Source organism: Mustela erminea, chromosome 19, assembly GCF_009829155.1.
Source record: "Mustela erminea isolate mMusErm1 chromosome 19, mMusErm1.Pri, whole genome shotgun sequence".
Taxonomy (NCBI): Eukaryota; Metazoa; Chordata; class Mammalia; order Carnivora; family Mustelidae; genus Mustela; species Mustela erminea.
The window spans coordinates 56,878,094-57,017,932 of record NC_045632.1 but is presented as its reverse complement, the minus strand read 5'-3'; the positions used below and the strand labels follow the sequence as shown (position 1 = coordinate 57,017,932).

The 139,839-nt window shown below is 57.2% G+C and overlaps 3 protein-coding genes across 7 annotated transcripts in view; 1 reads left to right on the top strand and 2 right to left on the bottom strand.

Annotated features, from left to right (window-relative positions):
- Positions 1-16,263, top strand: part of ZDHHC7 (zinc finger DHHC-type palmitoyltransferase 7) — a 26,320-nt gene extending 10,057 nt beyond the window's left edge. Inside the window, exons 2-8 of one of the 3 annotated variants that reach the window (XM_032323886.1) lie at positions 1,801-1,886; positions 4,705-5,035; positions 11,510-11,634; positions 11,810-11,906; positions 12,374-12,455; positions 13,181-13,311; positions 15,617-16,263. In XM_032323886.1, coding sequence (XP_032179777.1) covers positions 4,721-5,035; positions 11,510-11,634; positions 11,810-11,906; positions 12,374-12,455; positions 13,181-13,311; positions 15,617-15,634 — 768 coding nt within the window. In that variant the 5' untranslated portion in view covers positions 1,801-1,886; positions 4,705-4,720 and the 3' untranslated portion in view covers positions 15,635-16,263. Of the gene's footprint in view, positions 1-1,800; positions 1,887-4,704; positions 5,036-11,509; positions 11,635-11,809; positions 11,907-12,373; positions 12,456-13,180; positions 13,312-13,928 lie in introns of all 3 variants that reach the window. The other 2 variants (XM_032323885.1, XM_032323884.1) reach the window with 2 other exon arrangements.
- Positions 1-58,148, bottom strand: part of LOC116578870 — a 59,922-nt gene extending 1,774 nt beyond the window's left edge. Inside the window, 8 exon segments of the mRNA XM_032323451.1 lie at positions 1-1,077; positions 23,636-23,756; positions 35,839-35,966; positions 35,969-36,551; positions 36,826-36,949; positions 56,003-56,102; positions 57,131-57,427; positions 58,067-58,148. The exon segment at positions 1-1,077 is cut by the window's left edge and continues 1,774 nt beyond it. Coding sequence (XP_032179342.1) covers positions 23,655-23,756; positions 35,839-35,966; positions 35,969-36,551; positions 36,826-36,949; positions 56,003-56,102; positions 57,131-57,427; positions 58,067-58,148 — 1,416 coding nt within the window. The 3' untranslated portion in view covers positions 1-1,077; positions 23,636-23,654.
- Positions 58,149-72,536: 14,388 nt separating this feature from the next.
- On the bottom strand, positions 72,537-134,664 carry CRISPLD2 (cysteine rich secretory protein LCCL domain containing 2). 3 transcript variants are annotated; one of them, XM_032323872.1, is made up of 15 exons: positions 134,511-134,664; positions 119,748-120,061; positions 114,660-114,778; positions 112,057-112,189; positions 111,467-111,582; positions 108,373-108,473; positions 103,607-103,756; positions 101,965-102,025; positions 99,610-99,676; positions 98,799-98,929; positions 96,993-97,036; positions 95,138-95,210; positions 92,828-92,903; positions 86,204-86,337; positions 72,537-75,094 (listed from the first exon to the last, which is right to left on the bottom strand). In XM_032323872.1, exons 2-15 carry the CDS (start codon positions 119,985-119,987, stop codon positions 75,040-75,042), a joined length of 1,500 nt encoding a protein of 499 aa, XP_032179763.1. In that variant the 5' UTR covers positions 119,988-120,061; positions 134,511-134,664; the 3' UTR covers positions 72,537-75,039. The 3 variants fall into 3 exon arrangements, with proteins under 3 accessions (XP_032179763.1, XP_032179761.1, XP_032179760.1); XM_032323870.1 differs by lacking the exon at positions 134,511-134,664 and adding an exon at positions 128,085-128,105; XM_032323869.1 differs by lacking the exon at positions 134,511-134,664 and adding an exon at positions 120,480-120,500.
- Positions 134,665-139,839: the final 5,175 nt, after the last annotated feature.

Genomic DNA, 139,839 nt, shown 5'->3' with positions numbered 1-139,839 from the left:
TTGCTGTGTTGGTTACTTTTTAAAATGCATAAAAGTAATTGGGGATTTGATCTCATTGTAGAGATTCTTCTGGAAACCTGATGTCCGAGATGAGTAGTCTTGTGTCTTCCAAAGCCAGTTTTATTTTAAAACATGGTCAGCATAAGCTTATCTGCAAACAGTTCAGAATACCATTAGGTATTTAAAGTTGTTGGCTGTTGCGTACATAGCCCATGAACGTAGTTACTCTGCGTAAATACCGTATTTGGAAAGTCGCCTGCATTAGTGTCAGCCGCGTGGGGTCACGGCCACATGTGTCCCTCAGACATCCAGAAGGGGCTCCGAGCTGGAAGGGGTCTGAGCCGGCAGGCACTTGGGAACGCTGGCCGGTGGGTGGCGGTGGAAGGGCGGGCAGGCGGGCAGGGGCTGTCGGTAAGTGCTGGGGGAGAAGCGGCTCCCGAGGAGCCCTGCAGTGGCGGCCGGGCAGAAGGGCGGACAGAGAGTGGCCTCCGCTCTGCCCTGGGGAGTCTGGCTAGTGGCCGAGACTAGGGGGTTCCCTGCCACCGCTGACCCCCCAGCCCCTCTTCCAGGCCAGCTTCCTGCTGTCTTAGGGGTCTTGGTTTCAAAAGATAGACCCCGATGGAGCATTGGCTTAAGTAGAAAAATCATCTCTTGGAAGGAAACGGGGTGAGGACAGAGCAGGCAGCCAGGAGGGAAGCGAGACCGCGGCAGGAAGTCCTCCTGCTGCTGGGACGCCAGGCCAGCTAGTTGGATTTCACGCTGTCGCCTGAGGTCTCTGTCTTCATCACTTAATTCTCCTTTTGGGAGAGTTCCTCATCTCTCATCCGGTCCTGTTTTTTGTTTGTTTCTTTGTTTTTAAATTTAATTCTCTCATTTTTATTTTTCAGTAACTAGGAAGTCAGAATGTTCCTTTTGGTCTCACAGATACAGTGTTTTAATTTTTAAGGTTTCTCTCTACGTTTTACTTCTTCGGAATTCCTTTTCCCCTCTTCCTGGGCTCTGTCTCTCAGGAGACCTAATGCGGGCTGTCTTCAAAACCTCTGACCTGTAGGTCAGTCGAAGCATTCTGCTGTCCGCCTAGAACACACACAGGGACGCTCGTCAGTTATATGACATTAAGACTGGAAATAAATGGACAGCTTAAAAAAACTCATGAAAAGGTTTATGCTGGAAATAAAGACTAGTTTTGTTGGGGGCTCCCCCCACCCCCATCTTGGTATCTTTAGGCCTTTTCTCTCAGGCCATAGGCTTCTGGAGATGCCACGGCAAGTCACCGGCCTGCCGGTGATCCAGGAGCCAGGAGGGAGATGCCAGCTGGGACTTTCTTCCTTCAGGAGATGGACACGTCCGGTGCCCCGCCTGCCTTCCTGTGCCTCGCTCCCTCCTCAGCGGGTCTCACCTCTTGGTCTCACGCTACCATTTTCTCTGGAAGTCTTATGCTGTGGCTGCTAAAACGCTTGTTGACTTTTGAAATATAGGCTGATCTGGTTTGGTTTGGGGGATCCCTGGGGATCTTTCTCAGGAGATTTTGGCTTCTAGACTTGTATTTGATGCTGGGGCTCAGGTAGCAGGAGGGGGAAACGGGTAGATGTAAAGTAAATGACTTTGTTTTCAGGACTGTCCCATCATTTCGTAGTTTATTAGTAATGAAAACACAGAGGAGTAAAGATTTCGTGGTTACGTGGTTGTCAAATGTTACACTGGTTCTACAGCTCTCCAGATTAATCCTGTCCTACGAAGCGTCACACGCTTTGGTCATTGAATCAGTAACTTTTTTAATGAGAGTTTGTTGTCTTCCAGATCCTGTCACACGCGACACTATGCACCTTAAGATCCTGAAGAAAAGGCGCAAGATATTCAAGTAATGTTTCAAGATCGTCTGTGAGGTAAGCGAGTGACTATGCGGGTGTCTCGTCCCGGCGTCCTTTCTGCCGCGGACGCCAACTGCGATCATGGAGAGGGCAGCACGGGCGGTGCAGAAGGCCGGTCTGTCTACCCGCCGGCCGCCACCTACGGTCTGCTCACCACTGCGCAGGGGGATTCCGGGAAGTGACTGTGTAAGTTACCAGCAGGTGTTACAGGGCGAGGCATGTGCCGAGTGACATTAGTGGAACGTGTTGCTCGCATGGTCATCCTATCGAGTTGTGTGGCGATCTCCGGTGGCGCTGGCCGTGTTCTGGGAAACGGGGCTTTCTCTGACATGAGCATCAACTAAGCTTGGGTTTGGGAGTGTGGACAGAATCCCGTTAAATGGGCCACTAAAGTCAAAAATGCTGACGTGCCCTCTGATGGCCCATGGTGCGTTCTGGTGTCTCTCAGAAACGGTCTTCAGGAGCTCGAGGGCAGTGTGGCACTGAGTGTGGGAGGAGACGCGCCCCGACCCCAACGATGGGCTCACTTAGTGTCATTAAGCCGCTGCTGTCCTGTTTCCAGAAGACTCAGATGGTTCCGTGTGAAGGGGCTGCTGCCTCCTCTCCTCCGTGCCCTTCCTCCTGCATCCACGAAGGAGAAGCGCGGTGACGCGGCAGAACGCCCGTGCCGTGGGCTACGGAGAGTGGACTCTGCCCGCCGTACCCCGCTGTGTTCATTGACTGCTTTCGGGTGTTGGGATTTTCCTATTGCCTTCTGGTGGGCTGTACGGATGCGGCTTTGTAACATCTGCACGCAGACTTCATGTATCCACATTCTCATAAGCTTGTCTGGGAAGCTCCCACCACACCCGGTGCTGCCATGTTTGTGGCTTCTCTTCCTGTAGGAACAGACTTGCCATCTACAGTGGCGTAGGGACATGCCACGACAGAGCTGTACCATGCTCTTGGGGGGTGGGGGGTGGGGGAGCTTCTCACCAGCGTCTCCACTGGGAAGGTTCCGCCTCTACTGTGTGTGCCGCCAGAGGACGGGCGGGCTCGGGCTTTCTGGATGGAACTCCGACTGTACAGACACGCCGGGACAGGAAGCGAGCCTGTCGCTTCCCATCGTACTGCACAGCAGGTGGGCGCCCACTTGTCAAGGGCGCTGTCCTGCTGGAGGAGGAGCCATAAAGCAAAATGATTTCCGGTTGGAGGAGTTTTTCTGCTTCAGTGCTTGGTGATGTGTAGTTAGGACTCACTCGGACCCTCTTAAGGAAGTCACTGGGAGACTCCTGGAATCTGAGCAGGGGACCGGGTTCTCGCTGGTGCTTCTGCCTGACAACAAACAGGCCCTTGCTGGGGGCCACACACAGTGAAAGGGCCTCCGTGTGAGTCGGTCAGGAGCGGGACACACGAGGGCTCTGTGCGCTGCAGGCAGCACTGACGTGCGGGGCCTGGGCGTCCCAGGGAAGGGGGCAGCGTCCGCCCCAGTCTCGGCCCCTGATGGCCGGGTGTGGGCAGAGCCAGGGTCGGCTCTCCTCTTCAGGTCACCCCATCCCATGTGCGGCCCAGAACCCCCCCACTCTCAGAGCGTGCTCTTGAGAGGAAGGAGAGCCCTTTGGGGTGGCTTGCTTGGGAGGGAGGAAGGTCCGGCACGGAGGGTCCCGGTGAGTGACAGGGAGGCGGCGGATGGGCTGGGACGGTGGCAGGCTCGGCGGGTGCCAGCCACGAGGTCGGCCGGCCGTGACCCGTGCGCAGTCACTGTGTCTTTAGTTTCTTCTGTTTCTCCTACGAAAAACCCGAGAGCTGTTTTCGTCAGACCCAGGAGCAGGGTTAATTTACGGACAGTGGGAAACCACTTCGAGTGAGTATTTGCCCAGCGAGAGGGAGCTCTGCCGAGGTTGTGCCACATGACCTCCGGCGGCTTTGCGCGGTCCTTGTCACCGCCGTGCCTGTCACGGTGGTGCCATGGTTGCGGGAGGAAAGGAGGCCGCGCCTGGGCGGAAGGATGGTGCGTGGAGGGCGTGTGGCGGCCCGAGGGCATCCACAGCCCGCTGCAGCCCCTGCTCCACGTCGGGCTCTGGCCAAGGAAGTACTCCGGCCGCCCGGGCCTCTCTCCCTCGTGTGAGCGCCTCCGGGGCCGTTGAACGGACCCCTGATGTTTGCCACAAGTGTCCTGCTGCTGCTCGGTCACACGCTGGTGACAGAAGGGTGTGCATGAAGGCAGCCGTCAGCCAGTCCGGGAAAGGCTCGGGAGCTCCTGCACCCCCGCTGCGTGCCTGGTTCCGGGACGGCGGGAAACGGGAACGGTGCGGAAGGAGAGCTGGAGAAACGGATTAGCAAGTGAAGAAAGCTTGTAAGAGAGGACAGCAGAAAGGAAGGCCTTCCAGAAGGTGCAGAGCTGAGGGCGAGCGCACCGTCAGCCGCGGCCTGGGCACGGTGGGGGAGGGCGGGCAGGAGCTCAGAGCTGCCCGCAGAGGGTGGCTCGGGGGCCGGGTCTCCGCAGCCATGGGCCAGCGCGGGCTCGGTGCCACTCACTCTGTCTCCCCCTGGGCCGGGAGTCTGCATCTGGCCTGTCCTTTCGTCGTGGCTCCCCTGTGGCTGGCTGCAGGGGACAGTGCGCACGTCTCGGCATCGCCCCACACAGTGGGGCCAATAGTGTCACAGGCTGTCAGCTAGTCACGGAAGTGGAAGATTTTAAGGTTCAAATCTTGTTCAGTTGTCTTTTCTGTCACGTGTATTTAGACGGTCCCCGTGAGACAGCCCAGAGCAGGGAACCCGTCAGGTTTCAGAGGGCACGCGAGCAAGCATGCATGTGTCCCCCGGTCCTCACCAGCTCTCTGTCCCCCTCTAGGGTGCGCGGGGAAATCATGCCGTCATCAGGACACCGGCTCCGGGATGTCGAGCATCACCCTCTCCTGACCGAAAATGACAGTTACGACTCTTCGTCCTCCTCGTCCTCGGAGGCCGATGTGGCAGACAGGGTCTGGTTCATCCGCGATGGCTGCGGCATGATCTGTGCCGTCATGACGTGGCTCCTGGTCGTCTACGCGGACTTTGTGGTGACATTCGTCATGCTGCTGCCTTCCAAAGACTTCTGGTACTCTGTGGTCAATGGAGTCCTGTTTAACTGCCTAGCGGTGCTGGCCCTGTCGTCCCACCTGAGAACCATGCTCACCGACCCTGTGAGTACTCGCTGTCACCCCGCACTTCCTTCATGTCTGCTTGTGTGGCCCCACAGACCCTGTGGCCTCAGGCTTTTATTTCCTGGGTAAAGGCTTGGTGTTTTTCATGGTTTCTTTTTTTAAGTTTGTTTATTTATTTAAAGTGATCCTTACATCCAGCACGGGACTTGAACTCACAACCCCCAGACCAAGAGTCACTTTTCTACTGACTTAGCCAGCCAGGCGTCCCACATTTTTCGTGTCTTACTTTAAGATTTATTTGAGAGCGAGAGCGAAAGCGAGAGAGAGGGCCCGTGCACAAATGGGGGGAGGGGCAGAGGGAGAGAACCTCCACCTGACTCCCCACTGAGCATGGAACCCGATGCGGGACTCTGAGCACGACCCTGAGATCCTGACCTGAACCGAAACCAGGAGTCAGACACGCAACTGACGGAGCCATGCAGACGCCCCACGTTTTCCAGGTCTTAACTGGAGAATAAACATCACTCAGACACAAATGATGTCACAGTGCACAAATGGAAAATATCCCGCTGGGCAGTTTGTACGGATGGACAGATGGTGACTAGAAGATTCATAAATTCCTCCTGGTTCAGATACTCTGTTCCTCTAAAGAAAAGACTCACGGCCAGAGCTGTAGCTTCTGGATTTCACCATGTAACTAATCTTGAGTTCCCTGCATCTCTACAATTCCCTGATCGTTCTGTGTCACCTCAAGTCTGAGGCCAGGTGGGGTCCTTTGGGAGCAGTTTCCCTGAGAGTCGAGAGGGGCAGATCTACAACCGTGAACTGCCCTTGGTCCCTGAGGTCTTGAAGGTCACTAGATTCAGAACCTCTGTGTTGGTTCAGGCTCTCTCTCTGAGGTTTGAGACTTCCTCAGGGTAAGCAGAGGGGTACGGACCCTGGCAGCTCAGCCAGGAGTCACCCCCAGACGCTGAGTTCCAGGCTCGCTGCAGAGCCCGAGGAGGTGCCCACCGTCAGCGGGGCCGTGCGGCAGGCGGTACCACCCGGTGGTCCCTGCGGAGCAGTGTTAGAGAAAAGCTGCTTCCCACGGCAGTAAAACCACAGTTTTCCGCTACTGGCACAGGGGCTCCTGACGGGTGAATTAGCATCTACCCGGTTCATGTCTGTTGGTAGCTTTCTCTGCAGAATATACTGAGAAGTTAATATCTTATTGGTACAGATTATTTTATAAATCATATTAGGAATCCGTCTGAGGGTGAACTGATACCGGCCGGCCCACCCGGTGTGGTTACGTGCGCATTTATCTGACTTGTGCTGAGTTCACACCCCAGGGGCTCTTCCTACACTGTTCACTCAGTCCCTGCTGAGGGGGACTCTTGGGCAGAGGACAGTGTCATAGACCCGGCCGGGGAGCAGCGGGGAGCAGCGCCACGGGACGGACAGACTCGGATGCAAGGTCTGCTGATGACTCTGTAGACTCACCTCACGAAGACTGTGCCATCTCTGGCCACAGCCCCGTCTGATGTCCCCTCACAGACTTCTCTGGGCCCTCTCCTCCCTTCTTTCATGCAGCAAAGCCTCTCTCCAGGAGCGAAACCCTGCTCCTAACACCGCAGTGCTGCTCCTGTCCCAACCCTGCTCCTGTGGGAGAAGGTCTCACGCTTCGCGGAGGGCCCCAGAGCCGGGCATGCTGCGTGGTGGGGAGAAGGCGTGTGCGCGACGCTGCCCCTGTCCCTTGTGGGCACGCTGATTCTCCCTGCCGGGTCACTACAGAGAATGCTGGGCGAAGCGGCAGGAGGGAGATCCAAGGTCAAGGAGAAGTTTGGGGTCCTGGACATCAGCGTTGGAATTCAGACTGAATTCACACAGCACAAAACTTAGGCTTTTAAAATGCACGGTTAAGTGTGTGTTATATATTCCAACTTGTGCGTCCACCACCGCAGTCAGTTTTAGGACATTTTCATCACCCAGAGGAGAAGCCCTGTGCCCCTTAGCTGTCACCGCCCGGGCCCTTCTCCCCACAAGCCCTTGACACCTGCCAGCTTGTTTTGCGTCTGCGGACGGGCCTGTGCTGGACACATCACCCGCACGGAACCCTGTCAGATGGGGCTCTGCCTGCCTGGACCGTCCGCCTCGTAGCCGTGTCAGTACTGTGTTTTTTTACGGCAGAAGGACATCCGTGTCCGGATACACCATGTTTCATTTCCCGGCGTGATCCGCCAAGGGACGCTGGGGCGCTTGCACTGTCCAGCTTTACCGAGGACGCTGCTGCACATGCTCCCGCGCCGGTGTTCTGGAGGTGCGTCTCGTGTCCCTTGGGAGATGCCTCGCAGTGGAACTGCTGGGTCCCGGGCGAACTCTACGTTCAACGCTGGGAGAACTTCCAGACTGTTCCCCGCACTGGAGAGCACGTGCCCAGCCGCGGCGTGAGGGCTGCATCTCGTCCACAGCCTCAGGCCCTGGTCCATCTTGCGGACGACTGCAGCTTTGCGGGCGTGAAGCCGAGTCGTGCTGTGGTTTCCGTCCGCATCTCCCTAGTGACTGAGGATGCTGAGTGTCGTTCCGTGAGCTTATGGCCATTTGTGTCTTCTTTGGACAACTGTCCCTTCAAGTTCTTTGTCCCTTTGAAGTCGCTGTTTCGTGTCTGGACGCTGCTGAAGACTGCAGACACTGCTGGAGTCAGTGTACATAAAACCGGGGACGTCCAGGGCAGCCTGAGGAGCCCAAGGACAAGGACATGCCTGGCTCCCGACAGGCCTTGGAACTGGGTCTTGGAGGCTTTTGTCAGGGCGGACCAGCGGGAGAGCAGGACAGGCTCCTCCCGCGTCTCTGTCCTTTGGGCGTCTGTCTGTCTCTCCTTGCCGTCTGGTGAGGAAGAGGAGTCCCGCAGACCAGAGCACGTTGGAATCCTTGGGGGCCAAATCCCCACGGCTGACGGGAGAGGGCATGGCCCCGCAGAGTCACGCATCCGTCCTTTGTCCCCCAGCACGGGGAATCTGCTGTCTTTGCGGGTCACAGCTTTACCGTCCTGGGGTCCAGTCTCGGCTGCACTGGAACCGAACTGCCGCATGACGGCAGGGCACAGACCCCACTGGGACCTCACAGTTTACGGGGCAGCAGGACCAGTGAGTCTGTGCCGGCACTGGCTTCGGGTCACATGGTTCCTGAGAACAGGCCCTGGCTCTGAGGAACAGGAAGGAAGTGGCGTCCTTGAGAGGGGACGGTCTTCCTATCAGAAGGTGAGACTGTCACGGATCTTAACATTCCGGAACACGCTGAGGACTGAAAACTGAGAGAGACCACCCACGACCCAGAGCCCGCTGTCCCAGACCCTGGTCTGTGTACGAATGTCCACCTTCTCAGCAGGTGTTGGCTGAGCGCCTGGCGTTGACCAAGCCCTCGTGGCGCCTGCGGTCCTGTCCCAGGCACCCGACGGAGGGCGCCCCTCTGGCAGCCACCAGCTCACAGACGTGGTGGTCAGTCCACACCAGAAAACAAGACTGAACAGGGAACAAAGCAAGGCTTGAACAAGCTTCGCCTGTCACCAGAGTCCCTGTCTTTCTGTTCACTTCCTGCAGACCGTTCGCAGCACCCAGAAGTGGAGCGGGAGCTTTGTTAGCTTGTCCCGGTGAGGCTCGCGCCAGCGATACCCTTCCTGCTCCCTCTCGTCCCTCCCCAGAGCACCTGGAGGTAAATCACAGACACAGTAAAGCTTGGTTTGTAAATCTCGGCACGGACGTTGCGAGAGGAGGGGCTTTCTCCTGTACGGCGGCTCCCGCAGATGGCAGGGCGACCCCTTCATGTGTGTGTGCCCGTGTGCCAGAGACCTCGGGGTCTCGGTCCGCCCACTCCTTGGCGGGAGCGGGCCTCCAGTAAGGCCTGCACTTGGATGCTGGGTGACCTGTGTCTTACACCTCTCAGTCTCTGTGTCTCTTGGGATTTTTTAGTGGTAGAAACATGGGCCTTCTGTCCCAGGGCTTTTGTCGCCCTCTGGAGTTTGCAGCTTACACCCCATGCCCGTTTCCACACATGGCCTGTCCCCTGGGCAATCGTAAATGTGTCTTTAGGTCCTGGGGAAGCCCCGTTCTCAGCTGGACCTTTTGTAGGTCCTGGGGATCCAGAATGCATGACAGGGAGTCGGGGAAACGAGGTGGAAAGATACGAGGGAAAAGAAAAAGAAGTACATTGCGAAGCGTCACCTCCCTGGCCACAGGCTGTGGCTGGAAGCCGTGTCCCCAAGGGCAGGCATCTGGTTCCCTGCCCCGAAGTGGCAGAGAGCTATGTGTGGGTGGCGCAGGGACCGGACACTGGAAAAAGCGGCAGTAGAGCTGAAAGCTGTTCGGGGTCACAGGATGCCCGAAGGCCTGGCTGTGGCCCGGGGAGCCGAGGCGAGGCACACAGATGGGTCGCAGAAGAAGCACCCCTGACGGGTGATGGCCAGAGTAGGAATGCAAGACTGAGGACCGCATCTCCAGCCTTCAGCTTGTGGTCTGCTCTGTGAAGGCACAGCGAGAGACGCAGAATCCGAGGGTTTGGTCACCAGCTGCCGGGCGTCAGCCGGGTGGCCCGGAAGCCCTGATCAGCTGTGCTGCCTGCCCAGGGTTCTGAGCAGCGGCCCAAAAGCTCTCCAACAGGATCCCCAAGATGTCCAAGGCAGCGCATGGCGGCCCCCAGCCAGTGGCGCCCCCTGCCCTCGCCTCAGAAGACGGTCCTTGGAAAGACGGGCACTTACTGGGCCGTGCCGCTTTACGCAGGCGCGTTGCAGCAGATCACACTTTGCAGAAGAAGGCATCAAAATTAAGGTGTGTGGAGTTTGAAAACTGGTGCGTTTCCTATCACAGAAACATAGGGCACTGAGCTGTCACCAGGAGTGAGCACAATGTCGATGTCATGGGATTTACAGAATCACTGTGTCTTTAAGATTCCTGGACGAGTGGAGGAAACTTGATGAAAGTCTCCACATTGTGCTATGTAGGTTACGTCATAAAATATTGTGCCTGATGTTCTGGTTTAAGTTTTCAAAGTCAAAACATCCTAAACCCTTCACTTTTTAATCTCGTTTACGAAGACAATTAGAGTGTTAGGAAATGCTAGGACCAGAGTAGCTTCCCCGTGTTGGGACAGTGAAGGGACTGGCGGCTGCGCGGAGGGAAACGCACGGTGGTAGAAGGTGGGCAGGAAGCCGCCCCTCCTGTCCTCAGCAGGCGGGACGCCTCCTGGAGGCGTAGCCTCTCTTGCTGGCTCAGGGGCTCTAGGTCTGGCTTGCTGGGGGCCTGGAGCCGGCAGTCCGCAGTCTCCTGGCCCAGCACACTCACTGCTGTGCCCTGTCAAGCGTGGATGCTGGCCCCCCTCCCACGGGGGCTCAGATCTTTGGGCCTGGCATCCGCCTGGGCATCCGGCCTGGGAGGAGTCCCTCGCCGTCCCCACTGCTGCTCACACCCGCCTTGCATCTCCTGGGCTCGTGCTCCCACCACAGCCCTGGCCTGCTCTTCCTGAAGCGCATTTCTGCTCAAGTGCAGGCTCTGAGGCACTAACCAACGGGAAATGAGACCTTGTTCCCGCCTGCCGCGCGCAGAACCTCCTGCACTCTCGTGGGTCCCCGTCCTCAGTGCACCCCACATGGCTCCTGGGGTCCTGTCCCACACGTGTTGTTCACTGAGCATCTCCACTGCCCAAAGAACAAGGCCGTCCCTGCCCGCTCCCGGCTGCCCGTGCGCTGCCTCGGCCAGCGTGTGGGACACCGGCAAATGCTCTGCTGCCACCTGGGCGCTGTTCCGCCCAGGGCCCTCCCCACCCACAGCGGGTGCGGTCAGGAGCTCAGGGCCACACTTCCCAGGTGTGTGTGTGAGCCTTCCTGATGAGGCCTCCGGCGCAGGTGCACCGCGCAACTCTGCAAACATGAGATAAGTCCCTCTCCTTATCACGGGTCTGTTCAGCGCGGCCCTACGCAGTGGATAGGAAGGCTCTGCGGGGCAGTCTTATCATGAAGCCCCACCCGGAGAATGGGGTGACTCAGGAGTGCTGTCCACAGAACATTCCGCCCTTTGGGGACAATGAGCCGCCCTTGAGCTGGAATGACTCGACAAGCCTCACCTCTGGTGTGTCCCGCGTGAAGTGAGAAAGAACTCAGGTGACTTACCCACTTAAGAAGGATAAAGCATTTTGAGTTCGTTTTAATACATGTGCTACTTTTCTATGAAAGTAAAACTCCTGATCGTGTCTGAGTTACACAGTCACTTCTCATTTTTGTCTTTTGGTTTTTAAGTAGGCTCCATGCCCAGTGGGAGCCGTGGTTGGGCTTGAACTCACAACCCCAGGATCAAGACCTGAGCTGAGATCAGGAGTTGTCCCCTCACCCCTGGAGCCACCCATGTGCCCCCTTGTTTTCACACTAGCGTAGCTGGAGTGGCAGCCCCAGCACTACGGATTGCAGCGCAGCTGTCAGATCTGAGCTGCCGTGTTGACTGCTGATCTTTCCTTCTCTCCCACCAAAACATCCTCCCTAAACTGCAGGGGGCAGTACCCAAAGGAAACGCGACGAAAGAGTACATGGAGAGCTTGCAGCTGAAGCCGGGGGAGGTCATCTACAAGTGCCCCAAGTGCTGCTGCATCAAGCCCGAGCGCGCCCACCACTGCAGGTACGCGGCCCTCCCCGAGCAGCCCGGGTGCCCGCCGCCCTGGGGGCCGCAGCCCCTCCCAAGAGCAGGAGGCCCTTGGCCTGTCGACGGCACCGGATTGTGTGTATTGCATGTGGGACCCGGGTTGTGTGTTCTCAGAGTGCGGCATACTGAAAACCGGATTTCTCCTTTTCAGTATTTGCAAAAGATGTATTCGGAAGATGGACCATCACTGCCCGTGGGTGAACAACTGTGTAGGAGAAAAGAATCAGAGGTTTTTTGTGCTCTTCACGGTGAGTAAAGCGCGGTCACGTGGGGACTCACGGAGCGCTCCCCTCTTTAATGGGAGCCTGGCCCACAGCAGGGGAATCTGTTCTCACGGCAGACCAGCTTCTCTAGAAGCTCCTCTCCGGGACGAGACCGCGCGCGATGCCGCGCTGTCCTTGGCCGCAGGTGCCTGCTGCCGTGTGACTCGTAGGGGATTTAGGTCAGAGACGTGGTCTCCGTCTCTCCAGCACCGTCAGTGCCAGCTGCTCACAGGGTCTCCCGAGGCACGCTGGGAACCCCTTCCCTGCTGCGGTTCAGGGAGGTGGCACCTTGGTGTAGAGCGACCTTGGGCGGCAGCTGCCCGCTGCCCTAATGGGGTCCCCCCCTCGTTCATTTATGAAGGAACGAAGCAAGACAGTGGACAGCCGATGTGGCCTTTGCTCCTAGAAACCTGTGGCTGCTCCCCGGTCCTGACGGGCTTCTCTCATTGCAGATGTACATAGCTCTGTCCTCCGTCCACGCTCTCATCCTCTGTGGGCTCCAGTTCGTTTCCTGTGTCCGAGGGCAGTGGACTGGTGAGTCATGCCCTGTGTCCCCTGCCCGCAAGCGCGTGCCGTTGGGCAAAATGGGAAGAGCCAAGAGAACCAATGTGCCAGTCCGTTCCTAAATTCTTCTAGTGAGGAATATGGGTTTCAAGTCGGTTTCACTCGTGTATCGAAGCCACAGACACACAGTCCTTCCTTAGCCATGTAATAGTTCCTGCAAAGCAGTTGTGCCGAGTCTGAGACGACCTGGAAATGAGTGTCGTTCTGCCAGAGCTCGTGTTTGTTTTCTGGCTGGCTGGCTGGGAATTCAGTGTGGTCCTTGCCTTCCTGGCTGGGAGCGAGCTGCGGCAGGTGCGCTGAAGCGGGCAGTGATCACGCCTCCCTGGAGGGGACAGTGGGTCGGCCAGACGCGCCCCGCGGGGGCGAGTAGCCTCGCAGGGCGGGGACGCAGGGCTGTCCTCTCTCCTCCCTTCCCTGAAGGTCAGCGCACAGGTTCAGCTCTCACAGAAGCCTCGGGTGAGACGGAAGTGCTGCCCCACAGCGGGTGGGGTGGGTTTGGGCCCGGAAGGACTGACCACCTCCGCCCCGTGGTGTGCAGCGAAGGTGCCCGTCGACGGGCGAGCACGGCCGTTGCTGGGGCCGGCTCCGGGCCGGGCTCCACGAGGATCCTTCTGTGAGCCGAGCGCCACGCTCGCATGCGCTCTGGGTGTTGGTGTGCCCTGGGGCGCACTCACAGCCGCCCTCTCTGTCCGCAGAGTGCAGTGACTTCTCACCCCCCGTGACTGTAATCCTGTTGGTCTTCCTGTGCCTTGAGAGTCTTCTGTTTTTCACTTTCACTGCAGTCATGTTCGGCACCCAGATCCACTCCATATGCAACGACGAAACGGTACGCTTCCTTGGCCGCCATGCCTGCTTGAGTACGTGGGCAGTCCCAGGGTCAGGGTCACCAGCAGGTGTGGGCGTGCTAACTCGGGAGATTGCTAGGTCCACTCCTCTGTGTCTGTCCTTCCTGCCTTTATGCGTGCCGCAAACTCAGGGATCCGTTTGGTTAGAGAGTCAGCGGCCCCGGGCAGGTAGAGCCAGGCCGATTCCCAGATTCTAGGAGACCCAGCCTCCCGGAGCAGCTCCGTGAGGTGCGTCAACAAATTGCCTTCGTGCCTTTGAACCGTATATCTAGAGCAGGCACTTGATAAATACTTGTAACAAATGAAAAAAGGCCAGTGGCCTGACCCCGAGGACCGGCTCCTTCCTGCCACCACCGTGGCTGCCCGGGCTGTGTGTGGGGCAGGGGCTTGGTGGGGGGCACTGGCCGGCCATGGGGCTGGCACAGCAAGGAGGGTCTGCCCTGCTGACCACTGGGGCCCACACGTCGCCAGAGCTGTCGCGTGGAACCGGATTTCAGACTCTGGGTCTGGCTCCTCTGCGGAGAGCACGGGGCCTGGCCTGCGCGTGGTGGGCGTTCTGGGGGGCCTGCCACCCACCTGCGATCCTCTCTGCTTCCAGGAGATCGAGAGGCTGAAGAGCGAGAAGCCGACGTGGGAGCGAAGGCTGCGATGGGAGGGCATGCGGTCTGTCTTCGGGGGGCCCCCCTCACTCCTCTGGATGAACCCCTTTGTTGGCTTCCGGTTGGGGCGGCTGCAGACCAGACCCAGGAAGGGGGGCCCAGAGTTCTCGGTCTGAGGCCTCATCGTGCCGGGACTTGTCACCAGACTTAAGTTATTTCTCTGGGGTCTGAAAGGGTATGAGCAGCTCCCCTGTGACCATTAGGGCAGACGGAGCCTACAGAGACCGGTTGCTGGCAGCAAGCAGAGTTTTCTAGATTTAGAGTCACACACCAGATTTTTCCAGACCAGTGACGGGGTGACGCTCTGGCCAGTTTTTGCCTGTACGACTAACGGGAGGTACGTGGCCACGTGAAGAAGCCAAATGTCATTATCTTCCTCACGGTTAGGGTTTTTGTTAAGAACACTTGGCATTTTCTGAGAAGTCGCGTGGGCTGTTCCATGGTGATTAAAGTCCTGTGTACTAAGCTGCTTTTTTCAATCATGAAGAAAAAACAAAAGTCAATCCAGTGACAGACTTCTCCAGCTAAAGGTTTCAGGGCGTTCCTGTCGACCCGGGGCTTCGTCAGTGCCCTCGCTCGAGCAAGAAGGGGCGCTTGCACAGAGACACACTGTGATCTCAGTGAGCTCCGATACTTTGCACTGAATACGCAGAAGATCTGGGCACCGAACCGCGGCGGTGGCTTCAGGTTCGCTCGCACTGCCCCAGAAGCGCGTGCTTGGACCCTTTCGGCAAGTTTGTGTGTGTGTGCGCGTGCGCATGTCTGTGCGCGTGTGCGTGTGTGTGCGTGTGCGCTTCAGCACTGGCAGTGTTGTCTAGGGGACGTGACCGGTAATAGCCGCGTGCAGCCAACAAGCTGTTTTTTAGAAGCCGACGTTTCAGGGAAGAGGAGAGAGCTGCCACGGGACCCTCGTCCCGCGGGCGTTACTATGAATGTATTGCATTTTGGAGAATATCTTGATCCAAAGAACAATCACTCGTGTGTGGTCCTTCGCTGCCCACCTGCTTTAACTTTATTTTGAAGCTCTTGGGTGCGTGAGGACCTTGGAGCTGCCGTGGTTTTGTTCCAGCCACGTCAGCAGAGTACGGACGGCACCTCAGTGAAGGGAACAGTGAAGGCTCGGGCCGGCCTCACCCTTTGTGCCACCAGATGTCGGTCTGGGTGCGGAGGAGGGCGGGCCTGGCCACGGGGACTCACAGAGCGGGGTGGGGGGGCCCTCTGGCCCTCGCTGAGCACATGAGGGGACCCCAAGGCAGAGCCCCGGACTCTGAGCCTCACTCACCGTCCCAGAGTATTCAGGATGGCAACAGCTTTATTTTTTGTATCATTTATGTTTGTTTCTCTCCCACGTCACGAGCGATAAAACAGGCCCTTCAGTGCAGAGCTGAAAATGCTGTCAGAAAGCAAACAGCTCCCCTCCTTGGGGACTTGCCTTAAACTTGCCTGGTCTGCGGCTGTTCTGTGGGACCCATGAGGACGCGAGCCGGGACGCGGTCCAGGGCGCTCCTACAGCCCCGCCTGCAGGCCCAGAAGAGTTGGTGTTTCATTCCTGGCTCGGACGCCTTTCTGTTCATCTGTGAACTGTTCCGTTTCTGTTTGGAATTAATCCATATCCTATCCTAATCAGGGCTTCTGCCGCTGCTGATGCAGATCCACAGGGGGACCTACCTGAGACACAGCTGTCGCCAGGCGAGCAAAGCTGGGGGACGTCTCGGCAACGGACCGAGTCTGCACACACGTGTGAGCCATGGGGTAGGGCCGTGTCCCCACCAGAGGGACGGGCCCGAGGGGGCCAGACACGACGCGCGTCCAGAGGTCGTGTTGCGTGTTCATTTGCACATGTGTTGTCTGGGGTGGACGTGTATGTCCGGCTTCAGTGTGAGGCTTTTAACATGTATACCTGTTTATCAATAAAAACATGGTCGAAGTGGTTGAACCCGTGAGACTTGCAGGTGTGCAAATCCAGTGTCAACTTCCAGCTCTTCAGCGTCGCTTTTCTATGAAACAGAGTCGCTGGTGATGGCCCCACACAGCTGGGCAAGTGGCACGAGTCCACCGACCAGCAGCGCCAGCCGCCGCCATCGCTGCCCCAGAGCCCCAAATGCCCCGGTGCTGTGACGAGTGGCGTGGCCGGCGGGCACTGCCCTCCCAGACTGTGCCCGGCCCACATTTACTGTCTGCTCCAAGCTGGTGTGCGTCATCCGACTTGACTTGGTTCGGAGCATTTCTGTCATTTCTTTAGTGCACTTTGAAATAAAACCAATTAAAAAAAAATCTCTTTCTTGGATCCAGAATCTCAGGCACCTACAACTTTTGGCCCGAGGGAGCCAAAGGGCCATGAGGAGGGCAAGCCTGCAGGTGCTCTGACCGCCATGGTGGGAGGACGGGCAGCTACGTTTGTGACCGCGGTGCCCGCTGGCAGGGACGCTGCCCGCACGCTGTTCCGCGAGGCCCCTGCCAGTGTTTCGGATACACCGGAGCACGGAGACACAGCCCTGAGCCCGGCAGCCAGGCCGGCGGCGGCTCTCGGTGCAGGGTTTTGCTGCCACATCCCCTGTATTCACTGTTGGGGGTGCGGGTGGACTACTCATAAGTAGGACGTTGGCATTAAGACGGGTAACGGAAGTGGTACTCACATACGAAGGTGGCCGAATTCAGTTTTCATGTACGTGAACTTGGTTGGCTGCTGAAGCAGAGGCAACATCCTATAAGGTGGCCCGGAGAAAGCCCATGGAGAGCGGCGTGCCCGCCAAACCCACGGCGGCTCCGGATGGCGTTCCGCCGCGCTTGGGGAAAGGGTGAGCTCCCTACAGCCCGGACTGGGCACCAGACGTAAAAGCACAGGGCTTCCTATCAGCTGATAATGGAAGCAAAGACAGCCTGAAGACATGAAGGGACGATAAGCTCATGTCAGTTTGTGGCTGGTTTTGCTTTTGATCCAAGGGAAGCACAGCTCGGCTGCCAGGCCTGCTGGGGAAGACCGGGAAATCTGCAGGCCCAGGAACACAGGGTTTCCCGGGATTCCCGCCTGCCTCCCTCCCCCTGCCCACGCCCCCAGCGTATTCGCAGCCCCACATCTTGCTTGTATAGTTTATGATGGCTGCATGAAAAACTGCTCAGCCAAGTAGGGTCTTTGCTTTCCTTAGAGAGAGAAGTGCAGTGCGTGCCCTGGTCCCCATCACTAGGCCTTCCTCTCCCACCCTGTGAGCCTCTCTGGTCTCGGGGGGTTCTGCCTGCACACACACACACACACACACACACACACCCGACCCATTCCTGCTCTCAGAACCCAGCTTCTCGGGCTGTGTCATGTAGCTGTCGTCCTGAAGCACATGTGTTCGAGCCTCCCCTTTCCTGGGTTCCACATCTGGGTCCTGCAGCTGCTGCAGAATGTTCCGTGCTTCCTCGAGGAGGGGTGTTGTTGGTCAAGGTTTCCAACATGGTAGCCAGTTGGAAAACGCTTTTATTCTACCTTTACCTTGGCTGACGGACAGTATGACCAGATTGTGAGTTCTAGTTGTGGTCTCTTCCGTCGTCCGGCTAGAAACGCCATATCGTCATTTCCCCCAGCACAGCTACTGAGACGGTGTGTGCCCCCGGGTTCCCGTGTGTCCTCATGCGTCTGTGTGTGTGTTTCCGACCACAGGAAGCCTGTATGGTCCTTGGATGTCCCTGCGGCTGGCCTTGTGCACGTGCACCTTCCCGTCCCAGACATATCCTCTTGGTCCTGGCAGATGACCCATCCTCTCCGTTTTCTTGTTTTTTCTAACTCTTACAAATCGAATGTCGCCCTGCCTAGACCACTCCTCTGATTTTCTTACTGTGTATGCTGTGTTTCTGGAAAATACTCTTAATTTTGTCTTCTAGCAGAATTATTTTTTTTTTAGGTTATGATAGTTTCCGAGGGCTTTTTATAGTTCCTTTGTCCTTATTTTCTTTCTTAAAGAAACACACACACACCACTTTTTTAAAAAGTGGTTTCAGATTACCAGCAAAACGGGACGGTTCAGTGGGCTTCCGTATGCCCCATACACCTCCGCATCAGCATCCCCCACCGGAGCGCACCGCCACCCCAGCTGATGAGCCCGCAGTGACACCTGACCCAAAGCCCACAGTTTACATTAGGGTTCGCTCTTAGTGTTACTTCAGTGGGTTTGGAGCAATGTCTAGTGACGGGTGTCCACACACGGTATCTCCACTACCCGGAAAAAGCCGTGGCTCCACCTCATTCCTCCTTCCCTCTACCCTGCCTGGCATCTGCTTATCTTTTCACTGTCTTTGTAGTTTCGTCCCTCAGAAAGGTCATCTGGTCGGAATCTCACTGTACGTGGACTTCTCACGTGGGCTTTGGTCCCTCAGGTACAAGCATGTGAGTGTCCTGTCTCTTCCCGGGTTGACGGCTTCCTCTTTAGCGCTAATATCTGATTGCAGGTGCAGGTGATCCAGCTGCTCAAGAGCATCTCGATTGCCGCCCGGCGTTGGCGGCTGCGAGCGGAGCTGCTAGAAACGTCCACGTGCAGGTGTCTGTGTGGACCTACGTGGACCGAAGGCTTCAAGCCCTGTGTGTTCTGGGGGGAGTTTTACAGTTTCAGGTCTCCTGTTTGAGTTGACGTTTGTGTATGAGGGAAGGTCAGGGGTCCATTTTCATTCTCCCATTTTCCCAACTCCACCATTTGTCGAAGAGACTGTCCTCTCCCCTTCGTGTTTCTGGTACCCTCTGTCGAAGCTCAGTTGGCCACAGATGCCCGGGCTTATTTCTGGGCTCTCCGTTCTGTTTCATTGGTCTCTGTCTCTATGCTAGTACCGTATTGTTTGGATTCCTATGGCTTCAAAATCTATTTTGAGGGGCACCTGGGTGGCTCAGTGGGTTAAGCCTCTGCCTTCGGCTCAGGTCATGGTCCTGGGGTCTTGGGATCGAGCCCTGCGTTGGGCTCTCCACTCTGCAGGGAGCCTACTTCCTCCTCTCTCTCTCTCTGTCTGCCTCTCTGCCTACTTGTGATCTCTGTCAAATAAATAAATAAAATCTTTAAAAAAAAATCTATTTTGAAATTAGGAAGAGTGATCTTCAGCTTTATTCTTTGCTTTCATGATTGGTGGGCTAGTGTGGTTCTCTATGAGTTTTAGAATTGTTTTTGTGGCATTGGGACTCTGATGGGGGTCACATTGGCTCTACAGATGGGTTTGGGGGGTGTGGGCATATTAGTAATACATCTTCCCATCCATGAACATGGGATGCCTTTCCATGTGTGTCTTTGATTTCTTTTACCAGTGTTGTTGGAGTTTATACAAGTTCTCCACTCCCTTTGTTTATTCCTGAGTATTTTATCTTTTTGAAGTAAATGGCATCGTTTTCCTGATTTCCTTTTGAGGTAGTTTGTTGTTAGTGTATAGACACGTGACTGACTTCTGTATGTTGATTTTATATCCTGCAACTTTTATTATTAAATTTCTTAGTTTTAACAGTGTATTTATTTATTTAGGTTTGTTCTGGGGGGAATCTATAGAGTGTTTTATATATAAGATCATGTCATCTGCAGACAGGCATGGTTTTCTCTCTCCCTTTCCAGTTTGGGTGTGTTTTACTTTTTTGTGGATAAGTGCTCTGGTTAGGACTTCCAGTACCATGCTGAACGAAAGGAGTGAAAGTAAAAGGTGTCCTTGTCCTGTTCCGTATTGTTACTGCTGAGTATGATGTGTCCTTGTCCTGTTTCGCGTTGTTACTGCTGAGTATGATGTGTCCTTGTCCTGTTTCGCGTTGTTACTGCTGAGTATGATGTGTCCTTGTCCTGTTTCGCGTTGTTACTGCTGAGTATGATGTGTCCTTGTCCTGTTTCGTGTTGTTACTGCTGAGTATGATGTGTCCTTGTCCTGTTTCGTATTGTTACTGCTGAGTATGATGTTTCCTTGTCTTGTTTCGTATTGTTACTGCTGAGTATGATGTTAGCTGTAGGCTTTTCAGACATCTTTATTATGTTGAGGTACTTTCTATTTACAGTTGAGGGCTTCATTTGTTGTTGTTTTTAAGCATGAAAGAGTGTTGAATTTTGTCAGACATCTTTTGTCTGTTGACATGATCCTGTGAATTTTATGCTTTATTCTGCTAATGCAGGTGAATCACATGAGTTGACGTTTATTTGTTGAATCATCCTTGTATTCAGGGGGAAAATACCACTTGGTCACAGTGTATGTTTCTTTTAATGTGCTGTTGGATTTGGTTTGCTATTGTTTTGTTGAAGACTTTTACATCTGTTTTCATAAGGGACATTGGGCTGTAGTTTTCCTATAGTAGCTGTGTCTGGCTTTGGAGTCAGGGTAATGCTGTCCTCATAGATTGAGTTTAGAAGTGTCTCTTCTTAAATTTTCTGGAAGAGTTTGAGAAGGACTGGCACCAGTTCTTCCCTTAATGTTTGGTAGAGTTCACCAGTGAAGCTGTCTAGTCCTGGACTTCTATTTGTTGGGGGGGTTTGATTACTGATTCAATTTCAGTATTTGTTATAGGTCTGTGAAGACTTAATAAAATCAGAAATGAAGGAGGAGACATTATAACCAACACCATACGAAAAAAATGACTATAGGAGACTACTGCAAACAGTCCTGTGCCGACAAAGGGGAGAGCTTGGAGAGGGTGCACTCCTAGAAATGTACCCCTTCCAAGACTGAATCACGAAGAAAAAGCACACCACTTAACGATTGCACCTGCACGAGGGCCGTGGGACCCCCCCACCCCACTCCACCCCCTGGGCACAGCTAACGTCCTGCAGGAGTGCCCTGGGGGTCAGGCGTGTTAGTGGCAGGTCTTTATCTTGAGGAAGGATTTTACTGGGAGGAGGGATTGAGACCGCCAACAGATTGGGAAGCAAAATTCAAACTACATGAAATGTTTGGATTTCACTATCCTTCCTTTTATTGCATCCCCTCGTTTGGATTGTCATCCTTGAGAGTGTCATAACGAATGTGCTAGGAAGGAGGAAACAAAAGCTCCTACCAGCCAAGACCAAGGAGACCATTTGCTGACAATTTCTCCAAAATAGGCACGTTCACAAGCCTGTTGCAAGACGCATGAACCACCAAGAGCTTTAAATGAAAGGGGCCACAGGCGCATTGGCAAGCATGCAGGTCTGACGTGAACGTGGTCACTGCTTGTCTTCCAAGTAACACAAACACGGCAACCACGTAAGCCCAGACAACCGCAGAGACCCGCAGGGACCTCACTTCTTCCAAGTACAGAGACTGGGGAGCTCCATTGTCACCCCACCTCCCGTCTCGTGTATATCCACCCAGACCCTAAAAACACCTTGGCCATGTGCAGCCCCCTCTCCCCAGACCAGGTCTGGCGGTGAAGCTTTGCCCCATGGATGTGATTTTTTTCAGTGTTGGGACATCCTAAAGGAATGTGACTTTGCAGGCTCATGAGATGGGAGCAAGCAGGTCCAGTTACTTGGGGTCCCAAAGCCCCTCGGGTTCTTCTTAAGATTAGTCCCACACATGAAAACTGACGGCCTCGCAAGGCCTTATTTTTGTAAGGGCATCGCCACGCCATGCAAAGTAATTTCAGCATTTTACAAGTTCTGAACCAGAGCTGCTCATACCGTAATGTACATACACATTTCCTGGCATCCTGGTAGAGGTTAGATCCTGACTCAGCAGGCCTGGGGCTCAGCCTGAGATTTCGGCGTCTCTAACCAACTCCTGGTGACACTAACACTACTGGTCCACAGACCCACACTGAGTAGTAAAAGCTAAATGTCAGCCACCATGGGAAGAGTTAACGCCCCGTAGCTCCTCAATGAAAGTATTAACCATTTGACAACACTGAAATATGCTTGCACAAGTGAAGAAGCCCATCTTCTCCCGTGTCAAGATCATGTATGCATGTACACACACACACACACACACACACACACACACACACCCTTGTAAAGTCAGACCAGGAAGAACAGAGAGAAAAGTAAAGCAATTGGACTTGATGATGCAATGAGCCTTTTGGAGAATTTCAAAGTGGGCAGGTGTTTGCGGAATCAGCAATTAAAAGGAAGAAAGTGCTCGATCCCGAAAGCAGACCATTCCTTTGAGCTCTTTATCATCTACTCTACAAAGTCTAAAACTTAATCATTTTGGGAAGAGTTCCTGGCTCACTGAGAAAAGCCTAGAAGCTGACACAGGTCAGGTAGGAAGTGTGGCTGAGGGACGAAGCAGGAAACGATTCAGACAGTGGAGAACGGTGGCCCCCATGGTATCATCTGGGAGGTGGGAAGCGTTTCCCGCAGAGCCCTCACGCTGGCTGCTCTTGGACGTGGGTGGGGTCACTCTGGCGTTCTGTCTCAGCACGACCTTGACTGCTGGTCCCAGCCCAGCCATCCCGAGGACAGAAGTCACCCAGCTGTGACGGCACCCTCCTCATCTGAAGGACTGGTTTGGCCCCAGAGGCCTCATCGAATCAGCACGGAGGTTCCCAGGGCACCACTTGAAAGGAAATGGCCCTCTCGGGGCAGAAGCTCTACATGAAGTCACGGCATTATTCTGACTTAGCAGTCAGGCTTTGCCATGTCCCAGGCAAGACCTGCAGGATGGCACGCCAAATCTGAAACCCCCTCTTCTGACGACCGCCCGGCTCCACATGCCATCGGGCCGCAGGTGGGCATGCCCGTGTGCACAGACGGGGACGCTGTCCACCTGCAGACCGGCCATCTTCCCCTGGCCGGAAGAGCTGGCTTGAGCTCCGAGAAAAGCATCCAGGGCAAGGTTCAACAATGACAGTGACCACCAAGACACCATTTCAACCCTTCCGGTTCTAAAATGCCGTCGGGCCCATGACCCCATCCCATCTCACTGGAGCCCTGCTGCAGATAACAGAATGCCCGTTTCACAGACCAAAAGACAGGCTCCCTACGGTGACCAAAATGCCCCAGTCCTCACGGGGAGGGAAAGAAGAGGACCCCACAGGGGCATTCAGGCTAGAATAAAACACTTTTTCTAATCTAGCTCCTCCTCTGTTTTTATTTTTCTAATTACTGAGTTTAAAAAGTAATTTCAAAAAGCCCTTTTGAGTAAATAGGTCCAAAACGGTAACACAAATTGCAACCTTCACTGAGGTTATTTCAATGAAATATTTTTAGTTGCGTTTGAACTGCGAATATATCCCAAAAACTTCACTGCTGTTTCCAGGCTAAGTCATGTCCCCCGGGCGCGGGAGCAAGGCCTGTCCGTGTCCTCGTGACCCCTTTCCTCCAGGGAAGCCTTTGTGCTGGCCTTTACACCTGTGCCGGTGCAGGGCCCAACCTGGAATCTCGGCTCCACTCTGACATTCAGACCCTGATTTTTCAGTGTCTGGGATGTGTGTGTCCACAGCTTCACACTCCCTGGCTCAGACTCTAAAAGCCTGCAGATCTTTTCTGTGACCTTTAGTGCAAATCCTGGGGGAAGGAGGGGACAGCTGGGTCGGTGGCCAGGACCTGCCTACCACAGCCTCCATCGCAGCCTGGAGGAGCCAGCTGCTGAGAAAGGGAGGGAACTAGGGCCCTGGGGGTCCCAGAGGATGACCAGGAGAGGCTGCTTTGCAGCCCACAAGTGGCACAAAATGACCATTTTATGTTTAATGTTAACAGCAGCTTAATAAAAACATAAGTGGGCTGAGCTCCCAACTCACCTGCTCCTCCAGAAGCAGCTCACAAGACTCCAGGAGGACCAACTTCTGCTGCCCACGGGCTCACATACGTCACCTTGGTGGCCAGGGTCCTGCACGAGTGGACGACCCAAGGGTAGGGAAGCTGAAAGGGAAAGCCGCAGGCGTTGGCTCTCAGCCTGGCATCAGCGTAATGTCCACCAGAGGGCGCCACCAGACAGCAGATGTCCACACAGGCCTGCAGCCACAGACACTCCCCGCCAGGGCTCATCCCCCGAGGCCGTCCACAAATACCGAGGAATGCCTACCCTGTGCCAGTGAGGCCTCTGCCCTCAGCAGACATGGATACAAGAAATTAAATTATATACTGTGATTCATGCTACAAATGAACAGCAGCAGGAGAGGGAAGACCAGGGTGGACTTCATGGAGAATGAGGACTCAGGGAAGGGCCCTGAGGGAGAGAACAGCCATCCAGGTGGGGGCAACAGCACATGCAAAGGCCCTGGGGCAAGGAAGGGCTGGCTGGTGTTGAGTTTTATCTAACATCAAACTGGAAGTGGGCAGAGCTCGGTGGCCCAGCCTGCTAGGCTCGGAGAAGGCACCGAGCCTGCTAACACATGCACACCAAGGATCACCAGCCAGGTGGGGCGGAGGCTCATCCAAGTAAGTTTCCTAAAGAACAGGCCAGCTGTCCCCCAGAGCCCAGCAGCAAAGCAGATGGGCTTCTGAAGATCGGGGGCTTCAGACATTCCCCTCCGGGGTGGGGTGTGAGGGTTCCTCAGGTGGGCAGGGGGGTAGGGGAGAGGCATTTGCTGTGGGAAGTGCCCCAGAGGTGCAGGGGAGCGGTTTGAGTAGTTGGGAGCGGCCTGTGCATGACCTTTCTCTGGCCTCGGTCCAGGTGAGACCCAGTCCTCTGGTCACAGGGGCAGTGGCTTACTGGATGGCCTTGACAGCTACCTGGCAAGGGACTACATCCAGTCCCCCAGAAAGCTCGGCCATTAGGCGGCCTCCAGGAGCCTCACTCCAAGGTTTGGCTCTGGGTGGCCACGAGAGCGTGTGGGACGTGGCTGCGGTTCCCACTGCTGCCACCTTCCAGCGGCGGGACCTGGGGCGGGCACTTTCCCTCTGTGCCTCAGTGGCCTCAGCTGCGAAATGATGCCGTCGCGGTCCTCCCTGTGCAGCCTGCGGGAGGCCTGGGGCTGTGAGCGCGGCCGAGGTGCCCGTGCGCTGTGCTATCTGTCCCTGGGTCAGGGCCTCGCGGCCACCGCACGACCTCACGCCCCACCTGACAAGCAGCGGGTGCTTGGACTCCTCGCCCACGTCTTTTGCCCTTTTCTTAGTTTTTCTGGACTAACACAGTGTTCTTAGTTAAGAAGGTCTTGCAGGCTTTTTATTTTTTAAACACAAAAACTTAACCAGCTAAACAAAACCAAGTCCATTTATAACAAAGTCCCACCAGAGCAAACATTTGCAATCCCCCGCAAATTTAAACAGGCTGTGGCTCATGTCTTTAAAAGCCACCAGCGTCTTCATGTTTGTCTAGGCCCTTCTCTGCTGGGAGGTACTTTTCCATCTGCCCTCCTTTCTCCCGGAGAGCCTGAGGACATGGGGGCGGCCAGCCCGGCGCTGGACCGGGGGTGGGCACTCTGCCCCTGGCTTTGGGAGCGGCTGCGAGCCGGTGGTGTGACCTGGACGTGGTCCCATGGTGCTGGTAAAACACCCCATCAGTCACTCCCACGTACAGATGAGGACAGCTCACCTGCAAATGCAGATTCACAGGCTCCCAGGACGCATTCCTGCTGGCAACCCTGCCTGGAGCTGGCGGCCATTCCCCTAAACGCACACGTGCCCGTTTCAATCTCCCTCTCTCTTTTTTCCAGTGAGCGCTATGCCCATCATGGGGCTTAAACCCACAACCCCAAGATCAAGGCTCACACTCCCACTGAGCCAGCCAGGCGCGCCCTGTTTTCCTTTTTCAACAACCTATTGAAGAGAGATTCACATAACCTAAAATTCAGCACTTTCAAGCAAACAGCCAAGAGGGACCTTGGGCCCTGAGAGTGTCGAGCACCCACCCTGAGAACCCCCGTGCCCATGAGCTGTCCCTCCCGCTTCCCTTCCCCTGGCAACTACCTGTCTACTTCGCCTCTAGGATCGGCCTCTGCGGGTCTTTCTCACAGCCCGGATCACGCAAGCGGGCTGCCTTCCTCGCTGAGACTGTCTTCAGGGCTCCTCCGGGTCGCAGCCTGGCTCCGAGCTCTGTTCCTTTTCCCGGCCCGTGTGCACATGTTACACGCACACAGCGCAGTCACGCACAGCAGCCCCTGGGAGCCCAGCCTGTTGGCCCCTCTGGATCCCCCTCTGACCCCCCAGAGACTTGCTGGCTCACTGCAACCCCGGGCCCCTTGGGTCAGCAGCCAGGATTCTCTTGGGCGCACAGCCTCAGACCAGGATCCGCGAAGCAGTTTCTTGGCCGGTCCCTGCCCTGGGCATCGCTCACACCCGCGCACACACGCATGCACACACGTGTGCACACGCATTTGTCAGTGGCACTACGGCCACACAATATGTGCCAGGCACTGTGCTTGCTCTCCTGCGTGCACACAGAGCTCCACCCATTCCCTGCTGCACATGCAACCAGCTCACAGCTGCTGTCGGGCGAGGCCCCCGGGGCCTCTAGGCGCTGTGACCCTCAGGGGTGGGCCAGCCCCACCAGCACCCACACCCCCAGCCTGGAAAGGGAGGTCAGAGACGGCCTCCAGTTTCCTGGCCTCCAACTTCCCAGAGCCAACACCTGACAGGGCTGGCGGCCCCGGGGCCCCATGGACACAGGGGAGATGCCTGGTAATCAAAGGAACGAAAAAGTGAACAGCTACTTATCACTCATTGTATAAGGCCTAGATCAGATGCCGTCTCCTCCAGGAAGCCTTCCCAGGGTCTCGGCTCTTCCTTGAGGCCCAGGGGCCCGTATGCATAGCACAGCACATAAACTCATGGGTTGCAGCCGATAGCACTGTGTCGGCAGCCATCACCCGGGCCTCCATTCCTCCTGGTGCCTCCAGGAGTGGGCAGGACCACACAGGGAGGTGAACGGTGAGCCCACAACGCCTGGCATGTGGCCAGGGACGAACAGACAGCAGGAGCCACCTCTGCCATCATCAACACCGCATCTGAGCACACCTAACAATCTGTTTCCGCCCAGCTCTGCCGTCACACCCACTTTGCAGATGGGAAGCTGAGGCTCCGAACGGTCCACATCTTACCCGAGGCCACATGGCTACTAAACATGGGAGCTGGGCAGCTCTAGGCCGACCTGCCCTGGACCTTGCTTCCACCCTCCTGTTGGGGCCAGAGGGGACACGCAGGAGCAGAGTGCGCTGGGGAGCCCAGGAGGGGGGAGCTGAGGCTCAGGGAAATGGGAGACGTGGCCTGTGTCCTGCCACTCTCAGAGATGCCGGCAGGGAGGGTGGACGAGGCGGAGTCGTGATCCTGAGGCGCCGCCCCATCTGCACACACAGGCCCTTGGTCAGTGGGAGGGAAAAGACTCCCCAAAGCAGAGAGCTCGCCCCCACCCCCAGGCCCCCTGAGGCCGGGACTGCCATGTTGGCCACAAAGCCCAGGTTAGGATCGGCCCCTTCACCTCTCCCTTGGGGAGAGGGTGGGGAACCCACGTTGTCTCAGGGGAGACCCTGACGATGTCAAGGGCTTCAGTCAAAAAAGAAGAGACGCTGAGGGGAGCCCGGGGCTGGCGAGTTGGGGGCCCAGACACTCGCACGGCCCGCACCCATCACAGGCTGTCTGGTCTTCCCCCACCCGGCTTCCTCCTTGCCTTCCAAACAGGATTCTGTTGTTCCCAGGTTGTTCTAGGCAGGACTGGGGAGACATGGAGGGAGCCAGGACCTACCGGGGCAGGAGAACGCAGGTGAGGGCTCTCCCCCCTCTTGCGGAGAATCTAGACCTTAGAGAAAGGGACAAGGAAACAAGCAAAACTGGGGGCAGGAAGCTCGTCTTCATCAGAAAGCAGGGCTGAGGGTGGGAGGGGGCGAGAGGCAAACACAACAGCCAGATTTGGGGGGTGAGGTCTGGAGGGAGTGAATGAGGGAGGCATCCCGGGTCACGGCAAGATTTGGGAAATAAAGCCGTGGGTGAAGCAGATGCCTTCCATGTTTTAGGGAATCGCAAGCAAAAATCCAGAGTCCATCCTCTCCCCGGTGGGTGCCTGGATCGCCCTTCCCTGCAGCTCTCTCCGGACGGACCGTGCCGTCTGGAAACGTGGCTCATAGCAGGGTTACACCCCAAAGCCCATCTCGCAACAAGGAGATAATTTAATCCTCATCACGACTCGGAGAGACCGGGGCTGTCATTATCCCACATCAAAGATGACAGAACGGAGGCACGAAGAGGTCATGAGTTGCCCAAGGTCAGGGAGCCAGAAAGGGGCCACACCGGGACACATCCGGGGTTCTCCTGCCTCCCAATCCCGACCTCTTTTCTCTACCCAGCTCTGCCCCCAGGGAAGGGTCCAATGACACTGAATCGTCTCTTTTTCAGCGTTTAGTATTTTGGGCCAAATCTGAGTGAAGTTTGCTGTTTCCCCTGAAAAGCTTGGCCTGACCTCAGGGCACCGCGGCCGGGTCCCTGGCAAGAGTCATCTGCTGGCGGGGATAGGCTAGCGGGCAGGCTGCTGTGGACGCGAGTCAACAGAAACTCAGATAACCCAATAAAAGCTCTTATTTACCTCTGTGGCCAAAACACACAGGACAGTTTAAAGGTGTCCAGCAGGCGAATGCCCACTGCGGGCACTGAGGTGGGCTCCTCCGGTCTCTGCCGGTGGAAGGTCAAATCCGTACAACTTTTTGGAGGGCAACTCGACACTACGAATCCAAGGTCTTTAAAAATACACCGTCTTTGACTCAGCCGCTCCACTTCTAGGAACACAGCCCCAGGAATAATCCCGCACGGCGTGACTGTTCTCATTCCCACGGGGACGGAGCTCAGGTGGAGGGTCCGGGGCGTCAACGGCGCGCGTCTGATCACTTACTGGAACAGGTGCCCTTCCACAGGCTGATTTTGTTTCCCCCCAACACGGAAGAGCATTTTGGCTATTTTTAAAAAACCAACACCTAACTATGCATATAAATTTCTATTGATTTCACGGCCTGGCTTCCAATTCCAAAAGCTACAGGATTTTCAGGCTGGAGAAGACCTTCCCGCTTTTCAAATGCAACATTTCCCAAAGGGGATCCCATAAGAGGTTCGACGGTAGATGGCAATGAATGCTTCTGTGTCTAAATGCGTTCGGGAAAATGGAACGTGCTCTTCCCTGCAGGACTTCTCAGGGCCTTTGCTATATAGCAGGCCATTCCAGGTCTCACTGGGCAGATGGAGGGTGTGGTGGGTTTCTGCGCCATGTTTGGCCACTGCATTCCTTTTCTGGGGCTGCTGTAACAAAGAATCAAGACCTGGGTAGCAAAAAATAAAACATCCTTTCTTAGTTCCGGTGGCTGGAGGCCCAGGAGCAAGGTGTGAGCAGGGCCAAGCTCCCTCTGACAGCTCAGGGAGAGGATCCGTCCTTGCTCTTCCAATTCTTGGTGGCCCCAGATGTCCCCTGGCTGCCTTCGCACGCTTGTCTGCTCTCCGTGTCTGCGTCCAATTCCCCTCTTCTTACGAGGACTGCAGTCATCACGCCCACCCGCTCTAGTAAGACCTCATGTAAACTTGACCTCTGCCAAGATTCTATTTCCAAATAGGCTCACACACACACACACACACAGGTTCCAGATGGACGTGAATCGTAGGGGGACACCATTCACCCCAGCACAGATGGAAAGCCCTAGAAGGCTTCTAAGCAGGGCATACACGGGAGCATCCCTCCGCCTGCCACTCTGGGCCAGATCCCAGAGGAAGGGCGGGCACCGGGTCAGCAGCAAGGACCTCCCTGCAAGGTCCGGGCGAGAGGCGCATGGCTCGGGCCAGGTGGAGGAAGGCAGGTAGGGGCAAGTGCCTGGCCTCGGGCTGCTGCATTTTGAAAGTGGAGTAACAGGTAGTGACCCAGCATTTGAATGTGTGCCTCAGGGAAATCCAGGGATCTGAGCCTGAGAAACCAGAGTGACAGAGGTGCCATCCATGGGGAGAGCCAGCTGTGACCAGACGGAGTTCCAGGAAGCATGGTGTGCACCAGCAAGGAAGGTCAGGCCCCCCAGCGTAGCTGAGAGCTCCGTACGGAGCTGACCCATCAGCCCCAGTTACGGTCTGCTTGGCTTTCCAGAGAGTTCCGACTCCCTGATTGTCCATGACACCCTTTGTACACTGGCCTCAATGCCCTTCCCCCCCCAGCCACGAGTCGTCTCCAATGTCCTGGCCCAAGGGCCCGCGCTTCTCCCAACATTCTGTGACCGATCACACGCCGTGCAGGACACACTTGCCCCTGTCGCCATGGGAGGCTGAAAATACCAGAACCTTGAGGGAGCCGCTCCTCCTCTCGGGGCCCTGGTGTCCTCTTCTGAGATAAGGGATTCCAGGGCTCGAAGGGGCCCATTTGGAGGTGGCCTCCCAGCCCCCGGGGCTCTGCAGAAACAGTGCCCTGCCCACACGCACGATGCCCATGCACCTTCCCGGCAGCCGGTGTGTGTGCGGCGCATTCGAGGGAGGGAAGGCTGGACCCGGTCTGACCCTCCCTGGGGTGGGCGCCTGTGGGTGCTCGAGCAGACAACAGGGCCTGCACAGTGCAGGCGAGGTCACCTGGGTGGGGAGACTCCTGTGGCTTCTGGTGGCTTTCAGTGGCCATGCGGCTTGGGCTGGGCTGCCCAGCAGGGCTCGCGGGAGTCCGGCGGCCGCAACCTCAGGCCTGGAGCTTGCTTCTGTTTCAGCAGGGCTCTGGGTGGTTTGCACCCATGGAAACGGGTCGTGCTGCCCAGGCTGGAGTCCCCTCCCAAGCTCTCCATGAAGCCGGTCCCAGAGCCAGGCAACTGTCCTAATTTGAGCTCTGCAATTTCTTGTAGACCTCTCCCTTCTGCCGGGAATTCGGAGGACTTGGTCCAACATCTGGGCAGGCAGGAGGCTGACCTGGTTCCATGCACTGGACTGGCCAGGCGGCAAGAGACGTGGCAGGGAGGTGCGGAGGGACTGCGTGGGCAGCACTTGGAGCCTCAGTCTTTCCATCTGCTAGATGGGCGATCTCTGGCCGCCTTCCCTGCACCAAAGGACAGCTTAACCCCCAACAGCGAAGAAAGCACACAGGCTGTGAGGAGAGCCCAGCCCCTGAATCCTGACATGCTCCGCTGTGGGGACACCGGCCCATTCGCTGGGGTTCCCACCGAGCACTGAGCGTGGGAAACAGGTGACAGGGGCCGTGAATGTGTGTGCGTCCTGGGCCCCATGTGACAAAGTGGTACAGACTGGGAGCTCAGCACAGCAGACCTGTAGTTCTGGAGGCTGGAGGTCTAAGGTCAAGGTGTGGGCAGGCTATGGTCTCTCCCAAGAACCCTTGCCTGCCGTCCTGGCTTCTGGGGCCCCCAGCAATCTTGGTGTCCCTTGGCTCACACAGCTGACCAACCTCCGGCTCCTCACAACGCGGCTTCTCCTGGGTGGCCAAGTTCCTCCCTTCTCACAAGGACCCCCATCTCCGGCTTCAGGCCCACCGTCATCCGGTGTGACCCCATTTAACTTGACATTGGCAAAGACCCGATTTCCAAACAAGGTCAGTCACAGCTTTGGGGGTAATGGATCTTCTCACAGGGCTCGTCCCTCCCACACGGACAGTGAGGAGTCAGAATGGCTGGGGAGCGGGACAATTCCCTCCTGGCCAGGTCTGGGGGAGGGGGACAGCCAGCACAGCTGGGGACTCCCGGGCTGTCCCACCTGCCCCCACAGATGTAGGTTCCCCATGTCTCCCTTGCAAGGGGCAGCCGACCCGAGGTCAGCCAGGTGCCCATGGACAAAGCCACGCCAGAACGCAGAGCTCCAGTGTTGGGCCCAGGCTGGACTGGGACCTGGGGAAGGAAGCTCAGCGTCTCCGCCCCAGCCCCGCACACAGACCCCAGGAAGGATGGGCCACAAGAGCGAGAATTCATGGCGGAGAGAAATCAACACCTTTGCCTGTTGGATGGCAGAAGGACTTAACCTTGTCGTAAGGGCCCCGTGGCACTTCCCAGGCACATGCACAGAGCCCACAGCATCCGCCACCCCGACCAGTCCTCTGGACGGGGACTGGGGACCGAGCTGGCTCCCAGGCTCCCAGAGGCTGGCTCAGTGGAGAATGCTTCCCAACCCCGTCAGCACACTTCCCAGAGAGGCGTGGGGACCTGCCCGAGGTCACACAGCCATCAGTCAGGGCCTGTGGGGGAGGGGCGGGGGCACTGCCTCCCGTTCTGCCTGTGGGAGACTCGCAGCCTTCGTCCACCGAGACGGCGTCCATCGGGAGCTCTCCGCACAGGGGAAGCCGGGGTGGCCTTGATAAGGGCGCCCCAGTGGCCCTCGGGAAGCAAGGCTCACCCGCGCACGCCCGTCCTCCCTGTGAGCCGCCGGACGCTCCAGGCCACCGGACTCAGCCAAGGCCTCCCCAGCAGGCCTCTCGGGGGTCCCGTCACATCACGGAGCCTCAGCTTCCAGAGCCGCGACGGGATCGCAAGTTCAGTGTCATCGGGATTCCCTCCCGGCAGCACCGGCACACGGCAGGTGCCCGAGACGGGCGAAGTTTCTGATTTCTATCAGCTGGACTCAGTTTCCACAGACTCACCAGCTTAAATAGCAGGGATTTCCTGTCTTCAGCCTAGAGGTTAGAAGGGCAACACAGGTGTCCCTGGGCTCAGTCAAGGTGTCAGCGGGGCTGAGTTCCCTCTGGGGGTTCTGGGGGACAGTCTACTCCTTGCCCGTCCAGCTTCTAGAGGGGGTATTCCTGGGCTCCTGCCCCCCCCCCCCAGAGCTCAGAGCCAGCAACACTGTCTCTGTGAGCCTGGCCCTTCCTGTGATCACAGCTGGAGAAGTTGAGCCCCTCTGGGCAACCCGGGACACCCTCCATACCACAACGCCCCGAACTCAGTCCCAGCTGCAAAGTCCCTTTTGCCGCGCGAGGTCCCATAGGCACAGGTCCCGGGAATTAGGACAAGGACGTCGGGGCAGGGGTGGGGTGTTGGTTTGCTGACCACAGGTGAGTGGCGCTGAATTCCATCAAGCAGGGGAAACCTGGCCTGGTCTCTGGCAGTTCTTTTTGGACCAAGAGGATTCCATTCCAGAACCATTTCCCATCCTTCTGCTGTTTTTGACTCTCTTCAAAGAGGTACTGTCTAGCCAAGGAGACTGGGGCAGGGCTGCCAAAACTTCGCTTCAAAATAAACCCTACTAGGAAATTTCCATGAGATCGGGCCCTTTTCTTCCCCCAGAGCCCTGCCTGGAATCCCAGACCCAGCCGGGCTTCTTGTGGAGAAGCCTTCAGCCTTCAAGCTCTCCCAGATGGGGCTTGCGTGGTGGTGGTGGTGGTGGCGGTGGCGGCGGCGGTGGTGGTGGTGGCGGCGGTGGCGGCGGTGGTGTTTCTTTTCTTTTGCTTGTTAGTCCCCCCCGACCCCCGACCCTGAGCTAAATGGCCCCAGGTCTATGGCCATGCAGGCAAAGCAAACCTGACTCAGGACATCACCAACCTGGAAAGGGTTCACCAGCCCTCCTCTTCAGAAGGGCCTTGTCATCCCTGCTTAAATTCTTCAGGGGTCCATCCTCCGGTGGCGGGGGTGGGAGGGGGGCTCTGCCATCTCGCAAGCCCTGCACATTTGCAGGGAGACTATCTTATGTCAACATGGACGCAGGCAGACACGTCGCCCCGGCCTAACTCCCAGTAGCTTCTGACCTTGATTTACCCAGAAGCGCCTGCACACGGGCTCGGAGTCGGACACCTCCGCACGGAGGAAGGGCACATTTCTGGATTTCAAACAGCTTGTAAGGCCACACGTCATCTCCTGAAATCATCCCCACTTTCCTGATGAGGAAGCAGGCTGGCACAGGGGAGGGACTGGGCCACGGTCACTCAGCCGCTAAGTGGCAGGGCTGGGGTTCGCAGCTGAGTCTTCTGACTTTAAAAAATCTTTCTAGTTTACGGTGGCAACACGCCTCTCCGCTGTGATAGGAAATACCTATGTGGTCTTTGGCCCTCAGACCCGGGTAACTTCCTCAGGGGGTGGGACGGGCGTCTTAGTTTATCCTGAGCAAGACCCCTTCCACCACAGCTGAGCTGAGGCCAGTGAGGTGACCCTTGGTGGCCCCTAGGTAGCTTCAGCATGGGGTTGGTGGGCAGAGGAACCAGCTGTGTGATGAGAGGCTTGGAATTTGCAGCCCCATCCCTGACCTCCAGGAAAGGGAGAGGGGTTGGGGACGGAGTTAATCACTGGCGGCCCATGACTGAGCCCATCCTGTCTACGTAATGGAACCTCTAAGAACATTCTAAATGAGGGGGTTTGGAAAGTTTCCGTTTGAGGAAGGCACTCACGTGCTAGGAGGGTGACACACCTCAAGCCCCAAGAGGACAGATGTTCCTTCTGGACCTCCCCCGACGTACCTGGCTGTTGGTTTCTCTCCTTTATAATAAACCAGTTACGTAAGGCAGTGTTTCCCCGAGTGCCGTGAGCTGATAACGCAGATTATCAAACCTGACGGGGCCAGTGGGGGGGGAACCCTCCATGTGTGGCCACATTGGACAGAAGTGCGGGCAGTCTGGGGACCCACTGCTTGCACGGGCCTCTCAAGTGGGGGCAGTCTTGTGGGTCTGGGCTCACTCCAGGGAGCGTGAGAATTGAAGAAAGTCGTGGGACACACAGCTGGTGTCCGCAGGGAACCGGAGACTGCCTGGGTATGGAAAACCCCCAAATTTGAGTCAGAACTGTTAGGAGTGAGACACAGATCTTAGTCGAGTCTATATTCATTCATGCATTCTCTCGTACAGGGTCCCGTAAGTTCTACAGGTCAGCTGTGTGCATTCCCTGTGCCCCACGGTGCACCGAAGGAAAGGGAAGCCCCAGGACCCTACGCAGCAGGACCACTGCGGAACTTACAAACAAAGACAGCGCAGATTCTGGTTCAACTGGGGTGGGGTGGGCCTATCACCCTGGGAATTTGTAAAATTTCTTTTTAATTTAGGCGTGTGGCAGGCTTCATAACAGTCCCCAAAGATACCAGGTCCTAATCCCGGAAACCTGTAAATGTTTCCTTCTGTGGCGAAGACTTCGAAGATACGACAAAGGCTCCTGAGATGGGTAAGCAGGATCCTGGGTTATCTGGTCGGCCCTAGAGCACTTGTGTCCCCCACAGGGAGGCAGAGGGAGGTGCGCCACACAGAAGGGAAGATGGCGTGACCCCAGGAGCAGAGACGGGGGGATGTAGCCACCAGCAAGGACGTGCCAGCAGCCACCAGAAGCCAGAAGAGACGAGAGCTTCCAGGCCTTGACACCCGCGCCTCACAATTCTGGCCTCCAGAACTCAGACAGTCGGTTCTGCTCTTCTACACCCCAAGTTTGCGGTAACTGACAACAGCAGTCGCAGCAAACGCCCACGAGGAACAGCTCACACACGGCTCCCATCAGCCACAGCCCGGTGGACGGTTATATGCACGTGTCCCTATGTGACCCCCTGTAGATCACGACAGAATGTCCCCAGCACCCCAGAAGGCTCCCCAAAATAACTGCTCTCCTGGCTGCTCTCGCAAGGCTTCACTGTGCCCGCTGAAGGGCTTCGCGCACATGGGACAGGGCGACAAGCACAGTTTGCTCATCTAGTCACCACTGATGAGCACCAGACCGCCCTCAGGTGTCCGTTATTACGGACCAAGCAGATAGGAACAGTGGCCGTGGTCCTCTGCGGACCCGTCCACCCACCTCGGGCACATATCTAGGAGGGGACCTGCTGGGTCCGGACCAGTCCATTTCCGCAGCTTCACAGGGGACCCAGATGTGTAATCAGGTGCTGAGAACCACGGCTCTAAGTCAACGCTTCTCAGCTGGGGCCGCCTTTGCTCCCCAGAGGGCACTTGGACGCGTCTGGAGACGTTTCTGGTTGTTACAACTCAGACTGGGGGAGTGGATGGTCTCCAGCAGACGGAGGTCGGGAATGCTGGTCAACAAAGCTCCTACCGGACACAGCAGCCCACCCCCGCCCCGCGGCCGTGGATTATCTGGCCCATGGCCAAAAGGCCTCAGAAAGCCTGGGGCGCACGGAGGAGTCACGACCCCGAGCCCGCGTAACCCACCTGCACGAGGCGGCCGCTCCCAGGGCGCCGCTCCTGCTCGGAGAGGTGCGCCGGCGGCCGGTGCGAGGCTCCGCGGGGCGGGAGGACAGAGCAGGCTGCGTGCCCAGAACGTGGCGTCCTTCCTGGGCCTCCCTCCGCTGGGGGCCGTTGGCCGGAGCTCCGGGGACAGCCTCCCGCTGCACAGGCGCGCGCAGAGGGTCTGCGCCCTCGCTCCCGTGCGCCGCAGTTCCCTCCTGGGTCTGGTGGCTCTGGACACACGGAAAGCCCTCGGGGGCGGGGCTGGGGGACCAGCGCGAGCCACGCGGCAGATGCGCGCTCAGCGCGCGGAGGACGGTCCAGGGGCACGTCCGGGCGGCGTGGCGCAGGGAGAGCCCGAGCGAGAGAGGCGTGGCGCCCACGGGCCTCGGCAGCGAAGGTCTAACCGGTGGGCTTCCAACCAGCTCCATCTGCCGGGACGGGAGGAGACGCTTATGGCCTTGTCCGGTCACTCTCAGGGGGCCTCTGGGTGAGCGTGGGGCCACCGGCCTGCTGTTCCTGTCCTCTTCCCCCTGGGCCCGCTGGACTACATTTCCCAGCAGCCCTTGCAGCAGGCGTCGTCCTGGGTCCTGGGTCCGAAGGCAGCGGGTCTTTTTTTTTTTTTTTTTTTTCCGAAGGCAGCGGGTCTTAAACACCGGCCACACCTGCTCCTCCTGGCTCTGCGCAGCCCCAGGAGCCTGAAGCCGAGACTGCTGGTGGGTGGCCCAAGCCAAAGACAAGAAGAGCCTGGTCCCTAAGTCCCCCGGTGGAAACATCACCCACCTAACACCTGCTTTGCTCCGCTGAGCCGAAAACAAACTCCGGGTGTGTTAAGTCACCGAAACGCGGGGACTGGCTTACTTCCGCAGCTCGCGTGTTCTTGTGCCTTGTGCCCCGTGCTTCTCCGAGCGGGGACAGGGCTCCACCGTCACTCCTGGTACGAAGTGACGCCTCATGCCCAAAAGGACTTACAGTCCAGAATGAGGACGAGTTTGCAGAAAAACGCACAGGTGCGCAGGATAACATGTAAGTCAGGGCAGCAAAGGCGGTGGCATTGAGCATCCGTTTCTCAACCCCGGCAGTCCGGTGTCGAAACCTGTGGACGGGCGTTCAGATGTGCAAACCTGAGTCAGTTATTCCTTGCTCTTGTTTTTTTTTTTTTTTTTAAATTTTAGCATTTTAGCATTTTTTAAATTTTAGCATTTTAGCATCGGCACGTGATGAAAATCAGATCGGCTCTTCAGAAGTACTTTCTACTCTCACATTTCCTCAAACCTCTTCAAACGGCTCTCAGGCTCCCGAGGCAGGACTCCGGCGGCCTAAGGCCTACCCTGGTGTTCGGTCACTCGTGTTCCATGATTTGAGCCGCGGAAGCCTGAACTCAGATACTGTGTTGGTCGCTCCCCAGCTTGGCTGTTCTGGGTCCTCAATCGGGGTCACTTTGCTCCTTGCACTGGTGACCCCTCTAGCCCCCCTGCCCCAGGAGTGAACCAACCTGCCTGCTTGGCCATATCCCCCTTTCCCCTCTGGGGTCCACGGGACTCCTGAAGCCCAACACGCCATGCACAAGCCGTAGGAAGCCGGGCTCTTGGGGCAGCTCCTTCCCGGGACCCTACTCGCGCCCTTTCTCCTCTAGCACCCAGGCCCATGTGGAACCGGCCCTGGGCTGGGGCATCTGGGTCTTCCCCTCCTCTGGATCCCCAGCGGCTGTTTCCCAGATGCCTGGTCTGCCGATGGAGGCCAAGGGGGGCACTGGAGGAGAAGCCGGCTGCCCCCTCCTCCCCTGTGGGTCTGGTGGCCTCTTGTGCTCGCTGAACTCAGGTCGCGGCACAGCCCCATGGCTTCTCGGCGTTCTGTGGCCCGCACGGCCAGCTCCCTGCATTCCGTGACCTCCGTCAAAGTGCTGGGGGGAGCGTGTTTCCCGGGCTGGCCCCGATGGCTACACCGGCCTCCACTTCCCACGGCGCCACCGCACCCGGCCACTGGCTTCACCCGCTCTCCCCTCCAGGGGTTTTTTCCTTCCCTTGGATTGGGGCCGAGGCCGGTCCTCCGCGTGTGGCTCTTCATGGGAGAACACCCAGGTCTGGGAATTCCAGAAACACCATGTACACTGGGTGCCTGACTTCCAAGAACACCGAGGACGTAAGAAAACGTCAGAAAGTTACTTTGAAGCTCAAAGCTGCGTGTGTCTCCTTTTGTGTCTCTTCTTCTCCTCCCCCAGCGATAAGCTGCATTTTGTGGCAGGTTTGCGACAGCAGTAGGGGGGCTGATGAGGGACACCCCAAAAGAAAAGCTCTGAACTCTTCCATAATATCCTTCCTCTATAGACGTGAAACCAGCCGCCAGCGAGCGACAGAAAGTATCCGCAGGAGCAAATGTCCATAGAGACTAGTGACATGTGGCTGCCCCATAAGCCAGGTCTCTCCGGAAGGACAGAAGATGCTGCTACCTGAGGGCAGCGGGGTTGGGGCAGGAGGAAGCCAGGGTCCCTGACCGTCCCTTTGGCTCTGTTTTGCTGGGCGTGGGCGTTACCTTCTGAAAATGGAGGAGGAAAAGCATCTCATTGCGCTTTCCAAAAAGTCCAGTTGGCTCAAGCCATCCTGTCTGAAATACAGGGAAAAAATGAAGAAAAACAGCTGCTTAAAGTCTCCAGCTTGAGGCTGTGCCCTGCCAGCCCCCTCGCCCGCCACTTGTGATACGCGATTGTGGGTCAGACAGAAACAGGTCAGAAGTGTGCCAGGAACGGTGAGCGCAGCAGACGCCAGATGCCCCGTCTTCTGGCTGCCCAGGGCTTGTTGACCTTTGGTGATGGGGAGGCTTACAGTCGCCATCATTCTGTCTGCTCGCTGGTCTCTGAGCACTCACGGGCACACACTCTCTGAGGTCTGGGATCAAAGGTCGGAGATGACTAAGGGGACGGTTCCCCTCCCTGTCCGCAGTCAGACCCAGACCGTCCAGGCCAGCCCGAACTGCTCTGTGCATCTCTTTCATGCCCTAGTGGCAGGCAGGTCCAGCTGGTGTCCCCTGGAGAGCGTGGCTTGGTGGCATGTCTTGGGAGGCTGGCCTCTGGGAGTTGCGTCCACCAGCCATCACAGAACGGACATCTCAGAAGGACCACAAGGAACACTTAGAACCAAGTCAAACTGTAGAACAGTTTCTACAGCCCGGGCCTGCGGCAAGCATTGAAGAGGCCATCCCTCACAGAGCCAGCAGAGGGCGCCGTCCATGGCCACGTCACACTCTCTGACTCCTTCCATGGCTCCCCAGTGCTCTCCGAAGAAAGGCCAGATTCACAGAGCCGGCTTCCCAGGCCAGGGATGATGTTACTGCCAGCCTTCCTGGCTTCTCCTCACCCTCCATGCTCTGCTCAGGCAACAAGGGTCGTCTTGCCGTTCCCGGGAGAGACGATACCTCCTGTGGCCGCAGGGCTTCTGTGACCCCTTTCTCCCCAGCTAGACTGTCTGCGAGCCTCGTTCATGGCAGACGCCCCCGCCCACATGATGCCAGCTTGGCCTTGATCCCTGCTGGAAGGCTGCCTGTGGTGGACGTGGGTGCTGGCCACCAAATACTTCTGGATTCCCACCTTCCTGGGCCCCTGGGAGGACTCCTTGTCAGAGACGAGCTGCGAGCAGCAGAGATCCGCCGCTGCCCAGCATCTCGCGGCCAGGACGCTCCTCCCGCACGGCGTCACGACGGTCAGGCTCCTCTCCTGGCATCCCTGGTGTCGGTGAGGAGCCCACCTCTGCTCACCTGTCGTGGGCCCAGACAATAAGCAAGGAGCAACCCTCAGTGTGTTCAGCCGCCAGGAGTCAGGGTTTACTGGTTAGAAGCCGGTCTGGACGGGGACCCGTCTCGGGCCCCACTGCAGGACAGCCAGTCGGCGGGCTGCCCCGAGATGGCCCAGGGCCGGATCTAGGAATGCTGGATGGCAGTCAGGCAGCAGTTCGTTGAGTAGTAATTAATAAACCAATAGTAGATTTACATGAACATATAACTTTAATGTTAATTTCACAACATACTAACCGAACTTGTATTTACTCATTTAATAAAATACATGAATTTAAATTAATAAAGTAATTTAATGGCTCAGAGATGACCTTTGATTCCTTTTCCCATCTGGCCTGAAATTTCACAGTTAGAGGGTCATTTCTTTGGCATGAGAGCCATGGGGCCCAGCAGGGGCTGAGTGCTGAAGGACGACGGGAACAGCTTGGTGGCCCTGAGGTGGCGTCTGAATCTCTTTGCTGCCGGAGTCATGCTGGTTCTTTCCTGCCAGCCCGTGACTCTGCTTCGGCTCTGCCTACCGCATGGGGTTGGGACACTGGGAAGCCAGGCCAGGAAGGCCAGCGGCCTCCCCCCGACGTGGCTTCCAAGCACCTTCCCCAGGCAGTGGGGTCAGCCATGCTGCTGTCTGGATGGCGGGGGGTGGGAGTGACCCAGTGAGAAAAATTCCACATGAACAAATGCCTCCAAACACTCTCCAGCCACATGTGAACCCTGGGCTGGAGCCCATCATTCATTGTTCTGTTCCTGCCTGTGAACCTGCCCTTGAAAGCAAGGGCCGTCGACACCTCCTGCCCGGGTGCCCACTGGGACAAGCTGAGAAACAGAACCAGTGATGGTTGCTCACACACCATGCTCCCCGGACCCCTCCCGGGGCCACGGCAGACATGACAAATGGATCCCAGCTCTCCAAACAGGCATTACTAATCCGGCGAGGCCTGCAAGGGCGTCTCTGGCCATCGCGTGTGACCTGCTGTGCATGGCCTGGCGCTCGGCACGTGCGTTAGGAGCTTGGTTAGAGTTTGTTTAAGGAACACAGGTTCCGAACATCTGGTGACCAGGGCCCCCTCTCCCGCGCTGTAGCTGTGTAGTTTCTGCACTGAATGAAAGCACCCGGCAGGAGGGGCAGCGGGGACTTGAATCCGGCCATGAGCGAGCAGTGGCCTTGGCCGTGGGGGACATGCCTGCCCCACGTGTGGCAATCCCGTCAGATGTTCTTGATTTTACCCAGCGCTGCCTGCCCCTGACTTGGGAGATGGGGCCCAGAATCCCAAAACCGAAGGCTCCAGACAGGCAGTAGCCTCCGCTCCCCAAAACAGAAGCTGGGCACAGAGGAGAGAGTCCTCAGGCCCGAGCAGGCTCCGTCCGTGGGGCTCTGGAGCAACGCGGCGGCTCTGGAATGGCGAGGAGGGTGGTGTGGGCCACGTCCACATGTCCACACCAGAAATGTGGTCCCTGGACCACGAGAAACACGTGCCCTTGGCTTGGGCTTGGCTGGGCTGAGTTCCCCTCACCCTCTTCACTCATGGCCCAGCACATTTCATGGGGAGGGAACCCCCTTTCACGTCCCTTCATTTAAATGCCTCTTCCCTTTTTCAAAGTGCGAGAGAGCCTCGGTTCGCCCATTGAGACCAAACGTGGCAAATTCTGTTTCTTTCAAACCTGACCTTCATTCCCGCTGGCCCGGGCCGGCGCGGGGTCGCGTCTGCAGGGAGAGGCCTGGTCAGATCCGGCCCCGTGCGGGCGAGCAGCCCTCCAGGCTGAGCGCGCAGCCTTCCCATCCCCCGGGGCACGAGAGGCCACGCTTCCTGCCATCAGAGAGGTCTCGGAATGGGTTTGCACGTTTTACATCGCCGTCCCACAGGCGGTGGTCAGCTGGCGGGTGCCGCGGCCTGAGCCCTGTGCGTTTGTCCCCAGCTCTGGCCCGTTCCACGTCTCTGAAGGCAGGTCTTGCAAGCCATGATCCGGTGAAGATGGTTTAAGGCTTTGGTCCTGATGCTCGGACACCTGTATAGACGGCCACTGGCCCCATGCCCTTGGGGACGAAGAGAAAACAGGGACCTCCACCACTGGAGGGAAGATCCCTAAAGGAATAAGGAAGGAGAAAAGAAAGGGGATTACCTGGTGGCCTCCATTAGGGTCAGGCGGGAGCTGTGCGAGCCTCAGTTTCCCCCTTTATAAAATGTGTGATGACCTGGAGGCCTGGCCTGCGAGGCCGGCCAGGGGCCTCATGCGGCCGGGAGCAGGCTGGGGTCGTCTGTGAGCTCTTCGGATTAATCCACACCCGGACTCCAGGTGGAAGATGTGTGCCTTCTTTCTGGCTGGTTCCCGGGCCCGTCCACAGTGTCACACCAACCACATTCCTTTCTGACCAAGATGAGGGAGGATTAAGGTCTGATCAAGACGAAGTGCCAGCCTCTGGCTCGGCCCATCCACGGAGCCCAGCTCTGCCCGTCCCACTGAGGATCTGCCCAGCAGCCGGGACCCCCACTCTGCCTCTTGCTAGTGAGAGGCGGGCGGCCAAAACGGGACCAGAGCAGAGGGTCACTGAAAACGCTCAGAGAGTGTGCAAAGCCAGAGCTGGCCGGGCGCGGGCCCCAGCCGAGCAGGCAGTGTAGACAGGAAGTGTGCAATGGGCTTCTTCAGGCCGGACAATCTCTTTTTAAGTGGAAATGTCGATCAGTGTTCAGGAGAAGACTCCGTCCTTGGAGAGAGACCAGGTCTTTCCCCGGCCAACAGCCTCGCGCTGAGCGTGGGCTGACCCAAATTGGAGACCAGCTCGCCTACGTGGCAGTAGGAAGCTGGGGGGGCTTGGTGGCCCTCAAATGGGGCTGAAGAGGCTTTTTGGCCGGGGAGAAGGGGAGATGTGTGATCATGCCTCCTCCCCTCCCCCTCCCTCTCTTCCTGTTCTTTTGATTCTGCCAAATATTTACTAAATGCCTACTAGGTCCCAGATAGTCTGCTGGGCACTGGGGATTCAGCAGCCAATGGAAAGAACAAAAAATCCTGTCTCTGTGGAGTTTACATTTTAGTGGGAGAAAGACAAGAAAATAAATAAATAAAAATAAGTTCCAAGGGGCTCCTGGGTAGCTCCGTCGGTGAAGCGTCCGACCCTTGATTTTGGCTCAGGTCGTGATCTCGGGGTTGAGAGATCGAGCCCCGCCTCGGGCTCTGCACTGGGCTTGGAGACTGCTTGAAGATTCTCTATCTCCCTCTCCCTTTCTAAAAGAAAATAAATTTCAAAAGTAAATTTCGAAGTGCACTCTGGGAGGCAAAAGTAAGGAAGGGAGATGCACTTTGCCAGTGAGGGGTGAGGGGCTCTTGGCTGGGGTAGCCGGGGGAAGGAAGGTCTCACAGAGGGTGGTGAGGAAGTGAGGTCTCTGGGGAAAGGCATCCCACAGGAGAGGGCACAGCAGATGCAAAGGTCCTGGGGCGGCACTGTGTCTGGCATGTTTGAGGACCAGCAAGAAGGCTCCGTTCATCCAGCTCCTTCCCTGGACTGTCCCAGAACCTTCTCTCTGTCCCACTTGCTTCTGGGACTACCTCTCTGACCCAAAGACAAGTTCCGAGCTGGGACGTTGTTCTCTGTTCTGGGGACTTGGGTGAGGAAGCTGAGACGGGTCTGTCCTTGCCTTGGTTACAGGCCAGTCCCCATCTTGAAACCTGGCAGCCTGTGGGTTCGCCTGGCCCAAACAGCTTGCTTGCTTTGGCCCACACTGAATATTTTTTTCTTTTAATTGGGAACCTTTAAACTGGGTGTAATTTCAAACTCACAGAAAATTTGCAAGAACAGTACCATGGACCTCCCGGGAGCCCTTCACGCAGACTCACCCGCTGTTTAGGCTTTGTTCCATTTGCTTCACACCCATGTGTTGCTCTGGGCGTGTGTGGAGGCTTGTCCCCTCCCTGAGCCACGTGACCGTAAGTCACAGCCCCAGACGCGGCCACCTGTGCACACTGCGGTGTGACAGAAGCCACTGACGTGTCCCCCAAAAAGAAAGTGTGCAAACACATGTCACAGACGTGTCCCCAAAAAGAAAGTGTGCAAACACATGTCACAGACGTGTCCCCAAAAAGAAAGTGTGCAAACACGTGTCACAGACGTGTCCTCCAAAAAGAAAGTGTGCAAACACGTGTCACAGACGTGTCCTCCAAAAAGAAAGTGTGCAAACACGTGTCACAGACGATTTCAGAGCCCAAAGAAAGGAGGAGGCAGGGCCTGCCGTTCGCTGCCACGTGGCTGAACCCGGAGGACGTGATGCTCAGAAACAAGCCAAACAAAGAAGGACAAACGCCGCAGGTGACCACATCCGGGACGCCAACAGTCAGACCCGTAGGAGCAGAGGGGGTCGTCGAAGGGCACGTAGCATCAGGTCTGTAAGATGGGGCCCTCCCATGGGCCCACCGCACGGCACAGAGCTGTCGGCAAAAATGGGGAGCTGTGTGCTAGGAGTGTGGCTCCCGTGTCAAACGTGGTCATCACTGAAGGAAGGAAGGAAGGAAGCTTTGGAGGTGATGCGGATGTTCACGGCATAGACCACGGGCCTGGCTTCATGGGTGTAGCCTAATCTCCAAACACATCGAGTTGTGTGCGTTGAACGCGGAGAGCTTTCTGGGTGTCAACCGTGCGCTGACAAAATGGTGACAGAAAAACTTCGTGGGCAGCTCCCGAGAACGAGGACATTCTCTTCCTTAACCGGATCGAAGTCGGGAAATTCCCGCGGACACCCTCTCGTATCTAACCCATTTCACGTGGCTCGTATTCCGATCTCGCCCCGTCCTGTTCGTCTCCTGTGGCTGTGTCTGCTGTTTCTAGAATGCAGCCCAGGACCCCGTATTTACCTGCCGGATCTCCTGAGTGTCCTTTCCTCGTGCATGGACAACTTGGCCTTTTCTTCTTTTCTTGGTCTTCATGGCGAAAGTTCTGAAGCGCATGAGCCCGTTATTTTGTAGAGCATCACAGTTTGGGTTTGTCTCGCACTCAGACCCTGGTTCTGCGTTCGGGGCAGGAATCCCGAAGGAGGGATGTTCCCGTGCCCTGAGCACGTCTCCTCTGAAGACATGATGTTGGTTTGGTCTAATACAGGTGATGTTGTGTTTTTTTAAAAAAAGAAAATATTTAAAAGTTAATTTGTTTTAGGAAATAACAGATTCCTCAAAATCAATTCTTAAGTTCCCTGCAAAACTGTAAGCGAACAGAACATGTCCCCGTCACGAACAGAAAATCACAATCCTTTGGGCCCAAGATACGTTGCTTGTCTTTTCCTTCTGCGATGACAGACGGACGGAGCTCGATCTGTGAGCGAGCACGCTTGCCCCAAATGTCAACAGAGATACAGAAGCGACGAACAGACGACTCACATTCCATTCTGGAGCAGGGCCGGCTTCGAGCCCAGACGAACCTTCTATAAAGAACGGCCACATGCCCAGAGGCCTGTGTTCCCCGTTCCACAGCTGGTGTTTTCTCTCTGTCCGGGGCGGGGCGGGGGTGGCTGGGTCCCGCTGCAGAGCCGCGTGAGGGCCCCACCTGCCGGGGGTGGCGGGGGCTGGCGTGGAGTGGGGGCTGGGGAACTGCTGGTGTTAGTTCTGACCACTTGATTAGGCTTGTGTCTGCCGGTTTTGTCCACTGAAAAGTTACCATTTCCCCTTTGTAAATTATAAATAACTGGGGGGGTGGGGACGTCTTAGCCAGCCACTGCTGCGTAACGAACCACCCCAGCACCAGCGTGGGAACATTCTCGCAGTTTTGTGGACCAGGCATTTGGGAACGGCTTAGTGGGATAGTTCTGGCTTGGGGTTTCCTAGGGCCAAGGTGCAGGCCTGAAGGATGGCAGAGAGAGAAGCCACTCGTGGGCGCCATGGTGGTCTCCCTCCGCGGGGGCTCTCCACGGGCCGCCCGAGTGTCCTCGCAGCGTGGCAGCCGGCTCCCCCCAGAGCAAGTGACCCAAGGGATGGGGAGGCAGGCAGAGGGGGCTCCTTCCCAGGACCCAGCCTGGGAGGTGGGACAGCATCACCTCCACCACGTTCTACGGGTTAGAAGTGAGACTTAGTGAGCGGGTCCACATGGAAGGGAGAGGAATGAGCCTCCGCCTCTCAAGGACGGAGGTCAAAGAACGCGCAGACATACGGGGGCTTCTCAGAAAGTTACACACAGCGTCACCTTACGACCCTGCCACCCCCCTCCTAGGGATGTACCCAGAATTATGAAAGCAGGGACCGGAACAAGGGCTTGTACGTGGATTTCCCAAGAGCAAAAGTCGGAAACCGCCCCAGGGTCCCGCCAGCTGAGGACGGGTGAATGGCGCATGGTCTGGTCGATGGTGAACTTCATTTTGTCGTAAACAAGACGGAGGCGCTGACACAGGAGCAACAGGGGCCAACCTTGAACCTGACGCCCCGCGTAAAAGACGCCAGACGCAAGCGGTCACACGGCGTGATTCCATGGGCACGAGATGTCGGGAACAGAAAAACCCAGAGACGGGGCCTGGGGGAGAGCGGAGAAAAGCAATCGCGTCATCGTACGGGGCTGACTTGGGGGTGACGGACGCCTGTTGACAGAGGCGGAGCTCACAGCTGTACAACATCGGGAATGCACGATCGCCTCCAGAGGGCTCACGTCAAAGAGTTAATTACATGTTATGTGAGTTCCCTCGGTTAATTATTTAAAAAACAACAACAACAAAGTCCCACTCTGGGCAAGCCTGAACTCTGGAAGACGGGCTGGAGCTGGGCAGTCTTTCGGGAGCACGCGGGCAGAGGGGGGGCTAGGAAGGGACGGGGGTGTGCAGAGAGATATGGACAAGGAGAGGACAGAGGTGCCCTAGCTTCCAGAGGAGGGGGCAGCGGGGGAGGGCGGGGACGGTGAGGATCATCAGGGGCCTCTGGAAGCTTCTAGAAGAAGAGCAACGAGCTGTTTCTGCATTGGGTTTGTGGTGCTGGGAGTGACTCCCCCCAGGGCTGCTCTTGGGAGCATCTGCCACTAAGTGAGTCAGCAGGAGGGCACGCTCTACATCTATCTGGGGAAACAGGCGCTGTGTCTTGTCATCTGAAACCAGCCCTCCCCACCACATCCCGGGGGCTGAGCCCCGATGTCGGAGCGGCCGGCGCCTCTGCTGAGCCTGGCGGCAGACGGGTGAATGTGACTCTGTGGGGAGGCGCCACGTGGGGCCGGGGGGTCTTGTAGGCAGCAGGGGGCTGTGCTCATGTCACAGGCGTGTCCCGGAATCCTCTGCGCCTGGTCCAACGGCAGCACAACTTTCCTCAAGTTTGTGGGGTTTTCCTGGCTCGTTCTCGCTGGGGGCTGGGCTCCGGGCGCTTGGGTGCGGAACGGAACCCTTACGCCCTGAACAGGGAGCAGAAATGCTACGGAGGATACCCAAGTCTCGGAGAGACCTTTGGGGATCAGGGTGGGCAATATTTTAATCAACACCGACCCTGGGAGGGCACGAGCCTCCCTAAGGCAATAGTCATGATCAGGTGAACCCGAGTCTCTGTTTAAGCAGGTGACCGAATGGCCCCAGGGAATCCCTGTGGCAGGTTTTGGGGGATCACCACAGGGTTAAAAACTTGGGCTCAGGGTTGGGGGACCTGGAGTTAAGACTAGCTGTGCCACCCTCTAGCCGTTTAACTGGGGGTCCAGCCGCCCGATCTCTCCGTGCCTCGACTCGTCTTTCTGTGGAATGGGGTGACAGCGAGCCCTGGCGGGTAGCACAGTGGAAATGTGTGCGATGCGCTGGGCACTGAGCACACGGCCCTCACGATTATCAACCTTTGTCTTTACATCACTGCGATACGCCCGAGGTGCTGGCCAAGATTTATCAGACCCTCCTTCCCCGTCACCCGTCAGCATCACGATGTTTCCCCCCATTTTACGAGGGGGAGAGACGGTTCCATTCAGGGATGGGTTGGGGCAGGTAGCATCTGCACAATTTCAAATCACACACGCTTTGCTCAATTTCATGCTTAGTTTCTTACAACCTACAACCGTCCCTTCCAGAAATACGTTTTAGAAGGGTCCCCTCTTAACATGGCCACGGGGTTTGGGAACTTAGAGCCAAGCCTCGGCTGCAGGAACAGCTCCCGGCCCGAGAGCGGCGGGCTCTCTCTCTTGCCCGGGATCTGGGCTGGAGGCAGGGGGTCATGGAAAGGGGTTTCCCTGGGTCTGGTAGAGGGAAAGCCGCTTCCCGGTACAGCGGCTGGGCGGAGCGGCTCCCGCGGGCATGCCCACATCAGGATGACTGAGGGAGGGTCCAGGAGCTGTCCGTGCTCAGGTGGGCAGCGCGGGGCCGGAGAAAGGGGCTGGGAGGTCTGTGCGCCGTGCCCAGACCTGCAGTTGGCCAGCCCCGAAGACCCACAGGGAGGAAATTGGGGGAACAAATACCCGCTTATCTCCTCCAGCTCCTGCTTGTGTCTCCCACTGGCCAAATCCCACAGGACCCTAAAGGCAGCTGGTCCCTACAGGAGGGCCCCGGGAGGCAAAGAGTGCAGGACAGACACGCGTGAGCAGCAGCAGCCTTCGGAACAATCCCTGTGTCCTCAGAGGCCAGCATCGCCGGCCGGGAAGGGCCACCTTGTCCCCCCCACCCCCCCGCCCCAGGAGCCACGGGGATGGCAGGCCTCTGGCTTCCTCACGCGCAGATCTCATGAGGGAGAGGAAGGGAACCTTATCCCACTGTTTGTAAACCTCAGAGAGCCCAACAAAGTGTTTTTCTTAGAAGCCAGGCCTGGATTTGCCTTGGACATCTGGAATACCTTACCCGATTTCCCAATCTCCACGCGGGCGGCCCTCGGCTAACTCGGGACCGGGGCCAAGCGGATGGCCCAGGGCACCTGAGGGACTCACATCTGATGGCCAGAGGGACAGCTGAGAGGCAGATCCCACTTGGATCCTGTCCCAGATTTGACCGGAAAAAAGCAGGATGGACAGGGTGTTCTGGAACCTTCACATGGGGCACGAGGACTCACATCACGCCATCTCACCAGACTCTCTACCGCCTCCGGACCCTAATATGCCCCAAGTCCTGTCCCACTGCAGGGCCTTCCCTGGGCTGTTCCTTTGTCACAAACGCCAGCCCAGCCCCCTTCACCCCACTGCCCCCCCCCCGGCCAGCTCTCAGGGGACACAGTCCCCAGCTTCCTTAACTGGGTCACAGCCCACCGTGAGCCCTCAGAGCCCCTGCTTCCATATTTTGTCACACGGGGTGTCTCCCAGCTGTCAGCCCCGGGGAGGGCAGGGGCGCGGCTGGCTCCCGTCCAGCCGTCCCTCCGGGTCTGTGCCTCCTACGCTGTAGAAGCTCAGAGAAGGGTTTGCTACACGAGTGGATGACCCCCGGGAGCCCCAGAGAAAGGGCTTGTCTGGACTCCGAGGGTTCATTCTACTGTCTGTGCACTCGGAGACACAGGCATGGCAGTTCCCAACTTTTCTTCGACGTTATTTGTGATGTGTTGAGGGAAAACGAAATGGAAACGGGCAGAAGTGACTTGTCCATGCCGAGGCGACGGTGAAGGTGGTCGGGGGCTATTATCCCGTCTCTGAGCTGCTCCTTCAGCCCTCAGCCCAGCAGACGTTTGCCCTGGGGTGGGCACGGCCGGGCCAGGGTGCTGTGAACCCGACATCGTTCCCAAGAGCCGTCCCTCGGATGAGCGAACCTAGGTGGGGGCTGTGCTCCAGGAGCCGTAGCGGAACATCCTGTCCGCCCCGGCTTCCTTTGTGAGGATCGGCGGGTCCAACGCGGGGCACATGTCACAATGCAGATTCCTGGGAGGGCCAGGTCGGGACCCCCGACAGGAAGGGGTTTGGTGGAGCTCAGCGGGCGCAGCGACCTGCGACCCCTCTGGGAACCCTTCCCATGGGGACACCCCTCCCGGCTACCTCTGTCCTTGTGTCTGAACGAAGACACACAGGAACCAGGGTGCCCCTTAGTACCATTCAGATAAGCGGGATGGTTTGACTCACCGACAACACATCACGGACAGCCAGGCCTGGAAAATATGCGTAAGAAAAAAAATCAGCTGAAATCAACAAGAAAAAGAGGGGGAAAGTGTGCTTTTGTTTTGTTTCTTTTTTTCTTTTTTCTTTTTTTTTTTTAAGGCTGGAACCAATTTGGGGGTTAAACCAGCTGCCCACACAGATTTATTTCAGCTTTTCAAGCGTTATTCTATATGATTTATTTCCTGCTAACGCATTTGACAACTGTTGTGTAAACGGTTTCCATTTATTCTGGAAAGACATCTCCTCCTGCTTTGGGGAGGTCCTCCTAGGACCCAACTGAATCAGAAAAAACAGCAACTGGTTTTGATTTGGAAAAACAAAACCCACAAGAAGACGAAGAGTAAAATAAATGCTGATTCCAAAAGCCATCTTAAGACATTCCAGAATGAGTCACCGGGGCCTCTCTGGCCCTCTTTGATGGACCAGGTCTGAGTCCCGCTGTGCACCTCTGGGCAAATTACTTGGGCTTTCCGAACCTCTGTTTCCTGACCCATAAAATGGGGATGGCCGCTAGGGCACCTCGTGGGGACAGCATCACGGAGTCTAGGCAGGGCACTTTGCAAACACTTAAAAACGGTTGCAGTTATGACTCTTATAAAACGGAAACATTCTGAACCACAAAGGACTCCTCACAGCGCTTTAATACCTCAGCTCCGACCGCAAGGGCCCCAGAGGGACCCGGGCAACACCTGATTTCCAGTCTCGGACACAGAAGTGACATATTACAGAACAAGGGAGGCTCCAGGAAGGCGTAGGGGTCCGCCGGCTCTGGCACAAATGGTCCACTAAAGGCAAAGTTGTCTTTGAATCTGAAAAAACCTTTTTATTTGAAAGGAAGTGGGGCCTCCTTTCGAAGAAAGCAGTTTGCAGACCTCACAATCACTCTTGCTTCGCTATGACAGGGGGAAAAAGATCTCGATTTGGCCAAGTCTGTGAAGCCGGCTGGAGAACAAGAGAACTTTCCATGAGCTGGTATTAAGGCAGGATGTGATTCAGGTGTTGGGGATAAGGGGTTTCCAGAGCGGTCATTAGAGAGGAAAGGCCGGGTTTCCTTGTGGCCACCAGCACCGCGGACCCGGCATGCGGCGGTCGGAAGGCGTGGGTGTTGCCGTGAGCATGGGGAAGGGGCTGCCGGGGCGCGGGGCCCCTCGCCACCAGACACGTGTCCAGAGGATACATGCACGTTCCGTCTGGCGGAGCTGTGCTCCAGTGGCTGCCATCCCGTGGGAGGTGACGCGAGGGGCGTCCCCTGGTCTTCGTTCAGAGCAGCCACCCGGCTGGCTCGAGAGGGTCCCGCTGGCCCAAGTGTGTGGGCTCCGTCGAGGCCCTCGCAGGTCAGAGCACGAGGAAGGGGCAGGCCATCAGCCGTCTGGGCATCCCATGGCAAGAGGACTAGAGAGGCCGGGGCCGGAGGCCAGGAAAGGAATTCGAGGTCAGCACTAGCTGAGCCAAGTGAAGGAGAGAGGGCGCGGGGGCAGGCCGGGTCAGCGGGCCAGTGTCAGCTCCCGGGCTCCAAACCAAGCCACGGCTGAGCACACAGGCCAGAGTCAGCACGGAGATGCTGACTGGGCCTCACAGAGCCTGACGGTCGCAGGAGCTGCATCTCAGCCCGGGGGTTCCTGGCAGTGACCCTGCTGCTGCCTGAGGGCAAAGAACACTCACCCTTGGCCAAGACCTTGGCTGCCTCCTGTTGGGAAGGGGCTGATGAAGGGCTGTGGGGGAGGCCGAGATGGCAGGGCAGCTGGGATGACCTCGGTGTCTGGGGAGGCACCCAGGTTCTTAGTTGTAATGTGTGTCCTGACTCAAGGCCAGACTTAGCACAGGCAGAGAGAGGACTCAGGACGAGGACACCCCCCAATTCCCAGACCTTTCCCCATAAGACAGGGGCAACTCACACAGGTGGCTTAGCCTCTTCCTGTATGCTCCAGCCCCTCTGCTTCAGGCTTCAGGCTGCGTGGTTCATGGGTGTGTGTTCCCAGGAAGCCCAAGTGAGGGAAAGCGGAAAGGGGGCAGGGCAGAGGGATGAGGCATCCTGAGTGCGCATCCTGCTGGGGACCCCAGGGGACAACTCAAGGTATCCCACGAGGACAGGGATGCATACACCCAAACTTGTCCTTCCTTGCTGGAGAGCTGCTCCTGGGACAGTAACTCCTCCGAAGGGTGACCAACCCTCCCAGTCCGCCCGGGACCCAGACATTTCCTGGGCTCCGGGACTTTGAGTGTTAGAGACAGGAATGTCTGGGCCAATTGGAACAGATTGGTCACCCGACTCTCTGGCTCTTCCGGGCCCCCTGATGCACAGTGAACTTGCTCCTACAGCCACAGAATGCCTCAGAAGTCCCTATCATGCACCGCAGGTAAGAAGCTACCATGGGGAGTTCAGAGGGGCCACGGACGGAGGGTATCCAGCGGGTCTGCTCCAGCAGTCTAACCGCCCCATATACCCGTGTGCATCCTTCCTGCTGCCTCCCCTCATTCCCGAGCCACAGCACTCTGGCCAGCCACCTGCTCCACACACTCTCCTGGCTTCTCTGGCCTCAGGGCCTTTGCACTGGCTGTTCCCTTTGACTTGAAGTCTCTTTCCTGGACACACATGTGGGAAAACGTAACCTCCACGAGAGAAGTTTGTTGGGTATGAACAGTGCCTTATTCCCAATGCATGGTGTCTAATGCACAATAAACATTTATCGACTAAACAAATGAATGAAAATGATCTAAAACAACATTAATAGAAATAAGAATCTCAAATGCACCTGGAGATGAGATTCCAGGCCTTTCCACCCATAGAAATGGCCTCCTCCACAGGAAATGGAAGAACAGCCCAGTGAGGCCGGAGAGAGCCCCGGGATTCCGGACTCCGCTGCAGTGGTCTCTCCGCCCCCTTGGGCCCTGGAGCCTCCAGCAATCCCTGCCGTGGTCTCCGGAGGGGACCCAGCCCAGGACCAGGACTTCCCAATTCCTCCACTTGAGCAAATTAACCCATGCAGAACCTCGTCAAACAAAACAAAAAGTGTGCTGTCGACTTTTTTAAAGCAGGGGTGGGAAACCTAGACCCAGCTGCTTCCCATTTCCCTCAGAGGAGCCCCAAGGACAGCCCTAGAGGACTCAGAGGCAGCCTGTCTACACAGCCCTGAAGAGCTGAGATTAGACGTCCCAGGTGAGGGTCTCCTGGAGCGCGGCAGTGGATGCGGAAGGTGTGAGCATGTCTAACAGGCTCCCAGGTGATGCCAGTGGCCTGTGGCCAGGGCTTTGAACATGTGACGAACATTCGGCAACATCCCCACTCTGCCGGAGTCAGGAAGGTTTGATGATCTTGCCTGTAGTTTCCACAGGCTCAGCAGTGGTGAGGTGTAGACAGAGGAGGCAGAGGCCCTTGGGGTCACTGGTAATGTGAGGGTCAAGGCAGTTTCTCAGATACATAGGTCCATGGGTCTGAAGGTATTGCATACCCACGGTGTTGTCTGTTGTGACAAAGAGGCCCCCTAATTCCTTAAACAAGGTAGTAGTTCTCTCACTGTCCAGAGGTGGGGGGGGGGGTCCAGGGCTAGGAGGGCAGCTCTGCTAGCTTCAACACTTGTTTTTTGGGTTTTTGTTTTTTTTTTTAAGATTTTATTTATTTGACAGACAGAGATCACAAGTAGGCAGAGAGGCAGACAGAGAGAGAGGGGGAAGCAGGCTCCCTGCCAAGCAGAGAGACCAATGCAGGGCTTGATCCCAGGGCTCAGGGATCACGACCTGAGCCGAAGGCAGACACTTTCACCCATTGAGCCACCCAGGCACCCCAGCACTTGGTTTTTTGTCTCTGGATCCAAAGTGGTTGCTGCAGACCCTACCATCGTGTCTACATCCCTGAAAGTGGGAAGGAGGAAAAGGCAAATGGAGCCATGCTCATTCTTTTTAAAGGCACCACCCAGCAGTATCGCGAACCACCTTGCCCCACTCCAAGGGCCAGATACAGCCATGGGGTCATCCCTTGCAGCAGATGAGGCGGTCTTAGGCTCAGTGAAGCGGAGGCATTCTGCCATTTAAGGAAGGAAGGGATGGATATTGGTGGCAACTATAGGAAGAAAATTTATGTTCAAACCCCAAACTTGAAGTGATGTGAGTGATATTCCAACCACTTTCTTAGGTATAGACCACGTGGGTAGAGTACATGGAAAGTGAACTAATGACCCCCAAAGATGTCCACAGTCCAATGCCCAGCAACTGTGACCCAGAAACTGTGTGGGGGCCGAGCATAGACTTGGACCAGGCCCTTTCTGGATCCACCAAGCACAGACTTGGCTTTCCCCACCATCAGCTAGGGAGAGCAATATGTGGCCAGACACATCCTGAGGATGCTGGGGCTCCCCAAGCTGCTCCCCTGCTCGAAGAAACAGACCTTCCCTGCAGCCACCTGGGAGCTTTGAGAGCGACCCGTCTGCCACTGTACCAGTGCGTGACACACGCTTCCGTCCTCCCGTAGGATGGGCTCAGCCGTCCACAGTGGCTCACTCTCGGTGACTCCCCCAGACCTCCCAAAACCTCTCTCCCTACCCCATCCCCCCCAGGAGGCTAGGGAGGAGGAGGCAGGCCTTGAGCCCAGCCCCCTGAAGCTCACTTTCTCAGCTGTCCACATGGACCAATAGCCGTTTCTTGCCCCCAGGGACCAGTGAAGACGCAGAAAGATGATAGCAGATAGAGAATTCTGGAGACTGACTCCGTGGAATGCCTTCCCAGAGAGCCTGCCCCTCCAGGGGTGGTCACTGTGACTAAAGAGGAAACAGGCCACCAGACTATCCTACGGGAGCCCTAGTGCACCTGGACATTCTGGAAGGTTCCTCGGGTAAGGCAGGAGGGAAGCTGCAGCTGGAAGGGAGTGGGTGGTCAGCAGGCTGAGCCCGGAGAAGCTACCTTGTAGGTGGGAGTGGGTCAGAGTACTGGCTTAGCCCTGAGCCTCAGAGCCCACCTGGGCTGGCTTCACCTGATGGGTTTCTCACAAGCAGCCTACAGAGGCCCCTCAGCCTACAGTGGGGACCGAGGCCCTGGAGGGAGTAACTTGCCCAAGGGCATGCAGCCAGGACCTGGTGGAGTCTTCCCATACCAGCCCGTGCAAAGGCCCAGGGGTCTGTGGTGAGAGGAAAAGCATCAGGGCTGAGGAGAGTCTGCACAGGCAGATAGAGGGCAAGTTGCAGGACCTGAGGGCACCCCACCCCCCAGCCTGAAGGCCATGGGAGGGTGATGGGAAGCCAGAGGGTGCTCTGAGCAACAGACAAGGCAGGGGACAAAGCGCCCTTCAGCCCCTGTGCCAGGAGCCTCTCCTTTCCCTGGTGATGTTCCCTCTGGCCTGCAGCCCTCTCCTTCTGGACAAACATTTGGAGCAGGGTGGGGACATTTCCTTCTGGAGATAAGGTCTACGCAGGCCTTCCTGGAGGGATGCCTTCACGAACAGCTGTGGATCTGGACGTGCCTCCCTGGGCAGGGAATGCTGGAATTTTTCTGATAAGTTAACCCCGAGACTATAACGATCCTAGGGGCTTAACCCACCTTGGTCTGCAGAGTGTTTACAGACAGAATGCAAACAGAGAGCCTGCAGCCTTTCCAAACAACACACAATTCGAGGGGCTGCTTTGCAATGCTGTTACGGGGGGCCTGATCTTGAGGGAGGGGCCCATGACAGCGCCCTGCTCCCTTGGAGACAAAACGGAGCTAAAGTCCCTTTGCGAACCCTCTTTGCTTAGCAGTCAGTTGGGGGGAAATTACAATGGCCAAGCTTACCTCCCTCCCACCCCCACTTACGAACAAAAATAGTTTTGGACATCTCATGGGGAAAACGTGGTGGTTTTGTTTCTTGTTTTGTTTTGTTTTTACAGCTCTTGTGAGATTTAAATCGCACACGACACGTTCAGCTGTTTAAAGAGTACGACTCGATAGTCGGGGGCATATTCAGAGTGAAGCTATGGATACAGTCTTCTCTCGACCCTGTCGTCACCCTGTACCCTGAGCCGTCCCTTTCAATGTCCCGACCCCTCGCCTGGCCCCCCGCAGCCAGGAATCTGCTTTCGGGATCTGTGGATTTGCGCATTCCAGACTCTCCGTATAAAGGGAGGCCTGGGCTTTGTGACCCACGACCCCGGTAAGCTTCCAGCAGGAGGGTCTCCTTCTGGCTGCTGGGGGCATCTTGAGGCAGGTTTCTGTGGGGACTTAGGTGGATGTCTCCTTACACACAGAATGCCTGGGTTGTACGGGAAATCCATTTCACCTTGGGAACAGCCGGACTGGGAAAACATGGGTGTTTCCAACATACATGATGTGTTTATGAAGAAGATTCATGGACACCTGTTACGTGTCGGCTCAGAGCCGGGGGTCCCGGAAATTATCTTAGTTTATCCTCACAGCCGGCTTATCTGGCCGTGGGCACTGTTGTTGGCCTCACTGTTCAGGGGCAGGAACAGATGAATCAGAGAGGTTGAGTCACCCAGCAGCGCGGCCCAGCCTGCAAGCGCAGAGCAGGGATTTGAACCGTCGCTTTCTGATGCCTCCCGAAGGGTGGTCTCTGTTCGTTCTAGCCCCCGGAAAAGCCTCCGTGTCTCCTTTTTACTCCTTTTTGGCCGTGTTCATGGTGGAGAACCGGAACCCTGTGGCCGCAGTCTCCCTCCTTGTCCTGGAAATTGTTTGGGCTGAGTCCCAGTGCTTGTGTGACCGTCGCGGACTCACCGCAGGCCCGCCACGGGCTCCCCTGCTCAGACCAACCCCTGTAGCGCCCTGTGTCCCGCCGCATTCTTCCTTTTCTTCCCCAAGGCCACATCGATGTATGTCGGCAAAGAAAGCGCTTCCCACCTTGAGAAGGTCTTCGGTCCTGGGCTGGTCCGCAGGAAGCTTCCTTGAATCACAAGGGAGGTGCTTCAGACCTTTCTGGACCCCCGCCCGGCGTGCTATGGGGGGTACGCTGATGAGACGCACGGGCATCTGGGAGGTGGAAGGCGGGCTGCCTAGACGGGGGTCGGGCTCTGGGAGGAGGTTTGCCATTTCCGGAGTATTCCTTCGCACCCCTGGGTTTAGATCTATAAATTGATCCCTGGTGCTCTGCTGCCCCCTGGTGGTGGGCAATTCTGCACCCCGCCCCCCTTCGGGAGGTGCCCCCTGACTGCAGACTGACGCGGGGGCCTGCTCCAGGAGCCCCCAAGCCAACCTCCTCGTAACTGCTTTCTCTTGGTAACCAATCTGCTATCAGTCATTTGTACTCTAGTAAGAGTCAGTTCAAGTTCTAGTCTGTCCTCTCCAGGGAGATTTCTTCCTAACCCCAGAGCTCATCATGGAAGGGCAGGAAGGCTCCGCCTTGGCTTTGTTTCGTGGGCTGGAGAAGGAAGGGGCAGGGGTGTCTTTCCAGACACCTGGAGAGCAACTGTGTCCTCTGAGCCTGGCATGTGGGGGAACCTGGCCGAGGTCCTGCCTCCAGCTTCCCTGGGCTCCTGACCTGGACGTGTGGGGTGTGCCTTTGCAGCTGCCGGGTAAGACACTAACCTCTGATTCCGAGCACTTGCCCGTGCTCAGCTTCCCGCTGTATCTTCCCGGGCGGCCCTCCGAGGTCAGAGTTGCCGCTAATCCTTATCTCACGGACATGGCCGTGGGGGTGCAGACAGGCTAGGAGGCCTGCTCCCTTGCACCTGGCAAACTGAAGGGTCAGGAAGGTGTCCAAGGAGACGGGCCTGTGGCCTGCTGGCTCTAGAAAGCTACAGGCCTCGGAAGAGACAAAGCCGGAGATGGCGGAGGCAGGCCTCGTGTCAAGGATACCCGAAGTCGGGGATGCGATGGGCTCTCCTAGGGAGGGGGACCCAACGAGGAGGGTGGGGACCCAGGGTCAGCTGTCAGCAGGGACAGCAGAGGGGAAGGAAGAGAGGCCGGAGAGGCAGGGAGACCGTGCGGGCAGAGGCGAGATGTGGACAGGCAGCCAGCAGCGGGATGTCGGGGTCTTTAAGGAAAATCCACCGTTGGCTCAAGCATGTAGTCGGCTGTAGTCCTCGGCCCGGTCCGGCCCGGCCCGGCCCGGCCAAGGTGGGGCCTTGGGGAAGAGTGGAGGCTCTAACCCAGGGGTGGGACTGAGCTCAGGTGCCTTTCCTATTCTTCTGGCACCCGGGTGCCCCCCGAGACCATTCGAAACCAGGTTTCCAGAGATTCTGATGGACCTGGGAACCCGTGGTCCCTGCCCGTGGCTGTGAGAATGACTTGAGTGTGGGTGGAAGGAAGCTCGTCGTACCACAGGGGTCAGCAACGTGTCCAGGCAAAACAGGAGGGACACGGGTGGACTGTTCTGGCTGAGGGGAGGTCACCAGCATGCCTTCCTCGAGGCTGGTCTGTGCTGTGGACCCAGATGTCCAGGGTCATGGGGACCCAGTTCCGCCCCGGGCACAGCTGCTCTCGGGGAGGGCGGGGCACACACAGAGGCTTCAGGGGCCTGACGTGTGCGCTCAGCATGCCCGGCCCCCCCACTGTCAGGCCACTCCAGGGACTCCGGGGCCGGGAAAGTGGCCAGGGCCAACATCCCGGGAGCAGCTGGGACGGTGGGCCGCCGGGCCATCTGGAAGCTTCCAGGCCTCAGGGAACACTTACGTAACTGGTTCAGAGGGGAAGTTTGGACGATGGGTTAGCTTGGAGCCAAGGATGAACGGAGTGTTCCACACAGTGGGCCAGGGGGCACTGGGGTGGCATCTCCAGTCCAGGCCTGGCAATGAGGACCTTCCCTTAGCCCTCAACCCCTCGACCCCCACGACGGACAGAAGCAATTTAAGCTCCGTGAGGGTGGGCATCTGTTTTGCTTTGTCCCCCATGGTGCTCAGCACCGGGCATGGCACACAGCAGGCTCAGCACAGGGCATGGCACATGGCGGGAGCTCAGCACGGGGCGCAGCACATAGTAGGAGCTCAGCACAGGGCACTGCTCATAGCAGGTGCTCAGCACAAGGGCGGCACACAGTAGGAGCTCAGCACAGGGTGCGGCACACAGTAGGAGCTCAGCACAGGGCACGGCACACAGTAAAAGCTCAGCACAGGGCACTGCACACAGTAGGTACTCAGCACCGGGTGCAACACACAGCAGGCTCAGCACAGGGCATGGCACATAGTAGGTGCTCAGCACAGGGTGCCGCACACAGTAGGTACTCAGCACCAGGCGCAACACACAGCAGGCTCAGCACAGGACGTGGCACACAATAGGAGCTCAGCACGGGGCGCCGCACACAGTAGGAGCTCAGCACGGGGCGCCGCACACAGCAGGCGCTCCGTGATGTGTGGGAGGTACATGCTCGCACCACCCGTCTCTCAGTCACAGAGTCACCAGTGCGGTCACCACCCCCGCCGGTGCGGCTCCTCCTGCTCCCGTCGCGGCGACTCTCCACGGTGACACTCAGCCTGCCGGGGCTCCGTCCTCCTGTCACCGCGACCGCGGGTCCTGCGGCTGCCCTTCCCGCCGTCACCAGCATCCCTCTGCTTCCCACCGCCTCCCCGCGTGGCCACCTCCGTCCCACCGACGCCGTCCGCACTGCTCCGGTCACCACGGGCTCCTCCTGCGGTGTGTTCGGATTGGATCAGGATTCCTACTCCCCGCGTCACTGCCACAACCCTGCTTCCGTCACCACGGGGGCAAGGCAGGCCTCCGTCCGCTCAGCTTCTTCCAGGAGGGACTGTCGCCTCTTGCTCCTGCTGGCTGAGTTCGGGACTCCTGGGGGGGAACCCGGCTCACAGCCCTGCACCCTGAGAAGCAGGGGCCGCCAGGATAGAGGCAGAGGAGGCTCCTTCTCGCTGTCTGGGGGCGCAGCGTGGTCCCTCTTCCCAGAGCGCAGCAAGGGCTTCCCTAGAAGTTTCTCCAAGGTCATGGCGCAGGCACCAGGCCCTGTCTCAGGCCCCCTCTTTCCAAGCAGCCCGGCAACCTCGCGTCCCTGCCCAGGCTTCTCAGTGGAGGCTCCCTCCAGCAGCTCTTCTGGCCCAGACCCGCTCTCGGAGGAGGGAAACGAAACAGAGCTGTCGCCGGCTTAGGAAGCCAGGCCGGGAATGTCTGTCGCTTCACGAAAGGCCCACGAGCTGCCGGGAAGTATCCATGTCAAGCTGTGGTTGGCTCTGCGCGTTTCTTTGGGAGAAACGGAGGACACGTAAGGAGGAAGTTAAAATGCTACGTTTACACTGGACTTCGGGAATTCAGAACATAGTCCGCAGGCCCGGACTGGAGTTCTGGGGCAGAGAGCCCCTCCAGACAGGCTCTGCACCGTGGGGGCCGAGCCTGGGGGACGGGGGCAAGGTGCCACCAGCAGCCCCTGCGTCCCTGCTCCCAGACCCCCCTCCCGGCTCCCACCAGCCAGTTGCTCTCGGGGGGGGGACATGGACACGCGCCCTCCATCAGCAGCATGGATCTCATGGAAAACACGTGTATTTTCATGGGGCTCTTCCCTAAGTACGGTACGAGCCCACGATCGTCACAGACTGCTCGGGAGGCAGAGAAAGGTCCAAGAGGATGGTCGGCTGTTCACAGAGAATCCCTGTCGGCCGCTAGGGAAGTGGCTTTTGGCTTCCATGTTCTTTCTCCGCAGCATGGAGGAAAACAGTGCTGCACCTGAGCTCACGCCGTCTTTTTTAACTCACGAGGACAAAGGTTTTCTCTCTCTCCCAGCCTTGAGTTCCCGGGGCTGACGGACAAGGCCATCTGCCCAGCTCAGCTACTTCAGCCAGACACGCCGGAGGTGGCTTTGACCCTGCTTCCTCCTCCCCCCACCTCACGGGCCCGAGTCCTGTCACGCTGCCGCCCCGGTCTCTCGCAGGACACCCGCTTCTCCGCGCCTCCGCGCTGCCCGCCCGAGCCGCCCGCTGCCCGGCTCCGACCGGGCGGAATGAGCCTGGGGGACACTTGGCTGGCAGCCTCTCCCCTGGGCTGAGCGACGGCTGGTCGCCGGCTTCCATTCCAGATCCAACCGTGCACGTTCTACACTGTCTCGCTGGAACATGCTGTCAAGTGCAGATCTGATCACATCCCCCCCCGCCCCCCCCACCCCAAATTAAAGCTTCAGTGGCTGTAGCTCATTGCTCCCGGGATCTAGACCAGACTCCTCCTCCAGGAGGCCTTCCTGTCTGCAACGGGCAAACGCTTCCCCTCCCCCCCCGCCCTGTGGCATCACGTGCTGCCCCCCACTGTGCTCGTGGGTGTCTGTGGGCTCTGCCATCTGTCCTCCCTCCGGTCATGGAGCCTCTGGGAGCCACTGTCTGTCCAGAGAACACGCACCCTCGACACGCAGCCCGGATGGAGCAGATGTCAGTGCTCTCAGCGCCGTCCACTAACCGTGTGGGCATGGAGGAGGCGTGGCTGCGCCCGTCATCCCTGCCTCCCCGGGGGGATTCGGGATTGGTGATCACCCCGCGACAGGCGATCTACTCGTCCACAAAATTCAGGTGTTTGCTGCCCTAAATGCTGAGGATGGATGATGAGGATCGCCCCGGTTTTCTTATCAGGGAGCTCGACCTGGCATGATTGCAAGGCTGTCCGGGGACCCAGCTCAGCAGGCAGTGGAGACAAGACAGCGGTCCCCTGCCTCCCGGCTGGGTGGGAACGGGAGGGTACCCGGGTTCCAAAGGGAGCCCCAGACGGCTGTTCTCGCTCTGGGCTTGGTTTGGAGAGACGGTGGCCTATCCCATGACGACAACCGTGGCTGTTGCTGTCAATGAGTGAGCTGCCTGGGGGTACACACACACACACCACACACACACACAGCTGACTCTCCCTGGGGCCCTTCTGGAAGACAGCTGCTGGGGTAACCAAGGCCACAGGTCCCGCCTAACAAGGACACAGCTGGACGCTTCCAGTGGCCAACCTCTAAACCCCCGCTCCTCAGCTCTCCCGTGGGGCTCGGTCATGGAGCCCCCGGGGCCAGTGCAGAAACGACACAGGAAGAGGCCACCGTGAGGGGACACATGGAGAGTGTGAGGCTATCCCAACCAGGGACCCATCGCTGCCCACACCCCAGGGTTTCCTGCTACAATGTGTTTTAAAAAAAACAAAATTGGTTACAAAAGAAAATACTTCCTCTCTTACCAAGGGGCAGGTGGTGAGGCTCGTTACTCGGGCTTTTGGCAAAGCAATAAGAGGAAAAACAAACCCACACAGTCTGGAAGGAAAGGAGGGGGCCGGACAGTAAGGTCTGCAGCTAGTTCCGTCGCATCTGGGCCGCAAGCGGAGAGAATGACGAAGCGCATGAGCCTCGAAACGCTCGCGCTTCTGCTCAGCGCCGCCGCTGTCCTTACAATGGCTGTCGAGCACCCAGCCGAGGCTCTGCACACTCCCAGCGTCCACTCGAGAGACGAGACCGTGGAGCTTCAGCCTCAGGATCTCGGGCTTACACGCGGCAGAGCGGGGGCCCGGCCACACGCAGATGCCCCGCCGGCGGGTCGACACCTGCCGTGCTCCCCGCCGTGGACACTGGTGGGCTCCATCGCCCTGTAGACGTCACCCCTCCGTCTTACAGGAAGGGCATGGTGGTGATCAGGTGTGAATCCCAGGGCTGCCCCATCCTAGCCCCTGCCCATGGGCGAGCCAATTCCATGCTTGGAGCCTGTTTTCCCGCCTATTAACATGGTTAATAGCACCTATTGCACAGAGACGCTGGCAAACGCGGTGCCCCCTTCCCCTCCCCCAACTTCTCCTCTCCTCCTGCACCAACCACTCCCACCTCCCCAACTCCCACCCTGCCCCAGAGCGGCGGGTCCCCCTCAGCACTGCGCCCCTGCCTTGCAACCGCCTTCCCCTTGTCCTGTGTCTGGCGGTCCTCGGAGGGCAGGGGCCGGTCTGTCTGGTTGACCACAGGGCCACCGGGGGCAAGTCCGTTGCCCGGAACACAGGGGGCTCACCCTGGGGCTGGGGGGACGGGGCAAGGGTGTCTGGGGCACCTGTGGCCCCTCGGACGCTCTGAGCGACGAGCTGCCCACCTGGGCCCCGCGATGTCTGGCAGGCGGGCAGGGAAGGGACAGACGTGCCTCCCGGTTGGGGACGTCCCTACCCGAGCGAGAGGTCCACACCGCGCTTGGAACACAGGGACTCGGTGCCTTCCTTGTTGTTGGGTTCGGCTGTTCTATTCCGTAACTTCGTATTGTGGCATAATTTCAAACTTACAGAAAAGTTGCAAGAATAATGGGGGGATTCCTGCGTACCCTTCGCCCCGAGTCACCGGCTCTGAATTTCCCCCGTTGCTGCCGAACTTTCTGGGTGTGTCTGGGGGGCGGGGCTCGTTTACTCCCATCCTCCGAGAGTCAAGGGCAGACACCAGCCCTTCCTGTCCGTAAACCCGTTAACTACAGTAGCACCACCCACGTCGGGACCCCTCTTACAGGGACAGACGTCCGGCGGTCAGAGCACGACGGCGTCTTTAGTGTCCCGCGATGACTACGATCCCCCATCCCGCGGACCGGGTCGCCGTGCCCGGAGGCTCGGAGAAGCACCGCACTCCTGTCCCCGCCTCCGGGGTTTGGGGCCCTGTTGCTGGTGGTTACGCTGTCTCGCTTGTCCCCTTGACCGGGAACAGTCCCTCGGCCTGTCTTTGTCTTTCTCGACTTGACGATTCTGAAGAACGTGCTTCTTGTTTTGACCCACGGGCTGGGAAGTAGGACAGCCACTCTGGGCGGACTTGGGAGGATTCGGAGCGTGATGGGGCTGTTGCCCCCACGTCCAGGCAGCACGCGTGTCCTGTCACGTGGTTCCGATGGGTGGAGGCTGGCGTGGCCTTGCGGAGAGGGGCACGCTCCTCACCAGTCTGCTCCAGGCTGTGTGACCCGGGGTAAGTCGCCTACCCTCTCTGTGTCTATGTCTCCTGACGTGTGAAATGGAGATTAAGAAGACGGTACCCGTGTCTTGGGATCGCCACCAGGACGGACGCGTTCATCTGTGTGAAGAGCCAGGGGCAGCGCCCTGCACGGGCACGTGAGCCGGGAGCTTTCTGGAACACGCCGGCTGTCTGGTTTCAGCCCAACGATCTTCAAGCCGCAGCTGCCCCACACTTCTGCTGGGGACAGTCACCGGGGACGTGTTCCCGCGTCTCCCACTACCCCCCCCTCCCGTCCCCGGGGCTCTCCCTCTACCCACACACACCCACACGCACAGGCACGTGCCTGCACACCCTGGAGAGCAGACGGGGGCTGGGCCGGCAGCCCCGTGCCCCACCCCTCCTGCTCACTCGCACACTCGTCAGGGTCTCCGGTGCTCCTTGTCACTCCGCTGTCCCTAGGACAATTCGTGGATTCCCGTCATGTCAGCAACCACATCCGCTCGGCCTGGCTGTGATGAGTTGGCAGCAGGCATGTGCCCACGGGCTGTCCTAAGCGCTTTCCACACACTCCCTCCGCTGTGTGAGGGAGTCACGTCCCCCGACCACCGCCCCCCAGCGCAGATAAGGAAACAGGCACAGAGAGGTAAAGGTTAAGGAGCGGGTCCAGGGTCACACAGCTGGGAGGGGCCACGCTGGGGCTCTGACCCATGGGCTACCGACTCTTTAGTCATCCCTCCTCTGAGGATGCTGGGTGGAAAAGGTCCCCGGGAGGGAGTGTGCTGATGGCACAAGCCTGGGACAGGGGGATAGCGTCCTGAGAAAGCAGCAGCACCGAGATTTGAGACAGGGAGGGAAACTGAGTCTCAGAGTGGTCGTGCGACATGAGGTAAGGCCCAGTCCTAGCACTGAGCCCTTGTCGAGTCTCCAAGGCAGGGAGGTTCACCAGTGGGGCTCCAGTGCGGGTTGGGGGGCACCAAGGCTGAGCACACCCAACGAGGCAGGGGGGCATGGGGACACGGTGCAGGTGGTTTGGTCCTGGCAAACCCGGGTCTCGTGTGCCCGGCCCCGCCGCCACGTTCACAAAGGGCAACTGGGTCTCTGGGGAGCCTCGGCCATGATCTCAGTGCTGCACCTTGTCTGCATTTCCTCGGCCAAAGGATGAGACGCCGGTCTCAGCTTCCTCGGGGATGAGGCGGCGGGGGGGCAACTGTCACGAGACCGGAGCTGGTGGGTTGACAGGCTCGACTCCGCGGAGAGCACCACACAGGCCCTTTGTCCGGATGTGCGCCGCGTGAGCTCCCGTCCGCCTGCGAGCAGGGAGGCCCCGGGAAGGAGCCGACGGAGAGGGAAGGTGATCTGCTTCCAATTAAGCTGTTTATACGCGTCCTTGTCCAGCGACAAATGGCTGCAGTGACGGGGAATCGTGGTTTCAATTTTCCGTTTGGGATCAGACGGCTCGTGGCGCTGCCAGGCTGCTCCGGAAGTGGGCAGGTCATCCCAGCGGCTCGGGAGCCGGGGAAGGTGGCTCTTAACTGCTGAGCCCGCTACAGGCCCGGTCTGGGTCGGCCAGGGGAGGAGGTCGGTCCCTGCAGATCTCGGCCTGGGGCCGCCCCGGGACCTCCTGGCTGTCCACGCAATCCCGGACACAAGACCTCTGCCGCACGACAAGACCACCTTATTTTCCGGGCAAACCCGGCTAACACTCGTCCGCGCCCGTCAGCAAACGCTTCCTTCTCAGTTGACCCATTTGGCCAGCACGGGCCGTTTCCAGGCCGTCCCGAACAGGGAGGGGTGCAGTGGTGCGGGCGGACGGAAGGGCGGCTGGGCTCCCGGTAATTTCCATCTTGATTTTCGAAGTCCCACAGAAGGCGAAGATGCGCCTGGAAGGAAGCTGGACGAGGGAGGCGCTCCGCGGGGAAGGTGGCCTGGGGTGCAGCCGGGGCCGGGGAAGGGGGGCCGCGAGACGCTCAGCCTCCTGGCCTGGCAGAGGGGACACCCGCACCTCCCCGGCGGGCCCGTGATGAAGAACGCATTTGAGGAGGCACGTGAGCCACTGTGAGTCGTCGAGGCCCCGGCCCGGGTTGCAAGAGAAGGTGCACTTTTAATTTTCTCTAATGAACCTTGACCTCTAGCTCTTGAGGCGCCCCCCCCACTGCCCCACCCCCCACAGCGGACAAACTCAGTAGAAGAAAACTGGCCATTCTGCAAAAAGCACCCCGGGTTGACTTGTTTCCAGTTTAAATAGGTTCGTTCCGAGCTCCCTCCGCCCCTCCTTGAGCTCACACTCAGGGCCCCTCTCTCCTCAGCCCAGAGCTCTCCCATGGCTCCCCAGCTTCCTGGACTGGAGGCCCAAGGTCTGATGGCCGCCTTCGCCTGCCCCTCTGTCCCCTCTCCCTCCGTGCCACCCTCCAGGGGTTCCTGGGGCCCCACGCACTAACCCTCTCCTGAGCCGCCTGGAACTCTTGCCTCTGATGCCCTGTGGCTCCTCCCACACCTCAGGGACCTGACCTGCCTTCCCTGAGCGCCCCATTTAACACCCCCACAACCTTGGCCTCTGGCACGCCCAGCCTCCTTTTTCTCATAGCCCCTCGTACACCAGACCCAGAAAATGGCTAACTCGCTCTGTGCCCTGCCTGCCGAACCCCCACTCCACGCCCCTGCAAATGTAACAATGTAACACCAGGCATCTGCGTCTGTTTCGTCATTTGTGGTACCTCGAGGATCTAGAACAATGCCCAGTACACAGTAGGTGCTCAATAATCACTGGATGGATAAGGAAGGAGGGAGGGTTGGTTCAGCCTATAGGCGGGGGAATTCTGCGAGTTCTGGAAAGAAGCCAGGAAGCCAACTTGCCTCTACTCTCTGGTTTCCCGGACTGATGAGGGGCTTCCTCCCCTCTGCCCTACCTGGCTTCAGCACAACAACAGGTGGGCACAGGGGGCCTTTCCCACTGTTCTGCACTCATTTAAGCAGGAAAGGGATTTGTTACAAGAACAGCCAGGATCCCACAGGATCTCAGGACGGCTGGAGGACCAGGTGGGAAGGTTCTGCAGCCAAAAACAATCTCCAAGGTCACAGCACAAAAATGGTCGGGTGGGACACTCCCCCCACCCCGCCCCCCTCCCAGTGGGTGGCTGAGCGTGGCCATGCAGCCCCAGGTGGGATCTGGGCCCTCCTGTCAGCCCCACTCCCAAGGGAACCAGATAAAATACAGGGGACCCAGTTTAGTTGGAATTGCAGATAAACAATGAATAACATTTATTAAAAGAAGATTTCACACAATACTTTATTGTTATTATTATTATATTTTATTGTCTTTAAATCCATCGTCCTTATTAACTGTTCCCAAAGCCCCCACTGTGGCTCCAAGAGAAGTCTCTGGACACCAGCTTCCTTGTATCAGGGTCTCCCAGTTCCAAGAATGGGGGGGGCATGTCCCTTGCGCGCACCCTAGCTGCAAGGGAGTCTGGGAAAGTGGGGGTCGGACGCTCTAAGCCCCTCCAGGAGGACAGGGTTCCACTTCACAGGTGGGGAGCCCCACAGACGATGGCCGGCACCCAGTTTTAGGCTTCTGCTCTCTATCACCTGGAGAGCCCAGGACGGCAAAGAATGAGGCTTCCCAGTTCCGCTGTGTGTTCCATGAGATGTGGCTTTTGAGATACAAGCAGCCTTTCCTTCCGTCTGTTTTCTCCACCAGAGTTTAATGTCTATTTAGGTACCATCTCTGCTAAAAGGAACCAGGGCTCCTTGGAGAAATGGCTGATTCCAGGGTTGGGGAGAGGAAAGAACAGGGTGAGTCGGGAAGCCTCTTGTTGAGCCAGGAGGGATGGGGCCCAGGTCAAGGGAGCCGAGCCGCCGGGTGGCCGCAGCTCCCTCTGCCCCAGCCTGGGAGGGGCGAGCACCGGAACAGAAAACGTGGAAGACACTGTCATTCTCTGCGTGACACGTCGACCACACCAACGTGTGTGTGTGCACGAATGACGTGCGGACGTCATATACAAAGTAAATACAAACATAGAACCTAGACAAAATAAAGCGTGTGTGTGTGTGAGAGAGAGAGAGAGAGAGTAAATGAAGAGGGGCCACACCGTTAGTGCCACCTAATAAAGGTGGAGGGCAGAGGGTGGCCAGAAAAGCGACCATCTGAAAACGGCCCCCGAATGCTTGTTCTAGGCAAGCATTATCAGAGGAGGCGAAAACTAGCGAGTGAAGGTTTCGCGGGGCCGGGGTATTTACACAGTCTCCATGTATGTCTCCCCGAGATAACCACTTACAACAACAAAAAAAGGCGGCCGACACCACCTTTACCAGGGGATCAAAGTGGACCCCCACAGCCAGAGCGCGAACAGATGGGTACCACTTGCGTGACGTCCCCAGCGTCACCTGTGGGCGACCCTTGCCCAGAACGTCTAACCTGACGAACTCCACGCGAGGGACGCCCTGCGAAGTATTTGGCCAATCATTTTGAAAACATCGTGAACGGAGAAGATACGGGGACGTCTTTGTCCAGAGTGAAGAATCAAAGACCCAGAGACTGAAGGAGACTCGTGATCTGAGAGATTCCGCGAGCGCAGGGACATTCCTGGGACGCTGGGCAGAACCGGAGCAAGGTCTCTCTCTGCGGATTCGGTCACAGCACGCACCCGCTTGAACTTCCCGATGGAGAGAACTAGGCTGGGATTCACGTCTGGAGATTGCTCCGTCTGAGTAAGAGAACGTCCTTATTCTTAGGAAACACACACAAACGTGTTCGGAGACGAGGAGGGTCTCGCGTCTGCGAGGTCCTCTGAGATCATTTCGAAAAGAAAATGGAGCCGGCAAATGTGGTAAATGTTAATTAATGCCTGGGGAATCCCAACGGAGGATATTTGGGGATTCTGCTAACATTCTTGAAATTTCTCTGCAAGTCTGAAATTATGTAAAAAGGAGAAGTTACAAAACAAACAGAAAAGTCTGTCTGGAAACTTAAAAGCTGAAACGGGCCCTCTTGTTCCTGCTGTCCCTCTGGGGCCTCCCTTCCCTGAGGGAGAAGCCAGAATGGTGGGGGCTCCTGCCAGAAGGTCCAGGGGAGGGTTTTAGAGGGAAAAAAAATATCCTGGAGAAAGCCCAACACATTTGTTAAAATAATGGCATTAGTTATAGTAATAAGTAATGTGCATAAAGCTTTAATTATGTGCCAGGCCTCCAAGTGATTTTATTTTAAATGATGGTAGGGGAGCCTGGGTGGCTCAATGGGTTAAGCAACCGTCTTAGGGTCAGGTCGTGATCTGGGGGTCCTGGAATCAAGCCCCGTGCGGGGCTCGGGGGCCTGCTTTTCTCTCTCCCTCTGCTTCTCCCCCTGCTTGTGGTGTCTCTTTGTGTCAAATAAATAAATAAAATCCGCCTCCCCCCAAAATGTTGTTAATGTGTTTGAGCCTCAGAACAACCCTATTATCATCCCCAGTTCACCTTTGAGGATGCTGAGGTAGAGTGACTCAGTAACCTGTTCGAGGTCTCCCAGATCGTGCGCGGTAGAGCCGGGATTTGAATCCAGACCTGCTGGCTCCAGGTTCCTCTCCTGCCCCTCAGAAGTGTCTTATCAAAGGTTTAAGCCAAGACAAGCCAAAGGAGAAGAAAAAGAGGGCAGAGCACAGACTAGATGCCAAAGCCAAACCACTCAGCCATCCCAGGAGTGTTGCTGCTGGAGAAGAGCTGAAAAGGAGCTTAAGCAAAATCCCAGAGAGGAACAGCAGCGCCTCCACCAGCAAGGTGTCCAGAGAGATGAGAAGTCCAAGAGGTACCCTCACACAGCCTGCAGGATAGTTTCTAGGTTGGGTTGGGCTGACGTGTCCCCCTAAATTCATGACCTCCTGAAACCCCACAATGGGATATTTAGAAATAGGGTCTTTGCAGATATAATTGGCTAAGGATCTTGAGATGGAAGCATCCTGGATTTAGGGTGCTACACCCAGTGACTGGGAGAGGGCCGTGCGAAGATGGGACAGAAAACAGAGGGATGTACTCACAAGCCAAGGAATGTCTGCAGCCACTAGAACCAGAAGAGGCAAGGACGGATTCTCCCCTAGAGCCTTTAGAGGGGGTGCGGCCCTGCCCACACCTACAGTGCAGATTTATGACCCCTAGAATTGTGAAAGAATAAACTTCCGTTGTTTAAACTGCCAGATTTTTGGTCATTGGTTACAGTGGCCCCAAGAAATTAATGCCCCTATGATATGTTCCCAGGAGGGCTGCACTTTGCCCACCCAAGCCCCTTCCCTCCTTCTCCCTCAGTAGGTTCCCATTTCCAGGTCGAGCTGCAATGTGCTTGGTTAAAAATATATGCATCTCCAAACTCCTTTATGGCCAGGAGAGGCTGTGGAACCCAATTCAGATCAATGGGTTATAAGTAGACACTTGGCCAAGACATCCAGGAAAGCTATTTCTACATCACAGACTTGGGTTTCTGCTTCCAGAAATGGCAGGGAGTTATAACCCAACCAACCATCCTATACGTGGAGATCATAATCTGCAGAGAGAATAGAAAATGCACCTTGCTGATGTTCGTCAAGAAAAGCAGACCGGTGGAAATGTGGGAGTCAACGTTGGGAGGAAAGGGGATAGCACAGCATGAGTCTCACACAGTTTTCAACTCTTTGCATGAAGACAGGCCCACTCGCACCAGGCAGGGGTGGCTGAATGTCTGATAAGAGCCTGAAGTTGTAAAGAACCAGAGGACATGGCAGCTAGAGAGTAGAGGGGAAACCCCAGAAAGGAGAGAGCCATGGGAAGGGACTGTGCAAGTCTCTTGCTGACCCTTGAACCGTGCATGCACACAGCAGACTCCCAGCAGGCAGCGACAGCCAACAAAACATGAATGATTTCAGCTACAGTAGGCCGGTGTTCGGAATTTGAGTCCAGACCAGTGAATTTCCTGCTCAGAGCAGAACCATCTAGTCTCCATGATGCATTAACACAATGCCCAAGATAGAATCTGAAATTACAGGACATTCAAGGAAATGTTTTTACAATGTGCACCCTCAAGAGAAGGGGTCAGCAAACAATGCCTGCAGGCTGGCCATCTGCTTTTAAAAATGAAGTTTTGGGACACCTGGGTGGCTCAGTCGGCTGGGCTTTCAGCGAGGGTCATGGTCCTGGAGTCCTAGAATTGAGTCCCACATCGGGCTCCCAGCTCTGGGGGAGTCTACTTCTCCCTCTGACCTTCTCCCCTCTCATGCTCTCTCTACTCTCTCTCTCTCAAAGGAATAAATAAAATCTTTAAAAAATAAATTAAAATGAAGTTTTATGGGTTCCCTGGCTGGCTCTGTTGGTTGACCATCCGATTCTTGGTTTCAGCTCAGGTCATGAACTCAGGGTCGTGAGATTGAGCCCTGTGTCGCTCTTCATGCCAGGGGTGTGGAGCCTACGTAAGATTCTCCTGCTCCCTCGCCCTCTGCCCCCTACCACTTGCACTCTCTCTCTCTGAGAGAAGAGAAAAGTGAAGTTTTACTGGAACACAGCTGGGCTCATTCGTTTATGCCTGTCTGTGGCTGCCTTCACAATACAACCACACGGTTGAGGCTTCGTGACAGAGATGCCAGAGCTCACGATCCTAAAACATTTACTGGCCGGGTCCTTTAAGACGATGTGTGCTGACTCTTGTTCAAGAGAAAAGGCAGTCGATGGTGAGTGACTCACAATGACCCAGACTTAGGAACTGGCTGACATATATATGCTAAAGTCATAAAGGAAAGTATCTTCACAATAAATGAGAAGAAAAAAGGAAAAAATTCATGGTGAATTAGAAAATGAGGAAAAGAACCAGATGGACGTTCTAGGATGGACAAATGCGCTGTCCGAAATCAGAGGGACGGAATTAGCCGCAGGAGGAAGAGGCTGCAGATCTTCGGGGGGTGGGGTGGCAGGAGAGGCTCCCCAGTGCCCCATGGGATGGTGACAACGGGGTCATTTCCATGGACTTGACCATGCACTTGTCAGAAACCAGTGAGTGCCGACGTCAGTCATTACCCAAGCAAGTGCTCATGTGATATTTTATTTTATTTTATTTTAAAGATTTTATTTATTTATTTGAAAGACAGAGATCACAAGTAGGCAGAGAGGCAGGCAGAGAGAGAGGAGGAAGCAGGCTCCCTGCTGAGCAGAGAGCCCAATGTGGGGCTCGATCCCAGGACCCTGGGATCATGACCTGAGCTGAAGGCAGAGGCTTTAACCCACTGAGCCACCCAGGCACCCCTCATGTGATATTTTAAATCAGCATTTTCAAAGCCTGAATCTACACATTTCAGAGGAAAGCTATCCCCACCGCCAATGGAAAGCGCATAAGCAGGGGCTGAGAACACAAAGGCAGAGGTGTTGATAGACATTAAGATGAGCCAAGCCCCCGAGACCCATCCCCCCCACCACGGCTATAGCAGCTTGGGACACACAGGGACACACGACGGCAGTCACCGAAAGGGGCTGATGTCCCCTCCCTCCCCCAGTTCAGATGGGGAAGCCCTGGCTCCCAGCAGGACTATTTGGAGACGGGGCCTCCCAGGAGTTAATTAAGGTTAAATGAGGGTCACAAGGGCGAGGCCTTGACCCAGAAGGACGAGGGGTGCACGCCCAGAGCCCAGGACTCAGGGAGGAGGTGGCCATCGGCAAGCAAGGAGCGAGGCCTCAGGAGACAGCGACCCTGTTGTCACCTTGATCTCGGCCTTCTGGCCGCCAGAACGAGGAAAGAATAATCTCTGTGGTTTGAGCTGGTGTGCTGCGGGTGCCCGGGCAGGGTCCTCGCGGACATGCGCCGTGTGCTCTCGGGGCCAGCAGTGCACACGTAGGTCCTGAGACACGCAGGCTCTAGGCTCCCAGCCAAGAGCCGCAGGGCCAGAATCTGCATTTTGACAAGCCCCCGCGCCCACCGCACCCGCACACAGTCCGCACACGGCCGGCGGCCTCTTCATCTCCTCTGACCTACCACGCGGAGGTTCCCCCGAGGCTCCCGAAAATAGGGCCGCGGTCGGCATCTCCCTGCCTCGGGACGCCGCTCCTGGTAGAAGCGCCGGGAACAAGACAGCCAAGAGCCATCGAGGGAGGTTTTAAATGTTTTATTTCACAAACTGTTCAGGTTTGTCCAAAAAAGATACGTCACGGAAACACTTTAGAAATCGAACGGGTTTTATTGAAACGACAGTAACGCGGTCCCTGTTTGTGCGAAGCGTGCACACACACACACACACACACATACACACACACTTACAGTAAATTTTTGTACACAGGAAGTAGTAAAATACATCATTTTTCATAGAAAAAAGCACACATGTAAGCTGCGGGCTGCGTGAGCCTACAGACCACATACACGACCAGAACGGGATGGGGCAGAAATCTGAAAGAAACGAGGACATTTCATTTTGGGGCCAAGAGACCCAGAGACAGTGTTGGCCTGATTTACCAGCTTCCCGTGTGGGTGACGTGCCGAGGGCACGACGGGGCCTGTTGACGGTTGACGGACAGAATGAGAGCCGGTCTCCGGTTACAGGGGCTTGGGCTTGGTGGGCTTGTTTCCACTTTCGGGAGAAAAGCAGTTCCCGCTGCACGATGATGCAGAGTACGGACAGGAGCACGCGTTCCGGCTCCGGCCTTGCTCTGCTGATCCTGTGAGACCGGCGGCTGCAGGGGCGACCGGCGACCGGGCCCTCGAGTTGACCAGGATGGGGACCTCTCACCCCAGACATTTCAGATTCCCCCTCGGGAAGGACGCTTCTGGAAAGAGCCCCTGGACAGTCACAAATTCCAAAAGCCCCAACCCTGCAGTCTCGACAGAGCCACGGGCCGTGACAGCCTGGTGGCCGAGAAGAGGTTGAGGAAACAAGCGTCCAGCAGCACACCACCTAGAGTCCAGAAGTTTCCAAGGACTCAGATCTTTGGGCTGTAACTAGATATGCAAGCAACAGGCTGACCGAATTCTTGTGCTCTAGCATTTGGTACTGAACCGTCAAAACCTACGGATTACTACGAGCCCACCGTGCACAAAAGAGGAACGGGTCTGCTCATTCCAGCTCCGGGGAGCAAAGGTTTGCATGGCCTTTCCCCAGTTCCTAAAGGTGGCGGAGGGAAGCTGTTTACCTGGAGTGCGTGCTGGAGGGAGGGATGTTCCGGACAGCACACCGGGCTTACTTCCCCAGGTAGACTTCCTTGTCCGGACCATCTTAGTCTGGCTCTGTCTGTGGTTTGGTTTGGTTTGGTTTTGGGTTTTTTTTTTTTGTTTTTTTTTTAACTGTTAGTTCCTTTGCCTTTGAAATATTTCGAGGGAGGGTGAAATCAGACGTAAACTCGGTGTTCACGAAAGTGAGAGATTTTAGCCTCTGCAAAGCAATGCTATTTACAAAAAGATATTTTGTTTCACTGTGGGTTGCGGGTCTGGGCTCCTCAAGTACTTTTATAAAGCGGGACCCAGAGAGCACCGAGTTCCTCGGAGCCGTTTGGCAAGACGTGTTCCACAAAAACAGGAAGAGAAACCCTTTCAGAGTGTTTCTGTCTCTTGCTATTACACCGCAGGAGGGTTTCATAACCACAAACAGTTCCTCTTCCCAGAGCTGCTAACCTGGGCGAGGAATGTACTCAGGAATCCCCCCCTCCCAGGCTAGAAACTAGGTCAGCCGATGCAGGGGGACCGCATAGTCCACCGCTGCTTTTGGAAAGCAGCAAGAAGACAGCCCTCCTTTGGCTGTTCTTAGATGCCTCAGTGGAACCGACAGAAACCGTGAGTTGGAGCAAAAAAAAAAAAACAAGTTGGGAGGGGGTGGTTTGCCAACAGAACCGCTCGCAGAGCAAAGACCCTGGCGGGGAAGGTGATGCATAACCCAGGCTGGGCTGGGCCAGGAGCCACAGGGGGAGGGACAGGGCCCAAAAGGATCCTGGTTCATTTGTCCTCAAGAAGACCAAAGGTCACGGCAGCAGACAGACGGGCCATGTGGACAACAGGAAGGACGAAGACAAGAGGTACATCTCGGGAGTTACTAAGGAGCTCTACGTAAGCCAGCACTGCTGCGTACAGAACCAGCCCGCGGGAGGCGGGGTGCCGGCGCGGCCGGGGGGCCAGGGCGGGGCCCAGGCCTCGCTCCCCCAGCCCTCCTGGTTCCAGCCCATGTGTCTGACCAGCAAACGTCACACCCATGTTTCTCCATAGGTAGGGACGGACTGTGTTTTCAAAGTTTTTAAATAACCACCCTCTACTCCATTCCTGAAACTCGCCTTTCCGGCGCTCACCCTGCCTCTTCCCGCCCTCGCGCGCCTCCCCCGGGGCGTGAGCTCCGAGTCCTGCCATCTCTGTGGGCCTGGAACCTTCTCCCTGCCCACCGAGGAGCACCGGGGAGGAACGCCTCGCGGACCGCCCGTGAGGAGAGGGCACACAGATGGAGACCCCCGGCCCCAGCAGGACCAGTCACCAGCTGTGTGGCCGGGACCCCAGGAGGCTGCTTCTCCAAGCGGTTCGAGACAAAGGCACAAGAGTATGACACTGAACACCATTCAAAGGACATTTCCTGCCTCTCTATATCCCCAGCCCAACCCCCCACCCCCCAAAATGACAAAATAAAAATAAGAAGCAAAACTCGGAAGCCCTCTTGAAGACGCACGCCCCCTTCTCCCCGGCACTGGAAATTCACTGCCTGACAGCAAAGATCCGGAAGGCCTTTCCGTCTCGAGGGGTCCTCAGGCTGCAAGAGAAGGCAGAGGGCACGTTACCGAAAGATCAGGAGATCTCACTCGGAGAAGGGAGAGCAGGGTGCCCCCATCCCCACCAGGGATTCCAGCAGCTGCTGGAAACACAGCTCCTGCCCCGGGCCAGGCACACCTGGCGAGTTCCATTCTCTGCGCAACAGGGCCTGGGTCTGAATCTAGGTCAGGCAGGGTTACGAAGTTCTTTTCTTTGAACTCCGCGATCCGCCGGCCCCAGTCTCTCTGAACTGGGTGTACCCTCCGAGACCTCTGCCTGGGGTCAGCATCACCTGCCGACCTCTGCTGGGACGGCCATCCATCTGGCTGACCGGCCGGTAGGACGGCATCGTAACCGTGACGCCTAAGTGGTGGTTACTGAAACAGAGCACGCCGACGGGGCCCAGACGCCCAGCACTGTGAAAAGCATTGTGTCCACGCCTTCTCACTTCTCCGAGAGGTGGGTGCTTTAGCGACCTTGTTTCGCGGGCGAGAAAACAAGCGATAGATGGCAAGGTCTCAGCCAAGGTCACACAGCTAGTAACAGCCCCTCTCAAGGCAGGAGTTAAATCCTTCAGCTAACTGAAGCCTTTAGAAGAAAAAAACAAAACAAGCAAAAAAACCCAGCTCTACTGGTGGGGCGCCTGGGTGTTTCTCTCAGTCCAGTGACCGACGCTTCATTGCGGCTCGGGTCAGGATCTCAGGGTCGTGGGATCGAGCCCCGTGTCGGGCTCCAGGCTGAGCCCAGAGTCTGCAGGAGACTCTCTCCCTCTGCCCCTCCCCGCAGCGTGGGCGCACTCTCTAATACACACATACGTACCTACACATTGAGAAACCCCAGCGGCCCTGACGTATAACATGCCATGAAGCACACCCTTGTGTACGTGGACACTCCGGCGATTCTGAGAAATTTTATAGGCTTATGCAATCACCGCCACAAAGCAGTTCCTGACGATTATAATCACCCCGAAAGATCGCTCATGCCCAGGTTTAATCCGTTCCCCTCCCACTGGCTCCGGCGACTTCTGTCTGTGCAGATCTGCCTGTCTTGGACGTGTCACGTGCTTGGGACCCCACACTACGTGGCCTGAGCACCTGGCTGCTTTGGCTCGGAAGGAGGGTTCTGAGGCTCGCCCCTCACAGCAGCGCGACCCGGACTTGCCTCCTTTTTGATGGCTGAATAATAGTCCATCCTAGGGACAGGCCACGTTTTCTGTGCCGGTTCCCCCGCTGATGGATATGGAGATTCTCTCCACCCTGGGCATCGACGAGAAATACTGCTGGGAACGTTCGTGGACGTGCGCCCGTGTGGACACGATTTTCTATTGGATATACAGCGGTGCAGCTGGGTCCGGAGGTGAAATGTATGCTTGCCTTTTGTAAAAGCTGCCAAAATGTTTCCAAAGCAGCTGCCCCATCTCACCTCCTCCCCGCCGGCTGCATGTGGGGGCCCCGTGGGGGGCTCCGCGTCCTCGCCAGCCCCCGTTGCGAGTCCTGTAGCTTGTGGGACACAAAGAGCTTCCCCGTGCTCTGGATTCAGTGGCATGATGTCCTATTAAAGTATTCCAACAGACCTAACTGGGTCCCTATTCACGGAGCTCTAAGAGCCCCTAAGATTTTGTTCTTGCACACAATGCCACAGAGCCCAGCCTCGTCCTGTCCACACGCAAACGAGAGCTCCTACAGATCGGCTCCAGGGGACAGGATGCCCCATAGCAGGACACACATCCGCATCTGCGATCTGGACAGCCCGCCAGGCTGCTCTCTGTGGAGACCCCCCCTCCCCCAAAGACAAGTCCCATCCACAGCAGGTGAGGCGGCCAGTCCAGCCCACGCGCGCACCAGCCCGGCATGCTCTCCGGCTTTTGGTGCTTGGCCATTCAAAAGTAGGGCATGGCACCCACATGGGGTTTTAACTTGCCTTCTGCTCATTATGAATGAGTTGGAGCATAAGATTCACAGCCGAGCCGTGATTTAAGCACGATTTCCTGTAGAGTCTCCCCTCCAGCTGAAGCTGCCGGACCAGACAGATGGCCTTTGCCCTCTCAGACTGCTTGGGAAGGGCAGCAGTCCTTGGGAAGCAGGCTGCTTGGAATTCCTGGTTGTTTTCCCCCTCTCCCCACGGCAGCGTTATGTTCTTGGCTACCCTAGGACTGAACTTTTGAAACGGGTATCCGATGGGAGCCCTTGGCAAGACAGGGCCGTGAGCAAAAGCCAGGCATCCAAACAGACCAGAACGCTGGGCCGCCAGCCTCCAGGCCAGCAGCTCCCACCAGACGGAGAGCATGGCCATGCAGGGGCTGGGGTTACCCGGCTACGCTGCTGCTTTCTGGAAAGCTCAGGTTCCAGGGCCCTCCTCAGGCCTCTGGGCTGCACGACTTCCCCAGATCCTCTGCCTGAATGAAGAGCCTGGGAGAACCTGCCAGAGCCACCAGGTTCTCAGTCAGTCCTCCTGGTGGGTCAGCCACGCTGGGAAGAACAGCAGGGTCTGTGTCTCTCACTACTATGTCCTATTGATGACGTGTCTTCCCACCACAGGACCCCAAACACCCCGGGACAAGAGGGCCATGCAGGCTGTCGTCCGGACAAAGGCCCGGTACCTGCGGAGCACCCCCAATGAGGAGCCGATCCACCTCGGAGGCAAAGCAGACCCTGCTGAAAGGGGTGTCTATTTCTTAACACATCAACCAGCGAGCGACGCCGCTGAGGGTGTCCGTGTGACACATGTCGGGCTCCTCCCCTGGGTCAGGCAGAGAATCCCGCTGGTCAGGCTACTGAAAAAGCCTTCGGGTGGGTTCCGACTTGTCTCTGCCTCAACCGCCGACTGAGCCCCAGTCCGGCTGGCTGAGTCGGAGGCCCTGCGTGTTTGACAGGGAGGGGGTGTGACTGATCGGCTGGAAGCCAGCCGTCGCACCCTCCGTTCCGAAGCCTCGCCCTCTGGTCCCAATGCCCTCCTTGGGCTCGTTGTAACTCCCACACAGAGCAGAAGGGAGCGTCAGTTGGCACAGCACGTCCAGGCAATTTTCTTAAAAGGCATTGACCATCTTAATAAAGGGTTTCAAGAACTTTCGTAAAAAGTATTGGGAAAAATCCCTCAGTGTGCTCTGAACACATCTCTGAACTCAGCAACGTGTCCGTCATTCAGCCGGCGTGCAGCTGAGCACCTACTACGTGAGGGGCACTGGGCTGCGTGCAGGGGACGCGGGGCTAACAGAACTGCTGAGGTTCTTGCTTTCACGGGCAAGAACTGGGGTGGCAAGTGACAGCTGAACACAGCAAAGAGCTCATCTCAGAGAGTGACAGGTCCTGGGAGCAAAACCGCACCAGGAAATGGGACCAGAGCGGCGCAAGGGTGAGGCTCAGACTAACAGGACCGGAGCAGCGCAGGGGTGAGGCTCAGACTAACGGGACCGGAGCAGTGCAGGGGTGAGGCTCAGACTAACGGGACCGGAGCAGCGCAGGGGTGAGGCTCAGACTAACGGGACCGGAGCAGCGCAGGGGTGGGGCTCAGAATAACAGGACCAGAGCAGCGCAGGGGTCAGGCTCAGAATAACGGGACCGGAGCCAGGCAGGGAAGAGGGACATAGGGTGGTGAGATCAGAGCAGAGCAGGGGTGAGGGACGCGTGGTGATGGGAATGGAGCAGGCCAGGGGAGGCAGCAGCTGTGTGACAGGCCGAGTGACAAGGGGACCCCCCATCACAGGAATACATGGCAGATGGGGGGGTGGGGGATTCAGGGTCAGGTGACAGTGGGTGCAAAGGCGCTAGTCTCAACACGTCCCCAGAACAGAGAGGCCAGCGAGCGAAGGGTCATGCAGAGGGACAGCGCGTCGAGGGGGTAGAGCGATGGGCAAGGATCGCATCAGCTGGGACCTTGCGTGGGGTGGGGAGGGGCTTTCATTCTTGCTGTGGAAGAAGCCTAACCCCTCAGAGAGACGTGGTCTGGCCCTGCGACCGTCTACCGGAAGGAAGTTCTCTTAAGAAACTGTCGGAAAGCACATGGGCTGGTGCAAAGATGTTCTCTGCTGTGTTGTTTATCGCAGCAAAGCGAAAGGAAACAGCCCGGATGTCCGTCCGGGGCGGTCTGTCCACACAAGGGAAGAGGGTGCAGCCACGGAAATGATGGCGTGGCTACGTGGGACGTGGCTTGGGAGCACATTCAAACGGTTACTGACTGAAAAAATCAGTTACCCTCGCAATACAGGGAGTCTGATCCGTTTCGGGTAAAACGAAAACGAGAAAGAAGGGGTTTGTGAACAGAAAAAAATCCGGAAGGGAACGCACGGGAACGCTGACACTGGCTTGGGATTTTCAGTGACAGTAATTGAAATCTGAAATTATTTTGAAATTATTTTCTTAAATAACTGGAAATTACATTTAGAAATTATTTTCTTAAAATGTCTTAAAATTAAGATTTTAATTGCTTGAAATGAATTCCTTAAAATTATTTTAAAATTAAAATGATTTCTGGAGGTTTCTCTAATTTTAAAAAGAATAGAAAAGAACAGAGGAAGAGAGAGCCCACAGACCTCCAGAAGGGCTGGGGAGAAGCAGAACACACCCCTGGGAACCGGCGGCTCTGCCTGCCCCTGCTTGCCTACAGGATGCCTCCTGGGTCCTTACATAAGCTCACCCCGTGCACCCCTCAAGGGCATCCCACGAGATCTCTAAGGTTTTCGTCACTTACAGAAAGGGAACCAAGACTCTGAGTAATGACGCAATTTGCCCCAAACAGAACACCTTGTTCCAGGTGCAGCTGGGATGCGGACCCAGGTGTGTCGAGGCCCCTAACCATTATCTGGAGCAGTCGGGCTGTGGCCGGACATCTCTGAGGGAGACATCGGCCCACCCCAGGTCTCCAGGGGGTGGGGGAGGTTGTAGGCCCTCAGGAGCCGCAAACATCGGACTGCATCCTGGAGCCGCGGGTGCGGGTCATTCAGGCAGGGACCGATGGCCCTTTGGCACCAGGCCACCCAGACTGCAAGGACAGCATGGCACACCATTCCCGGCGCGGGGTGGGCTGTCCCAGGAGGGACCGCGGGCTTGCCCACGAGCCGGCGGCTGGCCCCACGGAGTCACAGAACCCAGCGTCAGACGGATTACAGGAAAGGAACTCGCGACGGCCCGCCTGTGACTTATTCAGGGTTCAATTTCTTTTTAATTATGAAGAAATATCATTTCTTTGTATAGGTGTCTATATGCGTATTGATATGTATAGACGTACATGCGTGTAGGTGTTTGTATACAGTGTAGATATTTTGTTGGTTTATTTCAAAGATCCGAACCCCGTTCTCCCGGAGTCTCATCTGTTTAGAGATCGTCCAGGAAAACTCAAGAGTCAGACAGACGCAGCTTCAGACCTCACCCCTAGGACCTTGGTTAGTCCTGCTCTCTGAGCCCGTTCTCCCATCAGCAGAACAGGGCCTGTGGAAGCATCCGGTCCTTAGGGACAGCGGGAGGCGTACGCAAGCCTGTGCCAGCAACCCCGGGCCGGGCGCTCAGTCAGTGGAAGCCGCAAACAGTCCTTCCTATGCTGTTTGAACCCCAATCGCCCGTCCGGGAAAGGACCGTGTGCCTGGCGTGCGGCGGGTCCGTGCACGGTGACAAAGGTACTACCCCCACGGAAGCCCAAACCCTGTCACAAGTCCTCCTCTTACTGTGTGAAATATAAAAATATTCTTTCAGGAAAAGACTTTCAGGACAGTGTGTGGTATATGATCTCCGTCTTGATTTTGTACGGGCTGTATGTGCCCTGGGGGAGGAGGCCTGAAAAGCTATACGTGAGCAATTAACAGAGGTTAGCCGGGTTAGCCAGGACTCTGCTTTTCTACCGGCAAGACTTATTACTTAAATGGTTAAGTATGAATTTCTTTTTTTTTTTTTTAAAGATTTTATTTATTTATTTGACAGAGAAAGATCACAAGTAGGCAGAGAGGCAGGCAGAGAGAGAGAAGAGGAAGCAGGCTCCCAGCTGAGCAGAGAGCCCGATGCGGGGCTCGATCCCAGGACCCTGGGATCATGACCTGAGCCGAAGGCAGCAGCTTAACCCACTGAGCCACCCAGGCGCCCCTATGTATTTCTTTTCTAATATAAACTTTTAAAGATGGGGCGCCTGGGTGGCTCAGTGGGTTAAACCTCTCTCTTCGGCTCAGGTCGTGATCTCAGGGTCCTGGGATGGAGCCCGCATCGGGCTCTCTGCTCAGCGGGGAGCCTGCTTCCTCCTCTCTCTCTCTCTGCCTGCCTCTCTGCCTACTTGTGATCTCTGCCTGTCAAATAAATAGATAAAATCTTTAAAAAAAAAAAAAAAAAACCTTCAAAGATAAAAACAAGTGTGCCCTTGCCCTGAAGGCTCACCTGACCCCTCCTGGGCAGGGCCCGTGCCCCAGGCTCAGGGATCACATGTGCTGGTGAAGAGAACAGGTGGGGGGGAGGGTAGGTGGCCTGGATTCAGTCATGGCTCTGGGGCTTGCTGGCCGGTGACCTTGAACAAGTCCCTCGACCTCTCTGGGCCTCCCTTTCCTTCCTGATAAAGTGGGGATAACTGGAGTCCCCACTTCATGGGGCTGCTGGGGGGATCTGCTGAGCTACTGTGCGTACAGATCCTGGAGGGTGGGGCGGGGGAAACACACCCATCTGCCCAGCAGTGGGAACCCGACACCCAGCCTTGGTCCAGCCAGCCTCGGGGAGAGGGAGGAGCTCGTGACGTCTAGAAACAACAGCTTAATGGTGTCTGCTTCTCCGAGTCTCTGGATACACTGAGGGATGTTCAGACACCCAGCCCTTCCGAGTCCCAGGGCTGGGCTGCCCAGCAGAGCAGCCCACCAGTCACAGTGGCTACTGGGCACGCGAGATGGGAGTCGCCCAGACAGAGATGCTGGCTGTGTGTCATACAGGGTAGAGCTCCAAGATCTTATTTTTAAAAGTGCCTATTTCTTCTCAATGATTTTCTATTAATTGACATTAAAATGATACTTTTGATACAATGCATTCAATCAAATATATTCTAAATTGTCCTTCTTTTTACTTGTTACTGTGTCTACCAGAAACTTTAGAACCCCGTGTGGCTCTTGGTTAAGCGTGTGCTGGACGTGCCCCAGGAGGTCAGGGCCTAGCACAAAGACGCTGCCCACAAATGCGACACTCACTTTTAGATGAAAGTCCTTCCGCATACGTATAGACCATCCACCTCTGTGTACGGGTTATGTTTGTTAAAACCAAGTGGCCAAGAATGCTATCTGCCAGCACCGGTGTGGTTCCCAATCTCCTTGTGAAATCGGTCTTTAAAAAAAACAGTCCTGGTCTAGGAAAAATTCCTGAACCGATATTCACCCAGATGTCCAGCTTCTTTACGAGAACATTCCAGCACAGCCCGGTCCCAAGGTCGAGAGCCTTCCTCACACCTCTCCTCTCCTCTGCGAATGCTTGGTGGACATGTGTGTGAGACAGAAGACTCCTGACCTCCCACACGGCCTCAGTTCTGCATACGTGTCTTTCAAAACTCTCAGGAAATCCTCTTCTAGAAAAAGACCACCGCTACACCAAAGCTACTTTGCAGCCAGACTGACTTCTGGACCCTGTGCTGAGAATTCTGCTCAGGAGGCTTCTGTTTGCTTGCTCGACCGGAGGAGTCCCTGAAGGGGCATGAAGTGCGCAGTGCCCTGTCCCAGAGTGTCCGGCATCCGCGACTCCTTGGGGACTCACGGGGACCTCTCCCGGGAACCAGCAGCCGTTGGGGACAGAGCCACCCTCCAGCCCCAGGCTTGGTTCCCGCAGCCCCAAATGGGAACAGGCTCTGGGGAGGTTTCCCAGTTCTGGTCTCTGTGCGGAGGGCTGCGGAGGTCCCATGTCAAAGAGGGGCCGTGGGGCGTGGCCGGAGCTACGTCACCGAGGAGGGCTCTCCAGACAGTGAGACGGGGCCCTGCTTCATGGGCTCAGCTGCCTGCCCTCCCTGCAGAACAGTGACGCCCGGGCCCCCGCGACTGCACTGGTCCTTTCTCCTGCCATCTCTGCCCCACCGGATGTCACGGCCCTCACGGGCAGAGATCAGGCCGCGTGTTCCCTGCTGGATCCCAGTGCCTGGGCCATCACGCCGGCTCGCCAAGCGTTCGACCCCTGATGGGTGAGGGCGCATCGGAAGGACGGACGCACGGATGGAAGAGTGACTGCCCGCAAGGTGCTCTCCTTGTCCCGAAAGACCATCCACACAGCCGATTTCTTACGCACAAGTCACTTGGCCCTACGTGCAGGAACCACGGCACTGAGGTGAGCAACAGATTTCTAAGTGATACTATAGGTACGAGGGCCCTGGGTTCACGGGGCGTGTATGGTGAGCCGCCGGCCGGCGCTTGGCCAGACCCTCTCCATGATCCTCGCAGCGACCAAGTGACAGAGGATGGGCCGAAGCTCAGGGAGACCGCCTGCCCAAGGACACCAGCTGGGGAGCAGGGTCCCAAATGTCATCAGACCCCACCCCACAAGAGCACCCTCCCGGCATGGCCTCCCCGTTCTGTGTGTGCAGGGTGGACTCCGCTGTCTCGCCGCCCACCGGCACCAGCATCCCGGGGCCCCAGGAGAACAAGTCTGAATCGCAAAGTATCAGAATCCCAAGTGGTGCCTGTGTGTGCCGGGGATGCGACCAGCCTCACGGCATCGTCCGACGTGCACCAGGAACCCCGGGAGTCGTGTTCATGGAAATCACAGAGCCCAGTCCCAGAACTTCAGACTCTGCAGGTCTGGGGAGGGCCTGAGAGCCCACTTTTCTAGCAAGCTCCTGGCTGACCTGGGTTCTGCTCGTCTGTGGGGGCCGGTCTGAGACCCACCACCTTACCACGACCCCAGGGCAGGTGTTAGCACCTTCCCCTTTATGGGTGGGAAAACTGAGTCCCAAGTGAGCGAGTCCAAGAAGGAAAGGAAGCAGGATCTCAACGCTGGAGATGCAGCGGGCATCGGCCACTCTGGGCCTGGGAAGGGCTGCCTGGAAGATATTTATAATGATGACAGCAATTCCGGGCAGGTCCCTCGGGGGGAGATAAAGAGTGACGGGTCTTAGGGGGGCAGGGAGGGTGACAGTGGGAAAGAAACCACCTTGGGGACCCATCCCAGACACCCACGTGGAGGGGCCACACATTAAGCCCAGTGGCTGCCCTCGGGGAGCCGCTGACATGGCTCCAGGGACGAGCCGGGCAGTGAGCGCCGAGGCCGGCCTGCCACGTTTCTCAGCAGGACCGTTTCCTCTTCGAGGGGTACAGAGAGCTCCGCGGAGTGGTGTCCAGGACCTCTTTCCAGCCTGGCCAGGAAATTCCACTCATCAGCTGCCTGATCCCCTCCCGTTCAATCAACGGGACTTCCCTTCATTAAGCTCTTCCCGAACAAAGGTTGCCCACGCTGAAGGGGAAGACACAGACACCATCCACTCCAGCATCGGGGCTCGGGGCAGAGTGTCTGTGTGGGCCCCTGGCGGGGTCTGTGTGCCATCCTAATGCTCCCGGGGACCTGGGGCTATGGGGGGGGTACCATGAAGGCCTGAGCTTCCAGGGCCCAGCATGTTTTGTGTTCTTGATTTTATACTCCTTTTTGAAAGAAGCCCTTCAAATAAAAATTTCAGGGCTCCCCTCCATTATGGGCTCCCTCGTGTCCCCCAACCCTATTCCTGCACTTAACCCCCACCCCCAACACCTCAGAACGGACCGTATTTGGAGAGGGTCTTGGAAAGGAGAATGAAGTTAGAAACGACGGGTGTCCCTACAGGAGGAAAGAGGACAAAGATGCGCACAGAGGGAGAACCGGTCAGGACACAGGGAGAAGGCGGCCGTCTACACCCCCAGGAGAGAGGCCTCCGGAGGAAGTGTCCCCAGCCCACGCCTTGATCGGGGACTTCCCGCCTCCAGCACTGCGAGGAAATCACCGTCTGGGCTGTAAGCCCCTGCCGTCTGTGTGCCTTTCCCCACCAGCCCCGGGAACAAATACACCCCCAACAGGGGACTGCCCGGGGGAAGGCGAGTCATCAGACCCATTTCACAGACCCAGGAGCCGAGGTTTGGGAAAGGCCGGATGCCTTGTGTGAGGTCACAGGGCTCTCAGAGGAAACCCCGGGACTGGGGCCTGGGTCCCTGGGCTGCAGGGCCCGTGAGGCACATCCATGGCAATAGGACACAGGTGAGGCTGAGAAGCATCTGCCAGGAGATAACTGGCAGCCTGAAGCCACCCTGGGACCCCTTAAGAACATTCTGGAAAGGCCTACCCGAAGCCTCAGACATTTGCTCAGTCTTTGATCTAGGGATGTCATTTCCAGAGATTTCTGGAAATAAGCACTGGCATGTGCAGACATTCCCCCACGAGGATGGCCATCACGGGACAATCACCACCCGCCCCTCCTGGGATGGGAAAGTGCTGGGCAGACTGCCCAAACAGAAGAGAGGTGCAGTGTGCCCACCAGACGCAACTGTGTGGGGTCACCAGCAGGGATGGGGCGGGGGAGCTTAGGAGCTGCTTGATGACCTAATCAGTGAAAATACAGAGTACTCGACTGTCCACTCTCAGCCACAGACAGCCACTGGCTTAATCCTCCAGCCACTCTGTGAGGCCGGGGCCGGTGCTGTCCCCGTATCACAGGGAGAACACTAAGGTACAAGGAATCAGGCAGCTGGCTGGCGGGCAGAAAGCCAATGAGAAGCAGAGCTCCAAGCCCTCGGCTCTTACTTCTGTGACGGACGTAACCACACTATCGTTAGCCGCAGAGAACCACTGAGTCACCGTAATTGGATCCCGTGTGTTTTCCTCGCGCCCGTGCCAAGTAAAAGGACCAGAAGGAGGCGCAGCACAAGCCTCACGGTAACCCCCCAGGTGAGAGCTTATGGACGATTGTTTTTGGGGGGGGCTCATGGGAGGCTTCTCAATCTTCTACAAAAACATATAATGTCATAGAAAAAAGTTCTCACTTTTAAAACAGAAAGGAAGAGAAAAGAACAGCCTTGTCCTGTGCGTTCTGGTGAGAATGAACACAAGCCTGACCGGCTTCCCTCCCAGGGTCCAGGACACCAGCTTCCCTCCCAGGTGCCCCAGGGGCACGGTAGGTGGCCTCGGGTGACGAGAGCCGGAGGACGCAGCCCTACCTTTCAGACTGGACTCCGTTACTGAGCGAGCCCACGTAGGCCTTCTTTTTATCCACGGGCATTAGGTCCACGTAACCCCCGCTCTCGTTCCGGATGACTCCCGCGTGCACGGCCGTCTTGCAGATGCTTGAACTCTGAAAGGGCGAGAAGAGCCGGGATCAACGTCAAGGGCGCTGTGCTCCCAGGCGAGGCCCTGCTCCCGCCAACCAGGACTTGGTGGCCACGCTGGCGGGGGAGGGGGTGTCATTGACCAAGTTACCCCTAGGAAACACCCATCGCCCCCTTGATTCCTTTGGGGTCTCTCCTGAGAGAACCAGCATCCTTCACCCATACACGCATTCATTCCTTCAGCGAGGGTTTTCTGAGCACCTACTGGGTGCCAGACCCTGTGCTAATTGTAGGACAACTCAGCAGGGAACAAAATAAAGACTTGGCCTTCAGGCAGTTGAGGGAGCCTGACCAGGAAGCAAATACACACAGAACCAACTCTGGCTGTGAAGAAAATAAAGCCGGCTCATGAGGTTACGTGAATGGGTGGAGACACTCAGGATGGTTAATCTGCAAGGACTGCTCTTGGTATGACATTTGAGGTTTAATTTGGGTGAGAAAAAGGAACGGGCCACCGCCTATGAATACATCTGGGAAGAGCATCCCAGGCAGAGGGGACAGCCTGTGCAAAGGCCCTGGGGTAAGAGTGAACCTGTCATGTCCCAGGAACAGAAAGAGGGCCACGGTGGCTAGAACACAGCGTCAGGGGAGTGTGGCAGGGCAGGTGGGAGAGCTGAAAGGGGCCCATCCCGCGGGGCTGTGAGGATGACAGGGTTCTAGGCTTATTCTAGGTGCCAAGGAAGCTGCTGGTTTTTAAATAGGGGCAGGGTGAGCTGTTTTCCAAAGTTATCAAGCAGTCCAATTCCTGGGTTACAAACCCTGGAGTTAAATTTTCACCAGGGCCTTTAGGGAGCCAGCAGAAGAAGGATCCGCAGGACGGAATGTCTGAGACTAACCAATCCCATGTGGGGTGGCTGGTCCTCGGTCACCCTGACCAGCTGATTCAGTCGCCCCCGACAGGGGCCGGGGGACTGAGGCACACTCGAGGTGAAGCACCATGTGGGTGACCCACGCCGGCCACGTCTGTGATCCTGTCCTCCGGCTTGGGGTAAAGACCCAACCCTGGCCTTGGCCGTGGGTGTCAGTCTTCACCGCAACCCAGAGCCCCGTGCAGCACCTTCACCCGCCCCCTCCCCCAGAAGCAGCAGCGGTGGGGGAAGCCTGGATTTGGCATTTTCAACACCGGCCGGGGGTTCTTGTGAGCGGCCAGGGCCGCGCGGATCCATATGTGGGCTCAGCAGCCTCCTTCCCCCTTAGCAGACAGAATGCAGACTCCCGGCTTCTCCGGTCCCGGCCCCAGGCAGACCGCCTTGGGCCTGGGATCTCACTTCAGCTTCCAGCGGGACAGGTTGTCCCGCCGTTCCCACTCCACAGGCCAGAACGCGTGGGTTTGGTGAGAACCAAGAACTTGGCTGAGGCACCACAGACAGTGGCTTAGCCGAGATTCCCACTGAGGTCCAGCTGAGGGAAAGTCTGTGCATCCGAGGCCCCCAGAGGCACGGCCTCCGGAGAGTCCGCATCGCTGTCTCTGAGCCTGTGACCACGTGAGCGCCCGTGGCCAAAGGACGCCGCACTTGGGACAGAGGTAAGGACTTTGAGCAGGAGAGGAGCCCAGAGTCATCCCCAGGGTCCTTCTAAGAGGGAGGCCAGCGGGGCAGAGAGGGGAGACAGAGCTGAAGATGCCGCAGGGCTGGCTTTGCGGATGGGGGGGCAGGGGCTGTGGGCGGCTTTTGGAAAGTGAGAAAGGCACGAAAACAGGTGCCCCTGGGAGGGGGGCTCCAGAAGGAATGGAGCTCTGCCAACAGCCTGACCTGTACCTGGGGAGGCCTGTGCTGGGCTTCGGACCTCCAGACTGTGAGAGGAAGGCCACCAAGTTACTAAGTCTGTGCTCATGTATCACGGCAGCCCTAAGAAACACATACCACTTCTGATGGGACATCCATTAGGTCCCTTAAGTGAGGACTTCCAGATACTCAGGAAACAGAGGGGGAGTGGCCCCCGAGACTCCGGTAACGGGGTGAGTCAAGCTGACCAAGGCAGCAGCTTATTCTAGCTCAGCAAGCTGCCAACTTAGAGATGGAGTCAGAATGGCGTCGACAGGCCAGACCTAGTGACCTGGTGACCCGTGGCCGCGGCCCTCACTGGCTTAGCCTGCAGACTCCGTGTGTGTCGAGCAGGGAGAGGGGGGCGGTGCTTTGTGCAGGGAGTGGAGGTGAGGCCACGGTGGACCGGGACCCAAGTTTGTGAACACCACCGGCAGGGGTCACTCAGTGGGGGAGGGGGGCATGTGTGCGTCTGGACTTGGCTGTCCTCAAGGCCACCTGTTTGCACAGTACATGGGGGGTCCCAACCATTGGTTAACCCATCCAGAACCTCCTTTGTGACGAGAGTGGGCTGGGAAAGAGGAATCCTGTAGGATCCTGCTTACACGGGGCTTCAGGCGCGGTCCGGTCCGCAGACCCAGAACGCAGAACAGGGTAGGTACCCCGAGCTGCCCTTTGAATGGGGCAAGGAACCCATCAAGCAGGTTCTTAACACCAAGACGGGAGTGAACAGGTTCAGTTGGGTTCCTTGAAAATCCCTATTTGAAATCTCACACAGATCTGGAATCTCACACGTTGGGAGTCTGGGGCAGTCCCTCTTAGGGACGCCCCGCCAGGCCGTGGGCTCCTGCCCCCTTCCTTCAAAACTCAGTCCTGCCAGAGAAGCCGCTGGTTTTGCATCAGAAGAAAAATCGCTTTTCGGCACCCGAAGCTGCCCTGAGGGGTCCCTGGGAAGTGCACTGTGCCGCGGGCCGGGCAGAGCGAGAGCCCCGGGGAGCTCCACACCAAGGGCTTGAGAGCCTGAGTGCCCGCTCTCTGGGACTGAGCTGTCAGAGTCACCAAAGGCCACGTGTGACTCTGGGCCGACACATCCTTTCTTCTCTGATACACAGACAAGGGCAGGGCTCCTTAGCCGAGCGGGCTCTGGGGGACCTGGGAGACCCGAGTGGCACATCAGCAAGCACTTCCTTGGCGCCAGCACTGGACGTGGGAGACCCTGGAGAAGCAGGGACAGCGGGTTACCTCGTCCACATGAGGAAGCCTTTTTAATCACCCCCTGGAAAAAGGATCTGCAAGTTTCCAGCCCTTCAAAGGGTTTGTGTCCCCCAAAGATTCGGAAGCAGTGCACGGACGACCATCTCAGAGACGGAGACTTCAGGATTCCTCTAAACGCCGGGTTGGCGGGGGGTGAGCTGTGCCTGCACGAACGCGCTCTTCTCGCCGGCAGGCATTTCCTCCATCTCTCTGGCCACCGCTCACTCCGCTGACCCAGTCCCCGGGCGTGAGGTCCGGGGCTGCTTCGGCCGCAGCAGCCGGTGGGTAAGGGGGGACCCGAGCCCACCGCCCGCAGAAACGCTGCCCGGAGGAGCCGCGGTCTGGTTTTGCATCCTGTGACAGTCCTTTGCCTCCTGTCCCCGGAGGATTTCTGGACGCCCGCGGTATCCAAGTCTTCCGTGATAACATCAAGCTGCAGCCTTGAGTGTGAGACTCTCGCGTGGGCGGTAGAAGTTTCTCACGAGAGAGGCGCGGCTCTCGGCCGTGATCAACACACACCTCTCCAAGCACCCGCAGCGTTGGGCAACCCGTCTTCCCCTTTCTCGCCCTTCCTTCATCATGTCCCCTCTCACGAAGCTTCCTAAACGTGCAGGCGTCCGCTTTCTCTTCCTAGGCCCCGAGTGACGCAAATAAACAGCTGCCACCCGCAGAAATCGGGTCTCAGAGAGGCCGGAGCTCGTCCTGCCTCTGCCTCCACCACTTGTCCGCCGGGTGGCCTTGAATGACATGTTTTGGCCCCAAGAGCCCTTATTTTCTTAGTACAAATGGCGGGTCATCATCACAGGTAACACTTTCAAGCATTCGCCAAGGCAGGCCCTGCTGTCGGAGCTTCCTGTGCAGTGACAGAGAAATCTCTCAACAGCCCTGCGAGCTGGGTGTTATTATCCTCTCTTAGCAGATGAGTGGAACAAGGTTCGGGGGGTTCAGGGATTTGCCCCAAATCACTCAGCTGGCAAACAGCAGACTCAGGACTGCCCCCCCCCCCGCCTTCCAGAGCCAGCACGCTGTCCACCATTCCTCATGGGACTGTGAGGGCCGGAGAGAACTCTCTGGAAGACGCAACAAGCTCAGGGCTTGAACGCAGGCTTGCTGCCGGCAGCCGTCAGGAGATGTTAGTTGATAAGGCAAGTGGCACCACCGTGATCATCACTGTCACCGTCACCAAGAATGCTCCAGGGACTGTCGTCCCGGAACAGCGGCATCAGCGTCATCCGGGAACTCGTCACCAAAGGAGATTCTCTGGCTCTTCTCCAGACTCACGGAGTCAGACAGGCTGGGGTGGGGCCCAGAAATCTGTCAGAACGAGCCCTCTGGGGGATTCTGGTGTGGGCCCAAGGGTGAGAACTTCTCTAGCCGCCGAGGGAGTCAGGAAAGACAGATGAGAAAACCCGAGGCTCCGAGCAGGAGAAAGGCTCACCCGCGATCTCACAATCGGGTCTGAACTCGCATCTTGTGACCCAGACCTTGCTCTCTGGGCTACGTCCTGCTGCTTCTCCTGCCTGCGGCGCACCACGAAGGGAGGGGACAGGCGGATAACGTGAGCAGGCAGGAACGGCGGCACCACTGGGCCCTTCGAAGATTTGGAGACAACTCTCCCAAAATAAATCTCTTAGCTAAACAGACATTTTCCAAAAGGCATCATCATTTCCCAGAATACAGAGTGACCTAGAAACCGAGCCCAGAGAAGAACCCTGGAGACGGACGGAGCGGCCTTCCCTCTCTCCCTGCCCCTCCCCCTCCCCGCCCGGTCTCCCCTCTCTTCTCTTTCTTTCTCCCTTCCTTATTTTTGGAAGAGCTTAATATTTAAACATCAACTAATTTAGTCTCTTCATTGATTTACTCCTTCAACAGACATTAACTGAACAGTCATTATGTGCCAAGCCCTGGGCTGAGCACTGTGGTTCCAAGAGCTCGAAACCCTGGAGAACAAGTTCAAGACCACATACAGGTCTCTATTCCCATGCCTGTTCCCATCAGTGTAATTATGAGCGCAGGTACATTCCAGCAAGGCAGAACGGGGGGGGGACAACAAAACCTAGAAATGGTGTTCTTAAAGAACCCCAAAATAGTAAAATTTTTACATTATTATTAATTTTCATCAAGTCCTCTTTGCATTTCTAAGTTTAAAAAAAACTTTATATGTTTAGCTGCCATGTTGTTCGGTGCATACAGATTTGATCTCAGACCTTCACAAACTGCACCTTTCGTGTCATTCCACAAGAATTGTGTTGTCCCATTCAGTACGTTTAACCTTAAATTCCACTTTATCAGACAGGAATATTGCCAATGCTGGTTAATTGTTTCTCTGTATTTGGCTAGAATCACTTGGCCTATCTCTTTATTCTTAAGGCATTTTAAAATCAAAGTTTGGCTCAAACATTTCATTTCACAATTGATACACAATATTTTACTCCATTAAGCTTTTAAAACTCAATTTTGGCTGAATGGCTCCTGAGAAGAAAAAGACTCAAAGAGGAAAGGAAAAAGATGGGTAAGAAAAAGGTTAGCCATGAAGACTGCTTTGACTTAGTGACCTCAGATTTACAGGAATCTGGAACCCATGAAGCAGATGGAGGCAAAGATGGTGGTAGTGTGTGGGAGAGAACAATTAAGATGAAGACGGAAAAAAGCTGAGTAAAAATGTTAGGGGGGGGGGGTGGGTGATGCTGATCTAATCAGGAAATGTTAGGTCTCAAAGATTCCTTGGACTAGAAAATCCCAGCTGGCTCATTCTACAGAGAGGTACGCAACTTGGCGAGAGGATCACACAGCCTGGTGGACAGGGCTGGGACCACATTCCCATCCTTCGGGACACCGTGTGTCTTAACCCCGGGCAACTGGAGGGAACAGACTACATTCTGGACGATTCACTCAGAAAAATCAGGCTAAAACGTCCTTACTAAAGTTAGCAAGGAAATGTGGAAGAACAGACTGCAGTGTGCTAAGAGTGGTTATGAACAAGCTGTCGATTAGTGTGATTTATATTTCCTTCTGTGTGCTTTTAGCTAAGTGGGGACACGCAGCGACTAGAGTGGACCAGTTCTAGAAATGCATCAGGAGAGCTGGAAGGATGATTGAGTTAGCTGGAGAAATGAAGGGTTTAAATACGTGATACCTGAGAGCCTTCACATTAAAAACGCACGTGAATGGGAAGGCACGATTCAATTTACCGAACCATGAAAGCATTCGGACACGATGAGGTCCCCAGGCATCTGCGACCACACACACACACCAGTGGAGGTACCAAGACGTCCCCATGCGGGGCAGCCAGAGCCGGGGTTGCAGAAAGAAGTGATCTCCATTTCGCTCAAAGCACGGGAATGAGATCTCAGGTTTCTGGTATCCAGACCTTAGAACATCATTTCTGAGGTCTGAGCATGCGTGGAGAGGAGGCCACTGAAAATGTCGGCGTACTCACGTCTGCATAGATGTTAGTTCCAAACACAGGAGCCCAGTAGGACGGCTCGTCTTTGCAGTGTGCTGGACACCGCACCCTGGAAAACCAGAAACATGCGTGTGATGGTTCTGATCGGCACAAGACAAAGGTTCTTGAGAAGCAGCTGGCCTTCCCCATTTGGATTTCAAGATCGAGCGGCTTACCCGGGAAAGGAAACTATCACACGGTTAACTCTCTAAGAAAAATAACATCTCTCCCCCGCTCCCAGCAGTGGTAAAGATACTTTCCCTCTTCGTAAACATCGCATATAGAATTTTCCAACTCTGCACAAGAGAGACACGCAGAAATAACACGGCAAAAGAGGATAAATGCATCAGAGAGTCGAATGCGGGATTGCGAGAGATGGTACCTCCCGTTCTCGGGCGCCAGCCGGTTCATATCATGGGCGCACTAGGGAGATTATAATCAATCGACTTTATCAAAGGCCACTTTCCTGTGTGAGGGAGGAAAGGGTGGAGGGCCCTCACCTCAGTGAGTCAGACTATCCCAGGGAGGGGCACTGATAACCTGCGGCCGAAGGGGTCAGATCACCACTGGGTCAGTCCCCACTTCCTGCTGTAGGCAGTGAGGATGAGGAGAGCGCCTCACTCTGGAAATGGGTGGGTCCTCGGTGGCGGGAGATACCCAAACCCGGGGGAAAAAGCACGAGCTTTATTTAAGAAAAGGTTTTTTTGCCTTTATCTGGAACAGTACACCATGTGGCTGGAGCCAAGATGGCGGCCGGAAACCATCTGGCCCCAAGAGAGACAGGATTCTGGCAGGAAAGGGAGCCCAGGCAAAGGCAGTGAGAAGCCAAAACAGTCTGGAGGCGTGGGGGAGGGGACAAGGGCCGGCGGAGAGGAGGAGGTTGTGCGTGCGAGATGCTCAAGAAGAAAAAAGAATTTGGGCAAGAAAATTCTTGCCTACGGTTTCTAGAACGGCAGGTCAGAAACTGTCTCTTCTGTACTTGCACTGTGTCAAGCTCTTGGTTGTTGTTCATTTGTGTTTTCTGAAGTAACTTCCTTCTGCTTCTGCTTCAGATTTAGGTTAATGATTTAATATTCAGTAAAAGGTTGTCCTCCTTAATGGAACATTCAAAGGGGGTCAGCGTGGTGATGGCCGTGGCCCTGGGAGCCCGTGAGAAAGCCCCACGGGGAACGTGGGCCACAGAGGGGGGGACCTGGGGTCCCCGTTCAGTGTCTCCTCCCTCACCAGACCCTCCTGGGGCTCTTCCCTGCTCGCACCTTGGGGGTGTCCACAGGTTAGTTTAAGTTCAGTCTGTAAGAAAATCCATAGGCCTCAAGGCCCCCAGAGAAGGGGTCACAGCTCCGAGAGGACCCATGAGGTACGTCAGAAGCAGATGTTACCAAATGTTACTTTATTTCCGGTTGCATCACCCTCCAAAAATCAGCCAGTACAGTTTGGTGGTGGTGGGGGGGGGTGGATGTGTTTAAAATCTACTCTTTAGACAAACTGTGGTCCAGGCACAGACTAGAACCCCGCACGGCGACAGGAGAGACCACCGATGTGCTCGTGGCACAGAAGAAACTCAGAAGCATTATGCAGAGGGAAAGAAGCCAGACACGAAAGGCTCCGGACCAGGACGGCTCTGTTTAGGCGAAATGCCGGGAAAGGCAAAATTAGAGTGACTGAACGTAGACCAGTGGTTGGCAGGGACACGGGGGCAGAGGTGGAAGGGAGAGGGTGACCCGAGGCAACTTTCTCGCAGGCTGGGCACTCGACCGCGGCGGTGGCAGCGTGACCCGGACGTCTGTCGAGACGCGTCGGATTGGACAGTCACAGTGGGTGGGTTTTGTCGTGTGCAAGTTGCACCTCAGAAAAGTTGGGCTCTAATGAGCCGATTCTCAAGTGACCCAGAGAAAATGTCAGAGGTGAAGCCCAAGAACCAAGGGGGCGGATGAAGGGGACAAGAGACCCCACGAAGCTTTTAGTACGGTGATTCCCCGCCGGGCCGCTCCCTGAGACTCAGATCTCAGTGGTCTGGGCGGGGCCTGGGAAATCTGTTCTGCGGACAACTCCGCCCCCACCTGCGCCCCCCCCCCCCCCCCCCCCCCCCCCCCCGCAGCCAGGGTGGAGAACCAGAGGTCTCTGGGAGAGGTCCGGCGGGTCTGGAACCCTGAGCAGAAAGCGGTCGGTTTCCCGGGCGTCCGCACCAACGGGCCACGCCTAGAACTCGGTTATGCTTCGCTGCAGGGATGATACCCCAACCTAGCCCTGGGCCTCTTTCCCTCAGCCCTTGTGTTTGCAAACCCAGAGGCCAGTGAGCCTTACCTGGGGCAGTGGGTCCCCACCTTCTCGAACGGGCAGAGCTGAGCGACGGTGCTGTAACAGTCCACGTCCTGCACTGGGGAGAGGAACACCGAGGGAATCGGTCAGGTCATTGGCAAGCCTGGGTCTCAGGCCTCTAGCCTGTGAGATGGCCTGCTGGCCCCCAGGTGCTAGGGGCTCATGGGACCCTCACATGGAGGCAGGATGAGAAGCCTAGCACCGCAGGCACCTCACCTCGGGCCCCTCAACGGGTGAGACACCCCACGGCCCGAGTGTGTGCACAGCTCCCCGGGACCGACGATACCTCTCATTGCCCCCTTCCTTGGTCCTCATTCTAACTATCCAGAGGAGGAAGCAGAGGCCCAAAGGCCAGAGGCTACCCTGGGTCTGCACGGGACATGGTAGGAAGCTGGATTTCTGATTCCAGGCCTAGAGCTCCTCTTCAAGGTCACTTGTTGTTTTTAACAACGGAGGTAAGAAAGTGGCTCTAACACAGGCTGCCTGTGGTCTCTGAGCACATGTCCTCAGCTAGCCCAGGTGTGGCAAACCTTTCTCAAAGGGCCAGAGGCTAAATACTCCTGGCTTGGCCGCCATATGGACTACATGGCCACCACTCGACTCTGCTACCGTAGTAGAAACCAGCCACAGCACACGTGTAAATGAATGGGAACGACTATGTGCCAATAAAACTTTATTTGCAAAGACAGACAGCAGGAAGGATTTGGCCCTGAGGGTGGTCGTTTCCGCCAACCCCTGGTCCAGCCTATCATTTGGACGGGCCGGAGGTCTAGGTAGCCAGTGGGGACTTGTTCTGTACCCCACGGGACGCTGTACAACGGAAGGCAGGAGAGGTCATTAAAATTAGGTTGGGACACCACTGAAAGGCACAGAATAATACATCATTATTTAATTCTCTTTCAATTCTTGAAAGCGTATCAATGCATTATCAGTGCAAATACTGTTAATCATCGGGAAAATAAACCATAGAGGTATCCACCAAAATGTTCACAATGTTATCTCTGAGTGGCGGAAACGGGGCCAAATCCCTCCCCCCTTTTTTTCAATGCTTCTTTGTATTTTTAAGTTATCTGGAATAAATAGGCATTACTTTTGTAAAATGGAAAAAAAGCTGCTACATGTTTTTATAAAAACACCTAACCAGATATTCGGGCATCCAGGGCCTATGACGGCAAGAACCGCTTTCCCAAAGGAAAGGAAGGGTCGGCGGGCCAGTTTCCTGAGGAAGCATCTCCGCTTGCCTGGGACCATTCCCGCCAAGTGCCCAGGCTGGGAAGTTCGAGTTCACGGCTCCCCTGCCTATGGTATGCCCTCCCACGGATGCGTCCCACCCTGCCGCGGGAACGTGCCCTGGGCAATAGGAAATACAGGCAATAGAAAAGGGAGGCCAGAGAGGGCAAGTGCGTGCCACGAGCTTCGTCTTGTTTGCCTTCGGCGTTCATGCAGACGTTACTGTCTCTCAACCCCCGTTTTCTGATGAGCCCAGAGTGGGGCCTCGGCACCCTCCTCACCGGCTCCCGCTGCTACTGTCCACCAGTAGAAACGGACGCTTCCTTCAGGCGCTCTGGACCCAGGCATTAGAATTTCTGTGACGCTCAGCTGAGAGCCCCAGTCCTGTTTCTGGTTTAGCAACTGAAGGCCAATGCCACGTTCAGATATGTTTAGAAAGTGGTTAAAGAACTGATCTCATCAGGAAAAAGCCTTTACATGCTGAGAACAGCAGTGTTAGCAGGCATCAAATGCATTTAATCAAAAGCTAAGGAGAATGAAAACCTCCAGGGAAACTCAAGATGACCTGTGGATTGTGGTCAGTCACACAGAAAAAGACTGGCCAGCTTACCTTTTACTTTTGACACCACGAAGGAGCTGGAAGGCTTGTATTTGCTGGAAAAGAATACATGAGCTCAATGCAAACAGACTCATTCCTAAAAGAGCAAGATGGCTCCTACGTTTCTTTTCAGCCTCGACTTTTTAATCTTCCTATCTTTTTAGATTCCTACCAGCCCGAAAGCCCTTAGAACATCCTAGAATAGGACTTGTTAACCTTCTCTGTGCCGAGAAACCCCTCTGACAGGCTGGTGAAGCCTATGGACCTCTTCTCAGGATAATGACTTTAAAAGGCATATGATACATTTAAAAGATTAACAGGGAGTCAGTTATTAGTGATGTTTTTTGTTATCCAAGGATTAAGGCGGCTTTGCGTCTGAGTGATAGCCGAACTTCCTTGTGAACAGTCTTCTAACCACTATCCTTTTAGGGTAATCATGGCAGAGACTGGCTTTTCAGATTCCCCCCTGCCCCCCGCAACAGGATTTCTCCCAGTGAGAGGGTCGCTGGCCCCGCTAACGCTGCTCTGGTTTGGGGCTGCCATTCATACCGGCAGGAAATACACTTCAATCAGAAGTTAAAGAAAACGAAGCTCTGATCTTTGTGTCAATGTTTGCAGACTCCCTAAAACACAAAGAACCCTGCTCCAGATGCAAAGTTGGCCCCCAGGAGGGCCCAGAAGCGGCTCTGGGACAAGCATGCCAGGCCACGCGGGGCCCAGACCCTGGTGGTGCCCGCGCTGAGCCTGACGTGGCTGGCGTTAGGTCACTCAGCCTCCGAGAACATGTTCTTTGCTTCCGGTTAAACTTCCGCGCTCGTGTTTACACAACCCCGGAGTCCCTAGCTAAAATGAAGAGAGAATTTTGCAAGACCTCTTGAAGAAGCAGGCCTTTCAAAGGGGAATGACTCATGTGCTTTCTGAAATGTCCTGAGCAGAGCTCCCTGGAACACACACACAGGGGCTCTGGTCCCCATGGTCCTAGCTACAGACCTTGGGATAGGCACTGACACAGGAAAGCTCTCTTGAGGTGATGCGCCGTGGCCGGGCGCTGGCGGGGGGCTGAGGCAGGGTCCCAATGTCCCCACTAGGCTGGGCTGGGCTCTAGGTCTTGGATAGGGAAGGGGCCCCGGGCATGGGGTGGCGGAACATTCTCAGGGTTCTGGGCAATAGATCTTTCCTCGCAACGGTGGCAGAGGAGTCACATCATGTTAAAAATTGACTGGCTGTAGCTCTGGGCACAAGATGGAGGTCAGCTCTGGGTCCCACTAGGGCCCTCTTTCACAAGCAAGGTGCTGCCACCCAGAAGGGATGAAGAAACTGGACCAAGATGGGGAGAGGGGGCAGAGCCCACTGCCGGGCTCTGTGCTCCCCAGTTCCTTTATGGCTCTGACTGTACAGACAGAACACGATGTGGCCTGCCCCATCGCAAGAGTCAGGATGGGGAGGGCCACCTGCCCAGCGTCCATCTGCAGACCTAGCTGTAAAACAGTATCTTCCACCAAGAAAAAAATAAGTCAATCTATTTTAAAAATGGAAAGCCTCATTCTCCAGAAAGAAAAAAATGCTATTCAAGAATAAACCTGTAAACTCAAGGATGGGAAGCAAAGAGAGGGTCAAAACTCAGCCCAGAGGAAACACAGGAAAACCCACGCAGGGGAAAGATGGCAAATCGCCTGTGGGGGGAATTTTGAGCTACGGAGTTAAGTCTTCATAGGTTTTTTTGTTTTTTTTTTTCCTGCTTCTTTAGATTGTCGGGTGCTTCTTGAGATTTCAACGATATCTTCATGACCAAGAAGAAGGAATCCTTATCATAGTTACCTCAGAGACTCCACGCCATTCCTCGCAGACCGCACGAAGAAGGGGACCTTCCCGTTCCTGGTGACGTCCACCAGGCCACCGCTGGCGTCCAGGATTCCGTAGTGAATGGCGGCCCGGCATATGCTGGACGACTGGGGGCAGGGACAGGGGCACCGTAAGTACGTCTGAATTCACCTTTGTCCGGGCTTCTTTAGAAATGTCCAGGGTGGGGGCGCCTGGGTGGCTCAGTGGGTTAAAGCCTCTGCCTTTGGTTCAGGTCACGATCTCGGGGTCCTGGGATGGAACCCCGCGTCCGGCTCTCTGCTCAGCAGGGAGCCAGCTTCCCCCCACCCCCACCACTCTCTGCCTGCCTACTTGTGATCTCTGTGTCAAATAAATAGATAAAATCTAAAAAAAAAAAAAAAGAAAAGAAGAAGAAGAAGAAATGTCCAGGGTGTTTGTCCTCAACCCACAGAAAAGCCGAAACGTCTGGCCAAAGCTCACCCCACTTCTGACTCACCTTTCTCTAGAACACGGCTTTGTTCCTGGGGCTGCTTATCTCAGAAAACTCATCCGAGGGGCTTTACGAACGGAGAGCGGCAACAAACAGCCCTTTCTCCCCATCCAGTGGAGCATGTTAACGCCCGGTCTAGGATGGAGACTCCCCTTCCGAGGGGGAGCCCCCATTCCCCAAAAGTGGCTTTACGAGTCTGCGCGCCCAGAGACAGGCGCGGGTCGGCTCTTGGACAGAGGGAGGGGAAGGAAATCCTGTCGTGTGAGAACCACCCGCCTCCCTTCCAAACGCACGACGGCCGCCCGCACGGGCACTTACGCTTTCGAAGAAGAGAGTTCCGAAGACCTTGGCCTGGTTGCTCAGACAGCCCGCGGGGCACTGGTACCTGATGCAGAAGAAAGCAGATTTTCAGAGGTGAACGTGTTGCGGGGCTCTCACCAGGAATCTACCCGGGTGCATCTCCTTCAAAAGCTCGACTCTGACCTCAGAGAGGAGCTCCAGGGACGCGAAACCCGCTGCGTCCAGGCGAGTCACGATTTCCCCAGGCTGGAGTTCACGCCAGCACCATTCCGGGCTCTACCAGGCCTTCCTCTCCTGTGTTTAGGACTCGCGGTGAAGGCAGAGGTGCAAATTCAAGGACAATTCACAGAAGACAAGTGGTTTTGAAGGCGCACACGTACATTCTCGAACACCATCATCGAAGAAGGTACAGCTGAAGAGGACATGCCTCCTTCCAGGGGTCGAACCACAAGGGTGGGTTTTTTTTATAGAATAAAATCCAGTGAGGATTCTCCTGAAATGCCTATATCAATCTTTCCAGAAAGACTTAAAAATTCACTTTCTCCCATTCTCGAACTTTCCTCGTAGGCATATAAACCCGAGCCAGAGGTCGGAAAGTCGGACCCCATGTTGTTCCAAGTGTCTGGCATCATGAAAAACTAGAAATGAAACCAGCACCGCCCAAGGGACGGCCAAGCCTGTGTTTGCACGGCCGTATGTTGGAGTCTGATGCGTTCCCCGAGCAATGAAGTCTTTGAAACGTACGTGACTTGGGAAAACCTTAAGTGAAAACGGTAGCTCACAAGCTTCAGCGTCAGCGGCAGGAACCTCCCCAGGGCCCAGAGAACACACAGGAAGGGATTACACCTAACTGCTATAGATCAAGGAGATGCTGTGACACTGTTTTTTTTTTTTTTTTCTTTAAATGCTGGCGGTGCTGCTATTTTCCTGAATTACTTCCTCTAAACAAGAACACCTTTTAAAGTCCGGGGGGGAAAGGGCCCAACAGATGTGATTTTTGTCAAAGCACCGGGTGATGGGATGCCGTCGAGGAGACAGATGGTGGACGTACTTGAATTATATGGTTCTCCGTCGGTGGCCTCGGACAGTCCCTCTCCCTGCTTGCGGTGGGTCCCAGCAAGCCCCGACTCTGGAACTTTCTCAAGGCTCTCTATGCGTGTTCTCCGAGCTTCTCATTCTTCCCACTGACTACTCAGGCGTGATGCTCTCGTAAGAGCTTGTGGCCCAGAAAGTCAGCGCAAAGGGACCACTGAGTGTTCCCGACACCCAGAGCTGTGCAGACATGCCCAGACCCCATGCATGGGGACGGTGGTGGCACCGGCCTTCGGTGCCACAGGCTGCCCATCTCACCAGCAGACTGGCCGATTTCCTCTGCAGCACATGCCGGCCAGCTGCTCGGGGGACGCACGAGTCCTGGAGCGACCTCATCCCGGGTTGCTCAAAGTCTACTTCCTGACGCTCGTGCCCAAGTCCAGTGGCAGGGGCAGTGCGGGGGGGGGGGGGCGTCCTCGGGCCAAACCAAATTCCAAAGCCCCACAGCATGAAGTAGGAGCCATCACCTTCTCTTTTAAGTAACATGGTTTGCCTTAAAGGAACGGCTGCCAAAAGCCAGAGCAAGAGGGGTAAAGCCCACTCGTGACCACGGACGTGGTTTTCCAACCATGAACCTGAGGTTCCTTGCAAGGCTGCTGCACCTGCCGGCCATTTGCTGCCAGAAAGAGCAGCCTAGCAGCCCCATTGCCAAAACCAAACCCGTCCTTCTTGGCCACCAATCTCCAACATCTGGACGGACAAGGCTGAGTGAGTCCATCGGCGAGATGACCTCATTTGAGGACCGGGGAACACACTGGCCCGCGGCCTCTGTCAGTGGCCGACACCACCAGCTCACATGTGCCCTCCCATGGCCCCTGCCCTGACATCCCCTGCACGGCACTCCGGGCCACCGTGTGACCCCCTTCACGCACACAGCTGGAGTGGAGCCCCGACCTCGCAAGGTCTCCTGGAGGTGATCGGACCCCTCCGGGAACGGTGCGCAATTTCTGGCACCATCTGTAGTCCCCACGGCTGGAGGTGGGGGTGTTCCTGGCATCCTTGAGGCCAGAAGGCTGCTCGTTCCCTACAGGCCACAGGACAGCCTCACCACAGAGAATCATCAGCCCTAAGTGTCACGCGTGCCAAGGTCAGGAGCCCTGCTCTGGGCCGAGGGACGCAGGTCATCTTCGTGGGCCAAGCTTTTCTTAAACGGTGGCTGCCGGAGGGACCTCAGAGACATCACGGTCCGTCTAACCTATGATGCGTCCCACCCCCCACGGCTGGCCCTCTGAAGGAAGGGCTGCGGGCGTCAGCGCCAGAGGGGCCCGGCCCGGACCGTACCTGTTGCACGTGGACCCTTTGCACTTGTCCTTCATCTTCGTGTCACACCGGACAACCTGGGCTGGGAGAGAAGGACCAGAACGCACGTCACACCAACAGGACATTGGTCTGAGGTAAAAGACACCACCCCGTACTCCAGAGAACTTTCTGGAACATCCTGGAACCCATGTCACAACCCGAGCAGGAGCACTCCTGGCTGCAGACTTCAGCTGTGAGGCTCGAGTCCCAGGCCCGGCCTTTCAGAGCAGCTGGGTGACCTTGGACAGGGGCCTTCTTCCCCAGTCTGAGGTTCAGTTTCCACAGAGACCAGCCGCGACAAGTGTCACGGGTGCTGCTTCTGCGAGCATTCGCTGTGAAAGTCAGTGTGACCTTGGAAGGGGGCCTGGCCCACACCCAGTGCCCTGAAGCCTCAGACGGTTCTGGAAGGGTGGGCCTCACAGCCTCCTCCAGCCAAGACAAGCTCTGTCAAGCTCTCCTTGTTTATTTTCTAGGGACACATGAGGATCTGGGCACAGTGTTACAGTTTGATAGCACAACACTGGCACACCCTTGAGGACAGAGACTGCTCGGGCAGAGCAGGGACAGAGCAGCCAAAAAAGCCCGGGATGGGGGGTGTTCAGAGAAGCATGAACTCGCCCCTGCTCAGGGTGGGGGGGCCCCCATTTTATGCTGTTGGCAGCTCAGGGGGACACGGAGAACCCCAGGTAGACAGCCCAGGCCTGTGTCATGCCTGGGGGGGAAATGTCCCTAGGGAGCCCCAAACCTTCCATTAAGGGGCTGGAGCAGGGACATGGAACGTTGGGCTCCAGCCAGGGCTGGGGAGGGCAGAAAGAAGGAAGCCATGAGGTGAGTGTGCGGGCAGGTCAGGGGAAAGCCCGACGAGGGCTGAGTGTGACAATCTCTCTCAGCGGAGGGCCTCCGGGAGCCTTGAGGGGAGCCGTGGGAGGCGCTGTGCTGATGGGCTCAGAGCCGACACTGGGTGGCCCCCGTTACTGCAAATGATCCGCAGAGCAACCCCACGTGGGCCTTATCGCGCCCCTTGTAGGGCTGAGCAAACCAAGTCTCACGGAGGCCAGTGGGGGTCCAGTCACCAGCGAGCCGGCCTGGGGAGGCCCGTCCCGCTGGAGCCTCCGTAGGAACCCAGCTTGAGCCCAAGCCCCCTTTCAAAGGAGAAGGTCTAACTTTGAAATGCCGGCCGGGGGGGGAAATGCCACCCAAGCCCCACTCCCACGATGCTTGCTTTGGAAAGGACTTAAAAATACCATTTTTTAAAATGCTGCTGCAGGGGCGCCTGGGTGGCTCAGTGGGTTAAAGCCTCTGCCCTCAGCTCAGGTCATGATCTCAGGGTCCTGGGATCGAGCCCCGCATCGGGCTCTCTGCTCAGTGGGGAGCCTGCTTCCCCCTTTCTCTCTGCCTGCCTCTCTGCCTACTTGTGATCTCTCTCTCTCTGTGTCAAATAAATAAATAAAATATTTTTAAAAGTAAGTAAGCAATTAAATAAATAAATAAAATGCTGCTACACTTCCCCGCTGTGCCCCACTGTTTGCTGACCCGGAGACCTCTCTGGCCGCCCCCCGCCCCCACCACCGCCCCAGCACAGGCAGCCCGGGGGGCCGAGGACAGAGGACAGAGCCGCACTCACTCATGTAGCTCACGGCGGGCGCCTTCTTGGGCTTCGTGGGTCTGACCACCCTCGGCTGGTCCCAGGCGTGCTTGTCCTCGGGAACGGGGGCCGCCTCCACTTCGTTCATCTCGTCGGTTTCCGGCTTGGGGCTGGACGTCAACGTCTCTTCTTAAGAATGAAGAGGACGAGAAAGAGAACACGAAGCGGGGGATTCAGCAAAAATGCACTTTGCAGGGAAAACGGCAACGGGGCAACTGGACTGGCTGGAGGTTCTCGGTCGCAAAGGGTCGGGCCCGCGGCGGAGAGACAGTGACGCTGCAGAGCAGGGCCGGCCTGGGCGGGGTCCTAACGCCGAGGCAAGGCAGCCGGGTCTCCGCGGGCCGCGTGTGCCGCGGAGCCGGGAGCAGCCGGGCCAACCCGAGGCGCCAAGCCAGGCGCCTGCACCTGGGTGATCGCGGCGGCTTCCTGCCCCTCCTCCCACACGCCACCACCTGCCCGAGGAGGCGGCTTCAGGAGGCCGACCCCAAACCGGCACGGCGTCCCCTGAGGACCCTCTGGCCCCCGGGTGTGCCGGGGGAGGGGTCTCCGCAGTCTTGCGCCCACCGTGGTGCAGGGCGACCCGCGTCGGTGTCTTCGGACCACGATGCACCCCGGCCACAGGGCCGCCCTGCTTCCTTCCGCACCCCCGAGTCCTCGCTCACCAAGCCGACGCCTTTCTCTGCGCCGAAGCTTCGCGGCCCGACATGTAGGACCGGGCCAAAGTCCCTGCTCCGGTTCAAAACGGCAACGGAGTCTCTGCACTGGCTCCCGGACGTCTCCCAGCCCCGTGTTCTCTCTCCCGCAACCATGCCCCACAGCTTTAGCACGCTAATTAGCCAAATCCCATTTCTCGGGAGATCCGTGTGTCTTCCCGGGTTCCTCCTGAGAGACACCTGGAAGCGCTCGTCAGAGCCCACCTGCAGGCCATCAGGGACCGAGCCATGAAGCCCCGCCAGTGCACGGAACAGTCCGGCTGCTTTTATCTGCCCGTGTGGCCTTGTCAAGGACTCCGTGGTGTGCACCCTCGTGGGGGGTGCGGGTCTCCCACTTTAGTGTGCACCCCCAGCCCCCAAGGGTGTCTGAAGACCAGAACTGGAAAGCCCCGTCTTGGGAGCCCCTCCCAGGCTTCTCTGTGGCACTGGATTAAAATTCAAGCGGGGACAAGGGCTCATGAACACCTGCAGCTCGTTCCCAGTTGTCCTTAGCAGTGACCGCTCTGCTCCAAAGGGGGACCAGGTGTTTTGTGGCTACGCAAAGCAAGCATTCAGAGCCAGGGCCAATTCTCCAGGGCTTCTCAAGGCCGGAATGTGCTGCGTCTGTTCCAGGGGCCGGTCCCCACCCCCCACCCCCCACGCCATGCGCAGCCGCCATGCCACCTGGGTGAGGAGAGGGGGTGGGGGTCAAGCGGTGGCAGTCCGGAGCCCGATGCCATCCTTATCAGAGCTCTGTTGACAGCTACGAGGCCACCACCACCTGCCCCTCCCACCAGCTGCCAACTCCCCGGGGCCAGGAGCCAGCCGGCTTCACCCCTGTCCCCCCCCAACCCCAGACACCCGGCTCCCAGCCAGCTTTGCTGAATAAAATCTGCTGAATGAAGGATGAACTAAGCCGTAAGGAATTCTCTCTTTGGGTTCTTTCAGGAAAAAAATAGAGAGAGAGAGAGAGAAGAAAAGAGTCCCAGCTGAGTTTGAAGACCTTCACCAAGAGAATTCTGAAATCACCACTTGGAGGCCAAAGCTATAGGCGAAATCTTTAGGAAGACGCTGGGTTTGCAAACGCCGCTGGGCCCACATGTTCCGTCTCGGGTCTGCTCTCGCCATCAATGCGGCTATTCAGCTCTGCCTTCTCTGCCGGCCGGAGCGATCTCCGGAATGAGCCGGGTTTTCTTCCACTGGCCTTTAGGATTTTTATACCTCATAATCGCAGCTTTATTCGGCCGAATATAGTTTGGCAGAGCCATCTAAAGCGTTTGAGGGTCACTATTTAAGAAAACGGGCAGACAGTCCTCACCCTCAGACGCACACATGAAAAGGGAAGTGCTTACCCAGACGATAGCCTGTGTTTGAGCACATCCCAATTAAGATCCCCTGTGCAGAGCAGAGCGGGCCTGGGGAAATTCCATGCCCGAGTTCACCACAAGGTTACTGTGTGCACGGTCCATCCTGGACCAGAGGTCTCGGGCCCCACAACATTGCTTACAGCCCCCTGCAGACGCCTACCTGGCTCTGTAGGTAGTGACAGAACTCAGGGCTCATGGGTACGGGGCACACACTGACTCCCTACCGGCTCGGTGCTTCCTTGGCCTGCGCGCCGCACTCCCTGGGAGGCCCAATCAGACCCATTTCACAGACAGGAAAACCAAGGCTCAGAGAGGCTAAGAGACCTGCCCAAGCTCACACAGCCAAGTGTCGAGCTGCCCGGCCGCACAGCCCACACCTTTCATGGCCACACGGGTTCACAGTTTCAGGCTGGAGAGTCAGGAACTTCTCAAATGGTCTATCTTTAACCCTGACCCATCCCCATTATAGGTCAAGGCCTTTCGGGGCCCCTCAATCGGTGCTGATTAAGTAGCTTATGCAGATAACCGGCTTTACCAGAGACTTTCTGCCTGGTTAGCTAAGAAAGCTGGGATGCCTGCCAAGGGGACTTGGGAGTTTTCCACTAAAAATAAAGAAACAAGCATAAAGGCTTCATTGGGTGGGTAACCCAGCATCTGAGGTGTCTTTGTGTGCATGTGTCCTTTGAAAATGACCCTCTGGGCATCTGGGCTGTATAAGCATTCGCTCACAGGCAGAACACATCTGCTCTGTGACCCCGGAGCCCTCAGAGCCTACTGGCTGTTGGAACAACAGGTGACCAGGCATCCAGAAAGAGTCTGGGGGTAGAGAGAGCACGGAAGCAGGTGCGCTGCCTGTGTAATTAGGGAAGGCTCCCTAGAGGAGGTGTGACACCAAGTCTGTGTTTCCAAGGAGGAGAATGTATCTGCCAGATACACAGCACGGATGAGCCCCCCACCCCCAAGGCGGGGAGAGGACCTACAGTCCCCACCAGGTGAGGAAGGACCCCAGCAAGGTGACAAGTGCAGTCATAGCTCCCCAGCCCCACTCCTGGGAGCGGATAACGAGTGTGTTTGGAAAGGGCTCTTGTTTCTTGTGCTAGTCGCTCACATCCTTCTCTGGGCATCCTCCCGGCAAAGCGTCTCCAGACCGACTCTTACTGCCGCTGTTACAGACGGGCGGACTGAGCCCCAGGCGGCACGCGGTATGCCCGAGCACACAGCTCCGGGAACCATGGAGACGACTCCTGGACCTAGCAGCTCTGGCTTATGCGCCTGGAGGCCCTCCTGGAGGGGCTGACAGACCCTGAAAACAGCCCTGCGATCGGGCTCGAGCAAAGAACGGCAGGAGATCTGAGGAGAATCCTCCACGGGCCTCCCTCTCCTAAGCTCCCCAAATTGGCGCTCGGGACCTGACAAGGGACTCGCCCCTCCTGGGGGACTGGACGGCAGCCACGGGCTCTGCCTGCCAGGGACACAGGGAAGGGCCCGGACAGGCCCGAGGGCCAGTCTCCACCCACGATCTTGTCCTGCCATGACCCCCACTTCCAGGCAGGGAGACTGAGGCTCCCAGAGAGAGGACGGCCTACCCAGCGTCCCGCGGCTGGCATGTGGTATGAGTGCTCCTCCTGAAGCCAGCGCGCCGGGCTCTAGCACCCGTGTTTCGTGGATGCAGGACCCAGAGCAGGGATTTCCGTGGAGGGGTTCGCTGAAGACCAGTGTGTGGCACCCTGCTTGAAGACAGAGAGTCGGGGCGGGCCGGCAGGAGACACTGCTACTAACAAGCCTCCCCGTCTCCTGGGCTCACGTTGGGCAGAACCAGTGGTGACCAGCTGGCCGGGACAACAGGACCCCTGCACCCCAACTGGGTCTGGGACCCCACATCCCAGCCCACCTGTCTCTGCACCCCAGAGCCCACTGGACTGTCAAGAAAAGCCTGGCGTGGAGAGCCGCCTGCTCCTGCATGCCCAAGCCTCCGGGGAGGCCCCTCTCTGCTGTCCCACGGCGGCCGACACGGCCACACGGACAACACGTCCCAAACACAAACACTCGGGGAGCCCCTCGGACCCACTTCCGTCCCCCCAGGGCTAGAGCCGGAGAAAAGACTGCAAAACGTGAGCAACCATTCAGGCACCAGGATGCGTTCCTTACAGCAGCGGGGACCGTGGAAAGGTCCCGGGAGGCCAACTAGAAACAAGGGCGAGGACTCGTGGCAGACGCTCGGATCTGCCGGGGCCACAGAGGGAAGGGAACCGTGAACACATATGACGAATCGGGCGAGGCATCCGCGAGGGGCCAACGAGTGGCAGGAAGGAGGCCAGCGGCCCGGGGGCGGGGCAAGCCCTGCCAGCCTGGAGGTCACCTCGGATAGGCACAGTCCTGTTTGTCGTGTGTTCGTAACCAAACCGTGAGAGCTGACCACGGCAGGGACGCGTGTGCAGCCAGTGCCCAGTGCAGGGTGGGGCCACGGGAGAGGCCTCCTGAAGGGACATGCGGGGACACGCGGGGGGCTGAACGCCAGGGCTGGAGAGGGGGTCTGCCCACCACCCACGGCTGCACGGGCAGGAGGAGGGGTAGGGGAGGGGCGCCTTGACTGCAGTGTTCAGCTGGCCCGTTTGACGACAGCCCTTCCCCGGGCCCACTGACAGAGGGGACAGCCACTCGGGGTGGCTTCCGAGTCACTTCCTACCTCGGTAACACAGATTGTTCTTACAACCGCCCCCGTAGCTGGGCGGGCACTCGGAGCAGGGCTGGCCGGTTCTGTACGGGGCTTCTCCGATCCAGTTCCCCCTGCGGGAACACCAAAAACACCATCAGGAGGGGCTGCCGCCTGAGCCCCGGGGCCCCTCCTTGCCCCTTTCCTGGGCTGTCCAGGGGAGGAAGGAGGGTGTGTGCCACGTAAAGAGGGAGAGGCCGCTGCATAGAGCCTAGAGAATTCTAGAAGAATCCCGGCGGGAACTGGGACACCTCCTTCCTCCCCAGCACCGTGGTCCCGTCGCGCTGCCCGTGTCCTGCCTTACACGACTCTGAACACTGTCCACCGCCCCCCACCCCAGCCCCAACACCTTCGTCCTGGAGAGCTGCCGAGATCTGCCCTGTTGAGCCGTTTGTCAAAGCAGTAAAAGCACGTTCTGGGAAGGAGCTCGTGTCGACTAAGCTCCTACCGACCAGGTCCCTCCATCCTTCTGACACCTTGGGGGGGATGGCGCTGAAGTCCCACCCTTTCTCAGAGGAGGCCACGGGGGCTCGAAAGGTTAAGTGACTTGCCCAAGGCCACACAGCAAGCAAGTGGAGGGGCTCAGAGCCTTTGAGCACTCTGCCCTCGGGGTTGGGACCAAGGTCCATCCAGATGTCACTGACACTGTCCACTTCCGTCTGAAGTCCCTGGCCACGAAAATGGAGGCCGGTCAGGCCTGGTTCTCCAGGGACCAGGTAACAGGTGTGGAGCGGTGTCCCTAGCCCCTCTCCCAGAGCCTGGGCCTCTGACAGCACAAGCTGGAGCCATGTGTGATGGGGGACCAGTCTTTGTGATTCCTTCTAGAAACTTCCTTCAGGGTTGACCTGGTGGGCCACTCAGGAAGGTGATCCAGAGCCCTACTGATAAGCCACGCCTGGCCCTGGCCTCCCCCAGCCTCCCTCCGCTGAGCAATCCAGAGCGACTCCCCAAGTGGAACCCCTGCCCTGCCTGCCGTGTGACCCCACCACTGCCCTCAGGGCTGACCCTCTATCTCCTTCTCTGTAACAGGGGCCACAGCAGGAGGTTGTGCAGTGACAGAGTGATGGCATGGAGACCCTCAGCCCAGGGCCCTGCTCACGGTGAAGGCCGCATGTTCCGTGAGAGCTTGCTAAATCAACAGGCCCGTCGGGCAGCATTTCTGACAGCTTCCCAGGGAGGTCCGGGGGCCCCGCTGGTGCTGGGAGGTCAGGCACCTGACTCAGCGTCCTGCACGGCCAGGGGCTCAGACTCTTGGCTACACAGCTGTCAGAATGGCCCACTGGACTGAAAACACTATGCATTAATCTCCAACGCACGGCGCTGAGCAGGAGATACAGGGCAAGAAAGGGCATACGGGTCTGGTCCATTCTCGTGAGGGTCCGAAGTGGACACCGACCAGTGCAGAGGGATGTCGATGGTGGTAGTTACAGGGGTACACACGTGTCACAGGGACCCAGTGTGTGTCTCCCCACCGCCCACTAATGGCCACGTTGAAGCCCTAAGCCCCAGATGGCTGTGTGTAGAGACAGGGCGTGCCAGGAGGTGAGTGAGGGCAACGAGGTCACAGGATGAGGCTCCCGCCCACCAGGATCAGTGTCCCTAAGAGAGGGGACCCTGGGGAGCCCCTACTCTCTCCCTTGCTCCCTCTCTATGCACACGCAGAAGAACGGCCACGTGACGACACAGGGAGGAAGGGAACCACCAGCACCCAGAGGCACACCCTGCCTCCACCTGGGACTCACGGCCTCTGGCCTTTGGTCATGGCCACGCATGCTGGCTGGCCCACGCAGACACGTGTGGGGTTCACTGAGCCGCACACTTGAGACAGGGGTACCATCCCTACGTTCTCTGTTTTTCAAGAAGACAGCTGGGTGCTAAGAAAGGCAGATTCTGTTTCTGATAGGATCTTCAGGTGTATTTCTTTTTTTTTATACAAAGAATCGAATCGAAATATCTATCACGCCCCACTGGCCACTCTGCTGGGGACCCCGCCCCAGGGGGCCAGTTACTGCTCTTCCCGGGGCGGGCGTCCCCCTTCCCACCAGCAGTGACCTAATCCACCTGCCCTCACGCGGGCCTGTGGGCTGCTGAGACACGGCCAGCATGGGCGTGCCAGACGCGCAACAGACGATCTCTTTCCTCCTGACCTCAGCGATTCCCCCACATCCCACCTCCTCACGGCTGCTCCTGACCCAAAACAAATGAGTGAGGTCATCCTCGTTTCATTCAGTCCCTGAGCAAACATGCCGTGAGGGCGTCCTGTGTGCAGGGCCAGTGCGAGGGCAGGAGCCGGCCCTGTGGCTGGAGAGCAAACCACAGGCCGTACACGGGGAGGGCCATGCTGTGAGAAGTGGTATATTATTTGAAGAGCAAAGGAGGTAAGACAATAGAGGGACAGATGGCCCACTGATGACATCAGGTTGCTCTGAGGAGAAAGGGGGCTAAGACACAGGCTCAGGGTGGTCTTTTCTAGAAGGGAAAACATAAAAATGCAAAAACTAGGTTTAGCGTGAATACATTTCCCAGAGTGGTATCTGCTGCTGTATTTTCATCCCACTGGCTATGACACACCCCACGGTTGGCCAGCCCACAGCTACTCCAGCTTCTGATTTGCTCTGGGAGTCCCAGAAGATGACTTGCAAAGCCAACTGGGCAATTTCATTCATGGAAGCCATTAGGGAAGTCTCGGCCTCCCCCACCATCGCCCATCTGTGCACTTACAGTCTAGTTCTAGCCAATGACAGAAGGAGAAAGTGGGCCAGGGCTGAGAAAGGCCAAGAGAAAGCCCTTTACTACCACTCTTGTCCCTTTAGTTTGGGAAGATATGATGCCCGGTGCTCTGCAGCCATCTTGGAACCATGAGGACAGGATAGTTCAGCAGGGAAACAGAAAGAGCTTGAGTCCTCATGGACACTGCTGAGCTTTTAAGCTTAACTGGATGCATCAATCTCTAGATGTCTTGTTATGTGAACTACGAAGAGACCTCACCATTTAATCCAACTTCCCTTGGGTCCTCCATGGCTGGACAATGCATCCCAACCCAGACAACCATGTTACTTGTTCTTACTTTGGAGAGTAATTGCAGACGAGGTAGACCGCATTCTCCCAAACATCTCCCCAAACGTTCATCCTCTGGCAGGTGTTCACAGCACAGCCAATTTTGTTGGTGGCGGCCCAGACTATCTGAAAAGATGACAGCCACATGTCAGAACCCCGACAAGGCAGAACAGGGCAACCAGTCTGGCCTGGATCTCCAGGGTGCTGGCCCTAAAAGGGTGTATGTTGTGAAGGGGTGATGGACCAGAGTTTTTCCCTAATCCCTGAAGATCCATATGTTTGTTAAACACACGCACGTGCGCACACACACACACACATGCACACACACACCCCAAACAGAAACAAATCACCCACAAGGAAAATGTGCCAGCGACAGAGGACTGCCACACAAGTTTCTAGAGCTTACTCCCAGTTTCCACACTTGTGTCACAAACCCACGCTTGGCCCAACAGCCGGACTTTGAGGAACACCAAATTAAAGGGAAACATGATGGTAATGTGAGAGTGGAGTCTTCCAACTGAGGAGCAGGCCCGAAGGGCCAGCTGAGTGACGGGGTCTGGGGGTGCTGGGCTGAGGTCGCGCGAGGGCCTCGGGGCTTACCTGTGTGTAGTGGGTGCACATGGGCCCAGAGCACCTCTCCGGACACCAGGGGTTGCACTCGTGGGGGTAGGGGTAGGTGTAGTCCCTCACCTCGTCATACCACGACTGCACATGGAAGCCGGGAGAGCGGTACCTGCGGGGCCGACCAGCTGGTTACGTCCCAGCCACCACCCACCCGACAGACCGAGACCGCGGCTCACAGCACAGCCGTCCATGGGGCAGGCTAGAGGACAGGGCTGCTGTGCATGAATGGCCCCAAATCCTGTCCCAGGACCTGCTATAAGTGCCTAGAACCCAAACTTACAAGGAGCCCCCCCGGGCATTCCCGGAGTGCCTGGGTTCCAGGAGAGTCTCTGGGAGGCCCACCCTCCACCTGTGTATGCAGGAAACGTTTGCCTGGCCCCCAACAAGTCACTGCTTATATTACAATTACGTATTTATGCCCACAGGCCCCTAATTTCCCAGGTGTGATTCTTTAAAACAACTTGATGGACGACACGAGTCCCTTTGAAGTCAATGCAGAGGAAAACAGCAAGTAAGTACCATCCGGGTAACGCGCGGGTGGGACGCCAGGGAACACCTAAAACGGGGCAAAACCAGCCCACGATGCGGGACAGGGCACACGGGGGAGCCTAGAGGCGAACATTTCCATATCGCCGTGGCTGGCTTCATTCCTCACCTGCCGGGGAGCAGGGGGAAGACCCAAGGACTCAGATACAAGGTCGAAAATAAATAATAGAAATAGAACTAAACGGCAAGTACAGAAACCTGCAGAGAAGCAGAGCTCTGCCATCACATGGGCAAGCCCTTTCCAGAACTTTCTATTTCAAGTCTAACCCCTGAGCCCTCCCCTTCCCCCACGCTGGTCATCACCATGGGTGGCCACGGCCCCACCCGTCCGGGCTGGCATCGTTGCTTTCTTCCCGGGAAAGAAAACAAACTGGACACAGATCCCCGGTCAGCGGCCCCAGCACGTGTAAACAAAGCGGTTTCGATAAAGAGAGAAGACACAAGGGCTCTGGCCGTGTCTGAGAGCCCTGCGGTGAGGCGGGCAGTTAGAGGTCTTGTAACAATTACTGTCACAGCCCAGAGCGCCTGGCGGTGGTCAGTGACGTAGTCGGGGCTGGCTTGGGGAAGGTCGCTGGCGGCTGCACAGCCACAGAGCCACAGGGCTTCGTGGGGACACCCATGCCCATCTGTGTCCCCGGAGCGCCATGGCCAGGCTGCTATGGGGGCCCAGAGAATGAGGGGGTCTCTTGGGGAAAGCAGGTCGGCACTGTGGATCCCGCAGGGGCAAGATCTTTGTGTGCTCTGCACCATCCGCCCCAGCACTAAGCCTGACACAGCCACAGCAGGACCAGCTCCAAGAAGGGAGAGGCTAACTTTCCGCCTGTCGGCTTGACGGCCCGAAGGCAGCCTTGACGGCCCGAAGGCAGCCTTGACAAGGATCCGCAGGACGGCCACGGAATAGAAGACGGGTCTGATCGTGGATGAGAAGGAGGGAAAGAATTCAAGGCTGTCCTGGCCACCGTTACCACGATGAAAAAATATGCGGCCCACAGCCAGAGGCTACACAGGAGTCCAGGAATATTCCGGCTGCCAAGCCAGGCCGGCGGAATGATGGGTTTCTCCCTGTAGACGTTTTCTTTTCATGCCACCGGAAGACTGATTTTATAAAAAGCAGAATTCAGCAGGAGACCAAAAATAATAATAATAATAACAGGTGTGGGTTCCCTTCCACCGGGTCCCATCTGGGCCCCTCACGACACTGGCTAGGTTCTGTTCCAGAAAGACACTGACCTAAAGCAAGTGGACGGCTCACAGCCGCACGGAACTCAGGTGCTTACGGGGCTGGGGATTGTCTGGGCTGTGAGTCGGGAGACCTATACTTCAAGTCCTGTGCAACTTTTCAGCGATGTAGCAAAGCACAAGTGGGCGTGAGCCCCCGCCAGCTCTGGGTCCAGCCCCGGAGGACCCGCGTCCACACCACGTTGTCTGGTCAGTCGGCAAGTTTGCACAGAGCAAAGGCCCATTCCCCACGTCCCCTGAGGAAACCAGCCCTCGGCCGGGTGGGTGCTCAGGTGGGCACCTCTTAGAGGCCACGTTCAAGGGCCTCCTCCAGGCCAGAGGGCCTCGGTGGTGAGGGGGAGCCTCCCCTAGGCTGGACGAGGAGGGCGAGGGGAGGGACAGCTGCTCACCAGGTAGAACCTGGCTGGGCCTGGAGGAGGAGCAGAACCCAGACCCGGGGGGCAGAGAAGATACCCTGACCCAGCACAGCAAGGCCAACATTCCAGTGTCCCCCCGACCCTGCTGCAACGGGCTCGGGAATCCTTTCAAGGACGTACGTGCACTGGGGCCCCCAAGCTGGAAAGCCCAAGCCCGGGGGTCAGTGTCTGGAGCCAACGAGCAGGCTCGCGTCCGTTTTACAACTACTCAGAAGTGCCCTTGGGCCCTGAGCATGTTCACCCACACGTAAATGGCTCAGGGGTTCCTGCAGACGTAACTGTGGCCATGGACGGCGAGCACCCAGGCCGGCACACGGCAGGTGCCCACAGAGGCGGCTGGTTCACACGTAAGGGGGGGGGGGCCGCGACAGCTCTTACCTGCCCCAGTGGACAGCCAGGTTCTGCCCGATGGACACCAGCAGACCGGTGGGCCCGTGCTCCCAGATGCACTCGTGAGCCCACGCCGCCGCCGACCGCTCCAGCTCCTCGTCCCAAGTCTGCAGGGAGAGCAGACCCGGCCCGCCAGAGTCAAGGATGAGCACAAGGACCAAACCTGCAGCCACGCACCCCCCGCGTGGGCCCTGCGTGGAGCCCGGAGGCTCCGTTCCTGGACTCCGGGGGCCATGCAGGGGTTGGAGAGCTTCCTGACCCGGCCAGCGGGAAGGGGCAGGGCCTCAGGGATCTCAGGGGAGCCTGGCCCATGGCCGTCCTAGAAGCTACTGCTCGGGGCTCCCGCTTGCCTGGGAGACGGGCGAGCCCACCCCGTGGCCTCTGCCTCCTCGTGGGTGAAACAGGAAGATGCCTGAGTCCCACTGATGGCGGTGTCCTCGGCACAGCCCCGCGAATGTGCTTCACACCACAGAACTGTAGGCTTCAAAGTCGTCGGAAGAGTGAATTTTATGATTTATGCATTTTACTGTTCTAAAAAAAAGGTGGGGGGAGCAAAAAATGCTTTGGCCTCGGCCCATCGGGCTCTCCTGCGGCCCAGCCCACCCTGAATCAGGGCGGGGGGAGGGGTGGGGGCAAGGGCAGGGTCTGGGCCAGAGGATCTGAAACCGGCTGCGCCGCCCGGCCTGCCTCCCAGCTGGCCCGGGGACGCACATAGCTCCCCGGGAAGGAACACGGTGAACAAAGCAGCGGGGTCACCGCTCTTCTGCGGCGGGACAGATGCCAAGCGGCCCTCCGGCCAGCTGCTGTCCCGCCTCCTCCCGGTCATCAGGCAGATGCCCCGGCTCGCAGGCAGGCCAGCAACTGCTGTTCCCTCTCGGGAGAGCCCCAGCCCCGCACACACAGTAGGTGCTCGCGGAGAGACAGGCAGGCAGGGTCCCGGGACGTGGCCGGGAATGGGAGACTGGCGGCGCTGGCTGTGGCCCCCAGGACGGCATGGCTTGAAGTCGAGTGCCTCCCCACGTCCACCTGGCCACCTCTTTCCAGCCTCAACGCCAGACACTCCAGAACGTCCAGGGCCGAGGCCTGGCCGAGGGCATACGCCTCTGTGGATTGGGTCACAGCCTGGGCACAGCCCCCACTTAGGTTGCACAGGACCTCCCGGGTCCATTCTGACGTCAGACTCCGCTCTTGCTGACAGTGCCCTGCCCCACACACACCCGCCCCCCCCGCCACCTTCGTGCCCACCAGGCACTGTGTCCCTTCTGCCTGGGATCCTTCTCCTAAGCCCGGGACAGCCTGCAGTGCAGAGGGGACAGGCCTGCCTTCTGCTGGGGGCTTCTCCTGCTGCTCCCTTTACGTACCCGATCCAAGCCCCCACTCCGATCCGGAGACCCCACAGTATCCCGTGACGTTGGATTTCCGCCTTCCCGTCTTTCAGACTTGTGGCTCACCCGCTTCCAAACCAACTACCTAGACCAACTTGGTGACTCCATCTCCGAGCGAGGACGGAACAGACCGCGTCCGCTGCGAGGGGAGGGCGGTGGGGGCGGGAGGAGCACCAAGATCCCTCTGGCCGTGGCTAGCCAAGGCCCTTCCCAAAGTCCAGGGAGGCAGGGCAGACCCCGTGCAGGCGCTGACCCCACCCCAAGGCCCACTGGCTTCTCAGAAATTCAGTGTTTATTCTGATCAACGTGAACCTTGTGTGCCTTTGGTCTGCGTCCATAACGTTTTCTACAGCTCAGTGGGAGGGGCGGTAGGGAGGGTCCTGGCAGATCGCTGGGGGTTAAGGGCTTCTGAAATTCTGGCTGGAGACAGAGGACACAGCCCAACAAGGACAGAGCTCTCTCCCGTCCCTGCATCCAAGGCCTCCTTTCGGGCCCGCCCTTCACCTCCCAACCTCCTCTGCTCCAGCCGAGCCCGGCTCGCAGGAAGACCGCAGACAGGCGCAGGTGGGCCTTCTCTACCCCCAGAGGGAGACTGAGGGAAGGAGGGAAAGCCCTGGGCAGTTGGGGGGCACTGGCGAGAGTGTTTGTGTGAGGGGAGCCTATCCCCGGGGCCAGGCTCTGCCGGTTGCTGGCTGTGTGACCGTGGACAAGTGGCTTCACGTCTCTGAGCCTGTTTCCCCGTCTAGGCTAACGATGCTGCCGGAACAGGATTTGGAGGCAAGCTGAACGAGAGGCATCAAGCTCCCAGGCAAGGTGCAGGGCAGCTCTCAGCAAACTGTATTTTGATATTAAGGAAATTAACTTCCTTGAGCACCTACTATGTGCCAGGGGCAGGGTTAGGCCCTGTCCCTGAACACCTGCCACTTGCCAGAGAACATTCTTAGCACCACTTTCTTATTTAATTCTTGGAATAAGCCCCTGAGGTATGTTATATTTTCCCATTGTTGCAGACAAAAACAAAAACAAAAAACCACACACACCCACACACACACACAAAACTCCTTGAGGCTAAGAGAGGTTAGGCAACTTGCCTAAGGTCACACAGCAGGAAGTTAGAACTTTAACAACCCAGCTTGATCTGGCTTCCAAGGAGTTCTCGGCTTGCTCTGCATGCCGTCACCAAGTGCCTGTCCCACTTGGCTAAGATAACAAGTTACTAAAATAGTCATGGCAACAATATAGTTAACATTTATTTAGTACTTATGCATTATCTCATCAGCTCCTCCAAACAATGCTATGAGAAAGGTACTTTTATTGTCCCCACTGTGCAGGTGAGGAGACATTAACACAGAGAGCCAACATTAACACAGAGCCAACTCATCTGCCTGAAGTCACACAGCGACCAAGTGAGTGGCAGCTCCCCTAAACCCAGGAAGGCTGGCTTCAGAGCCTGTCCACCTATAAAAACTCAAAATAGGGTGTCTAAACTCTTTGGAATTTTAAAATCCACCTTTCAGGGCTAAAGCTATTTCAAAGGACCCAACTGAAGCCCCAGCAGGCGGGGCTGAGCAGGGAGCTGGATTTTCAAGACACTTTCTCAAATGAGTGCCCCTTGTTTGGGTGGAGATGCGAGCAGATGAGCAGGCCCGGGGCAGAGGGGCTGGGCCTCAGGCTACCTCCCCCGCCTCGGGGCCCCTGCTCAGAGGAGGCCCCAACAACACTCACGAACACTCAGCCTCCCTGACATGCAGGCCATTGAGACGTAAGGACCCAGATCCCAGCTTCAATCCCGAAATAACACAAAATAAACAAACAGGAAAACGTGGCAGGCTCGTTCCAGGCTGCCCATGGGAGCCCTGCTCCCTGCACCGAACCTTCCATACAGGCCCCTGGACAAGCACAGAGCAGAGACGGGATCAGCCTGTTCCCGACAGGAGGCGGGGAACAGCCGGGATCCTGGAGCGTTTGGGACTCGGTTAAGCTCCAGGGCAAGGAAAATCCCCTGCTCCAAGGCGGACACCATATAGGGCCTTGGGGTGGCAGAGGGCCAGGAGGAAGGCCCAGCTGTCCGGGGAGGTGGACAGTGTCCTTCTCCCCCACCCACCCCCCAGGGACCGAGCCAGACCACCAGGTCCACGGAAGGACAGGGGAAGAGTCCACACCCAAAGTCACAAAGAATTCGACTCTAATTCTCTACATCTTTAACCCTAAAAAGGGCTGCACCAGCTGTTGATGTATCAGTATTGTGAACGGGTGCCCAGTCTTCCTCCTAAGATCAGCACAACCCTTCAGAGTAAGCGCCTGGGCGACATTCCTCAGGGAAAGAAGAAATGGTTTTGTGACGAGTTCCCAAAGGACAGCCCTGCTCCAAGGGTGTCTGCCCAGAAGGGCAAGCCTTTCATCTGTGGTATAGATGGTGACAGGCCACCTCATGAGGGCAGAGACGGCGACATTGAGGGGCTCCCAGGCACAGGGGAGGGTCCCTGATCGCGAGCACCCTGCCACGGAGCACAGGGCAGCATGAAAGGGGACAGTGGGGTCCAGAGGAGGGAAAGGAGCTCGGTCCCGTCTATGATGGGATAAGGCACGAGGTGGGGACAGGACTCCTGGGGGAGGGAGGGCCTGGCGGCATCTTCCGGGAACACCCAGTGGCCTCTCGGAATAGATGAGCTAGAGATCGAAGGTCCTGAGCTCCAGGCAGGGCACGTGGGCTCCATCCTGGGCACAGAGGGCCCTGGGGCTCCCGAGCAGGAGACACATTTCCCGAAGGAAGGTCGGGAAGGGAACAGGAGGCAGGGCTCAGGGTAGGCCATCGGGGGGCAATGTGGGAGGTGATGAGCCCCGGGGCAGATCAAGGTGTTGGGGGGCAGGCTGGCCAGAAGGAAGTGGGCAGCGGCAGTAGGGGTGTCAAGGCTCAAACTAGGCACGGGACGATGGCTGTGAGCCTGGGTCCTGCAGTCCCTTCTGCCACCTCCAGTTCTGACCTCAGGCCTCAGTTTCCTGGTCTATAAAATGGGAGAAAAGCAGCAGGTGCATCGCAGGGCCGGGAGGGCAGGAAGCGCTGCCGGCAGAGACACACGGGGGTGCGTGGAGGCAGGGCCAGAGGCGTGGACTTGGAGGGCCGGCTGCCCTTTGGCTCCTTACGCATGGCATTTCCCCAGGCAGCTCACGGGAGACCCTCCACGGCCCCCCCTCTCTGCCAGCCCCTCGCTGACAGACACCCCAACCCTCAGGGACTCGGCCTTGCTGCCGCTCAGACGGAGGAGGGCGGCCAAACGGGCCGGATGAAGACCAAGGTGCTCAGTGACGACGGTGACCTTGGCCCCTGGCGGGGACTCTGGTGCAGGGCATTTTACCACATGACGTCATCAAACCGTCCCAGAACCATGAGAAGGGGATTCGCAAAGTGGGGGCCGTGGACACATCCAGGTCACGCAGCAAGGAGGCAGCAGAGCTGCGAATGGACTCGCCAAAGCCCAGCGCACAGACCTCCCACTGCCAGGGGAGCGCCAAGGGTGAGGCCCTGGGCTGGGCTCCGCGGCACGGGGAACTCACGAGTGCCGTTATCGTGTCAGGAACAGAGGCAGGGGACCCTCTCTTGCCAGGAGGCCCTGAGCCCACCACACCCTGCCCCTGGAGACAAAAGCAGATGGACCCCAGGCCGCCCCGCCCCGGGAGCACCTGCACTTACCATGTACTCCATGTTGGAGGCCGGGGGGTACACCTGGCCCCTGAGCTTGTTGTGAAGCATGAGGATCTCCTCCCTGTCCGAGCTGGGGATGGCCCTCCGGACCCGGGAGTGCGGCTTGTCCTGCTGGTATTTGCTGAGCAGCTTCTCCAACTGAGTGATGTTGGGCAGGAAAACGCCTTGGGCTCCGCAAACCAGGAGCACCAGCCCCAAGGGGACGACTCTGTTCAGGACACAGCTCATGGTGCCACGCAGGCCACAAGGACGGGGGTGACAAGCAGGCTGGGCTCCCAAGGCAGCGCCGGGGCGTGGGAGCTCTGAAGGGAAGCAGAGAGTAGTGGGGGAAGAGGTCGGTCAGTATTAAACCAGCTCAGCCTGGGCTTGACCCGTGAACAGCCACCCCCCACCCACTCTGCAGACGCACAAACTGAGGCTCACAGAAGCTCGGTGACCGAGGTCCCTCGCGCCCTAGATGGTCGCAGAGGGCCCGAGAAGCCAGCGCAGGCTGACGGAGTGTGCTTGCCCTCCACAGCAGAGTCCATAAGAAACGGGACCTTCACTGGGCTACTAGGCCCTGAGCCTCGCCTCGGGGAGCTCCCACCCAGGGTGGGGTGAGAGCCAAGGAAAACCACAGCCCCTCCCCCCCACCCCAGCCCCCCACTGCAGGGTGGTGCCGGCCACAGGTAGCGTGAGGAGCTGGGGGAAGGGGCTGCGGAACCCCACCGGGGGCCTGACCAGTCTGGGACACCGAGGGGTCCCGTCCTCCCATCAAGGCTCCTCCGCCTTCCCCCACAGGAGCCGTGACCAGTTCTCACGGGCTGAGCTGGCTGGGTCTGCAAGACACCAGCCAGCAGAAGCATCGTCAGGGGCAGGATGCGGAGGGGCAGGGAGGGACCAGTGCGAGGCTGAGGGCGCAGCCAAGCAGCCATGGGAATGGGGCAGTTCCCACTCTGACCCTGGAAACTCTCCAGGGTCCTGACCCAGCCGTGCTTTGGACAAAAATAGCCACCACCCAGCGGGGACACCCGGCATTCTCCCGACTAGGCGAGACCAGCCCCCCTCAAGGGGAGTTCCCTCTGGGGCAGCGCCTCGGGGCTGGGACGGCACAGAAGGACGTGTGCGTGCTCGCCTGCCCCCCGGGGACTCCAACCAGTAACGCAGACCCCTGGGGTCCCGACCTTGCTCCAGGAGGAGTCGCACCGCCATATATGAGCATTTCCCAGCTGCAGAAGGCCAGGCTGGCACAGATGCCGAGACCCTGACGCTGGACTGCCCTCCGTGACGCAGGGAGAGCAGAGACCACCGTCGGGGAGCAGCTGCCGGGCGTCACCACCGCACAGGGTCCGTGGCAGCGAGAGGGCTAGCGCACCCCTGAAGGCGTGAAGCGGAATCGCTCCCGAGGACTCGGCTGTGAGTCCACCAGACTCAAGCCTGGGTGGGGTTTCAATCTCCGGTGGGCACCATTCAAATAGCTCTCCTTGGGGGCAGGTAAATAGACAGTGGGCAGTCAGGTGGAGTATTACACAGCAGAGAAAAAGGAACAACTTCGAGCCGTGTGAGCGTCAGCATGACCAAGTCCCAAATCCAAGGTTGGGTCAGAAGAGTAAACTGGAGAGAATGATGCCAGGTATTATTTACGTCAACTTTAAAACCCACAGACTATAGTTTGTGTAACTTATGGGTGTACATGAATATAGACACACATGCATCTATGTGTATTATATGTGCATATTTTATACATATACACACATACACGTGTCTGTCTGTGTGAACATATGTGTACTTGGGGCGTGTATGTGTTTATGTAGTAAAACCACACGTGAACCAGGCCAGGTTCACGGTGCGGGCTGATTCCAGGGTGAGGGAAGGGGAACTGAGAAGGAGCATGTGAGGACCCTCCTTTTGATCTTCCACGCATTATTTGTATTTTAAAATCTCAAGCAAAGAGGGCAAACTGTCCACCTCTGTTCACTTTAGGGGCACAGGCTGTGTTGGGAGAACTGCAAAGCACTACCCCAAGGAGGGGGACTGCCGGGGTCGGGCCTGGGCGGGGAGCCCATGCTATCCTTTGGACAGCTCTGGTTTTTAAAAATATCAATGACAAAAGGAAACAAAATCCCAAAGCATGAGGAGACAAGGAAGCAACTGCTGGTCCCAAGGGCACCCTTCCAGCGGGCGAGACCTTACTCCAAAAGACAAGACAAACGGCCTTCACCATGCACTTGACAGTAGGCTGCTTGTCTGCAAGGCCCCACAGAGAATTCATAAAGCCTCGGGGGCAGACATGCCCTGGGTCTCCCAGCTCACGGCATCGGGAAGCACACCCCGTGCACCCCAGGCTCTGAGACTGGTCTGGCCTGGCCAGAGCTCAGGGGGCCTGGGGGTCCTTGCAGGGGAGGAGCCAGGCCCAAATCATCCCACTCCTGCTAAGTCTAGGCTTCGCGACACCACGAAGGCTTCAGCAGAACCGTGAGGACGAGGGGGCCGGCAGCTCTCCTCCCGGGACCCTGCACGGTGCTGCTCGGGACTGAGCTGTGACCCCCCCAGATTCACAGGCTGGGATCCGGACTCCCAGCACCTCCGAGCGTGACTATATTTGGAGACAGAGCCTTTAAAGAGATCATTAAATTAAAAGGAGGTCATTAGGTGGACCCTGGTCCCGTCCGACGGCTGTCATCCTAAGAGCGGGGGCTGGGGCGCAGATGCCCCCAGAGGAGGGCCGTGTGAGGACACAGGGAGAAGGCAGTGTCCACAGGCCGAGGACAGAGGCCTCAGGGGACAGCCACCCTGCCCACAGAGGGGGCTCAGGCCTCCAGAAGTATGAGAAAATACTGGATAAACAGGACTATGGACCCAATTCCCCACTGGCCACTGTGGGGAAGGGGCATGGAGGGCACGGGAAATCAGGAGGCCTAGGCCCACTTCGCTGGGGCATCGCCAGCAGCCTGGGCCTGGGCAGCCCCTCCAGCTTCTGCCGCCCCAAGAGTTCAACCAGAACTTAGGGCCTAAACCCTTGAGCCCCTTTCTCACCCACGATCAGACAATTAAAACCCTTTCTTCAAATGAGACACGTGCGAAGTCCGGGGCTGCGTAGGGCTTCCCAGGGACAAGTACAGACCCCGAGCGGCTGGGGAGGCTGACGCTGAGGGAGACCTGCTGTGCGCCGCTCGCTGGATTTCCCCTCTCACCCACCGATGATTCGGAGGCTCGGGCTGTACTGCTTCCGTTTTACAGAGGAGGCGGAGGCCTCTGCCGTGTCCAGAAGGCCCGAATTCGTACAGCTGGCGAGCAGAAACCGAGCGCTGGGACACAGCCCGTGCTGTCCCAGGGCCCTTTCCTGACGCTGCCCTGCCTCCCCGAGAGTGGGCTTCCTGAAGGAGAGCCCAGCCACAGCCTGTGGGGAAGGGGACCCGGTGACAGCGCACCAACCTCTGGGACAGACGGTGGTTCCTGGCGGTGAGAAGACACCTGTGTGTCACCCCCAGGGGACTGAAACCTTACATCATGGCGACCTTTCACCGAGACAGGCCTCCATCCCCGGGCCTGGCACACATGCAGCCTCTCTGGGTCGCCGTGCCTGTGACTCTCACGTGCTGAGCTGACCTCTGACCCCTGACACCAACATGCCAAGGTCTTGTGACAACGTACCCAATGTCAGGCCACCAGGGAGGTGGGGAGGGGAGTGGGGCTTTCAGGCCCCAGGGCCCACGGCGAGACTCCAGGCTGGCTAACAAAAGCCACAGAACATCAGATTCCTACAGCACTGCCCAGAGCTCGCAAATGCACCTGGAGTCTGCCAGGGAGGTGGCGATTTCCAACCCCATTTTACAGAAAAGAAAACTGAGTCCCGGACACACTGCCTGGTGCGGCTGAGGCCCTGCAGCCAGTTAGAGGAGGCGCCAAGATGTGAAATGAGTTTCTGCAGCCCCCGTGCCCCCTGCCAGGGCTCTGTGGGATCAGCAGACCCCCGTCTCCTCAGGGTTACCTCCCGGGCAAGGCTGCCCCCAAACCCGCCTCTCCAGAGCAAGGGAGAGAAAGGGGGCGTGCCCGGGGCTCTGCTCGTCAGGCCGCAGGGCCCTGCCTGTGTTTGGAAGATTCTGCCAGGAAGATGGATCTCGGCACTGCGTCTGTCGGCCGGCAGCTCCAAGCTGTGCCAGAGCTCTTTCCTCCTGCACATGCTGTTCCCACAGCTCATCCCGCGGCCCTGTCCTGCCCCCTCCCTGCTCCCTCCCTGTCCCCTCCCTGCCCCCTCCCTGCCCCGGGCCAGCCCACCGGATTCCGGCTCTTCCAGCTACGATCCAGCTCCAGGGTCACGGCTGAATCACACCCCACCCGCCCAGCCCCCGCCAGCCCCAGACCCGTCGGCTCGTTGGCCACCGAACGGCCCACATCTGACACGTCGGTGTCCAGTAAATATTTAAGAAATGAATGTGTGGTCGCGTCTTCCCGAGGAGGTTGGGAGAGCCGAGCAAGGACGCCGCACGGTGCGGGCCTGCCCAGAACAACCCAGAACGTTGGCTGAGTCAACGCGTGATGCAGCCCCTTGCTGGCTGCGTGGTGTGCCCCTGCTCGGGGCCCCTGGGGCCATGTCTGTGAGGTAGCCGGGCATCACAGGGCTCGTCTGACCTCGGCGATTCAGCAGTGAACAAGACAGGCAGGTCTGCGGACGAGCTCCGGCGCCAGGAAGCTTCCGGAAAGCAGCGCCCTTTCACCTGAGGCCTGGTTGGAGCACGAGTGTGGGTGCTTCGTAAGGGGTCGCTATTCTGAGGAGGATGGCGATGCTACGTGTGCCCCGGAGGCATTGTGTGAAGAAGTTTCTAGAAGGCCGGGGTTAATGATGCCGAGTCTCTCTTCATGACCTTATCTCAGAGCCCCACCCCTGCTTTGACACAAAAACCTAACTGTTAAACAGCATATTAAACATCTCATGCGTGCGGGGGTTAAAAACTGTGCCCTAAATTCGAAACACACTTTCCTCAGGACCTGCCTTGAGCCATAACCACTTTCTCCCAGATTTCTCCAGACCAGGTCTGGAGTCTGGCCGGCTCAGTTAGTAGAGCGTGCGACTCTTGATCTCGGGGTTGTGAGTGCGGGCCCCAAGTCGGGCACATCAAAACTTTAAAAAATTACAACAATGAGGGGCGCCTGGGTGGCTCAGTGGGTTAAAGCCTCTGCCTTCGGCTCAGGTCATGATCCCAGGGTCCTGGGATTGAGCCCCGCATCAGGCTCTCTGCTCAGCGGGGAGCCTGCTTCCTCCTCTCTCTCTCTCTGCCTGTCTCTGCCTACTTGTGATCTCTGTCAAATAAATAAATAAAATCTTTAAAAATGAACCAGGTCTGGGGCATTCGTGTGGACTCTCTGGCCAGGAACTGCCCGTACGTGCGTTCATGGTCACTCCCATCCATGACAATGACCCAGTTCTCGTGCCATGACTGCCGACGTGCTCCTGCGGGGGTTGAGTCTCGGCTGAGCTGGGAAGCAGCAGGAGCCCTAGCGCTCGCTGTCATTGTCACACCTGTTCCTTCCGTCCGCCTCTCCCGCTGGACCGCGGGCTTCCTCAGCGCTGGAACCCGTGTATGCTGGCAAATGTCCGAACACTGACAGTCCCAAAAGTAAAAATCACCCTGGTATGTGGCGTCTGCCCGTTCCCCCGGCACAAATATTCCCACGGTGGCCTATTTCAAGCAACCCGTGGGAGATCCCTGACTGCAGGATTTCTGGAAAGACGCGAGATGGCCATTGCCGTGCAGTCTTTCCGCCGCAGGGGACGGACACCATCGCCTCATTGGACGGAGATAAGAGTGAAGCACCGTAAAAGGTCAGGACGGGGTGAGGTCAGAGTTTCGTGACCCCCGTTGTGAAGAGGACTTAGTTAACTGTAAGTGCCCGTGATTTGGTGTTTGCGGATGGTCGCGGGTAATGGGCTCCCAACCTGAGTATTTAACAAAAAGCACCCAGCCGGTTCCGGCCCGCGGCGGGCGGGCCCTGGCCGTGTCCGGCTTCACGCCCGGCGAGGGTTAGCTGCTCCACAACCATGTTTCACGGGCACCACAGCCCGCCGCTCCAGGGCGTGTGTGCAGACCCGCGGGCCCCGAAGTGGGTCCTCCGTCCCCACGGTCCACAGGCTGACGGGGTCATGGCCATTACGGGCCCTGTCCTAGAAGTGAGGGAACGGAGGTTCCAGACAGAGAAGCAACCTGCCCACGTTCACACAGAATGTCTGCGAGGGCAGATGCCTAGTCACACTCTGGTCACCGGCCCGAAGGGGCAGCTCCCCAGACTCAGGGCGGCGCTGCCCCTCCTGCCCGTGCCATCCGGGCTCATTCAGGAACGTGCCCATCCCGGGCAGCAGCTAAGCCGAAAGGCCAGGGGTGCCCCATGCTTGGCTCTCCCCGGGAGCACAGAGGAGAACTCAAAATGCTGGTGAGGCCAAGGGCAGATCACAGTCATACCCACAAACCACCCCAAATTCCCGGAATGAAGCTGTGGCCGGGAGTGGGGAGCACGTCTCCCCAGCATGTCTGGAGCAGATCCCGGGACTGGCCAGAACCTCCAGGGATGAACATGTGGGAGAGCACCAGACCCCGCGGGGTCTCCCTCCTCCACGGGAGCCCGTTTTCCTTAAACCCTGCCCCACGGGATTAGGGCTGCACACAGCCGGGGCAGGCCCTTATCTCTCCCTGAAGCCTCCCCACCCCTAGCCCTGGGTTGTCCACAACCGAAGACAGATGGCCAATAAGAGCCTACAGGAAACCCATCTGATTGCTTTTTTAAAGACTATTTATTTATTTCGGACAGAGACAGAGCAGGAGTGTGAGTGTGAGTCGGGGGAGGGGCAGAGGGGGAAGCAGGCCCCCCGCTGAGCAGCCCGACGCGGGGCTCGATCCCAGGACCTGGGGATCTCGACCTGAGCCGAAGGCAGACATTTAACCGGCTGAGCCACCCAGGAGCTCCTCAATTTTTTTAAAAAGATTTTCCTTATTTATTTACTTACTTGAGGGAGAGAAGAAGAAGGGGAGGGGGAGAGAGAGAGACTCTCCAGCAGACTCCACCCTGAGCCTGGGCCCAACGCAGGGCTCAAACTCACGACCTTGAGATCATGACCTGGGCCAAAATCAAGAGTCAGACATTCCACTGACTGAGCCATCCAGGCGCCCCGGGATTTCTTAAATAGTACACGGAGAATATACAAAATCCTGGGCAAAAGGAGAGGAAAGCTCACTTTGCAAAAGAAAAAAATTAAAAAGAATGAAAAACCAGGTGTGTTCAATATAAACCTAGATAGTCAATAAGAAAAGTCATTTTTAAAGTGACGGGACAATAAATTAATATATTCTCAGAACACCCGGGACCCCACTCGGGGGACCCCTTGCCTGCCTTCTGGCCCAGGTGTAGATGTTCGGCAAAGCTTCAGTTAAACGTGAGGAAACCATGGGGTCCCAGCGACAAGCAGTCCAGAACGGCCCCGGGGCCGCGAGGGAAAGCATGGGCGACCGGTCAGATCTGCTGGAATCACGGCTCCGCCAGGTAGCCCCAGGCTGTCCAGAGGGCCCCTCAGCCTCTGATCTCCCAGGTCCTCGAGGCGACAGTGAGGCCCTGAGTGGCTCGCAGGGATGAGGAGAGAAGGTAAGAAGATGAGGAGAGAATCAGTGGTGCGGGGGCGGTCTGCTCACTCTTCCTTCCTCCTGGGTGAATTCAGTAGCTCAGATCCTCCGTGCTCGGGGCTACGGGGCTGGGCCGACCCCCAACGGGCTCCTGCCTGAAATGCCTGATTCATGGTATCGGGAGGTATCTGTAAGGGTGAGTCACGGCCCCTGGCTCTGAACCAGGCTCGAAGACGCACAGTTCAAGAATCCTACAGCACCGGGCTATGGAATTTCTACACCGCTGTGCGGACGGAAATCCCAGGGCAAGTCCTCACGGGGCCACGGGAGTCCTTCGCAAGTACAAGCAAGACAGTCTGCCCTCAGGAGAGGGAGGAGACATCACAGTTACCAGACAAAGGCAGAAGGCATGAGAAAACTGCCCGGAGAATGGGATGGTCACTCTCCGCCGAGGAAGGGACAGGGACCGCTCAGGGTGGGGTGGACGGCAAGGTCTCGCTCAAGTCTCCGGGAAGGGGAGCCCCAGACTGCACGAACCACAAGGTCAAAGGCTCGGGGATGGTCCCCGTCTTGGCTTGACGGGGCCAGGCACAAAGCTGCAGAGAAATGAGGAGGGCAGGGCCTGGCGGCCAGGAGCCTGGAAGAACAGGGAGTCCTGCTTTTACTCCAAATGCAAAGAGGAACATCAGTGGGGGGAGGGGAGGGGTACAGCCCACGGTGACAGGGTCTCACTTACGCTTTAAAAGCCCGTCAGCATGGAATGACCCAGGCAGAGCTCCCAGACCGAACGGAAGAAGCCAGACTCCATTCTGTTCAGGTCAAGTTCAAAACCAGGCAAAAGCAACCTATGCCTTTACAAGTCGGGAAACGGTTCCTGCTGGGGGCAGGGCCATGGGAGGGGCCCCGGGGGCGGCTGGGGCTCTCGGGGGCACTTGGGGAAAAGCCACCCGCCAGGGCACCAGTGAGTGTTCCCTCCTCTCTGGTATGTGAAACGTTAATAAATTTTTTTTTTTCTAAGTCTGAAATTGTTCTGTCTTCTAAGACTGGATCCAGGGAAGCACGAGAGGCACAAGAACACCAGCCTGCAGGAAAGGACCCTGGGGGGCTGCACCCCCCCAGGCTCAGGGCCGAGGCAAGTCCTGGGGCTCACCCTGCAGCCCCGATGAAGCCCCACGGCCGGCGGGGGCCTCCGACTTGGACCAGACACCGACTCTCCCAGACAGGGCCCAGTTCATCCCATGTCTGAGAGGGCACTTTGTACAGCAATGCCGAGGCTGAAAATACCTTCACGGCCAGCGGAGCCCAAGCCTTGAAGGTTCGCGGGAATAAACAGGGTTTCCAGCCACCGGGCGCTTCCCCCAGAGAGAACAGACCGGCTGTGTTGATGCTGGTTTGGGACAGGAGAGAGAGAGGGGCCGGAATACAGACACACGGCTATGTTTGCAGCCCTGCTGAGGGAACTGCTCATTGTTGGGGCGGGGGGCGTCTGGGGTTCCCAAATAGATTTACCTGGGAAGCTCCTGGGCGCATGAGGGGCAGTGAATGTGCTTAGAAGGAAGGTGCTAGACGTGCTCAGGCCCCAGAGCGATGAGTGCCAACAAGGCATTCTTCTGGAAGAAAAGCCAGGACGCTACCAACAGCCTGTCAGGGGGCCTCTCCACCCTGCACGGAGGTGGCCGTCCTAGCCCCGCGGCTCTTATTCCCGTCTGGCCGTGTGACTTCTCTTGGGTTGCACCAGGCCCTGTATCCATAACCTTCCACACAACTTCACACCCGCCCCCACTAGCCAGCGGTCCCCACCCCATCCCAGGGCCGGGGCCCCAGGGCAGGCCTTCATCAGCCGCACAGTCCCGTTCAGGCCTGCACCGGAACATGCCGGAAGCCTTGTTAAAACACAGATTGCCGGCCTCCCCCCCGACAAAGCTTCTGATGCAGGAAGGCCGGACAGGGCCCGAGAATCTGCATTCCTCACAAGTTCCCGGAGATGGCTGTGCCCCACACCCACCCCCGGAGAGGGAACCCCACTTTGACAACCGTGGCCCCAGAATGTAACAGTCTCGACCTCATGTCCCACCCGAATCGAGCACCTCCCAAACTCCCACCCTCGGCACACCTACTGCCCCTACTCCTGGCCTGTTAGCTCCACTAGTCCGTACCGTGAACTTGTATCGGTGACCCACGTTGAGGGTGCAGAGCAACGGCCTTGGAAAAGGTAATTTTCCGTCATTACCATTTGCAAAGGACATGATCAGTTCTGCCTCGAATGGAAGGCAGGAGTAAAACTTCACACGTTGAAAACAGAACAAAGTGAGCGTGTGCCAGCTGGCCACAGATGCTGGCCACAGGTGCCAGCTGGCCACGGATGCCAGCTGGCCACGGGCTTCTATTCCAAGGGTGCTGCTCTGTCTTTGCTGTAGAGAGGGACCATGGTGTGGGGCAGGCGCTGGGCCCAGGCAGCACCACCCACATTCACCTTTGGGGCCGCATCCGTGCCCAGGCTTGGTCACCTCGGGGACCAGTGGGGATGGCTTCCCACACTTTGGAGAACACTGCTCATTTCACAGCAATCCGTTCTCAAGTGTAAGCCCCACAGCCCGTGGCAGGAAATCCAGACCCGGGGGCGCTGTGGTGGCTCCACTGGTTAAGCGTCTGACTCTTGATTTCGGCTCGGGTCATGATCTCAGGGTCGTGAGATGGAGCCCTGCGACCGGCTCCGCACCGGGCATGGAGAGTGCCTGGGATTCTGCCACTCCCTCTGCCTCTACACGGAGCCCCCTGAACCCCCTCCTCCTCACATACCCACTCACTCTCCCTAAAAAAAAAAAAAAAGAAAATCCAAACTCGCCCCACCCGCGGGGCAGACCCTCACCACTCAGGGTCTGATTCTCAGACTCCAGCCATGTGGAACCCGTTGGTTTTTTCCTGGGGGGTGGGAGGGTGGGGAGGGCAGGCCCCTCCCCGTCTCCGGGCCTTTGCACACACACGGTCCCTCCGCTTGGGGCACTCTCTAGCACCTTTCCTTGCCTCTGCTCTGGAAGGATTTCTCAGCCTCTCACCAAGTGGGTCCCGGCAGGTGCCATCCAGCTCCCAAGCCGGGAGAGATCAGAGTGGGTTTTTTCCAATCCGAAAGAACTTCAGGGCAGGCTCCATCCCAGGACCATTTGACTACGAATGAAATGGAAACTCTGTTCTTTTTCCTGCTGGAATACTGCCCTTCTACCCTCACAATGGGACACAGTTCAGAAATCTGGGTTGAAAATGTGGGATTTCACAATTTATAATATTTTTTAAACGATGGTCCAGAAGTTGCATGATCCGCATTATGAATTTATTTTTCCCCCGGAACCTGTGGTTTTGGTCTACGCTGACACAGCACTTGAGACAATCAGAGAAGATAAATGTGCCTGAGGCTGAACCACAAGAAACCGTCTGTCCTCACAGCCTTGACAAGGGGGAGGGCGCAGCTGTCCATGAACAGCCACAGCCACACAGTCTGGGGCGTAATGCCTCAGACGGGGTTCTCCGCCAGTTGCTGCCGTGACCTGGGGGGACTGTCAACACCTCCCCCAGAACACCCAGATTTCCCTGCAGTCACCGAGGGCCTTGATCTATTCCACAATGAGATGAGCTGAGTCTATGTTTCTTCAAGAACAAAGCCAAGAAGGGAGAACACGATTTCCTCCACAAGTTAACCCTCAAGTGACTGTGGGACTTGGCAGTTCCACGTCTAGGTGTGGACCCCAAACAGCGGCAAACAGCGGTTCCAACAAAGACGAGTCCACGCATGTCCACAGCAATGTGGTTCACAACAGCCAAAAGGTGGAAACAACCCAGACGTCCGTCGCTGGAAGGATGCATCAATGAAATGTGGTCTGGTCCCGCACGGGAATATTACTCGGCCACGGAAAGGAACACAGCACCGATACCACTACTGTGAGGATGGGCTCTGAGAGCATCACACTGAGCGCAAGACACAGTCACCACAGCCGCGTATCACGCCCTTCCATGTATATGAGATTTCCGGAATAAGTGAATCTACGGCAAGCGGACTGGTGGGGAGGGGAGAACAGGTAATAGTGGCTATGGGGTGTCCTTTGGAGGTGATGGAACCAGACAGGGGTGGTGGGGGCACACTGCTGTGAATGTGCTCACTGCCACAGCAGCCTACGCTTTAAAATGGTTAAAATGGTAAATTTTGTGTTTATGTATATTTTACCATGTGAAAATACTTTTTTTTAAGGAAAGAAAGAAGAAAAAAGGTTATGGCGGGTCCTACCATCAACCACCACCCAGATCTGCACTACCCTTGTTCCAGAACACAGCGTGCCTCACCGAGGGCTTGAAGAGAGGCTCGGGGTCCCCATCCCAAGAAGGGCTGAGCAGCTACTCGGCTCCGTTAGCTGAAGATAAAATGAAATGATGCCAGTGTCGTATTTTCCCTTCGTGACAAGCCATCAGCCCCTTTGAGTGATGCTGGGTTTTCACATCTGGGACTGATCAAAAACCAGTGAATTTACAAAAAAAAAAAAAAAAAAAAGCCTCCTAAGCCTCCTAGGTCTGGAGCAAGCAGACACAGAGGCACCTCCCATACGTAATAAATTACACTGGTGACAGTGCAGAGAAATGTTCCAGTTCCCACAAGGCCAAAGGGGTCAGTCAGCATTTGAGAGTTCCGCCTCTAAAAGGCCAGTTTTCAAATGCAACCTACAAAAGGCCAGATACCCAACAAGGAATCTTGGAGGGAGGGATGAAGTGTGGGACTTCCAGAGGCCTCGCGCTCTTCTGCCAAGGGTCTGGGCCCTCCCCTGCCAAGCCAGCTCTCCCTCCCACTTCAGAGGGAGGGGCTCTGGGAGCCGGTGCTGCTGTGGGTCCCGGAGCGAGGCTGTCCGCACGTTGACACGGGTACCTGTCCACCAAGTAGAGTCCCAGCCCTGGGTCAAGTCATCCCCTCTCGAGGCCCACCCCTAAGTCGGGCGGGGATCCAGATCCCACGTAGCAAGAGATGCCCTGACCTCACGTCTGGCTCTGCAAGCAGCTGACCAGTGGGCGAACACCTTCTTCCAGAGTCTGGGGTGGCACCCGTCTTGGAGGGCCGCTCTGCGCCCTGGCTGTCGTGTTGCCTACGTGCCTTCATCACTCCGAGACTCAATCCCCAACTTGTAAAAAGAAGAGGGTCCAGGTCCACCCCCTAAAGGAGTCCGTGAGAGCATCTGTGTAGATCCTGGGCACAGCTGGCCCATTCTGAGCGTCAGGTAACTTCAGCTCCTGGTGTGACTATAAATGTTATTATTCCCACTCCTACGTCATAAGAAACTCCGGAAAAAATAAAAATCACCTGCTTTCTCCTCCCCAGGTGCATAGGATTGGGAACATGGGAGCTTGGGCTTAACTCTGCTGATGGATTTTCCTGGAAGCCCTCTCAGACAGCACCGCATTTGGTGTGACGTTCAGGGCCAGACGTGGAGTTACTGGTTGCCCGGAGAACTTTTTTTTTTTTTTTAATATTATGTTAGTCACCATAGAGTACATCATTAGTTTTTGATGTCGTGTCCCATGATTCATTATTTGTGTGTAACATCCCGTACTCATTACAACACGTGCCGTCCTTAATACCCATCACCCGGCCACCCATCCCCCTCCCGAAGAGAACTGTCTTAGAGGAGGCGGGACCCAGCAGCTGAGAGCACAGGGTTTGCAAGCAGCCAGACCTGGAGGTGACAGCATGGCACATCAGCTAGGGGGCCTTTTGCATGGTCTTTACCTCTCTGAGCCTCGGTTTGCTCATCTGTGAAATGGGGGTCGAGGGGCCGCCTGCCCAGGTATGTGGCAGGGAGGGGAATGCAGGGAAGTGGCAGGGCCTCACACCTGCCTCCCACCGGCAATACAGCTCCCACACCTTCTGCTCCTCCTTCCCATGTGGAAACAGCCAGGTCAGAGGCAGAAGCAGAAAACCAGGGGCACAAAACACAAAGCACCTTAGAAGGCCCCCCTCTCAGTCTATTTGGAGAAGAGAGCATGCCCTTCATCTCATTCTGCTGGACTTTGGGCTCTCACCTGGCAGATTAAGACCCTAGATAACCCTACTGGGGAAGGCAGGGTCACCTGGTTCTGCCAGAACATGGCACACAAACGCTCAAGGTGGACATTTACAAACCCACTTTGCCAGGCAAGCTGGGCATTTGCACAGGCTCCCAGCTGCTTCTCCCAACCGGAGCAGCAGCTCACCTTTTGGCTCAAAGATGTCCAGGTGAAGTTAGACTTCAATGAGCAGGCATGGGCTAAGCCTTTTCTGACTCGTCCACTGGCTGAACCCCGGGCAAGGGAGGCTCCAGGTCCGCACCACACAAGGGGCCCTCCCTGGCTCTGTCCATCTAGGGCAGCTGGTCTCCCCGGGACGGCAGAGCCAAGTCCTCAGCTTCCAGCACCATTCTTTCCCCACGAGGAGTGTATGCAGATGTCCACTCCAGCTGGACAGACCCAGCATGCGCTCCCAAGCCTGCAGGAACTCTGGCATGCCCCACACCTGGACATGGAGCCCTGGAAGCAGAGAGAGCTGGGCTGCAGCCCTGGCTCTAGCTGGACAACTCACTCCCGCTCTCTGGCCCTCAGTATCTTCATCTGAAATATGGGAAGAGAAAGGCCACCTTGCACAGGTTTGTTGCAAATAAAATAATAAAGGGGCATAGCCCAGTAAACCTTAGCAGAATGCTAAGGGGTACCCTTAGGATCACCCTGGCTGGCCGTCCACACATGGAAAGAAAAATTCAACCACCCGCCACACTCGCGCCGTCAGTTTTCCATTTATTGACGCCCACTGTGTACACAGGAATGCAACAGATGCTAGCGAACTGCAGAAGGGAGGTCAGGGTACCCAGGCTCAAGGAGCAGGAACCTGCAGTCACAACAGCTTTGAGTCCCAGCTCCCTCGCTCCCTGGCGGGAAGGTCGTATAGAGCAAGTGGCTTGGTCTCCCTGAGCCTCAGTTTCTCCACGCACGGAAGGCCCTGCGGCTGAGCCCGGTTCTGAGCCACAGGGAGCGCGCCCAGCTTAGTGCCTGTGCACAGGAAGCCCCAGGAGACGGTACCCGCTCCGGTTAATTCAGCTCCTCCGAGGTTAGCGGAGTGGACCGCAGCCTGGAGAGGACAGGAAGGAAAGTCACTCACCTCCGCGCGGCTCTCCCGGGTCGTGCGGCGGCCGCAGCGCGCACACGGCGCACACGGTCGGCACAGCGGGCCGGCACAGCGGACACCGTCCACAGCGGGTGGGTCGCGCGCTCCGCACACCGGGGCAGCGGAGGGATGCGGTGGATGGAGGGGCCCCGCGCGCAGCCTCTTATAGCACCTCCGCGCCCCGCCCCCCCCGAGGCCGGCGGCGCTGATAGGACGGCGGAAATGTAGCCCCGCCCCCCACCCCTCCCGCGGGCGCCGGGGATCCGGGCGGGCGGAGGGCTGGACCAGAGCGTCCCGAGATCTGGGCTTGCGAAGAGGACGCGCTCCGCTTCCTCGCCAGGACCCTGGAACTATCCTTTCCACCGAGCGCTTGCTGCGCGCCCGGCGACGTGCCAAGCACTTTCCACCGGGGGTTTGCAAATTTACCAAATCCCATCTCTCTGTGCCTCAAATGGAAAGTGGGACTAGGGAAGTGACCTCTCGGGACTGGAGCAAATAAAACCGGGAAGGGTGTGGGCTCTGTAAACTGTGGCCCAGAATACACACGTCCCATCCTCTGCACCGTGGTATAAAACCCCGCCCGTCTCACACACACACACACACACGCATGCACACACACGTACACGCAGTCCCCATGTGCCAACGACGAAACCATGCTGCAGCCTAGGCGCTTGCCCTCCACCATCCCTGTAAACGTCCAAAGGAATCTCCTCTGGGATAAGTGATCCCATCTCACAGATCAGACACCTGAGGCCTGGAGAACAAAGTGTCGCCAGTCCCACAGCCGGGGAGCAGCAACCTTAATCTAGCTACATTTTGCCCACAGGCATTTAACATCCTTAATCTGCACAAGCAAATATGAATCAATTTAGAGCCAGAAGGCACTGTCTTTGAAACACGTTAAACCTAAGGCCCTTGCTGGCAAGCGAAGAAAGCACGGCTGGGGGCAGTGAAGGACTCGAGGAGAGTGTGGACTCCCTGCGCGAGAGGACAAGGGCAAGAGGACCCCGCCGGTCCTCACGGGGCGCGTCCCTGCATAAAGACCGGGAATCATCTGCTCCTTCCGCACACTCCGACCGGGTCACTCGGCACCAGTCCCTGCACTCTGCAGTGCAGGCAGGGCCCCCTCCGGGAGCTCAAGCATCGGGGGCATCCAGAAGGGTCAGAGCACACGGGGAAGCAGCTGGAGAGCGAGTGGGCGGGGCCTGCGTGGCTCAGGTTCAGAAAGTCAAAATGCTTGCCAGGGTTTTCAGCGCAGCTCAAATGCCAATAAAAAGTGGCCCGGCCACCCTCTGTTCCCTCTGTCCCTTCCCTTTACTTCCCCTCCTTTTGAAGCATCGTGCCAGCTCCACATTCATGTGGTACTTATTAAGCACCTACTGTGTGCCAGGCTCTGTTGCAAGCACTGGCGTATCCAGCGATGAGCAAACTCGGCCAGAACAAGTTCCCCACTGACAAAGGACAGACCCAAAGGGAGAAGAGATGCTCCTCGGGCACCAGGCCTCACAAGAGTTACCCCAGCAACTCCCCACCCCCCACCCCTACCCCCAGGCTGGTGATGTTATCATCAGGACACTGGGCGTGAGGTGCAAACAGTTTCCAGAAGCCACACGGCTCCCAAGAGGAGGGCCTGGGGTTTGAACTCATGCTCTCGTCCACTTGGCTGCCACTGCCTGTGCACCGACAAGCTTTGGGTACGGGGGAGTGAAAGAAACTGGGTCCCTGCCCTAGCAGAAAGGAAGGAAACCTGCACAGAAACAGATTTCCCACGGCGGGAAGGCGGTTGGTACTTAAACGTCCAGCAAGCACTCCCACGTGTCGGGCCCTGTGCCCAGGCATCCGCCTATGACCCAGCAGAGGGGTTTCAGTCAGCCTTGTTTTATAGATGGGGAAACTGAGGCTCAGGTAGGTAAGGGCACTTGCCCAGGGTCACCTGGCTATTGAGTGCTGGGGGTGGGACTCCAACTCAAGCAGTGCAAGACCACAGCTTGTGACCTTGGCCTCTAACCCAGGGGACCTGAGGGGATTAGGGAGTCTGGGTTTGCTGCAGAGTGAATCCAAACATTCTTGTCTGGTAAACACTTCTCAGCTGGGACATTACGGTTACTGTTGCCGTGTAACACATTACCCAGAACACAGTGGCTTAAAACCACCACAGTATTTTGCTCATAGTTTTGCAAGCCGGGCGTCTGGGAAGGGCCGGGTTGCATGGTTCTTCCTTAGGGGTCTCTTGTGGGGTTGCCGCCAGACGTTGACTGGGGCGGCAGCATCTGAGAGTTTGGCGGGGCTGGACGTCCAAGCTCTCACCCACGTGGCAGGAGCTCGGCGGGACATCTCAACGGATCTGTCCCCGCTTGGTTTTTCCTGGAAGGCCGTCTGGGGTAGTCAGAATTTTACTTGCCCCACCGCAAGCCTCCCAAGAGAAACAGGTGGAAGATGCAAGGCCTTCTGTGTCCTGACGTTGGAAATCAGAGAACATCACCTCATCCGCACTCCTCTTTGAATCACAGCCCCTGCCGACGGTCAGGGAGAGCACACGTAGATCACCTTGCTCAACAGCCGAAGATCAAAGAATTTGTGGACAAGATAACATGGAATCTGCAGACGCTCGATGAAAGGTAATCCCTCCCTCTTCGGGAGCCATACTAAGCAGTCCAGTGGCATGACCACCATCTCTACATGTCCGCGGAGGAGTTCCGACCCCGACGCCACCACGCACCAGCTGTGTGTGTCTGTGCTCAAGTCACCTGACCTCTCTGAGTGATAACTGCCTCCCAGGCTCTGAAGGGGCAGGCTGAGTCTGTAACTCGCTGGCTGGCGCCCGGGACCCTATGCCAGCCCCTCCATTTCCAAGCGGCTGGCCTGTGCTCTGCTCCCCATGTGTAAAATGAGGGAAGGGCAGCGGCTCCGTTCTCCCCACGGGCTGCCTGTAAGACATTAGAAGGTTTAAAGGCATACATTAATTAGTGGAAATTTGGAACAGGGTCTGGCACTTAGTAAGAATTAGTTAATATAATTGTCAGTAGAGCCAACAAACTGAAACAAGAGACAGAGAATTTCGATCTTGATCAAACCATTTTCCATCAGTGTGCAATTTTAGAATCCAATTTCCAGAAAGTGATATTTGGATTCAAGTACGTTGATGTGTCATGGGGAATGTGGGTTCCTGAGAAGCTCTGAACATGGGAAAGGGCCAAGATGCACCCAGGAGCCCTCCCCAGAAGGGAACGGCTGCTTAGATCCTTGCAAATCCTAGTAAAGGATCCTGTTTGCTGGTCTCGCAGGATCAATTCACAGAGCGTTGGAGACCAAGGAAAAGGTCTTTCTGGTTCAAAGGTGGCCCAGCCTGGAAATGGGAGCACACAGGCCTGGTCTCCAGCGAGAGCTTCCAGCCCTCTGCCGACCCGCTGTCTCAGCACCAGGAGGGCGTGGGTCACACCAGACGGTCCCAAAGGGTTTCACAACTCAGAGCACAGACCACAGACCGGGTCTTCCTTTCCTATCTCAGTGCGGCTGCCCCAGGGCTGGTGGGTCTTGGAATCACACCAACATCTTCACCAGCTGACCAGCTGTTTTCCTCAGAAGCTCTCGGGCTGGACATCAAGTTCCAGCTTCCCTGTTCCCGCCGCACCCACTCGGCAGCTAGAGAGTGTCACTGAGCCCTCATTTGCATGGAAGACCGCTAGCAGTTCGAGACAAGGAGACGTGGGGGTGTACCATTTTGCGATGGGCGTGGCTTAGAAAAAGGAACCAAAAGGTCAGGAAAGACGATGACACTCCTGGGTAACAGGTGCCAGTCATGGCATGCTCTGGGGTTCCGAATGCGATGGCTCTGCTTGACTTGCGGCCAAGGAAGGGCATGGGGTGAGCTCCACGTCTTCTGCTGATGGGCAACCCTCTGGGGGCAGTGTGGGCCCCGCTGGTGGGGAGATCTGCGGCAAGAGATCTTGACCGACTGAAGTTGTAGAAGAAATACACTCATGTTATTGTATGCAGTGGAGGAAGCTTCTGGAAGGACGGTAGCCTGCTGTGGAAGCCAAGGACAGTCAGGACCCTCGGAGAACTTGAATTAGCGCTGGAGGAAGTCAGGCATCCTAGTAGTCCTTTGTGAGCATCTCACTGCACGATTTGGGGTCCCTTCCTCTTCCCTCTGTGGCCAGGTCTCGCCCACTCCCTGTGGACATGACCATCTCCCTAGCATGACTTCACATCCCCCTAGAACCATGGACCAGTTCAGGCTGTGTCCAGGCACCTCCCAGTTCCGATTCCTGGACAGAAAATCTAATTGGCCCTGTCGGGAGCTGATGTCCCCCTGGTCCATTACGTGCAGCCCAGGGGACAGTACCAGGCACCATGAGGTGGGAGGGGGACCAGGAATGCACCGGAAGGCCAGACTGATGGATATGGCCCCCTGCTGAGTCTCCACATCCTCATGAAGAGGGAGACCCCACTGCACAGTTTCGTGGAACTCCTTGCTCACGCTGCTTTGAAACCGTGAGCGTGGGTCAGCCCAGATGGATGTCCAAACCACGCCTGTGTTCCCGCCCTCCCTGGGGTTTCTACGCCCTCTGGTCTCCCTGATCTCCGAGCACAGGAGCCAGAGACCACCGGGGACCATGACTGGAAATTCCTCAGGAAATTCAGCTCTTTGGGCAAACGCTGCCACGGTGATGGCTTTCTCCCTGGGTGACCAACAGGCTTTTCCAGAGGAGGCTTGGCCCTGAGTTGCATGCCCAGGGGGTGGTGTTTCTGGAAGATTCTAGACCTTTCTGTCAGCCTCGGAGGAAGCCAAGTCCTCGATGCTGCTCACTCTCCCGTGGCCCCCAGGGTGTGTGCTGGGTCCTTCTGGGAGCTGGAGCCCTCCTCACTGGGGCCAGGAATGGAAACACAGCACGACTCCCCTCCTGCTGGGGAGGGGCCCTCATCCCCCTCCTCCCCGCACCGAGCTTCCAGATCTCCTGTGGGGCCTCGAAGCCAAGCTCTGTCCTACCTGCCTTGACTTCTCTGTCCCCCAGTGTCCTCCCCTATAAAAGACAATAGTAACGGGCCACGTTACAGAGGCGTAGCCAGAAACAAGCTAACTGCCGAGAATCTTACTATCATCCCCTCAACATCGTCCACACGCCTGTTCCCATGAACACTGTCCCTGCCAAGCATGACCTCCTCCAGGGCACCCTCCCTAGTCACCCCCCCCACCCCAGGAAGCAAGCAAATGAGTAGTCTGTGGTCCAAGATTGAAAAGCCGGGTCCGTGAACGCACTGGTTTCCTGGGGTTGGTAAAAAATGACCACCAAGAGGGGACCGAAAGCAACGGGAATGTGTC

Excerpts from the sequence above, each read along its gene's own strand:
- CRISPLD2 (XM_032323872.1), bottom strand. The coding sequence starts at position 119,987 with ATGAGCTGTGTCCTGAACAGAGTCGTCCCCTTGGGGCTGGTGCTCCTG. Across the intron at positions 97,037-98,798 it reads AATGGCGTGGAGTCTCTGAG|CAAATACAAGCCTTCCAGCT; the intron begins GTAACTATGATA and ends ATTCTTTTCCAG. Across the intron at positions 75,095-86,203 it reads AACGGAGTCCAGTCTGAAAG|CCTGAGGACCCCTCGAGACG; the intron begins GTAGGGCTGCGT and ends CTTCTCTTGCAG.